General features: G+C 35.1%; 12 protein-coding genes and 2 pseudogenes across 15 annotated transcripts; 7 read left to right on the top strand and 7 right to left on the bottom strand.

Moving 5' to 3' along the window:
- Window positions 1–1,052: 1,052 nt before the first annotated feature.
- On the top strand, window positions 1,053–1,385 carry LOC145625551 (PHD finger-like domain-containing protein 5A). Its single transcript, XM_081678559.1, has one exon. The coding sequence runs from the start codon at window positions 1,053–1,055 to the stop codon at window positions 1,383–1,385; it is 333 nt and encodes a 110-aa protein (XP_081534685.1).
- An 8,848-nt stretch (window positions 1,386–10,233) lies between these two features.
- LOC145624661 (internal alternative NAD(P)H-ubiquinone oxidoreductase A1, mitochondrial-like) lies at window positions 10,234–24,848 on the top strand. Its single transcript, XM_081677748.1, has 9 exons — window positions 10,234–10,908; window positions 11,817–12,030; window positions 12,136–12,296; window positions 12,514–12,579; window positions 13,154–13,317; window positions 14,473–14,587; window positions 22,573–22,752; window positions 22,838–23,016; window positions 24,597–24,848. Exons 1-8 carry the CDS (start codon window positions 10,468–10,470, stop codon window positions 22,988–22,990), a joined length of 1,494 nt encoding a protein of 497 aa, XP_081533874.1. The 5' UTR covers window positions 10,234–10,467; the 3' UTR covers window positions 22,991–23,016; window positions 24,597–24,848.
- Window positions 24,849–27,016: 2,168 nt separating this feature from the next.
- Window positions 27,017–32,971, top strand: LOC145624659 (U-box domain-containing protein 44-like). Its single transcript, XM_081677745.1, has 5 exons — window positions 27,017–27,725; window positions 28,604–29,392; window positions 29,832–30,144; window positions 30,339–30,803; window positions 31,706–32,971. The coding sequence occupies exons 1-5, from the start codon at window positions 27,297–27,299 to the stop codon at window positions 32,818–32,820; spliced, it is 3,111 nt and encodes a 1,036-aa protein (XP_081533871.1). The 5' UTR covers window positions 27,017–27,296; the 3' UTR covers window positions 32,821–32,971.
- A 157-nt stretch (window positions 32,972–33,128) lies between these two features.
- Window positions 33,129–43,337, bottom strand: LOC145624660 (nucleolar complex-associated protein 2-like). The gene is made up of 13 exons (XM_081677747.1): window positions 43,202–43,337; window positions 43,026–43,062; window positions 42,818–42,909; window positions 42,664–42,729; window positions 41,997–42,581; window positions 41,249–41,551; window positions 40,741–41,070; window positions 40,450–40,656; window positions 34,926–35,012; window positions 34,601–34,695; window positions 34,401–34,523; window positions 33,967–34,278; window positions 33,129–33,540 (listed from the first exon to the last, which is right to left on the bottom strand). The coding sequence occupies exons 2-12, from the start codon at window positions 43,042–43,044 to the stop codon at window positions 34,002–34,004; spliced, it is 2,184 nt and encodes a 727-aa protein (XP_081533873.1). The 5' UTR covers window positions 43,045–43,062; window positions 43,202–43,337; the 3' UTR covers window positions 33,129–33,540; window positions 33,967–34,001.
- Window positions 43,338–44,972: 1,635 nt separating this feature from the next.
- Window positions 44,973–46,630, top strand: LOC145620904 (uncharacterized). Of its 2 annotated transcripts, none has more exons than XM_081675645.1 (2): window positions 44,973–46,023; window positions 46,111–46,630. In XM_081675645.1, the coding sequence occupies exons 1-2, from the start codon at window positions 45,123–45,125 to the stop codon at window positions 46,404–46,406; spliced, it is 1,197 nt and encodes a 398-aa protein (XP_081531771.1). In that variant the 5' UTR covers window positions 44,973–45,122; the 3' UTR covers window positions 46,407–46,630. The 2 variants fall into 2 exon arrangements, with proteins under 2 accessions (XP_081531771.1, XP_081531763.1); XM_081675637.1 differs by having other exon boundaries at window positions 44,976–46,023; window positions 46,108–46,630.
- A 1,819-nt stretch (window positions 46,631–48,449) lies between these two features.
- On the bottom strand, window positions 48,450–51,746 carry LOC145624658 (zinc finger CCCH domain-containing protein 66 pseudogene; annotated as a pseudogene). The gene is made up of 2 exons (XR_014110469.1): window positions 51,513–51,746; window positions 48,450–50,925 (listed from the first exon to the last, which is right to left on the bottom strand). The product of XR_014110469.1 is annotated as a zinc finger CCCH domain-containing protein 66 pseudogene (transcript).
- A 10,834-nt stretch (window positions 51,747–62,580) lies between these two features.
- LOC145620896 (uncharacterized) lies at window positions 62,581–66,028 on the bottom strand. Its single transcript, XM_081675626.1, has 4 exons — window positions 65,919–66,028; window positions 64,300–65,652; window positions 64,145–64,185; window positions 62,581–63,632 (listed from the first exon to the last, which is right to left on the bottom strand). Exons 2-4 carry the CDS (start codon window positions 65,641–65,643, stop codon window positions 62,795–62,797), a joined length of 2,223 nt encoding a protein of 740 aa, XP_081531752.1. The 5' UTR covers window positions 65,644–65,652; window positions 65,919–66,028; the 3' UTR covers window positions 62,581–62,794.
- A 2,436-nt stretch (window positions 66,029–68,464) lies between these two features.
- On the bottom strand, window positions 68,465–73,468 carry LOC145624657 (protein SMAX1-LIKE 6-like). The gene is made up of 3 exons (XM_081677744.1): window positions 71,970–73,468; window positions 70,754–70,982; window positions 68,465–70,523 (listed from the first exon to the last, which is right to left on the bottom strand). The coding sequence occupies exons 1-3, from the start codon at window positions 73,226–73,228 to the stop codon at window positions 68,688–68,690; spliced, it is 3,324 nt and encodes a 1,107-aa protein (XP_081533870.1). The 5' UTR covers window positions 73,229–73,468; the 3' UTR covers window positions 68,465–68,687.
- Window positions 73,469–83,397: 9,929 nt separating this feature from the next.
- On the top strand, window positions 83,398–86,108 carry LOC145620888 (uncharacterized). Its single transcript, XM_081675614.1, has 6 exons — window positions 83,398–83,553; window positions 83,760–83,874; window positions 84,400–84,740; window positions 85,217–85,312; window positions 85,463–85,522; window positions 85,603–86,108. The coding sequence occupies exons 2-6, from the start codon at window positions 83,769–83,771 to the stop codon at window positions 85,798–85,800; spliced, it is 801 nt and encodes a 266-aa protein (XP_081531740.1). The 5' UTR covers window positions 83,398–83,553; window positions 83,760–83,768; the 3' UTR covers window positions 85,801–86,108.
- A 976-nt stretch (window positions 86,109–87,084) lies between these two features.
- LOC145620878 (putative serine/threonine-protein kinase-like protein CCR3 pseudogene) lies at window positions 87,085–89,739 on the top strand (annotated as a pseudogene).
- A 522-nt stretch (window positions 89,740–90,261) lies between these two features.
- Window positions 90,262–97,733, bottom strand: LOC145624655 (uncharacterized). 2 transcript variants are annotated; one of them, XM_081677742.1, is made up of 18 exons: window positions 97,262–97,733; window positions 96,812–97,008; window positions 96,384–96,515; window positions 96,044–96,290; window positions 95,758–95,960; window positions 95,228–95,345; window positions 94,942–95,094; window positions 94,732–94,818; window positions 94,349–94,605; window positions 92,945–93,227; window positions 92,513–92,850; window positions 92,227–92,386; window positions 91,955–92,095; window positions 91,744–91,853; window positions 91,373–91,520; window positions 91,086–91,244; window positions 90,880–90,975; window positions 90,262–90,760 (listed from the first exon to the last, which is right to left on the bottom strand). In XM_081677742.1, the coding sequence occupies exons 1-18, from the start codon at window positions 97,565–97,567 to the stop codon at window positions 90,467–90,469; spliced, it is 3,429 nt and encodes a 1,142-aa protein (XP_081533868.1). In that variant the 5' UTR covers window positions 97,568–97,733; the 3' UTR covers window positions 90,262–90,466. The 2 variants fall into 2 exon arrangements, with proteins under 2 accessions (XP_081533868.1, XP_081533869.1); XM_081677743.1 differs by lacking the exon at window positions 97,262–97,733 and having other exon boundaries at window positions 96,808–96,982.
- A 258-nt stretch (window positions 97,734–97,991) lies between these two features.
- On the bottom strand, window positions 97,992–101,019 carry LOC145620868 (phosphoinositide phospholipase C 1-like). The gene is made up of 9 exons (XM_081675593.1): window positions 100,659–101,019; window positions 100,296–100,498; window positions 100,069–100,202; window positions 99,804–99,979; window positions 99,504–99,706; window positions 99,081–99,198; window positions 98,850–98,993; window positions 98,644–98,730; window positions 97,992–98,437 (listed from the first exon to the last, which is right to left on the bottom strand). The coding sequence occupies exons 1-9, from the start codon at window positions 101,007–101,009 to the stop codon at window positions 98,138–98,140; spliced, it is 1,716 nt and encodes a 571-aa protein (XP_081531719.1). The 5' UTR covers window positions 101,010–101,019; the 3' UTR covers window positions 97,992–98,137.
- Window positions 101,020–101,640: 621 nt separating this feature from the next.
- On the bottom strand, window positions 101,641–104,880 carry LOC145620858 (phosphoinositide phospholipase C 6-like). Its single transcript, XM_081675582.1, has 9 exons — window positions 104,324–104,880; window positions 104,016–104,212; window positions 103,787–103,922; window positions 103,495–103,698; window positions 103,165–103,400; window positions 102,642–102,759; window positions 102,346–102,498; window positions 102,166–102,252; window positions 101,641–102,055 (listed from the first exon to the last, which is right to left on the bottom strand). Exons 1-9 carry the CDS (start codon window positions 104,654–104,656, stop codon window positions 101,762–101,764), a joined length of 1,758 nt encoding a protein of 585 aa, XP_081531708.1. The 5' UTR covers window positions 104,657–104,880; the 3' UTR covers window positions 101,641–101,761.
- A 16,948-nt stretch (window positions 104,881–121,828) lies between these two features.
- Window positions 121,829–123,667, top strand: LOC145625549 (uncharacterized). The gene has a single exon (XM_081678558.1). It carries the CDS (start codon window positions 121,829–121,831, stop codon window positions 123,665–123,667), a length of 1,839 nt encoding a protein of 612 aa, XP_081534684.1.
- The last annotated feature ends 3,142 nt before the right edge of the window (window positions 123,668–126,809 follow it).

Raw genomic sequence — 126,809 nt, 5'->3', positions numbered from 1 at the left:
AGCCGTTCAACACGTATGTGCACCCGGTGTAAGATGGATATGTTCTCAGACTTTATACTATGGAAGTATGGAGTGCTATGATGAAGAAGGTTGCTTTCCTTGAACTGGCGAGGACATCTTGATGGGTTTGTAATGAGAGTAATTTAGTTCCCCGTCAGACTGAATTTGCTTTTTGTTTTTGGTCAAGTGATCATTTCTTGTGGAAAAAAATTGCAAGTCTTTCGCAGTTGTGCTGGATGTCTAATGTGTTTTGGTTGTTCAACTTGTAAATCATGAACTTGCAATATTGAAATGTTGTTGATTTTGAAGGCTTGAGGCTTATGTTAGTGGTCTGGAACTAAGGTGAAAGGATCTATTTTGTTCATTTGGGGTGATATTATGATTAGAATATGTTGTATTGTATCATATTGTCTTCTATAAGTACATATAGTGTATCTGATGTTTGTCTGAGATACTCGTGGTCTCGAAAACTTGGGTTCTTGTGATTTTATTCTTGTCTTTCAGAGTGGTGTTTTAAGTTTTGAAGCTGCTACCCTGCAGGCCTGCATTTATATTTTTTGCTTCATATATTTACTCAGCATTCATATATCACTCTGTAATTCACATCTACTCCGCATTCTATTAGAATTGATGCTAGAATAATGTTTTCTAAAAGAGTACTTAACTCTTAAAAGTGGAGACCTATACCTTTGGTGTTGAGAGGCCCTGAACACATTATGTTTTAGCTTCCATCATATCAGTATTCTAAACCAATAGTTAAATGTTTGGTTTTGCTCTTCTTGTTAGTATGCACTTTATAAATAAGGGGCAATTAATATTTGGCCTGAGGCCCAATGGTTGATCTGCTTCATATAATATGCCATATTGGAGTTTATAACAAGTGCTTGGAGTACCATTAAGATTATTACATCTGACTGTTTCCTGAAAGGTTTTTTTTAACAGCATCCCCACTCTATCTTCCTATGATTATTAGCTTCAGTTTTCAATTCTAGTTTTGACTGTGGGTCTGGTTTGGCAGAGCTTTTTGAGTTACTAAGGTCTTTGCAGAAGCCATGGCAAAGCATCATCCCGATCTTATCATGTGCCGGAAGCAACCAGGCATTGCTATTGGACGGCTTTGTGAGAAGTGTGATGGAAAATGTGTGATTTGTGATTCATATGTTCGTCCATGCACTCTTGTGCGAGTCTGCGATGAGTGCAATTACGGATCGTTTCAGGGTAGATGTGTGATCTGTGGAGGTGTCGGCATTTCAGATGCCTACTACTGCAAGGAATGTACTCAGCAGGAGAAGGATAGAGATGGGTGTCCGAAAATTGTCAATCTAGGAAGTGCCAAAACAGATCTGTTCTATGAACGGAAGAAATATGGTTTCAAGAAAAGATGATAAGAGGATGAATCACTTTGCTTCTATCAGACTGTCATTTAAGATTGGACTTGCAAGTTTGTATAATCAGTTTACTTCTGATACTTCTGGTATAAGTTGTAGTCACTATGTTACTATGCCTTACCCATCAAATTAGCTGACAAAACTTACGAATTTGTATGAGTGCTAGATATAATGCTGTTTTATATGTTGCTAGGAAACCTTGGTTTGATTAAGCCGCAAATTTTGCTCAGTTATGGAGTTTGATTTTGTCTACTTAGCCAATTTGGTTATGGACATACATTATATATTTGTGTTGATAAGTGATCATTGATCCCGTTCCATCGCCAACCTTTTCACCTCATCGGGAGTTGGTAGTGTTAATTACTATGTATTAGATTAGGTACACGGATTAATCGATAAAAATTGACATGATTGAATAGCCAAATCCTAGGTTGTTTTTATTCTAAATCTACTTTCAAAATAAAGTGTGCCAAATCCTAGGTTGTTTTTATTCTAAATCTACTTTCAAAATAAAGTGTGAACTTTTTATAAACTATGGAGTGGATATAGCCAAAAATAATTGTATTTTATTGTATATCTGATGTTTGTATTATCTGGTTACTTAAGTGAGCTTAGAATTGATTAAAAATTTAGTAAAAAAACTTACTTACCCATAAAATTAGCTGACTAAACTTTGCAAATAAACTTGTTTTAATTATGTTTCAAAATCTGTATGTATGTATGTATGAAAGGCGCAAAAGCTGCATGCACTTCCAATTTAATTGGTTTTGTACGTCTTCAACTTAACGAAGATTCTGATTATTTATATAATTATACGTTTTGACTATATTTGCTCAACCTTTTTACTTTTTAAAGGAAAGATAATTTGTTCCACTTAAACTTTTCTTTAACTTTTATTATAAAACGATCACGTAATTAACACAAATACATTAGTACGTAGTATGAACTATGAACGAAGTATACTGTAACTCATATATAACGGCCTACTAATCAAAAGTTCAGAAGAGGTCGGTGGTAGACGACTATATACTATATACTATTTGTCTATATTACTATATAGCATCAATTTTATACAATTATACATTAATTAATTTCATTCCAAGGGTGGCTTAACGTGGAATTATGACTAAAACTTAATTGCAACAGAATGTTACATGTACGTAAAAATAATGACAAATTGATAATACTCTCTTGTACTTGCCATCCATTGAAGTAAATGTATGATGTACTCTTGTACAAGGTGTACTTGCATGTTGTCGAAATATTTTTATCAATTAGAGGAATCGAATGAATCTATGAGTGAAATTGAACGTAAGTAGGCTTTATTGTTCTACAAAATTGATTTAACAAACATGTTGTGAATCTGGTTAAACAATCAATGATGAAACTTTAATAAAGGGTGTTATTGTTACATATATACAACCAATATTCTAATTTTGTTTTTCGTTCTGTTTAGTATAAAATATTTATCTTTTAAATGTACGAAGTATTGTCAGTAATATAACAAAATATAAGTAATTACTAAAGAAGATGAAAAATAAAATAAAATTCAAACCTTAACCAATTTGAACACAAACAAAGAGTGGAGTATCAATAATAATCCTTACTTTTGGACTAATTAACATGTAATGTCAACATATAAGTGAGAATAATGTGAAATCAGCGATATAGCATGCATTAATCTATTATCTTTTGAACTAAAACATGCATGTTAACAAAGTCATAATCAAATTTAATTAAAAAGTATGATGACTTTGTTGTACCCCCATTTGAAACCTTTGTACAAGTGGGATTTTAAAACTGAAAAAAACATTGCAAGCAAAAACCAAAGAACTCAAAAATGAATGCTAAATAGTTCACATTGTTACGACCTACGTACTTAACATACGCATACTACTCTTCATTGATTACAATTTCATCACGTATAGAATAAAGTCAACTTTTGATTTTGTTAGAATATTATTTCATGTGCTAACGCTTTAATCACAATTGTTCTATCTATATTAAGCTTCTCACTAGTATTCTTTAGCGATAATTAATTAATATTCACTAAACTGAAATGATTTATACTTATTTACTGAGTATCATTTGTTCATTTGTTTATACTACTCTTGTATTATGTAATTATTCAAAATGATTTATATTTATTTACGGAGTATTTTCTTGAGTAAACTCCCTAGAATATTCACTAAATTGAAATAATTAAGGATTGACGCCTAAAGAATAAGGTTGTATAATGTGTTTAGAAGAAGCATCTCCTTGGAAAGGAGACAAAAAGATTGTGACAACTATAGCAAAAGATATGTTCAGAGTAAGATCCTCAACTTATAACTCAAATTCAATAATATTTAGACCGACTTTAATTTGATTAAATTTATATTAATAGTCAACTAGTTAATGATCTTAATAATGGTCATAAATCATGAGGAGAACTCCATCTGTCCTCATGGTTTAATTAAGATCGGAAATTTATTTGTGGCTAACTGTAAATTAGCAATTAAACCTAGTGGTCTATTATTTGCCTTAATACTCTCTTTAATTTGACGTCAAACATAACATAATTAATAATACATGTAAACGATGGAACATTATAGTGATTAATTAATTATATGGTATTATGGTGTTGTATATATAGAGAGCATATATTAGCTAGCTAAACAGGTTTAATTTGTGCTAAGTAGATAAGAAGCACTAATAATATCATAATTAAGCTTAGGTAAACAATACTAGGTAGACTAAAATGCATGCCTTTCGTCTATTTTGTCGTATATAAATGGAAAAATGATAAATATAGCTCTTAATTTCCCTAAGATTGCATATAATGAGTTGAAAGCGAATATATTCAGCATAAAACAAATATGATTTAACTCAATGTGTAATTTTGTCATACATTTTTATATTACTATAAAGTATCTTATATACATACATAGTAGTATATGAAATATTTTCTATGCATAAATGCAATCATAAGGTTGCATATATCATGATCATATAAAATTACAAAAATAATAAGCGGAGAGGATAAGGATAAAATTGAAATAAGTTTAAGTAGTTTTTTTAAGAAAAATTAAGAATATTTTATGAAAGCGGTCAACTTCAAAATTTATAATAAAAATCTAATTTAATAATTATTCCAAAGTGGACCTAAAGCAATGCCTTCAACTTTTTCTAATAAAAATAAAGGTAATACTTTCAACATATTTCTGATAAATACTTCATCTCATAAAATAATAAATGTGTAATTCATTGATAATTATTAGCTAAAATAATCTTCATATTAACATTGCTTTTTCTTGATCTTTTGTTGGACTTAAGGTCCTAAAGTGCATTATATGACTTTAAAATGTTGAATCAAGAGAAGATTATGTCTATGTTCATGGAACTAATGTAATCATATTTGAGATATGAGTTTATTTTTTTAATTCTCTTTTGTCAGGTCCTAAGGGTGTAGAAAAAATGTGGACAGATATATGTAATATGTTGGGCATGTTATAATTAACATTTGAAATTGGAAATTATCAAACCAATTATTATTGAAGATCATTTATATTCCACTCCGAGTCTTTATTAGGTTATTTACTTCAAAATAAAAACAAACACATGTTTGTTGCTCACGGAGTCTAGACAAATAAACATTCATCATATCTAAGATCATCAAACCAATTTGAAAAATTACATCACTTACATTTCGCTATTTTTATTCTAGTTAATTGGCATTAATAAGCTAAGAAAAGTGTATCATCGAAACCAAGTTTATAGATCAAACTTATGCACTTAACGGGATTGATCCCTCAAATTTTCAATTTCGAATCATGAATTACACATTTTACTTTGTTAGACCAAAAATATACGAGTACATATTATTAATAGTTAATACATGGATATTTTCGACTAAAATGACCATAATTTTAAGATAATATTATGTATATATATTCAATCTGATTTCTCTTTGTGTTTCACGTACCATTTTTTATTAGTGTAGGAGTATTGTTTATGATAACATAAAGAAAAATATCCTCTTGAAGGAAAAGGAAATGGGAGCAACCTATTGAGGCGTTGACTTTGAAGCTTCAACAGAGTACCAACTACTAAAAGCTAAAAATCTAAAAAAGGAAAAAAGAGAGTAAAAACAAAATAAGAAGAAAAAAGGGCAAAAAAAGCGTTGACTAATGTGAAAGAAAAGAGATCCAACGGCTGAGATTGATCACCGTAAGCTCGGATCCCAAACGTGTCATCCACTTAAAATATTAACAACTTGAGCTAAACGTCAACGTAAACCTCTACTACTTATACCTCTACTGCTGTTGTCTGATTTATTCACTTAATTATTTTCAACAAATAATTATAAGTTTATAACTAATAACACAAAAAAAAATGAAGGTTGGATTTGCAACAAAGTTGTTGTTTCTATTGTTCTTGGTTTCTACCATTCTTTGTGCTTCTGCTCGTCCCTCCTCCTTCCTCTCAGGTAATGTATTTCATATTCTTACTAGTTTTTCCTTTTTCGGGTTGTAAAACTAATCTATCGAATATATAGATGGGATCGGGATTCTCTTTAGTACCTAGATGGTTCATATACATATATAGGATCGATGGATGGAGTAAAATTGAAAGATATTCAAAATCATTGTTGCAAACAAAATTTTATAGTAAGCCCTATTTTCTTAATGGTTTCTTTGTTAGCCTCTCTCATTGGCTACTTTGCAATTTTGCATGCATGCCATACATCCATCTTTTAATTATTTGATAATTTCATATAATGTACGTAATATTTGTTAATATAAATATATGTAATATCCCAATATATATATAATTTATTCATTATAAGTAATTACTTGGAATTCATTTACAGAAAATATAATTTAGATTAATGGTTGGCTAAAATATATGTAAAAATTAAAAAGATTAAATGTTAAAGGATGTTATGTACAGTAAAAGTTGTAGTTGATTATGCATTTAATAATTGATGAAATTAGTTATTGAAGTAAAATAGCTGAAAACTCTGATTGTTTATAGAGTAGGTGCCTTTAAATGCAATTATATGTCAAATTATTACTAGTAATTAATTTGTCAGATAAATTACTAGTAATATCTTTACTAATAAGCTAAAAGGGTATGATACATTTATACACAAAGTATGTGAAATTCTTATTAGTGTATGTGTTGATTGGTATTAGTAGAATTTGTTTTTACCTCTATTTTTGTATCTTTACTCCTTATATATAACCCCAAGCAAAGGGCTATACATATCATTTTTCGTAAAATAAAATGATAAAAATTGCTGATTTTAGGTGTGAGCAAAGTTAGATACTTGTATAATAAATTAACAACAATTTTAGCAAGCTGAATTTCTTTTACAAGAGGAAGCAGTTTATCATTTCATCTCAATTTTATCTTTTGGCAAATTTATAGCAAGAGAAGCCATTGTAGCTTAGTTGACATATCATAGTCGTATAAGCTAATTACCGTAGTTGCTTTAATTTTCAAATTCTAACTCTTCATTTTTCTTATTAAATAATCTTTATAAATAGTACGAATAGCAAATTTTTGAAGGACGAAATATCTAATAATGTAATGGTCTACTCTCATTGACTGAAGTCAGCTGAACTGAACTGAAATTAATATTTTATAAGAGAAGTAAATTAGGAGCTGAACTGCACTGAATTGAACTGAGCTGAGCTGAACTGAACTGAAAATAAACGTATGAGAACATGCCCTAAATTTAGGTCTCTTCTTAATTTATAAATAATTAATATATATGCATGAGCTTAAACATTAGCTTAAAGAGAGATGAAATTAATTAGGGCTTATTAATTTAATTCCAAGATGTTGATCTATAATCTACATTATGATCACGAGAGTATTATTGAAGGTGCATTAAATGTATAGAAAAATTCAACATCCTAGTATATTCATCGCCAATTATACAATAATACCTTAATCATAGGCTATATTAGTAATATTACCCTATAAAAAAATCTCTATAGTGAGTATTTTTAAATATAAAAGTGAGATTAATATGATAATATTTGATGTATAAAAACAAACACCGCCACTTTGATTAAGCGGCCAGCTGAATTTAAGGGTGTGCTAAAAGACAAGTTTGGTTCATATGCAAATGCAATATAATGCATCGTAACAAATTCACAGTTCCAATGTAGCATGTAGGAATTTTGTTCTAGACGTTCTCGTGTCTCAATTTGTTAGAGATATATGATATTGAAAAATATACATGTGATATATTTTTCATAGATATTATTAAAATAATACTCTTTCCGTCCTTAAATTACATTTCAGTTTTCCTCTATTATGTGTGGAATAAATGCTAGAAACAAAAATGTTAGCATATTATATACTCTATTTTCTAATATTTCATATCTCTAACACAATTTTACATTACATTAGATTAGATATGTCAAATTGTTTGGTTATGTCTACTTCGAGTTTTCGGGGACCTCTTAACTATTTAAGATTTTATACAAGGTTTTTAGGTTATGTGAAGTATTTGTCAACACTGACTTATGTGAAGTTGAAACTAACAAGTTAAATAATTTGTAGTATGTTAGTAAGCCTTATTTTTTTCTAAACATATGTTAGTTGAACTCGATAAGAAGATAAGGTTTCAATTAGTTGTTTGGTATAATTAATTGTTTGAGGAGTTGAGAATTTTCAAATAATTTTTATGACTATTTCATTTTTTTTTTTTTTAAAAAAAAGAAGGCAGAGATAGATTAAAATCATTAAGTAAGTGTTCTAAAGTCCTTAAATTGAAAAACTTAAACTGATATATTCAAGGTAATATTTCAATTTAATTCCATTTTATTTAGGGTGACAATTTGGGTTAACAGGTTAGGTTCGGGTCAGATTTTAGGTTGATTTCGAGCTGTGCTTAGAAATTATAAAAAAACAATCACTTTTGTATACACCCGGTTTTCAGTAATTTACTGTACATCGAGTTCACTTTTGTCAAATTTAGTGTCACTTTTGTCAAATTTAGTATCACTTTTGTGAAATTTATCAATGAAGCATAAATAACTTTTATATATGTCAGAGTAACTTTTGTGCGTTTTAGTGTAACTTTTGCACCTTTTATTGTCACTTTATAACGGATGTTCAGTAATTTACTGAACATCCGTTTTATTTAAAAGTTTGTGATAAAAAAATAGTGTAAACCTTAATATTATTACAAAATATGAAATTTGGGTCAAATCGGGTCAAATTGTTTTTTTTTTTTTTGAAACAAGATATAATAGGATAATTTAAGATTTCAAATGTTGTATATGAATTACTTCGTAATAATATAAGCAACCCGTACATAACATCTTTATAAAATGTTCTGTTTAAGAATAAACATTTAAATTAACTCTATGTTAATGTTGAATGGACAGATGAAGAAGGGATAGAAGCAAAGCCAAGAATGTTGAGGACATTTTTCCTAAATGATTATGATAAGCCATCGGCCAACCGTATGCATGATCCGGGCAACCGTATGGGCGGTCACGGGGGTGGCCGACGACACTAATTAAACTTTTGATTCATTAATTTGATTCCTTTTCATCTTAATTATAATTAATTAATTAAGCCTGTTAATTTTGTTTTGTTTAATGTTTGCTTAATTAAGTATATGTACGTACGTATCTCGTGGACTAAATAATTGTAATCTCATAATTGTACATGCATGACGTGATGTACTAGTGAGCAGTACGTGACAGTGATGTTGCAGAGAATTTAACAAATTTTATTTACAAAATTACAAATAAAATATACACTGATCAAACTTAGCTTGCACTTGCAGCATGCATGGATTTTGGATTTGATCATGTATTACTACTATGTTACTCGTATAGTCTAATGTAATAAACAAGATGAAATGGATCCTTTGTTGTGTTATATATACAAGGAAATCAGTCCCTTCTATTTTCTACGTCGAGACCTTTCTGATCTCCATGATTTCGTTCCCTCTAGTTTTTCTTTGTTGTACTATATATTATATGTACAATGTAATAGAAAATTCGATGATTGTAATAAGAAATTCGATCCTAAATATATTACTTACATCTATAACTAATTATCAATCATAAAAGTTCTGGATAGTATGTGAATGAACCAAAATAATCCATGATCTTGGTGCTTTACCTAGATTCTTTAGACAATCTAAAAAAACCAAAATATCAAAATCACAATGCAAAATATAATCAAAACCACAAAAAAAAAAAAAAAAAAAAAAATGAAAAAAAAAAAAATAATGATTAAAAAAAATCAACCCAATGAATGGCTAAGGCCAGCTGCTGGTACATCTAGATAGCCGCCACCACCTATTTCATCACCCGCTAAGTCATTCCATAATGTGGGGAAAATTTAGAAAATTCAATCTAAAATTCCATTTTTCTTAAATGTATTAATTTATATGATATGGGGAAGTATTCTATAATTATTAAGCCCTAGCTTTCTTAAGCTGTTACTTCTCTATTAGGGTGTGGGTTAGAGATGATATAAATGTACAAACTTATATAATTGCGACGGATTATTGTCTTGTGATCGTAATTAGTGAAGAATAAAGTGATAATTTGCCATCCTTATGCACTTATAGGTTATGGCTCATTTAACCAGATAGACTTTATAAGTTTTTTTATTAGAGGATAATTTGGAGATAAGCTATATTACAAATTGATGTAATTACAATAAATATTGATGTTTGAGGCTAATAGTTAAACCGTGCATTGTCTAATTTGTTAGCATACACCGATACACGAGCTTATACAACATTGTTATTTTCTTGTCCTCTATCAATTGATCGAATAACCCCTTATAACACCAATCCATATTTATTACATGGGGACATGGGGTGAGTGGGTGACCAACCATAAAAAATTCATTTATAAATTTCATTTTTTGACTGAATTTTATTAAACAATTTCAACCTGCTCTAAGAATATTCAAGGTTTACCAGGCATCTTCCTACTTTCATGGAAAATCACCATTCTTCCATTCCTTTCGCTCCAAGTTCTCAACAACTACATTAAAACCTGCATTTCATCTCTTAACAACAACATAATTTCTAAAAATAGAAACCAAAATCATGTCATCAATCTTAAGAAACATTCTAAAACCCTCAATTCTAAAATCAACAAAACCCCACTTCCCAATTTCATCATCTTCAACACTCTACACTTCCCTCTTCTCTTCTTCTTACTACTCAACCTCCACTACAAACGGGAAAATGTATGGTGGGCTTGAGCCCACTAAGCCCAATGAAAAGCCCAGATTGGTTGTATTGGGCTCTGGTTGGGCCGGGTGTAGGCTCATCAAGGAGATTGATACCAAGATATACGACATCGTTTGTGTGTCACCTAGGAATCATATGGTGTTTACTCCATTGTTAGCTTCAACTTGTGTTGGAACTCTTGAGTTTAGGTCGGTTGCTGAACCAATTGGGAGGATTCAACCTGCTATTTCTAGTGAACCGGGTTCTTATTACTTTCTTGCTAATTGTTCTTCTGTTGATACCAAAGATCATGTGGTATGAATTCTATTTTTGTTCTTGTTTAATCTTAAGCATATGAAATTTTGGATTTTTTTTTTTGGTTTTGGATCATGGGTATTTATGTTAATTGTTAAGTGAAGTGAATGATTAATGATGTATATGTTGGCATGAGAAAAGTAGTCATAATATAGACGGGATTTGATCCGAGGTCTTGGTTAATGGGATAGTACCACCCTCCATGAGTGTAGCTAGTGTCCTATATGTTGTGAAAGTGTTAAATTGGAACGTTCATAGATTAGGAAATGTGAATACTTTTAGTTCTTAATTTTCTTATTTAGGGTTATGAGCATGTAGTTTCTTGATTTTTTTAGTAGTATGAAGTATCAATTGATGTAGGAGTATGAGATTGAGCTTTAATTGATAGAAATTGTTAAACCTTTTAGCTCTTGATTTCCCATTTACTATGCTAGTTTGGAATTTTGGATCATTTTATATTTCAATTTTCAAAAGTATGGACCATGGACTCTGTAATTATATGGAGTACAGTTTTTTTTTTGAAAAATTGGGAACATTCTATTGGGTTGTTACCATTTTGTTAAACAAAATTTGAGATTGAAACAAGGAATCGAGGAGAGAATTTCTTCATTTGTGAGTATTTTTTTAGTGCTGTGGCTAAGTGTGTGAAAGTTGGAAATTTTATGATCATTGTTGAAACTGTAGTTAATTTAAATGATTTGGACGGTGAAATTTTAGTCGAATAGTAAGAGAATGAGATAGCTTGTCAATTACACGCATTTGTAGCTATGAACTTGTACATGCTTTGAATTGATTGCATATTGGCTTAGGTGCCTAATCAAGGTATTCTTGTTTATTCTATGCTGATATGATATTCTCATCGGTCAGAAGAGCTTATTGTTGGTTAATTCGGGGTTGGTGTATGTTAGGTACATTGTGAGACTGTCACTGACGGGGCACAGGCATTGGAACCAAGGAAATTCAAAATTGCATATGACAAATTGGTTGTTGCATCTGGGGCTGAAGCATCAACATTTGGAATCCAAGGGGTGCATGAGCATGCAATTTTTCTTCGTGAAGTTCATCATGCTCAGGAGATCCGTAGAAAATTACTCTTAAATCTGATGTTGTCTGATATACCTGGTATAGAATACAAGATTGTTAAATTTCTTTTCAGACTTGTGTAAGCTGTTTTAAGCTCTTCATGGGATTTCTGACCTATTTGGCTGGTTATTCTTGTGCTTCTAGGTGTTCCCGAGGAGGAAAAAAAACGGCTCTTGCACTGCGTTGTTGTGGGTGGTGGTCCTACTGGTGTTGAGTTTAGTGGTGAGCTTAGTGATTTCATAATGAAGGATGTCCGTCAAAGATATGCTCATGTCAAAGATTACATCCACGTCACCTTGATTGAGGTTTGTATTTTACATTTCTATTGAGTATTAATTTTAAAAATTTCTTGATTGTCATGGAGTGGCTTTTTATGTGTTTGGTTGAAGCTATAGTTTAAGCTAGATCTGTTCAAATTGCTGGTGGAAGGGTCTACTTATATCCTTTTAACAATCTTGCAATAACTTGATGTCATTCCATACATGATGATTACTGAGTAGCAGAATTGCCCTTTCTTTGCAGGCAAACGAAATTCTATCTTCTTTTGATGACCGCCTCAGACACTATGCTGCAAAACAGCTGACTAAGGTGAGAAATTATCTGATGAAATAATATTCAGGTCCTGCTCCAAGCCCAAGTGCTTGCTTCCTTTTGTACATATGTGTATGAAAGATGTTAATCATGTGTTCATGCTCAGAAATCAGAATACCAGTGGTTATATCAGCACATGCTTAGTTAAACCTAATTAACCCACCATCTGTTAGGTATTTTCATTAATTAATACTCTTGTACGCTCCGACAGAATTCCTGACCAAGCTCTTGTAAAATGGAGATAGCAATTGTGGAGGCACTAGTTAATGCTTAAACTGTTCACTTTGAATAAATTTGTTTCTATAATGCACCAAGACTATTTTCTGAACTTGGAGCAACAGTCTGTATAACTTTTGCATCTTGTTTTCTCTTGGTTGTCCCAAAAATACGATTATCAATGTTTACTTGTTAGGGCATATATTCCTGAATTTTACTGTCTCAACTTTATAGTTAGTAAATTAAGGGTTGAAAACAGAGTAATTCAGTATTTTATGCATAAGTGCTAGAGCATAGATGTTACTGAAGCAATTTTACTTTATCACTGTCTGGTTTTAATTGAATAATTTCTCAGTCAGGAGTTCGACTAGTCCGTGGAATCGTCAAAGATGTACAATCTGATAAGATAATTCTTAGTGATGACACAGAGGTTCCATATGGTCTTTTAGTATGGTCTACAGGTGTTGGCCCTTCACCATTTGTCAAAAAACTTGAAGTAGAAAAATCGCCTGGTGGAAGGTCAGTCATATTCCTCTTGATTTTCGTTTGATGTACCTCAATTATTTATTACAAGGTCTTTTGTATATTTTAGTGTTGCAGTTGAATGTATAAGGACCTAAGAAATTACTCTTTGATTGTCAAAGATGCCCAGGGCACAAGGGATGCCAAAAGCCATGAGCCAAGGATAAGGCATAAATTACCTCATACTTTCAGAACACTTGCATATGGTAATAGAAGGTAGCGTCCTCGTCTCAGGGGCATTTTTAGGAGAGGCAAGGCTTGACATGGCCAAAGTAGGGGACCAAACATGATCTTGAAGGGGGATAAACTGATAAAGTCATGAGCTAACACATACATGATTAAGATGGCTTGGGGCACCAAATAGGCCTCCCACGGTCCCTTAAGAAGCATCTCGATGCTAACCTTGTCTGGTCCAAAAATGTTGTGCAAAGACTACATTAAGGCTATAATACACGAAATCAAACCATTTCCGGAGAATTTTGGGACCCAGTGTCATGTACTAAGTAATTGTAGGCCTTTAAGGGTGCAAACCAGAACCATAAAAGCTGTTTGGATCCATATTCGTCTGCTAGTCGGTCACATAAAAGCCTTTGGTGGCCTTGAGTCATTAATGGGAGGCGTATCCATACCAGCTATATTGATAGTTAAGAGGATAGTTCAGAACACTCAATTGGTCTCTCATGGTATCACGGGGTCCATAGGAAACACTTTTTCTTGTATCCTTTTTAGGTCCAAAATGTCTATAATTCTGTATGATTGAAGGTTAATCCATGCTTTTTAGATCAAATTTGGGATTTTTTATCCAAAATTGAAGTGGACGTGGAGTGTGTCTTACTGTCTTGACTGTCTTCCGGGGTCATAAAAGTTGGTTTAGAACATTAACATACCTAAGACTAGATATATAAAGTTCTCAGAATAATTTGATTCAATAATATGGATGTTTTGGAAATTTGTTGTAATAGTAATCAAATGCTTTAAGAGATGGTTTCAATCCCCTAATAAACATCTCGGAATTCATGTAAGGTGTTGGGAATTCATTAAGCTTTTGGTTGAGTTGGTCTTTTAAATGGTTTGAAATTTCATGTTGTTTAGTGTTGGATTTCATATTTTACTAATGCTTTAACTCAGTATTATATTTGTTTATTTTTACAGGATTGGTATCGATGAATGGCTACGTGTTCCCTCTGTTCAAGATACGTATGCAATTGGAGATTGTGCAGGCTTTCTTGAAAGCACAGGAAAACCAGTTCTTCCTGCTTTGGCGCAGGTAATGTACACAAGTTAAATTTATGTGCGAAAAAGAAAACTTTTGTTTATCCTTTTTTTTTTTTTTTACTATCTGGGTATCAAGAACTTTGAGAAGAGCAATTATGCAATAGATAAGTCAAAGGATGATGATGGCTTATGCTGTATCTTAATTGCATATTGGTTTAGAAATTCCATAGACTTAGCTTTATGTATAGTCAACAAATGATCAACATGGTTAATACTATGAGTATGATTAAATCGGCTACCTTTTTTTGTCTAGAGCTGTTAATTCGGGTAAACGGGTCGGCTTTGGGTCGGGTAAGAGTGGGTCGGGTCAACTCGGGTCGGGTCAATTCGGATTAATTCCATAACCTATGCGGGTTGAGTTTGGGTTGGGTCATGCTTAAGTCGGGTCACGTAGGGTCATACTTATTATCAGGTTTGGGTCGGGTTAATAGCAGGTCGGGTTACATTCGGGTCGGGTGAACGGTAGGTCGAGTTTAATTCGAGTTTTCACGGGTTAAAATGGGTTAGGGTAATTCTCGGGTTCGAGTCGGGTTCGGTTCAAGTCCATAATTTGCGGGTTAGAATTAGGTCAGGTCATTCTCAGGTTTGAGTCGGGTTCGGTTCAAGTCAATAATTTGTGGATTATATTCAGGTTAGGTCATTCTCGTGTTTAAGTCAGGTTCTGTTCAATCCATAATTTGCGAGTTATAATAAGGTTGGGTCATTTCCAAGTCGAGTCATTCTTGGATTCAAGTCGGGTTATGTTCAAGTCAATAATTCGCAGGTTACAATCAGGTCGGGTCATTTCCAAGTCAGGTCATATTCGGGTTCAACTAACTACAAATAGGTAATTATCATTTTTATCAAGCTAATTATTTCCTTTGACTATAATATATATGACAATATACTAGGGAACTATAGTCTATATAGGAAGATAATTATCTCCTTTGACCATACAACAAATATATACTATATTTAACTCTTAAATTTGAGGATGATGTTCCTTTCTTTTGTTACATGGACCGACTTGGTCTTCCTAGACAAAATGCTTTGATCAACAATAATAAGGATGTCTAAATTGCATTTAAGGTGATTTAAAATCGGGTCAGAAATAATTGGATTGAAGTTAGGTCGGGTCAATAACAAGTCGTGTTAATTTCGAGTCGGGTTAGTAACAGATCGGGTTGAATTTTTGGGTTGGGTAAGTAATAAGTCTAGGAAAATTCGGTCGGGTAATTAACAAGTCGGGTTGAATTTGTGTCAGGTCAATAACAGGTTGATTTCGGGTCGGGTTTGTAACAAATTGGGTTAAATTCGGGTCGGGTTAGGAACAGGTCGGGTTGAATTCAATTTAGGTTGATAACAATTCAGGTTAAATTCGGATTTGACGGGTTAAAACGGGTTAGGGTCAATTTCGTTTCAAGTCGGGTTCAGTGCAAGTTAATAAGTTAATTAAATTGACCGTTGTAAACCAGTAAATCGGTGCAAGTTGTAAACCGGTAAATTGGCCGTTTAATAGCAAATTAGATGGTTCCACACACCTAATAGGACTCTCGTAGGATAATAAGGACCATGGTAAACGTTTCGCCAATATATTTCCGGGCAAAAAAAAGTCAAAAAAATTCCAAAATTAAAGGCTAATATCCACGCTTTTTGAGAAATTTTGGAAGTTTCGGGGTCCGGTGTCGAAAAGTTTTGAAATTCTATGGGATATATCTCGGGGTCATAAAATGTCGTTTGGAACTATATATGATCATTATTTGTTGTCACAAATGTTCGTGGTAGACTTGAATTAATGAAATCGGTGCAAGTTGTAAACCAGTAAATTGGTCGTTTAAAGGCAAATTGAATTGTTCCACCCACCCAATTGGACTACCGGAGGGTATTAGGGACCATGGTAAACATTTCGACAATTTTTATTTCCGGGCGAAAAAAAGTCAAAAAATTCTAAAATTGAAGGCTAATATTCACGTTTTTTGAAAAATTTTGGAGGTTTTGAGGACCAATGTAGAAAAATCTTGATACTTTAGAGGATACATCTCGGGGTCATATAATGCTATTTGGAACCATATATAATCATTATATGTTGTTAAAATGTTCGTAGTAAGCTTAAGTTAATGAAATCCGTGCAAGTTGTAAACTGGTAAATTGGCCGTTTAAAGGCATATTGGATGGTTCCACTAACCCAATTGACCCCCGAAAGGTATTAGGGACCATGGTAAACATTTCGGCAATTTTTTATTTTCATGCGAAAAAGGTCACAAAAATTCCAAAATTGAAGAGTAATATCCACGCTTTTTGAGAAATTTTTGATGTTTCGGGGCCCGGTGTCAAAAAGTCCTGAAATTCTAGGGGATACATCTTGGGGTCATATAATGCTGTTTGGAACCATATATGATCATTATTTGTTGGCATAAATGTTCGTGGTAGGTTTGAGTTCATGAAATCGATACAAGTCGTAAACCGGTAAATTGGTCGTTTAAAGGCAAATTGGATAGTTCCACCCACGCAACGGGACTCCTGGACGGTATTAGGGATTATGGGAAACATTTTGGCAATTTTTATTTCCGGGCGAAAAGAAGTAAAAAATTTCAAAATTGAAGGCTAATATCCACGTTTTTTAAAATTTTTTGGAGAATTCAAGGCCCGGTGTCGCAAAGTCTTGATATTTTAGGGAATACATCTCGGGGTCATATAATGACATTTGAAACCATAAATGACTATTATATGTTGTCATAAATGTTTGTGGTAGACTTGAGTTAATAAAATTAATGCAATTTGTAGACCGGTAAATTGGTCGTTTAAAGGCAAATTGGATGGTTCCCCTAACCCAATTGGACACCTGAAGGGTATTAGGGACCATGGTAAACATTTCAGAAAATTTTATTTCCGGGCAAAAAAAAGTCAAAAAATTTCAAAATTAAAGGCTAATATTCACGCTTTTTGAGAATTTTTGGAGGTTTCGAGTTCCGGTGTCGAAAAGTCTTGAAATTCTATGGGATACATCTCGGGGTCATAAAATGTCGTTTGGAACCATATATGATCATTATTTGTTGTCATAAATTTTCGTGGTAGGTTTGAATTAATGAAATCAGTGCAAGTTGTAAACTAGTAAATTGGTCGTTTAAAGGCAAATTGAATGGTTCCACCCACCTAATTGGACTTCCGGAGGGTATTAGGGACCATGGTAAACATTTCGGCAATTTTTATTTCCGGGCGAAAAAAAGTCAAAAAATTCTAAAATTGAAGGCTAATATTCACGTTTTTTGAAAATTTTTGGAGGTTTCGAGGACCAATCTAGAAAAATCTTGATATTTTAGGGGATACATCTCGGGGTCATATAATGCTGTTTGGAACCATATTTGATCATTATATGTTGTTAAAAATGTTCGTAGTAAGTTTGAGTTAATGAAATCCGTGCAAGTTGTAAACCGGTAAATTGGTCGTTTAAAGGCAATTTGGATGGTTCCACCAACCCAATTGACTCCCGGAGGGTATTAGGGACCATGGTAAATATTTTGACAATTTTTTATTTTCAGGCGAAAAAGGTCACAAAAATTCCAAAATTGAATAAAATATCCACGCTTTTTGAGAAATTTTGGAGGTTTCGGGGCCCGGTGTCAAAAAGTCCTGAAATTCTAGGGGATGCATCTCGGGGTCATATAATGTTGTTTGGAACCATATATGATCATTATTTGTTGGCATAAATGTTCGTGGTAGGTTTGAGTTAATGAAATCGGTACAAGTTGTAAACCGGTCAATTGGTCGTTTAAAGGCAAATTGGATAGTTCCACCCACGCAACGGGACTCCTGGACGGTATTAGGGATTATGGGAAACATTTTGGCAATTTTTATTTCCGGGTGAAAAGAAGTAAAAAATTTCAAAATTGAAGGTTAATATCCATGATTTTTGAAAAATTTTGGAGGATTCGAGCCCGGTGTCGCTAAGTCTTGATATTTTAGGGAATACATCTCGGGGTCATATAATGCCATTTGAAATCATAAATGACTATTATATGTTGTCATAAATGTTTGTAGTAGACTTGAGTTAATGAAATTAGTGCAATTTGTAGACCGGTAAATTGGCCGTTTAAAGGCAAATTGGATGGTTCCCCTAACACAATTGGACACCTGGAGGGTATTAGGGACCATGGTAAACATTTAAGCAAATTTTATTTCCGGGCAAAAAAATGTCAAAAAAATTCCAAAATTAAAGGCTAATATCCACGCTTTTTGAGATATTTTGGAGGTTTCGGGGTCCGGTGTCGAAAAGTCTTGAACTTATATGGGATACATCTCGGGGTCATAAAATGTCGTTTTGAACCATGTATGATCATTATTTGTTGTCATAAATGTTCGTGGTAGACTTGAATTAATGAAATCGGTGCAAGTTGTAAACCAGTAAATTGGTCGTTTAAAGGCAAATTGAATGGTTCCACCCACCAAATTGGACTCCCGGAGGATATTAGGGACCATGATGATTATTTCGGCAATTTTTATTTCCAGACGAAAAAAAGTCAAAAATTCTAAAATTGAAGGCTAATATCTACGATTTTTGAGAGATTTAGAGGATTCGGGCCCGGTGTCGAAAAGTCTTTAAATTCTAGGGAATACATCTCGGGGTCATATAATGCTGTTTGGAACCATTTATGATCATTATTTGTTGTCATAAATATTCGTGGTAGGCTTAAGTTAATGAAATTGGTGCAAGTTGTAAACCGGTAAATTGGTCGTTTAAAGGCAAATTGGATGGTTCCACCCACCCAATGAGACTCCCGGACGGTATTAGGGATCATGGGAAACTTTTTTGCAATTTTTATTTTCGGGCGAAAAAAAGTCAAAAATTTAAAAATTGAAGGCTAATATTCACGCTTTTTGAGAAATATTGGAGGTTTCATGGCACAGTGTCGAAAAGCCTTGAGATTTTATGAAATACATCTCGGGGTCATATAATGACGTTTGGAACCATATATGATCATTATATGTTGTCATAAATGTTCGTGGTAGGCTTGATTTAATGAAATCGGTGCAAGTTATGAACCAGTAAATAGGCCGTTTAAAGGCAAATTGGATGGTTCCACCCATCTAATTGGACTCCCGGAGGGTATTAGGTACCATGGTAAAAATTTCGTCAATTATTATTTATGGGTGAAAAAAGTCTAAAAATTCCAATAATAAGGCTAGTATCGACGCTTTTTGAGAAATTTTGGAGGTTTGTATCGAAAAGCCTTGAGATTCTAGGGAATACATATCGGGGTCATATAATGCCGTTTGGAACCATATATGATCATTATTTGTTGTCATAAATGTTCGTGGTAGGCTTGAGTTAATGAAATCGGTGCAAGTTGTAAACCGGTAAATGCGCCATTTAAAGGCAAATTGGATGGTTCCACCCACCTAATTGGACTCCTGGAGGGTATTAGGGACCATGGTAAACATTTCGGAATTAAAAAATTCCAAAATTGAAGGCTAATATCCACGCTTTTTGAGAAATTTCAATGGTTTTGGGGCCCGATGTCGAAAAGAAATGAGATTTTAGGGGATACATCTTGGGGTCATAAAATGCTGTTTGAAACCACAAATGACTATTATATGTTGTCATAAATGTTCGTGGTAGCCTTGAGTTAATGAAATCGGTGCAAGTTGTTAACCTGTAAATTGGTCGTTTAAAGGCAAATTGGATGGTTCCGCCCAACCAATTGGAATCTAGGAGGGTATTAGAGACCATGGTAAACATTTCGGCAATTTTTATTTTCAGGCGAAAAAAGTCAAAAAATTCCAAAATTGAAGACTAATATCCACGCTTTTTGAGAAATTTTGAAGGTGTCGGGGCCGGTGTCAAAAAGTCTTGAAATTCTAGGGGATACATCTCGGGGCCTTACAATGCCGTTTGGAACCATATATGATTATTATTTGTTGTCATAAATGTTCGTGGTAGGCTTGAGTTAATGAAATCGTTGCAAGTTATAAACCGGTAAATTGGTCGTTTAAAGGCAAATTGGATGGTTCCACCTTTGTAATGGGAGTATGGCACTCCTGCACGATATTAGGGATCATGGGAAACATTACGACAATTTTTATTTCCAGGCGAAAAAAGTAAAATATTTAAAAATTGAAGGCTAATATCCACGTTTTTTGAGAAATTTTGAAGGTTTCGAGTAAAGCTGTCAATTCGGGTAAACGGGTCGGGTTTGGGTCGGGTCAACTCGGGTTGGGTCAATTCAGATTAATTCCATAACCTATGTGGGTCGGGTTTGGGTTGGGTCATGCTTGAGTCGGTTCATACTTCTTATCGGGTTTGGATCGGGTTAATAACAGGTGGAGTTACATTCGTGTTGGGTGAACAATAGGTCGGATTTATTTTAGGTTTTCATGGGTTAAAACGGATTAGGGTAATTCTCGGGTTCGAGTAAGGTTCGGTTCAAGTAAAAAATTGTTGGTTATAATCAGGTCGGGTCATTCTCGAGGTTGAGTTTGGTTCGGTTTCAAGTCAATAATTTGCGGGTTATAATCAGGTTGGGTCATTTTCAAGTCGGGTCATTCTCGGGTTTAAGTCTGGTTCGGTTCTAGTCAATAATTTGCGGGTTATAATCAGGTTGGGTCATTTCCAAGTCGTGTCATTCTCGGATTCAAGCCGGGTTATGTTCAAGTCAATAATTTGCAGGTTACAATTAGGTCGGGTCATTTCCAAGTCAGGTCATATTCGGGTTTAACTAACTATAAATAAATAATTATCATTTTTATCAAGCTAATTATTTCCTTTGACTATAATATATATGGCAATATACTAGGGTACTATAATCTATAATTTTGGTAGATAATTATCTCCTTTGACCATACAACAAATATATATACTATATTTAACTCTTAAATTTGAGGATGATGCTCCTTTTTTTTGTTGGCCTGGACCGACTTGGTCTCCCTAAACAAAATGCTTTGATTAACTATAATAAGGTGGTTTAAATTGCATTTAAGGTGATTTAAAATCGCGTCAGGAACAATTTGGGTTGAATTTAGGTCGGCTCAATAACAAGTCGTGTTAATTTCGAGTCGGGTTAGTAACAGATCGAGTTGAATTTATGAGTCGGGTTAGTAATAGGTCTGGTAAAATTCGAGTCGGGTCAATAACAAGTCAGGTGTTGACGGATTAAAACGGGTTTGGTTCAATTTCGGTTCAAGTCAGGTTCGGTTCAGGTCAATAATTTACGGTTTACATTCGGATCGGGTCATCTCGATGTCAGTTTATATTCAGGTTCGGGTCTCACATACTCGGGCCAACTCGAATCTAGGGTTGGTTTGAGGTCGGGTTTGGGTCACCATTTTTTCGGGTTCAGATGGGTCGGTTAATAATCGGTTTTGAGTCGGTATTTCGAGTCGGGTGACAGCTCTATTTTTGCCTGCTTAGTCCAGATTAAAATGCCGAGTGTCCATGCCTTCTCAATATTATGAGCATCTTATGCAGGTAGATAATGTATTAATGTGAATCGAGAGTCTACGCCATGCTGCTCTACAAGTCACTAGACCATATTCGTAGGCAACCTAAGAAACAGTGAGGCTTCACATTTCAAACTGTAGCTTGTGTCATCTCATGAATCTTTATGTTTGAACTTGTGAATCAGAACCAAATTTATCACAAGTCATCTATAATGATGATTAAATTTCATATCTAATATAAGAAATGGTTTCTTTGTTCCAAATAATTAATCGATTCCATGTGTAATGCTCCTCCACTCTTCAAGTAGTAGATTTTTATAATTTATTACTTCGTATGTTTTTAAAAATCCATTACCAAGTAGTAGATTTTTATATTTATCATCAAGTAGTAGATTTTTTTTTTTAGCAAGTAGAAGTATTGCATCTTGAAGTCAAACTGTTTTTTTGCTTTGTTTCTGTAGCTTGACTTGATCTTAAGAAGGATTGTTTTTCCAGCTTTCTCCTTCAGCTTCTGGTCATGATGTTTTGCCTTATAAAGTATGTGATGATAACTTGTTGCAACAGGTAGCCGAGCGACAAGGGAAATATTTAGCTAAGTTTTTGAACAGGATTGGAAAAGCTGGTGGAGGTCATGCAAATAATGCTGAAAATGTTGATATGGGGGATCCTTTTGTATACAGACATCTAGGGTCAATGGCAACTATCGGTAGATACAAGGCACTTGTGGACCTTAGGCAGAGCAAGGTGATACTATTGATGTATATAAAAAAAAAGGTTTTTTTTTATGAGCTACAAACACGTTATTCACATATTAGCTCATTTTCTACAGGAGGCAAAGGGCTTGTCATTGAAAGGTTTCCCTAGTTGGTTTATCTGGCGATCTGCTTATCTTACTCGTGTTATTAGTTGGAGGAATCGGCTCTATGTTGCCATTAACTGGTTGACTACTATTCTTTTTGGCCGTGATATAAGCCGAATATAGACACTGCCATAGCAAAGCCTACCACTGTAAGAGCCTCTCTTTTTATTTTATTTTATTTTCTTATATTTTTGCTAACTGTTAGCAGCTGATAAATGCTAGGAGTCTAGGACTAACCTCGTCGATTACAGCGAGCATAACCTAGATCTTATGTTTTAATTCAGGAAAGCATCTGGCATTCAGGCTCATACATAAATCTAATAGCTAATCTGCTCCTGAACATAACTCTATATAGAACGTCACCTTAGGTGATTAACCTGATGTGCTTTTGATATTTTAAAAGATTTATATATGTTTGCAAGTGTTTCATAAAGCTCTAAGCATGCCTGATTGCCTCTAGGGCATCTTGAGCATCTTTTAAATTGAAGGTGCTCCTCTATAAACGTTATATTAATTTCATATTAAGTTTAATTTTTCTTTTTATATGCTTTTAATTATATAAGGAAGCTCAGAAATATTGTCACCTTTCTTAAGATAATCATGTTTCATTACTGCCTATAAAGTGAGTGACGGATGAGTTGGATGAGTAATGAGAATTAATATAAGAGGTGCCTGTTATGAAAAATTCAGAGGGTTTATAGTTTAATTTTGTAATTTGTTATTCGTAATAACGCTACCTTTAATTATAAACAATATCATGTGTCTTGTGTTTGTCAAAGCACTAGAAAAAGTATTTCAATGAATCACTTGATTTTGTTTTCAATGTATCATTATTTCTTTCAAACAAGCTGCCACTTACAATTTCACCATATTTTGGGGACTTGAAGGCCCTACTGGCCCATAATAACTAAAACGATTCCTCATTTTTGAAGGTGATTGATCATAATATCGTAATAATAATACATCTTGTGTCTGGACTTAGCGGGTAATTAAGCGGTCCCATTTCTTTGGAAAACAACTGATACACGTTTGGCATTTGTCTTTTGCCCAAGTGCTGAGATTCTATTGCCTCAACCCTTTGACCTATCAAACTATGTCTTAATCCCACAAGTGAGTCTTTTTGACTTGAGCTTAGCCACCATATGTACGATAACACCCGTCACCCAGCTAGTATGGGCTAGTGTACAACTGTACATGGATAAATTTTCGTTGTGGGTAATGAACACCAACAGCTTTCTTCTTGTGGGGGCTTTTTTCTTTTAGTTTGAGGTGTGGAGGTGAAGAAGGGGGAGGTAGAAAGAGAGGGGGGGGGGGGGGGGGCGGATGCTCTGAATTGCTGGCCTTTGTGACCGAATATGCCTTGATGCCTTTCTTTGCCATATATTTCATAAAGCTTATTCTGCGTACATTTCACATAATGCAACTTCATCACATACATATTTACATGTCTGGATTATCAGGTTTGTTTGATATGCTCTTAGTCTGAGTTATTGGAGATTATAAATGCAAAATTCATTAAAAATGATAAAAAGTTGTGAACATTCCTTAATCATGAGAGGTTGAGACAGCATGACTAGTAGTCTAGTACTAGTTTCGGACATTGGAAGTCATATTGAACAACTCTTGGATATTATATTATTACAGCTCTTAAATTGCAATGCATTTGTCTCTTGATGTTGTTAGCTGCATTATTTGTCTAATTTCTATTACCAATGTGTATTGATCTCAGGACCATCCTCCTGCTCGCGGGTTTCAGGAGTCTGCAGGAAATACAGCATCGCAAGACCAAAGATATACTTACTGAAAATTACTACCACTCTCTTCTTTTGTAGTATCTGTTATTTTTCAGCAGTCCATTTATAGACTGACAAATGACAGTAATGAAAATGAAACTGAGGAAGGATAGAGATGCTATTATATGTATCAATGTATGCAAATGATTCTTAGTATAATTGTAAATTTCTTATCATTTTTTCTGTTCTTTGGAAACTGCTGCCTGATTTCATAGAATGTTATTATTTTTTTCCAATCAAACTGGAAAGCTGAACTTTGTCCCGCTGAAAGTTTCAAGCATAAATTAGCAGCCTTTGTTTGTTTTTCAAAGTTTTACTTTTGTGTTCAGTGCAGCAAGAATTTTTTAACTTAAATGTTGCAAAATTTAATGATTGAATGTATCTGCTTCACCTTTGTTTTAAGCAAAAAAACAAAGTACCAAGCCTTAAAGAGTATAGTTAATGGTTAACCATAATCATTTTTTTTTTTTGTGTGTTTAGAGAGCCACAATGACGGGTGATGAGAATTGATTCCAAAATCACTTAGAATCGGGAGGAAAGTTCTAACCACTTGAGCTATCCTTCACTTTTTTGGTTTAACCATAATTATTATGGTTATTATTTCTCTCTTTTCCACCTCATTTGTAACCATTGTTATAACTATTTTACAACCCATGTATCTCAATGGTTGTTCAATGGCTATATATTATAAATGTATCTTGACCATTAATGCGTATGAACTCCTTACATTGGCACGTGACTCACGTCACTAGCTATTAAATGGGTAGAGAATCTTGCAAAAGTGGAAAATATATTGGAAATTTTGTCAAAACCTCCTTTTAAAAGCATTTTTTTGTGAAAAACCTCCTTATAATTTTTTTTTGTCAAATCATACCTTAATCAACTTTTTTTTTTACAAAATCATACCTTATGACGGAAAACGGGGTTTGACCCCGTTTTCAAGCGTTGACCACCAACATGTTTAACGGAAAACCACCACCAAAATTAACCCACCACCAAAGACCAGCCACCACCACCACCAAAGACCAACCACCACCAAAATTTTCCCCAAATTAACCCACCACCAAAGACCAGCCACCACGCCCACCCCCACAACACCCACGCAAACACCAACCCCACCAATCGACACCAACAACACTCGCAGAACCGACTACCGCACGCACCACCTCTAATCACCACCAATTCGAGCCAACTAGACCTCACAACTCGCCTACCCCCACCTGCCCAACCACTCCCTTCACAGCGACAATACCCTAGGCGGTGGAGATGAAGGCTGCTAGGGATTTTGGGGCTTAATTGGTGCGAATTGGGGTTGCAGTTGGTGCGGTGTTGCAGCGGTGGAGATGGAGGCTTCTGGGGATTGATGTTGTTGTGCTTGCGCGGAGATAGGTGGTGCGGTGGAGCAGGTGGCGGTGATGTGGTTGCGCGGAGATAGCCACCGTGTTAGGAGGGTTATGGTTGCGGTGGGAAGAGGAAGGAGAGTGAGGGTCGTTGACGGGGTTCTGGGGCTGGGATAGCGTCGCCGGCGGGGGGACAAGGAACCCTAGACGCTGGCAGTAGGTGGTGGTGGATTGTGGTGGTGGTGGACTGGTGGGTTTGGGTGGTTTCCGTTGAACACGTGGGTGGTCAACGCCTGAAAACTGTCTAAAGGTATGATTTTGTAAAAAAAAATTTGATTAAGGTATGATTTCACAAAAAAAAAATTATAAGGAGGTTTTTGACAAAAACATGCTTTTAAAAGGAGGTTTTTGACAAAATTTCCAAATAATATACATGTTACAATAACCGGCGATAATTTTTAACACTCCTTTTTCTCTCTTTATAATTGTTTATAATATTTTTACACTCTCTCCTAATAACCATCCGAAATGGTTAATGGCCGAGTATACTAAAGGTTACATATAATAAGGAGATAATAAAAGATAAATGAAATAAAACACTAATTACATCAATTTATGTGTCATTTTTATCATGTATTCTCTTAAATTAATACAATCAATAAGTAGGCTATTAAATTTTTAGTTGTTTTCATTTTTATTTTGAGATGAAAATATTACTCTTTCTCTTCTTTGCAATTGTAACATTTTAACTTTTAATGATCAATTTTTACCAACTTTTAAAGTATAAATTACAAATATACACTTTTAAACCATATCCTATAAAAGATGATTCTACAAATAGAAATTGACCACCAAAATTTGTGACTTCGATGAGGTGGCACTCTCATGACCACAGTATGAAGTACCGTAATATTTATTTCGAAATAAATTTTCAAACATTCTTCTTGTAAAAAAAAAAAATAAAAAAATAAAAACGAAAGAAGTATCAAGGTTGACTTATAATATTTCGTTATTCCGTTATTAAAAAAAAAAAAAAAAAAGACACGTAATTTCAGCGAAAATGCAACTAAAAAGACTTACTAAGTCAACATTTGACTCACTCTCCTCTTCTTCTTCCTCCTCCTTCCTCCACTTTCTCTCTCCTCCCATTTTCTCAGACTCAAACTCATAAACACGCCATTTTCACATTCACACTTACATTCACATCAATACTCCACTATTTCCACACTAAACTTTCTCAACACGTCAACCACGGCCTAAACCCTAGGAGAGAGAAAATCTCCCTCAAATGTAAAAATGGCGGCCAAACCACCATCCTCACCGGCGGAATCAATCCACCGGCAACTCGAATCTCTCTGTAACTCCTACGACTCCATTCCATGGGAAACTCCTCGTCGTTTCACCTCCTACGCCGCTCGCCTTCACCGCATTACCGGAAACCTCCTTCGTCTTTCGCCGGAGACTCTCTCTTCTCCGACTGTTCATACTGCTCTTAAAGGAATCTCCGGTGACCTTGTTAAAGCTGTTGAAACGGTGTCGGTTTATAGAGAGAGAAGCAAGATATTTGTCCTCATCAATTGCCGTTCGTTGTGTTCTTCTCTTCAGGATCGAACGGCTGCGATTGGTGGATGGCTTGCGCTGCTTGAGACTGGCCTCAAAGATGTTACCGATGTTCGGAAGAAGGTTTCGGATCTTTCTAGAGATATGAAGCAAGCTCAATTCTCTGTAATTTCTCTCCCTTTCTACAATTTATTTATTTATTTATTTATTTGGTTTTTTCTTGGATTTTATTTGTGATTTAATCAATTATACTAGAAATTGTTAATTATTTGAATTTAATGAGCTTGTTTTTATTAAACTTTCTATATACAGGTTACGTATATTACTGAAATTAGAAAATGTTATGTTCAAAACTGTCAATTTTCTTTGATTTGATTTATAAGTACATGTTTACTCCTTTTGACTGTATATTTTGTACTTTGTATATAATATACGGAGTATTTTTTATTGTTAATATAGATATTTGTGGAAATATGTCAGAATTTAATACTGAGTTTCTATATTTAGTCATTCCAAAATTGTTGCAAAATGTTTGTTCGGAACTTCACGATTGTGTATAATAAATTAATAATTGTCAAACAGTTTGCCATTTTACTTGACAGTTGGTTCCAATTGAGTAGATGGGAAATTTATGAACTGAAAGATTTTTTTTTCCCCCCTACCACCTGATAAATATTAAACAAGCTTCAGCCTCTAGTGTCGTCGTCTAGAGTATCTTCAAGCACCTTATTAATATTAGCTCATGGTCGTTTTATTGTATAAAACAGAAGGGGGGGGGGGGGGGGGGAGGGGTCGAGGGAATATGGTTGACCATAAGTTAGTAAAGCTTAGTTGTAGTTTTGTGGAATTGTGGGTGTTGAAGAAGTTGTCAAGGGTGTGACTTCAGCTTTTAACATTGATTTTTTTTTTTTTTTTTTTTTTTTTTTTTTTTTTTTTTTTAATGAAGCTTGTTCATGTCTTTCCCATGCAGTAGAATATATAAGTACATAATTTTTGTTTGATTGGTTTCAAACTTATCTTGGAGATATGAATTTTTGTATTAGGTGACAGAGAATGAAATGAGAGTGTACAGCACACTACAAAATGAAGGGCAAGGGAGGCCAATAGCCAAACCAGTTCAAAGTGCTATAATTATGGATTTGGCTCGAGCTCTTGGGATTGACCCCACTAATCATGCTGAGTTATTGGAACATGTTAAGCTCTTGAAGAATGATCTTGCTCGCTCTAATTCAGTGTCTGAGAGGCGAATTCTTATGTCTTTGCAGCGAATTATTGACAGCTGTTCTGCTGAGCCAAATATATCAGCTCTAAGCTTAGATTTTGATATAGAAGATGAATCTCAGATTTTGCCTTTCAAGAATTTCATATGTCCATTAACCAAGGAAGTTATGAAGGATCCTGTGGTGTTGGAGTCAGCACAGACTTATGAGAGGACTGCAATTGAATACTGGTTTCAGCGTTGCTTGGAGGATGGCCGAGATCCCACTTGCCCTGTAACGGGTCAGGTGCTTAGGTCGTTAGAGCAGAAACCAAATATTGGCTTAGCTGGGGCGATTGAAGAATGGGTGAACAGAAATGTTGACATTCATATTAAGTCAGCTGTGAAACATCTTAGTAAGGATCCACCGTCTATGGATTTTGTTGAACGGGTTTTGGATAGTATTTATAAGATATCAGAAGAGCATCCATCAAGCCGATATAAAATTAGAAACGCTGGCGTCGTCCTTCTAATCATGAATCTTCTCAAAAATTGCTCCAAGAGCATCAGTTCTCCTTTGAAATCCAAAGCTCTTATGGCTTTACTTAGTATGACAAAGGATGAAGACAGTAAGGTGAGTCCTACATATTCTATTTTAAAAATCTCCTTTGCATCATGTCTTCCGTAAATCTTTTCATACTGCAATAATGGATGTCACAATATTTTCATGAAGAGGGAAATATGTTTGGCTGATTTGGATTGGCTGGGAACTCTTGGCAACTGTGAATTTGAAAGAAATTTTATAAATCCATCTATGATTTTGTAGCAACTTTTGTTATTATTTTAATGAATGGGAACTTCATGCTCGAGGCTATATTCACATGTGTGATGTGCTTGCACTTTTTCTAGTGTAGATGCTTCTTGTGTGTGTATTCGTGTAAGTTTGAACTCAGATTCTGGCATAATATTCAATGTTACTCTAGATTTCTCACTATCTGCTTTCACTTCCTTACATTTGAAAAGCCTCTGTGACATGTCTCTCTGATATTTAACTAATTTTTGTATAATTCTAGACAATTATGATAGGGGAAGGCATAACTAAATTGGCAATAAAAAGCCTTGCTGGGAGCACAGAGAAAGAGAAAGAAAAAGAAAATGCCCTGAGGTTGCTGATTGAATTTACAGACAATGAGGCTTATTGTGCTAAAATTGCATCTGAGAAAGGTGCATTTCTGCTTCTTTCAAGCATGGCAGAGAACTTGGAGTGTCCCACTTTGTCCAACATAGCTGAGGACGTGCTAAAACGTCTAGAAGTAATTGATGAGAATGTTGAAAATTCAGCTGCAGCAGGAAGATTTGAGCCGCTTCTGAGTCGACTATGTGAAGGTGGGTATGATTATTGTAATCAATTCACCCCTTGCATTTCCTGTGTTCTTTAAAATTTGCTTAAATCACTTCATTGTAGTATTAGATAAAGTATATCTTTTTTCAACATGTTAATTTCCAGTATTGCCTATTCTTTATCAGATCTATTATGCTCTCCTGTTCTTGATATCAAATCTTGTTCCCGTGATAAGCAGGTTCTCGTGACATTCAAATAGAGATGGCATCATTGTTGGGAAAAATGACTTTGACAAATTGCAGTAAAGAACAAATTGCAAATCGAAGTGCAAAAGTTCTTGTTGAAATGCTGCATAAACCAGAAACTCGAACAGCAAGTCTTCATGCACTGTGTAACCTTTCATCTTCGGATGACAATGCCACTATTCTTGTTGAAGCTTCTGTACTTCCAGCTGTTACAGACATTATCCTTGAATCCCATAATATCCTTTCAGAGCAGAAGGAGCTGGCTGCAGCAATAATTGCCAATATTGTGACTAATCCGGGGCACTGGGAATTGGCAGAGGTAAACAAGGACGGACATTTAATGCTTTCGTCCTTCGTTGTTTCTCACCTGATGCTACTTTTACCTCAAGTAACCCCTCAGTGCCAAGTGTCTATTCTTCGTATCCTCTGTGGAATTGCTTCTTCCCCCAAGGCATGTGGTATGTTCTTTCTGACTTGCTTTGTTTAATATTTCCCTCAAAATTGAGAATTGCTACTCTGGTTGGCGTGGTTGCTAAATGCTATGGTGTTTTATTATCATGCCTTCTGTTAGTAAAATTAATTGTGTTCACGTACTGCTCATAATGTGATCCCATACTTGGCATTATTGCTACTCCTAGAACTTTTCAAGAATTCTCAAGTCTTGTGCACTTTGTTCTGCCATGTTGTGCTCCAAAAATACATTTGTGATGTCCTTTAAGGTGGTTACTGGTTATGGATTTATAATACTCTCTCTGCCCCATATTAGTTATCTAGGGAATGAAAAAAAAAAAAAAATCAGGGAACATCGTTATTGTAATGTTTCCCCTGTTTATATTGGTTATGACCTTATAGCCATTTAGTTTTGTGGCTTTTAATTGATTTACATTACTATTGGAAACTTGACAACTGATTTGGGATATAATTAGGGAAATCTTGACAACTAACATGAGACGGAGGGAGTTATTCAATTAGAAGAGCTTCATACCAATGCTCATGATAATCCTTGTCCACTCAATTACCTCTATTTCTTCCTAAATTTCCATTACCACTTCAGAGGTGGTATTGAGTAGCAATGAAAAATTATGAATATAACTGCATGCTTGGGATGTAGCTCCCTTACCATGGGTAAGGCATGGGGCTGTTCTTGCATTATATTACCGCCTACCTAAGAAGCACTAAAGGTCTTAAAGTTCAGGTCATGGTTGGCTATGTATTTGCCTGATTGTTGGCTCATTGCTTTGATTGTTGATTATAGATAGTCATTCCATGGACAGTCATTTCCTGGACATAGTTTTGAATGTTATTGTGCCTGTACTTTGATAGAGGCAAACACACTTACATTTTTGTATTCATGTATCAGACCAGGTTGCAACTGAGATAAAATCTGGGGATGGAATCAAAAGCATTATGGAATATCTTGAACACCCTGAAACGCAACACAGAATCTATGCTCTCAAACTTATGAGGATTCTATCTGGAACTTCTGGTGGGGACTTCTTTGATCAGCTCAGACTTCTGAACAAAGTCGTCCTTTTAAAAGAAAAAGTGCTAGACAATCAGTCAACAAATAGTGAGCGATCTGATGCTGCTTGTATACTTGCAAATTTTACCCTGTCAGGTGATGAAGTGAGGACAGTTTTAGGAGCTGCTTTCCTGAAATGGACAGTTACAACCCTTAAGGAAATTCAGCACACTCCCAATGGAGGAACTTCACGGTCATCATCAAGTATGCTAGAAGGGCTTCTTGGTCTTTTACTCCACTTTGCCAGGAATACCAACGCACAGACATTGGCTTGGGTTAAGGAGCATCACCTCATTGCGATCTTTCGTGAGCAATTGAGTTACCTTTCACACCCAAGATGCAAACATCTGGCAGTTCTTGGATTAAAACACTTGTCAGAATCTGGTAAAGTTCTTGTTTCTGATGGAGAATCAGACCCACTACCTCCACAAGGATTCTGCTCTTCCATGGTATTCATGTGCGGGAGATTATCACCCGAACTCTCCTCATGTCCAATACACAATGCACCTTGTGAAGAAGACAGTGAGCTGTGCTTGCTCAAGAGCAACTGCATCAAGCCCTTGGTTGATCTCCTCGTCGATGAGCACACAGATGTCCAGATTGCGTCTGTAGAGGCCCTTTCCTCTCTCATCCCGGATACATTTTATAGTTTTAGGCGTGCTGCTGATGAGCTTGATCGCCTGGGTGTTGCAGATGCTGTAGTTGCTCTTTTCATTGACGTTCGGCCTGGAGAACTTCAAGAAAAGGCAATATGGATGGTGGAGAGGCTCTTAAGAGGGGAAAGCACAAGCCAGAGATTTGCTCTTGACCAGAGACTAGTCAGGGCATTAGGGGAAGCCTTAAAGCATGGAAATGCTAACACACGAAAAATTGCTCAAGACGCTCTTACTAACTTAAAACAATTATCTGGTGCTAGTGGCAAGATTTCTGGACCCTTGCGTCCATGGAGGTAGTCTATTTTGTTCATTGTACCCTGTTGTATTTTTACATTAGTTAGTGGGTGTATTTTTAGTGAAGCCCACAGCTTTGTATAATTAATTGTTGTCTATACACAATGTAAATTTATTACTAGAAATCAGTTAATTTGTTGTAGTTTCCTTCTTACATCAATGTGGCTTTCGTTCTCTTATACGGCCCCTGTTTTTGAGCCAAATCTAATTGCCTACAAACGTCCCTCAGAAAAAAAAAAAATACAGATTGAAACATTGATGCAATGAAACCATAACCAGATAGTTTTCCAGCAGAAAACAGAAGTCAGAACTCAGAAGTATATTCAACAATCAATTGATCATTTTACTCATCCAAAAAAATTACACTTCATTAGAAAATATCATATCTTTTCAAGTTTCACTCTTTACTAGTTCAAAATTCATGTACACAGGTAAAAGATGAAGGCAAAACTCATGCCAGTATTTGGCTAAAGGTGTAGAAATTCAGAGTACTGCAGGCAATTGTTACGCCCAGTGTAGTTTTCCGGTTAAAAGTGGTAGCACTTGTTCTTGTTTTTCCATCCCCAAGACCAAACTTGGACTGCAGCATCCTCGATCAGTTGTCCAGAATTTCTAAATTAGGCTTATGACTTCACACAAATTCGGAACAGGTCCTCAACAATGTCTTTCTCAGTAATCCACACTGTCAGCTTTCCACTCCTCTCTTGACCAAAATGCCAACTTCTGCAAATAAAGAAAAAAAAAATCATCTTAGTCTTGTCGAAGAATAAAAAAATTGGCTTGCTTTCCCAAAGGAAATGATCCTCTCAGCACAAAAGCACCAAAAACATGTCAAATTGTCAACCATCTACCATAATAACGGTGCATGCCGTAGCCTTCACCTAGGAAAATACTCAAATAAATGTTGCTGACTAAAACTGCAAGAACCAACACCACAACAGCCTAGTATGAATTTTAGCTCCATCGATAGAATCTAAGAAAGTAAGCCCAAATATACAGTCTTACTCCTGACCAGTCGAAATTAAAAAGATATTTTTTTTACACAAATAAATCAAGCTAGGTAGATGATAGGTGACAGAAGAACAACCAGCTAAACATCCAGGGGGAAAAAAAAAAAAAAAAAAAAAAGAGAGAGCCAGTAACAAAAACCTGAGTGATGTTATATGCTCTGCCTCAGTATATGACTAATGACCTCGCTTTCTCTTCTTTCCCCCCTTCTTGCTTACTCGTACTTTCTTCACTGAACCATCAGCGGCAGTTTTTTGCTTCTTTTTCTTTTTCGGGGTCTCCATTTCTATTTCATCAGTTTCTTCAGGAAGAGGAGAGCCATCCATGGGTTCATCTTCTTCATCTGAACTTAGCACCAAATCCTCCACAATGTCCTCATCAATTGCTTCTTGTTGCAAGCTCTTCGGTTTCTTCTTGTTTTTCTGCTTTTTCTCTACCTCAGGAGGCTTCTCCCTGTTAATGCAAACAAACCATGAATGGTGAAAAAAAAAAAAACCTACAGTCCCGGAGAATGTGTCACGTAATAATAAGCTCATACAAGGTCATACTCATACTAAGAAAAAAATAGGTCATACCTTGTTTCTTTCTGTTGTAAATAGAAGGAATTAAAGATTGCTCCACCTTCATCTCCTCCATCTTCTTCATCACTTTCTGCTAGCATTTTATCAGATAAGGATGGCTCGGCACCATATAGGACACTGGATGATACGATAAAATCAGTGTTGTTATCGTGGAAGAAATATACGAAGCATATTTAACAAGCAGAGTGGTGAACCTGGATTCTGTTAGAGAGATGTTCCTCTGTTGAGCTTTTTGGCGTAATGTAGCAACATATTTCGACAAGGGGCTAGCACCAGACTGCTTCTCCTCCTAAAAGAACCAAGCACGCCACATATATATCATGGGAAGCTCATGGTAGAAAATGAAGGGACACAATGGACAAATAAATAACCCAGTGCCCTATTCATAATCTTTGAGCCAACCCAAGGGTGAAATATATTAACATATAGGAATGTCTACCCTTTGGCCTTTGATATATGTTACATTTGATGTATTCATGAATTCGGCTGCAGGCAAATAAAGAATACACAATAGCTTACCTCGAGGAAAGATGATGTAGCTAGATCACTTGGCAAGAAAGTGATTGTTGCTCGTTTTTTGTTTGTAAATTCTGAGTTTGCCTCAATCTGCAGCATATAGTGAAACCATATACAGTTAGCACATCATCAGTGTAAGCATGAGAAAGTAAGAAGGAAAATGAAAGAAACAGAAATTAATAAGAAACTAATACATGCTACTCCATATATCACTAGAGCTGTCAATTCGGGTAAACGGGTCGGCTTTGGGACGGGTAAGAGTGGGTCAAGTCAACTCGGGTAGGGTCAATTCGGATTAATTCCATAACCTATGCAGGTCGGGTTTGGGTTGGGTCATGCTTGAGTCGGATCATACTTCTTATCGGGTTTAGGTCGGGTTACATTCAAGTCGGGTGAACAATAGGTCGGGTTTAATTCGGGTTAAAACGGGTTAGGGTAATTCTCGGGTTTGAGTCGGGTTCAGTTCAAGTCAATAATTTGAAGGTTAGAATTAGGTCGAGTCATTTTTGGGTTTGAGTCGGGTTCGGTTCAAGTCAATAATTTGCGGATTATAATCAGGTCGGGTCATTCTCGGGTTTAAGTCAGGTTCGGTTCAAGTCAATAATTTGCGGGCTATAATCGATTCAGTCATTTCCAAGTCGGGTCATTCTCGGATTCAAGTCGAGTTATATTCAAGTCGATAATTTGCAGGTTACAACCAGGTCGGGTCATTTCCAAGTCAGGTCAAATTCGAGTTCAACAAATTATAAATAGATAATTATCATTTTTATCAAGCTAATTATTTCCTTTGACTATAATATATATGACAAATATACTAGGGAATTATAGTCTATAATTTAGGAAGATAATTATCTCCTTTGACCATACAACAAATATATGCTTTAACTCTTAAATTTGAGGATGATGCTCCTTTCTTTTGCTGCGTGAACCGACTTGGTCACCCTAGACAAAATGCTTTGATCAACAATAATAAGGTGGTTTAAATTGCATTTAAGGTGATTTGAAATCGGGTCAGGAACAATTTGGGTTGAATTTAGGTCAGGTCAATAACAAGTCGTGTTAATTTCGAGTCGGATTAGTAACAAATCGGGTTGAATTTTTGGGTCCTGTAAGTAATAGGTCCGGTAAAATTCAGGTCGGGTCTATATCGGGTTGAATTTTGGTCAAGTCAATAACAAGTCGGATTGATTTTGGGTCGGGTTTGTAATCAGGTCGGATTGAATTCAGGTCATGTTAGTAATAAGTCGGGTTAAATTCAGGTATTGACGAGTTAAAACGGGCTAGGGTCAATTTTGTTTCAAGTCGGGTTCGGTGTAAGGGTTAATTAAATTGGCCGTTGTAAACCGGTGAATCGGTGCAACTTGAAAACCGGTAAATTGGCCGTTTAACAGCAAATTGGATGGTTCCACACACCCAATTGGACTCCCGTCGGGTATTAAGAACCATGGTTAACATTTCACCAATTTTTATTTCCGGACAATAAAAAGTCAAAAAATTCCAAAATTGAAGGCTAATTTGAGAAATGTTAGAGGTTTCAGAGCCCGGTGTCAAAAAGTCCTGAAATTCTAGGGGACACTTCTCGGGGTCATATAATGCCGTTTGGAACCATATATGATCAATATTTGTTGTCATAAATGTTCGTGGTAAACTTGAATTTATGAAATCGGAGCAAGTTGTAAACCGGTAAATTGATCGTTTAAAGGCAAATTGGATGGTTCCACCCACCCAATTGGACTACCGGAGGGTATTAGGACAAAGGTAAACATTTCGGCAGTTTTTATTTCCGAGCGAAAAAAAGTCAAAAAATTCCAAAATTTAAGGGTAATATCCACGTTTTTTGAAAAATTTTGGAGGTTTCGGGTCCCAGTGTAGAAAAGTCTTAATATTTTAGGGGATACATCTCGGTGTCATATAATGCTATTTGAAACCTTATGTTCATTATTTGTTGACATAGATGTTCATGGTAGGCTTGAGTTAATGAAATCGGTGCAAGTTGTAAACTGGTAAATTGGTCGTTTAAAGACAAATTGGATAGTTTCACCCACCCAATTGGACTCCTGGATGGTATTAGGGATCATATTAAACATTTCGACAATTTTTATTTTCGGGAGAAAAAAAAAAAGTCAAAATTTTCAAAATTGAAGGCTAATATCCACTCTTTTTGAGAAATTTTGGAGGATTCGGGTCCGGTGTTGTAAAGTCTTGATATATCTGGGTCATATAATGCCGTTTGGAGCCATTTATTATCATTATTTTTTATCATAAATGTTCGTAGTATGCTTGAGTTAATGAAATCCGTGCAAGTTGTAAACCGGTAAATTGCTAGTTTAAATGCAAATTGGATGATTCTACCGACCCAATTGGACTCCCGGAGGATATTAGTGACCATGGTAAACATTTCAGCAAATTATATTTCCGGGCGAAAAAAGTCAAAAAAAACTCCAAAATTGAAGACTAATATCCACGCTTTTTGAGGAATTTTTGAGGTTTTGGGGCTAGTGTCGAAAACTCTAGAAATTTTAGGGAATACATCTCGGGGTCATACAATGTCGTTTGGAACCATAAATGATCATTATTTTTTGCCATAAATGTTCGTGGTAGGCTTGATTTAATAAAATCGGTGCATGTTGTAAACCGGTAAATTGGTCGTTTAAATGAAAATTTAATGGGACTCTTGGATGGTATTAGGGATCATGGTAAACATTTCGGCAATTTTTATTTCCGGGCGAAAAAAAGTCAAAAATTTCAAAATTGAAGGTTAATATCCACGATTTTTGAGAAATTTTAAAGGATTTAGGGCCCGGTGTCGAAAAGTCTTGAAATTCTAGGGGATAATCCCGGGGACATATAATGTCGTTTGGAATTATTTATGATCATTATAGGTTTTAATAAATGTTCGTGGTAGGCTTGATTTAATGAAATCAGTGTAAGTTGTAAACCGGTAAATTAGCCGTTTAAAGGCAAATTGAATAGTTCAACCCACCCAATTGGAATCTCGGAGGGTATTAGGGACCATAGTAAAATTTCAGCAATTTTTATTTCCAAGCGAAAAAAATTCTAAAATTGAAATCCACGCTTTTTGAGAAATTTGGGATATTTCGAGGTACAGTGTCGAAAAGTCTTGAAATTCTAGGCAATACACCTCGGGGTTATATAATGTCGTTTGGAACCATATATGATCATTATTTGTTGTCATAAATATCCGTGGTAGACTTGAATTAATAAAATCAGTGCAAGTTGTAAACCGGTAAATTGGTCGTTTAAAGGCAAATTGGATGGTTCCAACCACGCAATTGGACTCTCGGAGGGTATTAGGGACCATGGTAAACATTTTGGCAATTTTTATATTCGAGCGAAAAAAAAGTAAAAAAATTCTAAAATTAAAGGCTAATATCCACGCTTTTTGAGAAATTTCGAATGTTTCGAGGCTCCGTGTCGAAAAGCATTGAGATTTTAGGGGATACATTTCGGGGTCATAAAATACCGTTTGGAACCATATATGATCACTATATGTTGTCATAAATTTTCATGGTAGGCGTGAGTTGATGAAATTGGTGCAAGTTGTAAACCAGTAAATTGGTCGTTTAAAAGCAAATTGGATGGTTCCACCTATCTAATTGGACTCCCGGAGGGTATAAGGGATCATGGTAAACATTTCGGCAATTTTTATTTCTGGGTGAAAAAAGTCAAAAAATTCCAAAATTGAAGACTAATATCCACGCTTTTTGAGAAATTTTGGAGGTTTTGGGCAGAGCTGTCAATTCAGGTAAACGGGTCGGGTTTGGGTCGGTAAGAGTAATTTTGGAGGTTTCGGGTACAACTGTCAATTCGGGTAAACGGGTCGGGTTTGGGTCGGTAAGAGTGGGTCGGGTCATTCGGATTAATTCCATAACCAATGCGGGTCGAGTTTGGGTTGGGCCATGCTTGGGTTGGGTCATGCTTGAGTTGGGTCACGTCAGGTCATACTTCTTATCGGGTTTGTGTCGGGTTAATAATAGGTGGGGTTTCATTCGGGTTGGGTGAAAAATAGGTCGGGTTTAATTCGGGTTAAAACAGGTTATGGTAATTCTCGGGTTCGGCTCAAGTCAATAATTTGCGGGTTATAATAAGGTCGGGTCATTCTCGGGTTTGAGTCGAGTTCAGTTCAAGTCAATAATTTGCAGGTTATAATGAGGTTGGGTCATTTCCAAGTCAGGTCATTCTCGGATTCAAGTAGAGTTATGTTCAAGTTAATAATTTGCAGGTTACAATCAGGTCGGGTTATTTCCAAGTCAGGTCATATTTGGGTTAATCTAACTATAAATAGATAACTATCATTTTTATGAAGCTAATTATTTCCTTTGACTATAATATATATGGCAATATACTAGGGAATCATAGTGTCTATAATTTGGGAAGATAATTATCTCCTTTGACCATACAACAAATACTACCTCCGTTATAGGTTATGTGCAACGATTTGACATAAAGCAAAGAGGAAAAATGTCTAATCGTTGCATATAACCTGTAACGGAGGTAGTATATACTATATTTAACTCTTAAATTTGAAGATGATGCTCCTTTCTTTTGCTAGCCTCGACCGACTTGGTCTCCCAAGACAAAATGCTTTGATCAACAATAATAAGGTGCTCTAAATTGCATTTAAGGTGATTTAAAATCGGGTTGGGAATAATTTGGGTTGAATTTAGGTTGGGTCAATAACAAGTCGTGTTGATTTCGAGTCGAGTTAGTAACAAATCGAGTTAAATTTGGGTCGGGTTAGTAATAGGTGTGGTTGAATTTGGGTCAGGTCAATAACAAGTCGGGTTGATTTCGGGTGGGATTTGTAACAGGTTGGGTTAACTTCGGGTCGGGTTAGGAACGGGTCGGGTTGAATTCAGGTCAGGTTAGTAACAAGTCGGGTAAAATTCAGGTTTTGACGAGTTAAAACGGGTTTGGGTTAATTTCAGTTCAAGTTGGGTTCGGTACAGGTCAATAATTTACAGGTTACATTCGGGTCGGGTCATCTCAAGGTGAGTTCATGTTCGGGTTCGGGTCTCACATACTCGGGTGAACTCGGGTCTAGGGTTGGTTTCAAGTCGAGTTTGGTCACCATTTTTTTGGGTTCAGATGAGTCGGTTAATAATCGGATTTGAGTCGGTATTTTGGGTCGGGTCAACTTTTGACCGCTCTATATATCACTGTTTTATGAGTCACATGCAGTGTTCCAACTCTTCCAAACTACTACTTCCTCCGTTTTTCTTTTATTGCACTATAAGAACTTTTACCGTCTAACTACTACTTTTACGCTATTCACTTTATCTTCTTTGACCATCTTTTGTGATTTATCCATTAGGAAAAACATAGTCATGTGGGATCTAGTTACATTCGTCTTGAAATCTACTTTTCAAATATCAATTTTTTAAAATTTTTGCAAAAGTATAATTAAAGATATTAATAGCCAAAGTAATGCATTGGCAAGCGTAAAACCCCTTATGGTGCAATAAAAAAAGAACGAAAGAAGTATTATTTTTCATAGACTACATACCTGTCGAATAAGCTCTTTCATGTCTTTGCGGAATCTCTCAACTTTGGTCCCTTTGCAAAAATTACGCAATCTAACCGCTGGTATAAAAGATAATTCAAAGAAAGCTACAGAATAGCTCCATTGAGCCAAATGTTCACCCAATTCGTCAATCACAGAAGACACACATGCCTCCTGAAATGACCGAGTCTTTAGCGCTTGTTTGCTGACCTATGAAAACGGAATCCACAATTTAAAACAGACCCAAAAAATTGCATGACACTGTGTGGAGCACCCAAGAAAAGAATACTGTACCTTAAGTACTGTCCGCAAGTCAGCAGGTTTGCCAACACCTCCAGTAGGTGGACAGTTCAATTCTTTCATCTCTAACATATCCAAGAGTAGCATGGAAACTGGTATGAAAGCGTCAGTTGCAGCAGCAATACAGTTGAGCATTCTAACACAACGCATGCGAAGAGGGAAGTACCGGGCAGTTGGAACTAAACGGGCCACTCCAGAAATTATCTGAGTCAATGGATAAGCAAGGGGTTTGAAGTCAGGTTCCAGGCCATATTTGCGGATTGCTACAGTCCAAAGCTCAAGACAATTGATATACTTCCACTCATAAACCTTCCTGAAAGATTCCTACAAAAAAAAATACAGCAGAAGTGACACATATATAGGCATACATCTCAAGAATAAATATTTCAAATTAGTTCAAGAATGATGAGCGGTTTTAAATTCACAAACAATGAGGCATGTAGCATCCAAGAAAAATAAAAAATACTTTTGAATCAAGAGTAATTTGGGCAAAAAGACTAACCTTTGTCTTCATGTTCAATGCCTCTCGTAAAATCATTGCTAATTGTCGAATGAAAATAAAAGCATGCTGGTATGCTGTAGGAAGGTCCACCAACATAAATTCAACAAACAATTGCCTCAGAAATTGGATATGCTGCAACTTTGTTGCATTTACAAACTGGCAGTTCATGACATAAGCTTTGTATAACCCTTTAAAGCACTCATCCAAACAATCAGACCCAAGCTGGACACATAGAGTTCTAAGGAACCAAAAGGATGCAAAAGAAAGCTCTCGGCTTCCTGTGCCCCAAAAATGCAGAGCAACCTGTCAAAAATTGCAAAGATAAAATTCACAAATACAAAGTCAATGAACAATTAATAGAAGAATATGAAATTTCCCATATTAAAATACAGAAAAGGTTCAATCAGATGGCCCAAGTGTAAAGGGAAATGATCACATCATCTAATGGAGTTCTCTATACAAAGAGATCACATATAGCAATTTGCATTTGCATTCTAAATATCTAAGCCAAAAGGAGGGAAGCTAAAGAACAATAAACTCCTTGTAACGTAATAAACATTCAGGTGTGGAACATATTCGATATCTAGATTGAATTCATGCCAAATTTGTCAAATGATACCTTCAAGATAAGCACCCTTCTTCATGAATATGATAAGCAGCATAATTGTTATTAGCACCACAGATTCATAATTGTCCAGCAAAAGCATAATCAAATATAAAAGCAACAAGGAAAATGAGGAAGGTATACCTTAACATACTTCCTCAGAAAGGCTGGGAAAGCAGCAAAGAACAATGATGATCTAGTTAAATGCTTCAAAGTAAATGAGATATCCTTTGCATCCGTCATTTGGTTCAAAGCATGCAGTGTATTTCCAAGATATGACTTCACCAAATGTTGGTACTTCTTCCAATTTTTTGTGCTCTTTACCTCAATCAACTTCTCTTTCTTTCCTCCATAAGCAGGAAGATTCATCAAGTTACGAAGAATGCCATCCATATTAGTCAAAGTTTCTACCATAACTTTGTTCATAACAGCCTTAGACATTGTGGTTAATCTTTCTGAAGATTTTTCATCACTTTCTTCTGCAAGATGACAAGCTACCCTAAAGGCTTTAAGCAAAGACCGAACAGGAGCAATTTTCTCATTTTCTTGAATACCCTTACACCAGGATTCAACCATTTCCATTGTGATAATAGCTCGAACCGATTGTTCTCCCTTTTTGGACCCAACAACCGCCTTCTCAACATCACTATCATCCAAATCCCCCTCATCATCAACCCCGGTATCATCAAGATCAGTTTCAGCATCATCATCGCCTATTTTAACATCATCCTACCCAAATAACAATACTTTAAAAACCATAACCAATTATTATATTTACACGGTAATGTATTCAGCATATAGTAAAACTCACATCATCAGCATCAAACTCTAGGAGCTCTTTGTCCACCTCTTTAAGATACTCATAAAATTCAGGTTGCTGCAGCAAAACTAATGATCAATTAGTTCCTAATTATTCAATTAACCTAATTTCATGAACAAAAACAAAGATCAGGAACAGTTCTAACCGTTTCCTTAAGCTTTTCCAACTGTTTCTTATGTTCTTTAGCTTCCTTTATAGCCTCCACTTCATCTGATACATCATTTTGTGATTTTTTCGCTGCAATTTACATTCAAACAATAACAAATTTTAGCTTTAGAATCATCATATTTAGCTGAATTAACACATGGGGAAGATAAAAATTTGCATTAAACAAAACAAATTGATAAACTTACCCTTTTTCTTTGAACCCATGATATTCGAATCAATAAGCTGCAAGAGAAAAAAATAATTTCAAGCACAAATTAGAAACTTATTGATTTCTGGGTAAAATCCAAATTCATATATTTTTTTTTGGTATGAATTAAATTCGGAAAAATTGACATTCAAAGAGGTGAATTGAGTAATATACCTTAAAGATTAAATGGAAGAAAGTATGAAAGATTTGAACTTTGAAGCTGTTGAAAGGAAAAAGGGGGGAAATAGGTTTAAACCCTCAAATTTAGGGTTTAACAGAGTGAAACAGAAGCAGAATGATAGGACCACGAAGAGGAGGAAAACACAGAGTAATGGAGTGCCATTATTGGGCTTTTTTAATTGAGGTTAATTTTAAGACTGGACCGGCCCATAAACTATATGTTGCAAAGCCCACGGTGTTTTTTTTTTTCCTTTTTTTGGGTGTTTAGAGAGCCACAACTCCACAAGGGTGGGGACTGGGGTGTGAATCGATCTCATTATCTCGTGTAACCGAGAGAGAAGCTCTAACCACTTGAGCTATCTCTCACTCTCATAGCCCATGGTGATTTTAATAGGCCCTATTATAGAATGGTTGAATGAAAGACAATAGTAAAAAATTGACTTGACTTGGGCACGATTTGATCAAATTCAAAAGTGACTTAATAGACTCACATTAAAACTTAGAATTATTGTGATTTAGCATGATTCAAATCTAATATGGTTTGGCTCAATTTGAAATTTGCTCCCATACCTAACTTTTTTTTTGTTGACAGTTTACAAATGAAAGAAATGAGGATTTGTTTCATTTTATGTTTTAAAAAAAATATTTATCAATTTTGTAAATATAAAGTACTCGTACTAATTTAAGTATGTCTATTGTAATCATAATAAAAATGCAACTTACATTCATCCTCCTTCAAACCGACCTACAAAAATCATTTGTAAAGTTAATCAACACTTCAATATTTAGGTCAATTTAAACTCAACATTTCATTAATTAGACCAAAATCTAAAAACAAAAATAAATACTAGTCCGTACATAATTAAGTTTGAATATGATATAAACTTGGGCAAATCATTATGATTATGAGTAAATAAGCATGCCAGATTGCCATTGGACAAACTTACCCTCATCTAATCTCACCATACATTAGACAAAAACCATTTAAAGGCTTGTTGGAAATTCCAAGAATATAATTGGTCGAGGTCCCTACCAATAAAGCCAAAGGAGACAACTTCCTGTTGCAAAATACTTCCTAATTGGTAGTACAAACTGTACAATTCAACTTTAAATTACTAAATTATCCCTATTTTTCCACCATTAAAGTCAAACTCTCCACAAAGTAAATGACACTTCAAAGGGCATTTTTAGAATCTTAATATTTTATACACATCACTTTTTTCAAATCATCAACCCGCCATCTTTGTTTTTTTATACTGTATCAAACATGTAAAAGTAGCATTACAACATTCAAATTTTCTTCCTAACTCTTTCCCATTTTAATCATACTTTAATTAATTTATTTACTAGCCCTCAAAAAATTTAATTTATTTACTAATCCCTCTACTAGTCTACAACTGATAATTAATTTATGCATCAATAAAATTTATTAAAAAAAATTAAAAATTATGAGTGATATAAATTAAATAGTAAGACAAATTTACCAATATTTATTGAAATTTTTTTATATAATTTAAAGTCTAATCATAAAAATGAAAACTTCTCATTAGATAGAGAAACTAAAAAATTAATATTTACTTACTAATCCTAGAATTACATCAATAAGAATAGTAGCCTAGTCACACTATTCTTTTGCCAACCCTAGTAAAAAACTTTACAAAAAATAAAAAATAATCCCCAATTCACTTTGACCATTCTTTTACTGATCCAACATAATCTTTTTGCTTTTTTTCACCCTTTGCCTCCTTTTTTTTATGATGACAATTTCATTCAAATTTCTCCTTTTCTTCCCTCACTAATCTTTCTTTTTTCTGCATGTTCTCATTCCTTTTACTTGAATTTCAACACCAAAAGCATTAATTAAGCAAAAACTTCTTCTTCCCCTCTCTCTCTAATCATTTTCTCTCTCTAAAAAATGAAGTTCACTCCTTCAACCTCTGTTTCTTGTTCCTCTGTTTCTTCTTCTTCTTTCAATGAAAACCTCTGCAAAAGTAAAAGCAATGTCTTTGGATGTTTTTCAGGTGTTTTGAGCAGAATTCTATGTTCCAAGAGTCTCCCAACTCATCCTTCTGACCCAATTGAGATAAACAAGAAACAACATTACTCGACGATTGAGACGATCGTTGTAGATGGTGCAGTCACTCCTAATGTAGTAGCAAGGTTAATGGGTTTGGATTCGATGCCGGAATTAGAATTTAGTTCAAAATTTCATCAGAAGTTTACGGACTCGATTCCGAGAAGTAAATCAATGGACTCAGAGGATTTCAGAGGAGAAACAGAGGAGATGCAGGGGCAGCATAGGAGAGTTAAGACTTCTGTTTCATTTAGGGAAACACCCGATTTCTTCGAGCTCGAAGACGATGATTTCTTCATCTTGAATTTTGATAAAAGGGGCAGATTTAAAAAGAAAGATCCCAATGTTGAAGAGTCGGAAGAGGGTGTTAAAAGGCACAAGCGTAGAAGGAGAAGAGATAAATGTGGGAAAAAACAGAGAAGAAACAGAGATGAACAGAGTAAAAACAGAGTATTTTCAAATGAAGAGAGGCTTACTTTGAAATTGTCACCTCAAAATTCTCCCAAAATTGATGCCATTTTAGACAATCACAAGCAAAGTTATCATCTTTCTCCTATTAGAGATACGAATAGTAGCAAAAAAGAGGAATTGGATGGAAATAAATCAAGAAAAAAGATAAAGAATGAAACTTTTTTGGGACAAAGTAAAGATGAAGTAGAGTGTGATTCAGATAATTCTAGCCCAGTTTCTGTTCTTGATCACATTACTGATTTCATCAGTGATCCTGAATTTACAACATCAGGTATTTACTTTTGTATTTTTCATAATTAAAAAGTTCATATTTTGTGCAATATTTTTTTTAATTTCTTCCTTTTTTTTCTGATAGAAGAAGATGCAAAATTGGGAGAGCCCGAATCTTTTAGCAGAAATAATTCATCTCAATGTAATGAGAGAAATGTTGGGTTAAAAAGAAGAGATTACAAGAAACATGAAAATATAGAAATGTTGAAGAAAATATGCAGATTAGCTGAAGCTGAGGTAAATAATTCAAATTGGAAGTACAGGATATTACTGAAGGCTGATGAGTTGGAAGATACTGAATTAGATTTTAGTCAAAGAATTTTTGACCAGTTGGTTAGTGAATTAATAGATCAACTTGTAGAAATTGAATGCCAAGCCATTTGATTTTCTTTTTCTTTAACTATCTTGACTCTTGTATACGTTTTTAAATTTTTTGTTAGGTGAACGGGTTTGAATGGGAAAATCGTTGTACTAGTGATCTCTAACTCGAGGGTTCAAGATGGGGAGCATCCCGTTACTCTCCCCACCCTAATGCTCCTTCACTATTGTGTATATAAATATAATAATATATTATAGAAGTAATTATAGTAAATTAAAGAAGGAAAATGTTGAATTTATTGTTGTTTGATTAACTTCAAAGTATTTGATTTGTTAATATTGTACTTGGTAGATACCAATTTTGAATTATAAGTTAGTCAAATGTGTTCTTTTCATTTTTCATGAACTAAACCAATCAAAATACAGGTTTTTAAGAACTCGTATTAATTATCATATGAAGGTTCTCCACATATGATAATTAAACGTTGAATATATATATTAAAGTATTTCATTCAAATAATATCCCGTCAAAATAACCAAGAATATCATAATTAATTAGATTATTGAAAATGATATGAGAAATGAAATCAACCTCTTCTCATAAATCTAAGTCACCAATCACAAAAAAAATTAGTTACAGGTTAGTTATCAACATTATTATCCTATGTTGTTATCCAATATGAATAAATCATTGTTCAAAATTAGGTATAAAATGTATTTTTCAAAAAAGAATTTGAACAAACTAACATTGAGACAACATCATGGTAGAAAATCTAGGTTATGACTAACACAATTTGTAACAAGTATTTGTTGTGATGGTGATGCATCAAATTACAAGCACTAAAAGTTGTCTGTGCTATTCATTCAATATCTAATTCCTAATTTCTTGTACGTCATTTCTATCAAACTTATAGCTACTCAGTGATGATGGTTCATTAAGGTTTGCATGCGTGATTATGTTCAATAGTAAATACTCCATTTTTTATATTTTGTTTCGAGTAATTATTTACGACTTCTAACAAGATTGTTAAAACTTATGAGTAAGAACATAAATCATGGTTAATCTCACAATTCTCCCAATGTTTAAGTCTGCACACTTTGTTAAAAACATTTATAGCATAATATGTGAATACACACACTTCGTTAAAACCAAGCATGGTTAGAGTATTACCTAATTGAGATTCGGAGTAATAAATCAAGTATGAAATACACATCAAAGTACCATTGAACTCATTTTTGAGTTGTTATAACTTGTAAGATCTAAAGGAGGGGTAGAATTGTTAATCCAATTATCAAAGGAAAAAGGTATGAAATACCAAGAATTGCTTTATGCTTTATAAGTCACAAATCACAACTTTGAATATATCCACATAAAACCATGACCATTAGCCAAGGAATTTTGTCTAACTTGTCTACACTAAAATCTTTTTTATTTTTTTATGTGATAACTACTGGTCCACATAACTACATCATCACCCAAAAAAAAAAAAAAAAAAAAATCTCAACCAAACATTTGTGCAATTAGTGATCATCCCACTATAAGGAAAAATTGGGCATGTAAAGTTAAAGTCTATAAGTTTTCCTTAGGTGCTAAATGATCTAATGTTTTACCTTTAACAACAAAGTTACACATCAAAGTTATAACTTTTTTGGGTGTCATAAGGAATGTTTAATGACACTTGCATAAATAAAGTGATCAAACAAGAACAACTACTACTCAACAAAGACAAATGGAACAAGTAACATATATTGGCATACTTATAAGATATGAAACAGGCATATCCTGGCTGAAACAACATTTTTTTTTGAGCAACAGACTGTATAGATTAAAGAGTGTTACTTTTCCAGCTCGAAAATTCGATTCTGGTTCATGATGAACGCTTCCGACTTGACATGCTTTTAATGAACGGGAAGTGGTGTTTCCTGTGGACAACGGATGAGTAACGCGCAAGAATCTGCCTTGTGATCAACACTGTTTGCATAATACTGCTGATAATTACTGACTGATAATTGTAATGATGAATAATACAGCATGAGCATATAAAGCATCAAATAAAACATAAGCAATGGAAAAAATTAGCAGTAATACTAAGTGAAGAAACTTCAAAGTAGACAAGAATTAACTTAATTAATTTATTTATTTATTAGAATTTAGCTTGAAAGGATACATATATTGTGTATAATACAAATAAGAAATAATAATACAATTATAAGAATCAATTGATTTATCAGTACATCTCTGTTTTTGTTTTCTTAGCAACCATCTTCATAGGGAGATAGGGATGCAGATACTGATCACTACCTTCAGCACAAAACCTTTTCTGATAATAATCCATCTCCAAGACTCCCAATATATCAAAAGAAGAAAATAATAATAAATAACTTCAATAAAATTAATGTAGGAAAAAGAATACTTTTACTTGTAATTATCCTGGAATTCCTATTGAATGTATCAGCAGAATTCTTTTTATTCTCTGCTTGAGCTTCAGCTTATACTTCCCCTTCGGGTACGTTCTTCGATTTCTTGAACCTACTAATTGGTGAGATAAGCACTAAAATTTTTGGTAATTTTAATACTAAAATTGAATGTTAAGATCAGGTATTTAAGCAGCCATTGGTTCCTGCTCCATGTACAATTGCTCCACCCAAGGCGGGAACCTCTCCGACATACCACTGTTAAGATGATACTGATCTCTCAGCTGCTCTTCAAATCCAAGCTGATTTGAGCTCCCAGGAGGAGCATCCTTTACAAGAGAGTGAACCCAAGAAACATCAGGCTCATCGCCAGCAGCTCGCATTGGATTGGGATTACCAGCTGTATTACTGCCGTTGCTTCTGTAAGCAAAAGAAGCAGATTTTCTCAGCTTATTGAGCTCGTCCCCTTGAACACCCCAGTCCACTTTACCATCAGGGGAACCCCAATCTGAGAGATGAGAAGGCATCACACTAGCATTAGAAGCAGGAGATGACAGCCGATTGACAGCATTCCTTTCGACAAAGCTCTGACTCCTCTTAGCAAAAGCGGCCAATCTTGGGTTTGAAACAGGTGAGCCACTGGGTTCGATCCCAAAAGATGAACCCCTCACAGGAGAGGAAGGCATGCCAGAAGAATAGCTTGAAAGGAGCTGCTGGTTCATATTCTGGCGCATCTGCACCCCAGTTGGTGAGGAGAGGGAGAAACCACCAAGCCTTCCCATCTCCCCATTCCAGCTGGTCGGAGAGGATAGAGAAAGGCCAGAAAGCTCATCCAGCAACTGCTGCCGGCGCAAACCAGACTCCATGTCCATATCCCTCGCACTCAGGGCAGCCTTTAACCTGCTACCAGGAAGCTGCAAGGCAGGAGGAGGTGTGATATTAAGGTGATTCTGCCAAGCAGCAGCCCCTCCAATGGGAGAAGAAGCGCTGGTTGGAGTCATTGGTGGAGTGGAAGTAGATGGCATCATCACAGGAGGGGAACCAAGGGCAAGGGGGCTCAGTGAGCCCATATCAAACGAAGGGCCACTCGATGAATATGACCTCGGAGAAGGAACAGCTGAGCCAGTAGAAGCATACAGGGGGCGGAGCTCCTCTGGTTTGTGTGCAAAGAAGCACACACGCCGTGCACAATTAGTCTCATCTTTGCAAAGACGGGTTCGATATTGGGCTGGATGTAACCAACACTCAAAGATGCCATGTGCATACTCACAAGCATCCCCCTTAGGACATGAGCCTTTACGGAATTCAGGGCATGGGACACAGCTGTAATGGTATTTCCGAGGATCCCTCCTCCTTGCGTTCTCCCCGGGATGTACAAAAGGGCACTCGGTCCAATCATGAGAGTAAGCCCTTGAGCAAGGCTTCACCTTGAAGGTGTACATCCTGAACTCATCAGTTCCATAAATTCCATTCTTTATGTCAGGGAGAGAAGGATCAATAGGATATTCTTTCCTCTCTGATCCACTCCCATCACTCGAGGATTTGGGTGACAAACCCTCTAGCTGTTGTTGTTGTTGCCCCTCTTCTATTTGATCACCACAAGCATCTTCACCCTGATCACCTTTATTCAACAAAATATCAAGGGTTCTCCTCTTCAGTTTCGAGGAGAAACTGAAGCAAGGAGCAATCACATCACATGGCCGATTTCCATTAATATCAGCTCGGTCAACATCAGCACAAGATTCAACCAAGAGCTTGATCACCTCATGTGAATATAGGGACCCACCAGCCGCTGCACAGTGAAGGGCGGTGGCACCATCAGACCCACTAGCTCGATTGACATCGACACCACCAGTCTGAAGGATATAGTTTAAGATATCCTTGCTCCCAAACATGGCAGCAACCATCAACGGTGTCCTCTCCTCGAAACCCATCTTCTTAGACCCAACTCTCCTCCCATACCAAAGACCAGCTTCATCCACATCATAACCCTCTTTCTCCACAGCATCCTTAAAACTAGTTAGATCATTTGTTGCTGATAATTCAAGCAACAGTACAGATTTCTGTTCATCCTCAATTGAATCTTTCTTATAATCCTCACTTTCCATCACCTCCTTAGCAGTTAAAACTTTACTCTTTGAGCCACTGCACATGGAAAGTTCTCTTTATCCTAAAACAAAAAAACATTGACAAAAACCCTTTTCAGATTCTCTTCCAAATATCATAAACATGTAATCATATACAGCATTTCTGACAACACCATCTTGTCAGCAAGAAAATTAACATTCATTGTACTGAAAATCCAGCAAAAAAGTAACTAAATTATTGCTCATATCATTCATTCTCAACAACCAAATTGCAATATAAACAACAGCAACAACAACAACAATAACTAACCAAAGTTAGCAATTATGCAATTACTTCAAAAACTTAAAAATTCATTACTTAGTAATCAACATCAACTCTAAAATCATGTTCAGATTCTTGACAACTTTTGAAAACAAACAACGCCCATAAAAAATCACAACCTAATATTCCGTACCATATAGTAACAGCTAGTTTTGTTGGCAAGTCTCGGGTAATACCCAAGACCCGCCAACCCGGATTAAATCTCGTCTACATCACTACCGCCTTTAGGATTTTATGAACAAACAAGCATAAAGATTAAAACTTTAATGAAATTCACAACAACCCAACAGAGAATTAAACACTAAAAAGGCAATAGGAAACCAAATTACAGAAAGATGAGAAACATACCTCAAGAAATTGTTAAATGGGAAGGAATTAAAGTTGGTTAACTTAGTTAGGAGAGTTTGAGCAAATGAAATAAATGGGCAAAAAGAAAAAGCTTTATAACAAATTCACCAACTCAAAGCTTAGTACCCCTCTCTCCCTTTTATGTCCGCCCAACGACGAAGACCAAACCCACATTTGAAAGCGACGGTAAGATGAAAAGATAAACGCCAATTATATTTTTTTAATTTTATAATTCCATTTTATTTTATTTTATTTTTGTAAGAAAAAAAAAAGAGAGAGAAAAAGGAAGACTTTTCTTTGTTTAATTTGTTTTTCTTTGATAAATTTCTTCCCTCCTTTTGCTATGGTCAAAAAGATTAGTTTTTTTATATTTTTTATTTTTAAAATTTTTAATTTTATTCCCATTTTTAGTACGTTGTGGAAATGCAAATGAAATTGTAATTGAAATTGAAATGCTAATGAAATGTAAATGGAAATTGGAATTGGAATTTAATTTTGAGAGGAAAAAAGGGAAATTCGAGATGGGACCCATAAGGTGAATGAATATCTAAGTGTGTACAAGTGTAAAACAGACACGTGTCAGTTAATTTTTAAATAAAGTCACCGGCTTTTGGATTCTCTCACTATCATGCTTTTTCTCATTTTGGCATTTCCGGTGAATTTGAGTGATGACGTGGATAAATATTAACCGTCTAGCTTTATTTGGGTTAATTTTCCAATCAAATGGTAATTGATGGATGTACGGTTGATTTTGTCCTCGGTTTTTAAATTTTAATCCTGCCAATTTGGAATTTCTTAGCTAAGGTTGTGCAAAGCCCCCAATTAAGTTCAATAAGACAATAAGGTATATACTAGACTGAGTTAACCAGCAAAACTCCTTCAAAATTGGAGGGAGGGAAAGGTTAAAAAATTTCGAGCGTCTTATAAGTCACTTGAGGTATATCCTACAAGTACGAGTAAGGGCCTTTTCTGATTGACCGAAGGAAGGGATAGGTTAAACAATTCCGAGTCTCTCATAAGTCACTTGAGGTATATCCCACAAACACGAGTAAGGGTCTATTTAATTGACTAAACTGAACTTATTAAGCTGAGCTGAAATGAAATGAAAATAATCTGAATATACCCTAAATGATAAAATTCAAACTCAATCATCAATCTCACCATATACATATTATTTGCGTTCATGAGATATACAAAATAAAATAAAAAACATTCCAATTGCACCAAACATAGCTATAATGACATGTATTGAGTTCATGGATTAGTTAGCTTATGAAAGTTCTACATACGAGTTTACATTAATGGGTTTATTTTAACACTTGTTTTTTGGAACTTGGGGTGGCTCACTGGCTTGGTCTGATCGCTTATTATATTTGAGCTTTAGTGGTTTTTTTTTTTCGAGGAAAGCTAAATCTTAGATAGAATAGAAAATTCAGTCTATCTCATCTCTAGTCTAATCTAATTGAAGTTAAAAATTCTAATATAAAAATCTACGTATTCTAAATGTGGGTTATTATGTACATTTTGGGCTATGTATGAGCTTAACCAAGTTACATCTAACTCACTCAATTTGCATTTTGATCGAATTAAACTCAAGTAAATTGCTAGTAGATCCCCTGACTTTTATTTGAGACACACTAACACACCCTTAGAACTTAGCTTCATATTATCATTGATTAATTTGTACATGGCCTATATTGCAATAATTTTATGGTAGAATAATGATTAAATTTGACCTTTTCAATAAAAGAAATTGGTGTTGGGATTGCAATGATAAAACCCTTCACCCATCTTTTTCCTAAAAAAAAAATAGTGCCATATAGTGGAAGACGTATCAAAAAATTTGTTTCCTTGTAACATTTATCTTTGATTTATCTTAGAGTTTTTTTTTTTTATTATTATTATTTTTTATGTATACAAGATTACAAGAATTACAAAATTTTAAATATGTGCCATTAGTTGGAGACATCATATCAATAATTAGCTAGTGATATTATGAGAAATTATTATATGAAGTAATGTTACAAAATATCTATATCTTGTTTTTATTTTCTAAAATTAGTCAATTACATTTGTGTCATTGCATGGTAGCTTTCATGCTTCATATATCTTGTTTTTATGTTCTGAGATTGGAGGATTAAGGACTTAAGGTCTATAAACATATTCAAGTATTTTCTGACCTTATATTTATAGCTTAGTACTACTCATTGAAAGCTTGATAATGTCAAATAATAATTGATTTTCAAGAAGAAAAAAATAACACATAATACAAACCAAAAAATTTATTTTTTATAAATTAAATAGACAATAAGCACATTAAACACTTTTATACTCAAAGCTCATTACATTACCTAATTTCTAAGTTCAAAATTAGTTGACACATATTCACGTTGTTGTTGTCCTTGTCCTTTGATAATTAAATACTACAGTATTATTTATCAAGTTTTCAAAACAATACCCTTCAATTCATAAAAGTTGTTTCATTATCATCCTCTTATTCTTTTTACGTACAATATCCCATCTAATAGAAAGATAAGAATGGAAATCTAATCATGATATATATTTATATTTTAGAAAATTTCGATAATAATATATATATATATATATATATATATATATATATATATATATATATATATGTGATTATTATTTTCGAAAGGAGAAAATAATTTGGTTAATAAAAAGTGGAGGTGGGGGAACCACTTGTAAAGCTCTTGTAGATATTGATAGGGAACGATGGACATGCGCCACGGAAAAAACATTAACATCAATGCAAAGAGGGGTGGGTCATGTACTCATGTTGTCCAAAAATTCTCTAAAAAACTCACAAACCCTTCTATATATGAATTGAATAAATTCTCCTCTAAAATCCTCCTCGTGTGAGAATGAAAGATTAATTAATTAATAAAATAAATTTAGATGAATTGACAGCAAATTAAATGAATAATGAATAAACTAATTAGTCAAAATTAACAACCACAAACAAGCCATTCAATCTTATCATTTTCTGTAATGGATTATATAGAACTTATGTTAGGATTTGTTTGCCATTAATTAAATACGAATCTACTTATATGTTTTGGTATGTTTGAATATTAATTATCATCATACGAGTATATTAATAAAGAAATTTTTCATAGTTTTAGATTTAATTTCAATCGAATAATTTCTTAATACATTTGGATTTAGTCCGTGTTTTATTCACGTAAACACAGTAGCTTAATCATAATGTATTAAAGACCCGTGCATTGTACATGCTTTTATCTAGTTTTTTCTAATTTAAATTTATCTGAAATTACATAAATATATCCAAACTAATAATTAATAAAAACAATATATATAGAAAGAATTAAAAATTGGATGGTGAATTGGTGATTAATTCCAAAATATGAATGAAAAGATAACAACCCCATTTGTAAATGTCTAGTTTGTGTTTGATTAGTTTAATAGCACTATTATCCCAAGTCCAAATCAAGTTGAAGCATGCACACCGCCTTTTACTTAGAATAATGCTTACAAACAAGAGTTGATTATTATTGCTTTTAACTAATCATTCATCTGTTTCACTTCTACGTAGATACTTCCTCTTTCATTTTGTTGATTGGGTTGTTTACCTAAGCTAGTCAAACCTTCCTCACTCAATTAAATAGTACATAGTACATTGTATGTAGTTAATCTGTACCGTATGCTACTATACCCCGCCATATGTTTTCGCCTCTTGTCCAAACTATTTTATTATCCCGGACTAAATTTTTTTTTAAAAAAAGCTTAATTTTATATTACATGCAATGACTCGAGTCATCGTCTATGAAACTTAATATGAATGTATGAAACATCCATTCTTTGTCTTGCTTTAAGATCACGAAATGTATTGCATAAAATTATTATAGTGACTACTGAGTATTGACTAGTATTTGAGCAAAATGTAATAAATTGACTTGTTCATATAATATTATTATATTATATATTTATACCCTAATTGCTTTATGTTTCCTTGTCGAATCATATATTATGTCACCATCAGTATGATATACTTCGTATACTTTATAATAAACATTTTCTTGAGAAAAATACTCAAATATGCATCAAACAAGTTTAGGAAACAAAAGAGAAAATTTCATCAAACACAATAATACATTTTGCTTTGGTTGACCGACCTGTTCAAATTAGTCATATTAGGATTTGTTTAACTAGCATAAATAAGTTATAGACTTATTATTTTCTGGAATACTGATTAAACTGCAATTTAAATACCAGATTCTTATTAATCATAACCTTAAGTAGTGGGGATTAGTTGAACCTAAAATTTACATTATTAGCTTCAATTCAAAACTTCATTATTATTATTAGGAATTTAGGATTTTAATTAATAATTTAATTATTGTAAATTTTATTAATTTTTAATGATATTAAACCAGAATGATATGATTAAGCATATACATACTGATATACTTTGTAGTTTTTTTGTTTTTAAAATAAAAAACATACTTTGTAGTTTTAAAAGGAATTGTGTAACACAAATACTTCGCAACTTTAGGGGTAACTTTTGCTCATTTTAGGGGTAACTTTGTAACGGATAGAGCTGTCGATTCGGGTAAACGGGTTGGCTTTGGGTCGGGTAAGATTGGGTCGAGTCAACTCAGGTTGGGTCAATTTGGATTAATTCCATAACCTATGCGAGTCGGGATTGGGTTGGGTCATGCTTGAGTTAGGTCACGTCCGGTCATACTTCTTATCGGGTTTGGATCGGGTTAATAACAATCGGGTTATATTCGGGTCGAGTGAACAATAGGTCGGGTTTAATTCGGGTTTTCATGGGTTAAAACAGGTTAGGGTAATTCTCGGGTTCGAGTCCGCTTCGATTCAAGTCAATAATTTACGGGTTAGAATCAGGTCATATCATTCTCGGGTGTGAGTCGGGTTCAGTTCAAGTCAATAATTTGCGTATTATAATCAGGTCGGGTCATTCTCAGGTTTAAGTCGGGTTCGGTTCAAATGATCACTAATTTGCGGATTGCGGGTCATTTCAAAGTCGGGTCATTCTCGGATTCAAGACGAGTTATGTTCAAGTCAATAATTTGCTGGTTACAATCAGGTCAGTTCATTTTCAAGTCAGGTCATATTCGGGTTCAACTAACTATAAATAGATAACTATCATTTTATCAAGCTAATTATTTCCTTTGACTATAATATATATGACAATATACTAGGGAACTATAGTCTATAATTTATCAAGATAATTATCTCCTTTGATCATACAACAAATATTACTATATTTAACTCTTAAATTTGAGGGTGATGCTCCGGGCCTAGACCGACTTCGTCTCCCTAGACAAAATACTTTGATCAACAATAATAAGGTGGTCTAAATTGCATTTAAGGTGATTTGAAATCGGGTCAGAAGCAATTTGGGTTGAATTTAAGTCGGGTCAATAACAAGTCGTGTTAATTTCGAGTCGGGTTAGTAACTGATCAAGTTGAATTTTTTGGTCGGGTAAGTAATAGGTCTGATAAAATTCGGGTCGGGTCAATAACAAGTCGGATTGAATTTGGGTCAGGTTAATAACAAGTCGGGTTGATATCGGGTCGGGTTTGTAACAAGTTATTTTAAATTCGGGTCGGTTTGAATTCAGGTCAGGTTTGTAACAAGTCAGGTTAAATTCGGGTTTTGACAGGTTAGGGTCAATTTCGTTTCAAGACGGGTTCGGTGCAAGTTAACTAAATTGGCCGTTGAAAACCGGTATATCAGTGCAAGTTGTAAACCGATAAATTATCCGTTTAACGGCAAATAAGATGGTTCCACATACCCAATTGGACTCCCGTAGAGTATTATAAGGACCATGGTAAACATTTTGCCAAATTTTATTTCCGGGCAAAAAAAGTCAAAAGAACCCCAAATTGAAGGCTAATATCCACACTTTTTGAGAAATTTTGGAGGTTTCGGGGCCCAGTGTAGAAAAGTCTTGATATTTTAGGGGATACATCTCGGGGTCATATAATGCCGTTTGGAACCATACATGATCATTATATGTTGTCATAATTGTTCGTAGTATGCTTGAGTAAATGAAATTCAGGCAAGTGATAAAGCGGTAAATTGGCCGTTTAAAGGAAAATTGAATGGTTCCACCAACCCAATTGGACTCCCGGAGGGTATTAGGGACCATAGTAAACATTTTGGCAATTTTTATTTACGGGCAAAAAAAGTTAAAAAATTCAAAAATTGAAGACTAATATCCACGCTTTTTGAGAAATTTTGGAGGTTTCGGGGCCCGGTGTCGAAAAGTATTGAAATTCTAGGGGATACATCTTGGGGTCATATAATGTCGTTTGGAAACATATATGATCATTATTTGTTGTCATAAATGTTCGTGGTAGGCTTGAGATAATGAAATCGGTGCAAGTTATAAACCGGTAAATTGGCCGTGTAAAGATAAATTGGATACTACCACCAATCCAATAGGACTCTCAGAAGGTATTAGGAACCATGGTAAATATTACGGCAATTTTTATATCTGGGCGAAAAAAGGTCAAAAAATTCAAAAATTGAAGACTAATATCCACGCTTTTTGAGAAATTTTGGAGGTTTCGGGGCCCGGTGTCGAAAAGTATTGAGATTTTAGGGGATACATCTCGAGGTCATATAAAGACGTTTGGAACCATATATGATCATTATATATTGTCATAAATATTCGTGGTAAGGTTGAGTTAATGAAATCGATGCAAGTTGTAAACCGGTAAATTGGTCGTTTAAAAGCAAATTGGATAGTTCCACCCACCCAATTGGAATCCCGAAGGATATTAGGGACCTTGGTAAACATTTCGGCAATTTTTATTTCCGTGCGAAAAAAAGTAAAAAAAAAAAAAATCCAAAATTGAAGTCTAATATCCAAGTTTTTTTAGAAATTTTGGAGGTTTCGGGACCCATTGACGAAAAGCCTTGATATTTTAGGGGATACATCTCGGGGTCATATAATGCCGTTTGGAAGCATATATAATCATTATATGTTGTCATAAATGTTCGTAGGCTTGAATTAATGAAATCGGTGCAAGTTGTGAATTGGTAAATTAGCCGTTTAAAAGCAAATTATTAGTTGAATCCACCTACTCAATTGGACTGTTGGAGGGTATTAGGAACCATGGTAAACATTTCAGCAATTTTTACTTCCGACGGAAAAAAGTCAAAAAATTCAAAATTTGAAGGCTAATATCTACGCTTTTTAAGAAATTTTGGAGTCTTCGGGGCCCGGTGTCTAAAAGTCTTAAAATTCTAAGGAATACATCTCGTGGTCATATAATGTCGTTTGGACCCATATATGATCAGTATTTGTTGTCATAAATATTTGTAGTAGGCTTGAGTTAATAAAATCGGTGCAAGTTGTAAACCAGTAATTTGGTCGTTTAAAGGCAAATTAGATGGTTCCACCCACCCAGTTGGACTCCTTGGGGGTAATAGGGAACATGGTATACCTTTTTTTTTTTTGGCTGTGCGAAAAGAAGGCAAAAAATTCCAAAATTGATGGCTAAATATTCATGCTTTTTGAGAAATTTTGAAGGTTTTGGGGCCCGGTGTCGAAAAAAAATAAGAGTTTAGGGGATACATCCGGGGGTCATATAATGCCGTTTGGAACCATAAATGATCATTATATGTTGTCATAAATGTTCGTGGTAGGCTTTATTTAATGAAATCGGTGGTAGTTGTAAACTTGTTAATTGGTCGTTTAAAGGCAAATTGGATGATTCCACCCACCCAATTGGACTCTCGGAGGGTATTAAGGAACATGGTAAACATTTCGGCAATTTTTATTTCCGGGTGAAAAAAAGTCAAAAAATTCCAGAATTGAAGGCTAATTAATATCCACGCTTTTTGAGAAATTTTGGAGGTTTCGAGGCTCGGTTCGAAAAGCCTTTAGATTATAAGGGATACATCTCGGGGTCATATAATCCTATTTGTAACATATATGATCATTATATGTTGTCATAAATTGTTTGTGGTAGACTCGGGTTAATGAAATCGGCGCAAGTTGTAAACCGGTAAATTGGTCGTTTAAAGGCAAATTGGATGGTTACACCCACCCAATTGGACTCCCGGAGGGTATTAGAGACCATGGTAAACATTTCGGCAATTATTTTTTTTGGGCGAAAAAAAGTCAAAAAGTTCATAAATTGAAGGTTATATCCACGTTTTTTGAGAATTTTTGGAATCTTCGAAGCCCGGTGTCGAAAAGTCTTGAAATTCTAGGTAATACATCTCGGGGTCATATAATGTCGTTTGCAACCATATATGATCATTATTTGTTGTCATAAATGTTCTGTGGTAGGCTTGAATTCATGAAATCGGTGCAAGTTGTAAACCGGCAAATTGGTCGTTTAGAGGCAAATTGGATGGTTTCACCCACCCAATTGGATTCTCGGAGGGTATTAGGGATCTTGGTAAACATTTCGGCAATTTTTATATCCGGGTGAAAAAAAGTCAAAAAATTATAAAATTGAAAGCTAATATCCACACTTTTTGAGAAATTTCAAATGTTTCGGAGCGCGGTGTCGAAAAGCATTAAGATTTTAGGGGATACATCTCGGGGTCATATAATGCCGTTTGAAACCATATATGATCACTATATGTTGTCATACATGTTCGTGGTAGGCGTGAGTTAATGAAATCATTTTGATCAAGCTAATTATTTCCTTTAATTTAACTATAATATATATGGCAATATACTAGGGAGCTATAATCTATAATTTAGGAAGATAATTATCTCCTTTGACCATACAACAAATATATACTATATTTAACTCTTACATTTGAGGATGATGCTCCTTTCTTTTGCTGGCCTGGACCTACTTGGTCTTCCTAGACAAAATGTTTTGATCAACAATAATAAGGTGGTCTAAATTGCATTTAAGGTGATTTGAAATCATGTCGGGAACAATTGGGTTGAGTCAATAATAATTCGTGTTGATTTCGAGTCGGGTTAGTAACAAATCGGGTTGAATTTTTGGGTTGGGTTAGTAATAGGTCTGGTAAAATTCGGGCCGGGTCAATAACTAGTCGGGTTGAATTTGGGTCAGGTCAATAACAAGTCGGCCGGGTTGATTTCGGGTCGGGTTTGTAACAGGTTGGGTTAAATTCGGGTCGGGTTAGGAACGAGTAGGGTTGAATTCAGTTCAGGTTAGTAACAAGTCAGGTTAAATTCAGGTTTTGACGGGTTTGGGTCAATTTCGGTTCAAGTCAATAATTTACGGGTTAGATTCTGTTCGGGTCATCTCCTGGTCAGTTCATGTTCAGGTTCGGGCTCACATACTCGGGTCAACTCGGGTCTAGGGTTGGTTTCAGGTCGGTCAGGTCGGGTTTGGGTCACCATTTTTTCGGGTTCAGATGGATCGGTTAATAATTGGGTTTGAGTCGGTATTTCGGATCGGGTCAACTTTTGACAACTTTAGTAACGAATGTACAATATTTATTATACATTCGATTTATTTGAAAGTTATTCATTATATACAGAAGATATCAATAATGTGATATTTTCATAAGTTTTACTCTAATAAATAATTTCGCGCTTTAAGTAACACCGCGGGTGTAAAACACGAGTTAAGTACTACGAAGTATGACTAAGGACTAACTGACTAAGGTGGTTTTTTGTGAGTGAACTGTATGAAAAAAGGATGGTTTCTAGAAATTCATGGGACACTAAGTGAGAATTATTGAAGCATAGTGATTTATGCATGATCACCCTTTTTTATTTATTCTTTGGTTGTTTAGAGAACAACAATAAACGGGGTAAGAATCGGTCGCAAAATTTCTTAAAAGCGGGAGGTAGGCTTGAGCTATCCCTCACTATCACCTTTATTAATATACAACACGTACTGACTTCCGTTTATTCTATACATCCAAATGATCCAATATACTTTGCATAGAAATGCGCTAATGCTAAGTACTAAATAAAAGCTAACTAAAACCAAAAAAATAAATTCAAGAAAGACTACTTTTATTTGAACATATGTTCAACCACTATGATTTTCTAGCTAAATTGTTCGTACACTTCCCATAAATTATTATTTTTTAATTCAAGCTAGTAAGTCAAGATCGAGATAATTAAGTTAACACAATTACGTAGTCGAATACATAATCGTTCTTTTATGATTCATTTAGTACTTGTTGAAAGATAATCTAATATACATCATTAAACTAGACGCTACAAATCTACAACTAACTATATAATGGTATATATATGCATATGCGTAATATAACTCACAAGTCTTAACAAGGATTTATTTCAAGTGTCATGTAACTTTGAACCCCTCAGTCAAATATGAGTGGCTATTATTATACCTACTATATTTAATAATGAATAAAATTGACCACTCATATATATGAATTCGGAGTAAATTAGTCAAAACTCAATAATAATAATAATAAAAATAATACCGAGTACTAATAATAATAATATTTAGACATCCTATACTCTTATTGTAAAGGTTTGAGACCAAGGAATAAGTCTATGGTTGATTAAATTGCCATTTGCCAACATATTGCTAATAATCAATAAAATAAAATACTACGTATTAAATATTAAATGGAGAGGAAAATTAAGAAAAAGAATAAAATACTACGTATTAAATATTAAATGGAGAGGAAAATTAAGAAAAAGACTTGATAATCCCCACAATATTGAATGTTGATCTTATAACTTGTTATTAATAGTACCAAGATGTTAAGAGAAATTGCCAAAATATTGAAATCCACTAGTGGATAGTGACATTAAAGGAGATAAAACTAATTGGTCATTGAACGATGAATTCAATGTATATTAATGTTAGCACTTTTTTTTTTTAGTTACCTCGTTTTCAAATTGTGGGACTTTTTTTTTTGGGGTAAAATCCATAATTTTGACCCAAAATTTTGAGGTTTTTAATTGAGACTGAAGCCCAATACAAATCAGGCCGTGGATCGTGATCTTACCTCACGTATCATATTGGGTCTGTGTTTTAGCTAGCCGTATTTGGAATGATCTAATTCACTTTTTTAGTCAAATTCATTAATTGTTCTACATTGAACGAGTGGTAAGTTAAATAATTTTTTTAAAGGAAAATTTGTCAAGAACTACACACTTAACAGGGGTATTTGGAAACAACTATCCTCTAAAAAAATTTATCAAAAAAACTACCTCCTAAATTTAAAAAGTTAGAGTAGCACTACCCATTTGCATTTTTCGGCGAGAATGTCCGGCATGGGCACTTGATATCATATCCATAAAAATAACTAACATTGTCAAATCCACATATTGTCAATGCCAACCCACACACACTAATAAGCTATAGTTCCAGCCTTCAATTTTAACCACCTCAGAACGTATTTTATTACGTTTAGGCTTTACATAGTTAAAAGTTGCTATACCTCTTAGTGCCTCGCCATACTCACCTTCAACATTTAAGTTAACTTCAACAATGAAGGAAGCATCCACTGGCACAGCAACTTTACGTTTCGACAACGGTACTCCTCCACCACCATCTGCCTCCACAAACTGTTCTTTCATAGGCTCTACCTCCACATACTCAGCCCTGCCCTTTTCAAAAATCATGCTTCGATAGTATTCCTTTTCGTAGGCTTTCTCGTATTCGTAGGTGCTATAGCTACCCCATATCTTCCCATGAACTCGACAAACATCACTACTTTTCTCAGACAGCAAAGTAACCTTCAGATTAGCTGATACACCATGCTCAAAGATTGTATAATGAACAGCTGCAAACCCATGTCTGCCTCGTACAATCGAACAGATCCGCCGGTCTTTCATTCCATAAATCGAATGATAATTCCATTCCAAATAACCTCTGCTAATTTCATGCCCTTCAACATCCTTGAGGTCAAAAAACATTCCAAAATGTACACGGAGGGCTTCATAACAATGAGGCTGCTCTACTGGGACTACATTTGTATGGGGATGCAACTTGACAGGATTCATCTTGTCTCTATTAAAGATATCATATACGTTAAAATAATCATAACTTGAGATTTTCCCATAGAGTTGCAAAGCATCACCAGAACGACCAAAAGAGCCAATATAAATCGAGAAAACCTCCACAAGCGTTCGATTATATTTCAACAGCTTAAATAAGGGCCGAATACTGAAAATTTAAGGAACAGCAAACAATTAGTCACACTTTACTCCTCATCAAACAATCTAATCAAACAATCAAATATTATTACGAAGCATCCTAATACGATCTTTTCAGAGTTATGATGTCAAATTTTAAGTTAACAATGGGTTTGAGATCACATTATGACGATCCCAAAAGATATTTACATATACTCCTTACCTCCTTGGCCCTCGTTCCTTGTATGTTTAACTCCTAACATTATTTCTTCCATCTTTTCAAGTATTAAATCTTTAAATCCAAAGAATAAGGAAGACTAACACTTTTAGCACATAACTACCAGTAAATGCATGAGCCACTTCCAATTTCTACTAGAACTAGAAAACTACTATAGTTGTCACACCACTAGTTTAAATTACACTACCAGTGTGAGCATTGTTTTCAAACAGTATAATTATAGTGCTTACTTGATGAATAGAGACTAATTGAAGAGATACAAAATTTTTTGGAGAAAATTGGAATGGGATCCAAGAGCCACTTACCTCTGATTGCTCACATCTGACAATAGATCATCATGAAGTAGCTGAAACCAAAAATAAAAGAATAAAAAGCTATAGTTAGGTGACTTGCATACACTGAAAGGTTACATAAAAACAGGAATTGCGGTGAAGCAGCAATAAGAAACAAATGCACCAACCTTGGACCTCTTTCGCTGAGGCTCCTCAATGGTACTTTTGCCTGTATGGTCTGAGTTTGTTTCAAGTAGATAATAAACTGTCATTTGACGTTTAGTACTTGAGGTTGATCCTTCAGAACTATCCTTTTTAGTGGCCAACTCGAGAAAACATCCTTCCATAGAGTGATCAGTAGTATTATTTCCACAGCCAGAGTGTTGTTCACTTTGTTCGGGAGGGTAATCAGTACTACACTTATTAGGGTCAAAAAATACGTCCTTTTGGAAAAGACCTGGTGGAACTGGATCAAAGTCAACTAAACTTCTTGGTATCATCTGAAAATTTCTAAAGCATCGTTCCATATCATTAGATATATTTGGATTTTTCCAATCCACCACCACTAGAATACGCCAATTCTGCCCTGCAATTTCTTTCCTTCCAAGCATGCTGGTGGGTATGAATTCCAAAACAAAGTCACTAACAAATGGCTGACCGTCAACCACTAAATCTGCTTTAAGTCGAAGGAAGGAATATGCGGGTACTGCCAAAGGAAGCAGCAATGTATGCGGAGTAAGGAACATGCCAGTGTCCTTCTCTGGATAAAATATGACGCGTGATATTTCTTCACCACTCTCCATGACAGTGGTAGCAGAGATGGTACCCCCAACATTTAAACCACTAACAATGTCATTCATAACACTTTTACCACGTATGCTCCTTCCATGGTTTTTTAGAACAGTTAATGCCACACGAGCTAAGATTCCATACTTAAGCATAGTATAATTCAGAGTGACCATCCCACTCCCATTCCCAGAAAACGTTAATTGATGTTCTTTTTCGTAAACAATGCCACCTAAATCAAACACGTTAACAGCATCAATGATTACAACATCTCGAATCTTGTCTACAAGTGTCAACTTCAACTTAAAACGGTCTGGTAGCAGAAAAGGGCCTTGGAGTACGGCTCTATGAAGGGTAGCAGGTTGCTTATCCTTCCTACTAACATTGAGCGAATCACTGAAATCACGGTGAAAGAAAAGGTGTTCCTTATGATGATCATCATCAACAAGGCAGATAAAACCATAAACATCAAAAGACGGATTGCCGTCATCAAGATGTATGCAAAGAGAGGACAATTCAATCAAAGGAGTTCCTAGAATATGATAGTCATCTCTAGTATAAGGTTTCCTGATAATTCCAACCTTCCTGCCCTTTTCGGCGCATATTTTACGCAATTCGACCTCCTCGGGGTCTTCATACACCACTCTGGGAGCGAGAGCAGGAGTGGGACGCTTTTCTGGTTCAAGGTCGATAATAACTTCATCAGAAAACATTTCACAGATGATATCCTCTATAGTGGGAGGCATTGGATCAGTCTGCAATTATTGGTATAATTAAGCATGGAAATTCTACACATATTACACAATAACAATAATTGGAATTCGGAAGCAGTATCATGCTAACAGCAATCATAAATCCCCTAAATTACTCAATTCAAATTTCATGGGCATATGTACAATTATGTCGATTATTAATCTAACATATAATTTTATGCTAAAATTTTTAAGCGAAAAAAAAAAAATCACAACAATTTACAGAAATTGGAGACAATATTATAAGAGAAATTTGCAGAAAAACTTACAGAATAATGGTGTTGCGATGAGAACAGCTTCTGCTTCCTCTTCGTCTGTGATTTTGGGAGTTTAGGTATGCAGCTATATTTGCGTTTTTTTTGGAGCAATAAAAAAAAAAAAAAAAAGGAGTTATGCGTGTTATATCAGAGGGAGGACATATATATTGCGTGGGATTGTGGGAAGTTGTTCAACCTAATTTCCTTGTTCAAACCGGATTTGACCGGACTCCATAGACCTAGCACAATTACCTGATCCTAATTCCTAAATACCCAACTTGAGACCCATTTGAAAGCCATTATTACTCACAGTAATATAAACATTAGGAAAACTTGTCACAAACCACCTTATATAATAGTACAAATTTTGTAAAAAATCACCTTATAATTTAGGTCGGAGAAGGGTGGTTTCGAGTTGGGTGGGTAACTTCTGTTGGTTACGGTAGGGTTTTAGACTGTTTTGGGTTGGGAGTGGGACTAGGGAGGGTGGTTTCGCATCACTCCATCAATCTTAAAAGAAAACTTGCCCTCAAGTTTAATCCGAAAAACAAGGCTCCAAATCATTGGCCATTATAGTAACACAATTCTTGCTCCAAGAAGTACATGAAAGCTATCATAATTTCTCCCTATGTTGTACAATCTTGAAAGTTCCGTCCTCAATCGGTTCATTCTTACCTCTAGAATTATTAATATTAGTTTGAACATTTAAATATAAGCAACCAGTGGCAAATCCAAAAAAGCAAATATTTATCGGACGTAAAATACATTTCATAAATATTAATGGGTCAAGTGAATAATTTTATTGGGAATAACTCCTTTTTTCTTTTTTTTTTTTTCTTTTTTTTTTGAAATAAGGAAAAACTCAATTTTATGACAAACAACTTTATTTAAAGGAATTTTTTTTTTATTTTTTTTATTCAAGTGGGTCACTTGACCAGTTGACCTCACTTCCTTGTACATGCATCTGCCACTTCATACTAACCCTTATTTCCTTTTTGTCAAGCTTAGGCATAATAAACAACAAACTCTAGCTCTAGCCTCTATTGTGAGCTTGAATAGGTGGGGTCTTAGGGGGGGTAAAGGATGTAGTTGGACTATCTTGTCCCAACCTTCATTGATTAAACACACACACACAAAAAAAAAAAAAAAAAACAACTTCATTGCATAAACATTCATAACACCATTAAATAGCACCACTCGATCATATTACCAAGAACAACCCAGTAGTATATAGCAAGCAATCATAGGTAAAATGTCACACACACAATATTAGAATATGAATTGAACCTATAGAAAAGTTTGCTAAACCTTGTCCTTTAACTTGTAACCCTTCTCCAAGGTGTAACCAATTAAGCTTGTAAAATTTCCCTCAAAAAAAAAAAAAAATAAGCTTGTAAAAAGGAGTAGGATGGTCCCTAGCTAGTAGGAAGCTTCATAACGCCAACCAACTTAGTAACTGCTACATTGGTGCTCAATCTTGTATCATGATCAACGAGCAACTACTATCACCCACCTTGCATATAATATTGAACAAAATTTCCCTTTGCTTACATGCAGTAGGAGGAACAAAATCAAAATGCAAAACTCTCCTTAAGCAATATGGTAATATTTAGGAGTAATCTTCTCTTGAACTTCAGACTCTTCAATATCAAACTCATCCTCTATATCCAACAAACATGTACTCTCTCATTCTTCTTGGTCAAGATAAGTCAATAACATTCTAAGTTCCTTAGCTTATTGGATATGATACAGTCACTTTGTTGTCATAATCTCTAGCAATGTATCATTTGTCCCATGCCTTGACAAAGATTGTTGGGCTATGGATCCCTTCCTATGTGGAGAAAGCCCATTTTAATGTTGTGTTAATGTTGGGGCAAGTAGTGTAACTAAGGTCCAATTGTGAAGTCTTCTCAAGGAAGCTTCCTTTACTTGACTTTGTGTGTGTCTTCCCGTGGAAGCTTTTGGGGCAACAAAGTCTTTGAGATATTTACACTTGCTGCCAGAATTTTTGAGTAAATGAGGGAAGCAAATTAGTTGGGAAGAAGTGAGAAAGATACAGAGAGTTTCAAAGTTAAGCCATTTCACGTTCTTCATTGCGCAGCTCCAGAAATCAGCCCCGATCGAAGCTCATCCGTGGTCCGATTGAGCTCAAATTTTGACAGCTTGTCCGGGACATCTAGGGCAAATTAATGGTGTTGTGAAATTGTGATGTGTAGTTGTGTACAATTCTTGCTTTTTCGGAGCAAAAAAAAAAAGACGTAGAAGTGTGTGTTTGTTTAGGGTGAGGACAGGTCTATTGCGCGGGAACTGGAAAGTAACATAATCCGGTCCGATCCAAATATCCAAATACGAGTAATAATTAATTGAAAGTGGAATGTTAATATTTTGGATCGGATATTAGATTTTCTTCGGATATTTAAAAATGTATCTTAATAAAAAATTTGTGTAATAAATTAGATATTTCATATATTTAAAAATTTATAATGCGTATAGAATCAATGGCCTTATAAGTTGTGCTCATAAAAAAACTAAGGGCATTAGGGCAAGGAGACGACGACTTAAAGTAAACATATACATATATCTAATGACTAGGATAGCTTTATACATCTTTTTTTTCTAACTGTGGTCAAAAGTGCAGCACATAAAATACATACATGCAAAAAGGACCCAAGAAAAAAAATATAAATATCAGATCACTTAGCCTAAACAAGGCTGTAATCTGGGGCTCAAGGCTATAATATAGATTACACTAAACCAAAAAGCTAGGAGAGCACAAGAAAATCAGATACCAATATTAATTCTCTTGGGAAGACAGATACTAGAAACCAATTCTTTGACAGGAACACCTTCACAAGAGCTTAGTCTGACAACAGATTCAGCAGGTAAACTGTACTTTTCCCGGGTTTCAGCGAAGCTTGTATACAGAACCTGTTCAATCCAATGATCAACAGCCTCCTTGTTTGAGCACCAGGCTGCTGCAAGAATTTGTACCATCACTTCATGCTCAATCTCTAGTGATATTTTCTCCCCTCTATATGTGTCCTCAAACTTTGAGCGGACCTTCCTCAACAGTTTATCAGCAAGAGCATCAAAATCAAAGGGCTTAAATATTACATTTCCATCCACTTGGCCAAAGAAACCTTCGAGCCATGCTCTTCCACAGATGTCCATCTCAGCAGCCTGTTCTTCATCTTCCAATGGCAAATTCAAATCAAGGGAACTTTTTGGGGTTTTATGGACACGTTTTGATACCTCAAAGTTCTCTGAGGTATCATTGATAATGTGGGAAAGCTTCCTCTTGGCTGAGGATTCGTGGTTTGAGGAACATTTTGAGGGCAAAAGTGAGACAGTTGTCTCATTACTTCTGCTAGCATCAGCTAAAACACTTCTGGTCGCTAGCTGCATTTGCCAGTTTTTAGCTTCCAAGATCTCTTCCTCCTGAAATTTGATAAACTCCTTCCTTGGAGAGAAACTTCTCTCATCCTTGGTCACAGTAGAAGTTGTAATGAAAACCACATTATTTATACCGATTTCTCTGCCACGTGAGTCCTGAAATTTACCTGTCTGAATGGCACGGGACAAGCTATTTTGTACCACTAAATCTGCCTCATCTACATTTTCAAGGAAGACAACAGAGTGTGGCCTTTTACACAATTCCTGGGCTATATGATCCACAACTGTAATTCTGCTCTTATTTATGTCAAAGACCTGTGAGCCTTGACAAAGAAAAAGGGAATTAACCTTGTTAATCTTATCTTGCGAACTCAAATCCACGGAAATTAGGCGGTCTCTGCTTCCAAACATTGCATCAGCTAATGTTTCAGCAATCCTCTTTTTTCCGATTTTATCAGGTCCAAGAAAACTGAGCCATATATTCCCTCTGATGCTTGCAGACCGTTGACGTCCATTTCCACTCCTACAACATGAAACTATTTCAGAAATTTTGCTGATGACTTCACCTTGCCATGCAACCGCCTCACTCAATTTAATCAGAAGTTGCTTGTAGTCATTAGGGTCCAGTCCATGGAAGGAAGATTGAGCAGTTTGTGCAGAATCTCTCTTGTTAATCATCCCCTGATTAGTTGAGACGGGGCCTGGAAAGTGCTGTAAGTGAGTTTGACGATCTTGCAAGAAAGGCTTCTTTAAGTCGCATTTAGATGCATAGATTGTCCCTAAACCTAAATCAGTAGTGACAGAAACAGTCGTGGTTTGATTTGGAGGGAGGTTTAATTTATCAATAGGATACACCAGGGGAGCTATGCGCTCTCTCTCAGTTGATTGGCAATGTGGTATTTCTACTATGGCTGGTTTTGGGAAGTCAGGTTTTGTGGTGGCTTGCTCTTTAGGAGATACATTTTGTACCACAATCTGCATGCCGGAGCTAGAACCTGAGCATGCTCTCTCATTCAAAGAAGAATCTCCGCTATTGCAGCTGCCACCCTGCATATTTTCTGTCATGAATGGGAAGCCCAATGGCGGCTGGGGAACTTGCAACCTGGCTAAAGAGACTCCTTGAGTAGGAAACATGGAACTTTGATGAACAAGCCGACAATGATCATCCCATTTTTTCTGCAGGAGCTTGATATTATCATTTGATGCTGTTTTCACATCCTTGACCTGCGCTGAATGGATGAGTAGTTCATATAAAACTTCTACCAACATTTTTATAACCAATACTGAATATATTACTCTCATAAGGAATCACATGTTATAATAATCTTAAATGCCTAAAATCCCTACGCGGCTACGCCAAGATATAGATTTGGTGCATGCTTACGTTATTACGTTCAAGTAAGCAGATATTGTATGAAAAAATGGGGAAAAAATCTCGAAAAGGAGGTACACACCTTGCTCAAGTCTGAATCTGATTTCTGCAACCAGGAAGGCAAAGCTGCAGAGTGCTGATCAGCAAATGAAACAGATGACCCTTCTCTCGAGATAGCACCAAGCTCATGTTCATACTTTTCATTGCAAGCACTACAACGAGTAAATGAGTGCTGAGCAGTAGTTAACGGAGGTCTGTAGTCAGAAGGTGTTGGAAAGAAACCACCAAAGGGAACAAAGGACCCCATCAAGCTGTAAGTATATCATGTACACGCGACTGTCAGATTCAGTAGCAAAGGAGTCAGAAGCTCAAATCTGCATACATTTATTAAAGGTTTCGGCACACATAAATGCACTTATGAATCATAAATTTGTGGTTCCACTCCTCAAACATTTCAAGTAAACCAATAATCTACGCACTCATTACTCACAAGTCACAATAAGGTGATCATAGTGATTTCACGTCCCAAAGCATGAATTAAAAAGGCAAGAAACTTAGTCACAGATTCACAGTATCACTGTCCAACAGTTTGTTAGGTAGATGTTAACACATAACTAATGATTTGGCAAGAAAATTTCCCAACAATGGATAAAATTAGCCTCTTTCAAAAGGTTAAATCGCCGTTTCAAATTGTTATTCAATCTGATCTTTAACCAATAAAATTACCACACTTCAAAACTGGATCATTTCATCCAATCCCAGGAATTAACTTATTTATCTTTCCTCGAATGAAAGTCCAGCAAAATTTCCATGAACTCAAATAAGTAACACAACCAAATACAGCACTTTCCCATTCTTCTCTTCATTTATAAAATCTTCCTCATGTCACACTGATATTATATTCAACAAGTGTATAGCCAGAAAATGCAAATTGTTTATTCTTCTACTACCACCCCAAGATCGTAAATAAATAAATAAGGGATTTATTTGTACCACAGGAGTTCATATATTCAATTCATTTCCCACCAACATGTGACAGCATAAAGCCCCTAAAAATTACTAAATAAGTAACTATATACAATAATACAAGTATAATAAAACATTAAAGATGTCACATATAGTTAACAACATTAAAAGAACACAACACATGTTGATTAAGACTCGGGGCTAGTACTCAAGACTTGAGATCAACCCGACTACGTCTACACACCAAACAAACTAAAAACTAGCACATGTAGTCTGTCATATACTGAATTAAAAAATAATAGAAATAATAATTTAATAATAACAAATCTCACCTGGATTTGTTAGAATTAAACCCATCAAATGAAGATCTAGAAGAAGTAATAGGCAGAGGATGAAGATCCCAATCTTTCTCAACTGTTGGAAACTTAGCCACAAAATTAGAGTAAGTTTCATAATTAGCAGCAAAACCAATCAACCAAATCTTTTTCCCATAAATTTCCACCAAATTACTCAATTTCTTAACCACTACTTGTTTCAATTTATCATCATCATTTTCATCATCATCATTCTCATCAACTAAAACCTTCAACTCTCCCAAATTAACCACAACTCCAGGCCTAGTTAACCCACAATTCTCCACCATTGATCCAACTTCCTTCATCTTCAAATCCAACTCTTCAATCTTAGCCTCGAAACACGAAACACAAGCAACAAACTCCTTAATCTCTTTCTCCAAACAAACCAACTTCAACCCATGAATTCCAACAGGAAACCCATCAAATTTCTGCTTCCAAACACAATCTTTAAACCTTGAAAGTGCATCCTTACCACATACACCCACAAGCAGAGGATTCCTCTCCTTCTTCTTCACCATCACCTCCCCTATCCTCTTACAATTCTCATCACTCTCCCCAAAATACCCCGGAAAATCAACCAAATTACACAAGAACAATGGAGGACACCTCGAACTCGGGCCTAAACCCGAACCCGGACCCGGACCCCACCTTGGCGGGTGTAAAATCGATATCTTTATCTCGGAGCTCCGAAAACCCGCTTCCCCAAATACCCGACTCACAATCGGATCATCCAGAATCGATAACACGAAATGCTTCAACTCAACTTTTATAGACGAAATTGTAATGTTCCCATTATTATTATTATTATTATTATTATTATTGCTATTTGTACTGTTATTCGAGTTGCAATTGACCTGATTGAAATGATACATCTCCGGCTGACGGCGTTGATTAGCTTGAGACCGTTTAATGGCGGCCATTAGAGAGTTGGAGATAGGAGGGGCAAAATCGTCATTACAGTCAGGGGTATTCTTGGAAGAAGGGAGACGATCCAGTGAGACACCAACACAAAGCTCGAGAGCTCGGAATTGAAGACGGGGAGAATACGCGGAGCTCCGACAACGTGTGAGAGATTCTCGGAGAATAGAGAATGATGGAGAGAGTAGAGCTGATACTGCATGAAGCGACGTCGTTTGTGCGTGGTTTCTTCGTTTTGCTACTGATACGGCGTCGTCTAATGCCTTTGCTGCTTCCTCTGTTAAACATTGTCTCGCCGTTGTTACCGCCGTCGGCATCACCTTTTACGGCGACTCTCCGGCGAGATCACCGGGAAATTTGACTGTATTTTTAAGTTGGGAGTTTAAAATTTACAAGATTATAATTATATAATTATAATAATTGTTGGGGGTAAAGATAGAAATATTTTTGGAGTGGCAGAAAATAAATGAATAAATAAAAATAAAAAAGGAAGGAAAAGAGAGAAATATGAAGAAATGGAATTGTCCAGTGAGCAAAAAACGCTTGGTGAGTATTAGATCCTTCCTTACTGTGTAAAAGATCTTTCTTTTTATTATTTTTATTTTTATCTTTTATAAATTAAATTAATTTAATTTGGGTTTTTGCTTTTGGTTTGTTCCCCACCATACTTTTTGGTTGATGGAACATTTTATTGGGTTTGATTGAAATTGAAAAAATTCTGTTTCTCAATTCGTGAGTTGGGTTGTACAAGTTTTTTATTTTTATTTTTATTTTTATTTTTATTTATTTATTTATTTATTAGAGACAAGAGGAAAAAGGGTTCCACAAGTTGACTTTGCTTACTATTGTTTCTTCCTTTTAAAAAATTAAAAAAATAAAAAAAAACACCTATTTTTGGGTTGAAAACTTGAAATTATAATATTATATACGATTATATACTAAATGATTTTTTTTTTTAATTTAAATATACTTAATGTAAATATAATTATTGATTATATTAAATCAACATACCAAGTATTTTTAGCATAAATTAAATCAACATACCAAGTATTTTTAGCATAAATTAAATCAACATACCAAGTATTTTTAAGTAATTTTACCATTATGGTTTGGAAATTCCTACAAAATGATTAAAAGCAAAGGGTGTACAAAGTACTTTATTACATACCCTTTTGGTTGAGATTTTAATAAAGGTTCTTTATTATAATTAAGACTCTCCTGTCCCACTATAATGTTTTACAATTTGCTTAAAAGTCATCCTTGTAGGAGAAATTGCTCAACTTATTGTAATTACAAATAAATGTTTTTAATGTGTATGTATCAAATCATATTTAAAGTAAGGCTAATTTGGAAGAAACATTCATTGTTTAATTTAACTTAATTTGTACCGTATTAGATATGAAAAGTGTTATTAATTCGGGATGCTCAATATAGAAATCTACTATTTGAAAGTAGGATGGATTGATAGAGTAGATATTTTCAATTATATTGTATAAATTCAATGCAAAGCAAATTGTAAAACATTTTTCTATTTAGATCACCTAGATACTTTAAGTTGTTTCCTTTTACAAAAATAAATTGTATAAAGAATTCGAAAACGACCCTAGTTTGTAACATAATTAAAGGGGAGATATTTGCAAGTCTCGATTCTACCATACAAATGATACAATAGACAATAAGCACTATCTCATAAGTGATAAAATTGTCTTTCACTGTGATTTTGATGGGCTTATAAATGGGTTAATTTTCTAATTGATCGATGGTACTCATAATAAATGATAAAATTAGAAATATTTAAATAAAGAACATTAAAGTAGGATTCATTTGAAATTTTAATGCAACTTGTATTATATGTGTGTGAATAAAAGAAAATTGTTAAGATTAGTGTTTATATCCCTACAAGAGCTTTTGTTTATCATTTTTTCTTATTGATAAAATATACTCGTAGGTAGTTTGAGTAGTTAATACAACATGTAGTTCCAAATACACAAAGTGCTATGTTTGAACTTTGAATATATACAAATCAAAATTTTAAAGTCAATATTCTTCTTATAATTTATTCCATGCTTTTCTCCCATGAAATTCTTTATGCTATCTATAATTTGGAACCAAACCTTTTAAAAGTTAAAATCTTTTTTGTACTAATAACATATTGTTAATAAAAATAATGAGGCTTGAAATGATAGAAGTACTTGTATTTTTAAAAACTCACTATTCATGCTCTTTTTATTAAAATTTATAAGACAGGCAATACAATATATTGAAAATTGGTACATAATTAGTTGTCTTTTACTAATTTTGTGTGCCCGCATGGTATTGTGTTCAAGTGTAAAAAAATTGATAAAAAAATTTAGATTTTATTTAATTAACATTATAATATATTAAAATTCTAAATAGGATAAAGATGAAATGATAAAAATCAAAATATTGAGTGTGTACTTAATTAATTAAGGATCTGTTCTCTTACGTTGAAATTCAGTTCAGTTCAGTTTAGCTCAATTCAGTTCAGTTCAGCTCCTAGTTTCTTTCTCTTATAAAATACTCAGTTCAGTTCAGTTCAGCTCAGTTCAGTTCAGTTCAGCTCATAGTTTCCTTCTCTTATAAAATATTCATTTCAGTTCAGTTCAGTTCAGCTCAGTTTAGTTCAGTTCAGTTCAGTTCAGTCAATGAGAACAGACCCTAAGTCACCTACATATTAATAAAATGCTCTACGCTTCCTTCAAAAAAAAAAAAAGGTCACCTACATACTTCGTGTTATAAAAATGTGACATATTTTAAAAATAGTAATAATCCATTGAAGATTAAACTATAGCATGACATACAATATACGGCATATAATAGGAGTAGAAATAATCCACAATAATTTTTTTTTTTTAAAAAAAAATTGTGAAGAAAAAAGGGAAAAAAAAAAAAAGAAAAAAAAAAAAAGATGTAGTAGTAGTAGATGCAAGATGTCGTGTCCACTAAAATATATAGTCGGGTGGGGCAAAGAAGGCACTTGAGTCGTTGTCTACCTTTTGGGCGTGAAAATGAAACACAAACACAAACACCTCCTTTCAAAGAAAAAAGCCATCAAATCAAATCATGAATTTGTAAAGACTAAAAGTTTCATTGCATGCTGATAAGGGTGGCAACCCTTGGGTCCGCTTTCCACCACCCATCTTTCCCACTCAATGTTTTTCGGGTAATTTTCATCTTTCGCTTTCCCCCGTTTTCGTAAGCTACCGTTTCGTATACTTCCTCCGTTTTTATTTACTTGCGATACAATACACGTTTTGAGGTTGAGATTATTTAATGCAAACTGTCAAAAACTCATACATGATACCTAACCCTACTCTGATCTAATCCTCATGTTAAAATTGTTCTGATATTATTAATCGCTCGTTTACCTTCACTAGTTAACCATCTCCTACAACTATGTGCCTAAAAAGTGTGTTATAAGTAAGAAGAAACAATGGAAGTATTATACATTCGGGTGCTCTATACATATAATTATATAAATTATAGTTTATCGTTGAGTCAGATATGTATATATATCATGCGCTCATGTGTATGATATATACTACATACTTGTTCCAATTTACTGAAAACAACTGAAATGAAATGAATTGTTTATGAGAGAAGCTGAATTGATTGTAAGATGAACCTAACAAATCCTACATATACTCTAACAGTTGAATGAATGTTTATTTAAATATAGAGATATTTGATAAAGTCAATTATTTTATCAATTGTTTGACCAAAAAGTTGTTTGATTTCTCTTTATATTTTTTGGATGAAAATTCAGCTTTCCAACTAAATCTAGAAGCTAACCAAAAAGTTTTTTTTTTTTTTTTTTTTTTTTTTTTTTTTGTGTGTGTGTGTGACGGGGAAGCTAAACAAATAGTTAGAATAAAAGACATTGTCCAAAAAACATTATTTTGTAAAACCTTCAAAGATTGTGTTAGACTTACCAACTTATATTATTAAGGGAATAAGGGGTGTTACTTATGGGGAAAAAAAATAATTAAAGGGTGTACGGAGTATATAAATTATATGTATTGTTACGTAGACGTAATATATAAGTATATTCCTATGAATAAATTTGTAATTTCAACTATACAGTGGAGTACACAAATTACACAAGCTCACACACGTAGTATTTAGTACGTATGAATTCTGTATGAATAAATAATACTCGGAATTAATTGCCCTTGTTAAAGTACGTACACAACTAGCAATGGAGGTATGAAAAAGCTTTAAAAAGATAAGTAATCGTCACTTCATCAGGTTTCCGGTGTACAAATGCTTAGCTAAGCCATAAAAATGGAGTTGGTTATTAAAATAAATATATTATATTATAAGAAAACCTAGTTTTAACAAAAGTTTGTGAAAATGAACTGTTAGAAGACTTAGAATTTGGTATACATATTGTCTAACCAAAATAATTCTTACGTTTGATTTGATAACAAAATGTGGTTTCGATTTTCTACTATTTATCCTTAGTTATGGGCCCAGTTAGATGATCTTTCGGTCTTTCATTATTGCTAAATATTGAGTTGGTCTTTGGATTATTTTTTCTAATAATCATGGTTTCGTAGGGATTAAAAGACTGACAATGACAAATTAACGTATTACGTATGTATTTGATTGCTTTCCAATGTCCAAAGTTGATTAATTAGCACACCTATTGTACAAGTTGGTGTGTTCTTATCTACTCTTTATCTTGGGTCTAAAATAAATCACAAATCATTTGAAAAAACTTTCTTGAAATTATTAATTTTGAATAACTTGCGGTAAACATTCTCTCACTTTGGACTATTATTAACTAATTTAAAAAGCATATGACGTTAAATAACATTCTCATATTTTGGACTAGTAATTAAAAGGGGCTTGATTTGACATGATTTTTATCATTTAATTTAAGTATACCCTTGGAGATAGGGAACCAGGCTTAGGAAATATTTTATCTGGTTCATGTTGATCTACAATGAGTCAATATAATGACTTTATACGTATAGTTTGATCTACAAGTTTAATGCAAAGGGTCTACATAGAAAAGTTTTAGATTTTTTGTTTTATTTATATTAAGTGGACTGATCCGTTGTGGGCTCGTATTCACATTAAAAGTCAAAATAATTTCTATACATAGCATACACTCATACAATTTACCAACTTGAATCTCTTATCGTGCTAGATTCAATAGTACGTACTTCATAAGTATATACCAAGTTACGTTAGGCTAAGTTGGAATCAAATTGTTCCGATTAGCCGTGTACTAGAATCATCTTTACTCTTTTCATACCCTCTTTGTTATTAGTACTATGTTAGTACAAATTGAGCATTTAGTTTGGGTGGCAATTAGGAAAACAATAGGGCAAGAACCTTAAAAGAGATTTTTAAAAATTTGTACGGTTGGATGATGTATAAAGTACGATCTTCTAAATGTAAATTCTCTAGGGCCCTTGTGAGCAAGGAATCTTATCTCTAAGGGGACCCGTGTGAAAAAATAGTACTTGTAATTGTGAGGGAAAATATTGGCTGACCCCGTATATTCTTGTCTTACACTGTAATCCCGTTGGATTTTTTTATCTTTTTTTTTTGGGGGGGTGTGTAAATTTTTGGTTCTTCTAATCCCAAAGATGATACGTTCGTTCTATTTTAAAAAGATTGTTCCATTATTCTTGCTTTATTTTACTGGTAACATGGTATGCAAATTTGTTGAGTTTTATTCAATTGATATGTAATTATGTGACTTTGTGAGTACCAAAAAAAAAAAAAAAAAAATGAATGATAGATTGATATTTAAGTAATCGACTAACATATCTATAATTCACTCACTTTGACAATAATTACTATGAAACATAATAAAATTTAATACTATATAATAATTCGAGCTTTTTTTATATGTGATATATCTCGTGTATTAATGGGATGACTAACTAGAATATAAATCTTGATCTCCCTATGTTGGTGCCTTAAAGTAAGTTTGTGCATATTAATAATTAATAATAAATGTAATTTTCCTTACCCTGGAGATGTGAGAATAGATGATAGGGGTTAGGGGATCAGATATGATTAAACGATTATGTGATTCAAATTTTTTTTCTTTTTGATTCAAATAATAAGTGTTGTAATCCTAGTAATCCAAAAGAAGCACTCTGGGTACGTATAATATACTACGAGCAATTAATAATGCATCAATACATTTTTGATACGAGACAGAGAAAGTGAGCGCGTGGGGCACACAATCACATCAAGGGGTAGTGTCTAAAATCATAATCAAGCATAAAGCCGTAAGCAGTAGTATAGAAAGATTACAAGATCTTTAGAACAGTAACAAAGGTCCACTCCAATCTCTACAATAATAGTCCAAGAGGAAGACAAATTTCACGCGCCATCAATCTGCGTCATCAACAGTTAAAAGGGATTGAGATTGAGATTGTTTTTGTCGAACCCACTATCTAAGGCTTTAAGTGGTGAAGGGTGTACCTGTCTTTTGATAGTGCCTTTTGAGTGAACCTTACTTTCTATAAAAAGTAGCCCCTTTTTATATTTATAATAAAAATTCTCGCGTTTATGAGTGCTTAGGCCCTTTTCTTTTGAGTTTCTGAACAAAGTAAGTCAGAGCTAAACAAATTTTAGTAGAGCAGAATAGAGCATGATTTTCATACACTACAGAGCAGATTTCAGTAGGATAGAGCAAAACAAGGCCTTAGTTTGTTTGCTCCATTTGACTTTTTAAGGATTTCAAAATAAGTTTTAAAAGTTTGAATATATCATCATATGTTTTTCTTTTGTTATACTTTGACTGTTATGGTCTTCAATACACATCTTTGAATGCAAATATGTTCAATCAATTAATTATGTAAAAAAAAGGGTATGAAAAATTAATCTTACAATATATTATTTTAATCTTGAAATTTTGTATTTTAATAGTCAAAGCTTATAAAATTTGACCATAAAAGTCAAAACGTAACAAATAAAACAAGTAAACAAAGAGAGTGTATATTTTCAATTTAGTTCATAGAAATATTATAAAAATACGACATTTGGAAATTGTACAATAAACAATCTAATAACAAGATCTTACATGCATGTCTATCTATTACTCCGATTTTTTTATTTTATAGATTAGTGATAGTTTTTAGTCAAAGTTATTAATATTTGGTTCATAATTGTGCAATTGCAAACCAAATAGAAACAGAGGAAGTATAGGTATTTTCTATTTTATTTTATTTTATTATTTTATATGCTTTTAGTCCCCTTTTTCTTGGGTCATCAAAAGAAAAAAACAGTTTCCCCCCTCATATAATTTGCTCTTTTGTTGGCAGACCAAGGGAAGAATAGACCAATCTTTGCCTTTGCTTTTTTGGGGTTACTATAAGAGGGTACTACACTATTATTTACTTGTCTTTTAGCCTTTCTATTTTGAGGATTTCAGAATGAACTATAGACTCTAATTATAGCTAGCTCCTGATTTTTTTAGTGGGATTTAATTGGAACACTAGTAGCTGTACTTTAGGGTTTATGCCTTTCTTTAAGTCCGTCCTTGAGCTATATTTAATAAGTATTTATATAGAAAAAAACATGTGCGTTTATTGCTAAAAGGCATGAAAGTTAAGTGATATGCCACAATTTAATTGAATTAGCTAGTGCATATTTTATGCCACAAATTTTGTTTATATAAGGAGTTGCATCAATTTAATTCAAAATTTTGGCTTTAAAAAAAAAAATAGAAGATCAAGTAGGCTGTAAGTTGTTGAGTAGTTTTTATTTAACGCATGTTAGCATTGATTAATTGTAATGAAAATTTTTAATGCAATTTGGTGAATATATATCAAAATCTTAATACTTAACGTGACATCTATCTATGTGTGGACGTATGAGAATAATAATTATTTGTCGAGATTATGTTGATGAAACAAAGTTGATCTGCAAATAGATATACATTTTTTAGCTCAATTATGCCTTCACAAAAACATAAGACCATATTGATCTCGATCTAACCTGACTTAGGTTGGATGCATTATATCTATGTACCCATAACATAATCTGACTCAACACATGAGGCCAAATCGCAGCTAATGTTTTGTTTATATGTGACCGTCCAACTTCACTTTCAACCATCTATATATATATCTTTCTTTTGATGATATTATTCCACTTTTGAATATGTTCAATTATTGCGACATACATTTTTTTTCCTTCAAGGTGAAATCAATAGGGATTAACCACATAATTTAAATGGATGACTACTTTGAATGTGAGAAGATAAGATGTCGATGGAAAATAATGGGGTATCAAATTAAATGTGACCTTTGAGGAGGTCCAAACACCTTTAGAATGATAGCGTGACATCTTGCCATTTGCCAATCTTTGATTCATATATCTTGTGCAAGCATATATTCAACCTTCCACTAACTTCGTGAAAATAGTATCGTATTGTTACCCTATTTATTTACTCCATATTTTATTTTTTTAATTTTTTTATTTTTTGATATATTAAATGCCAAGTCCCATCCTTTTCAAAACAAAACACTAACTAATTATCCTACTGTGCAAAAAGATTAATAAAAGAAAAGTTTACAGTCTAATCGAGGTCATAATTTTATGCCCGGGTTTATGGTAAATTGACTTATACTAATTTGTACTCGTATTGACTATTGAGTGTAATAAAAAAACTTGTCTAAAAAATAAAAATCACCTTTTTTTAAAAAATAATCTTTAATGTTGCTCTAATTATAATAAATTTACGTCGTTGCTAGAAAAATAGGAATATGGCTTAAAATCATCTCTTAATATCCATAAAAGATTACTCATAAACACATTAAAAGATTATCCCGAAATTGAATATAGGTTAATCTAAAGCTAGGTGCCCAATAAAACTACTATACAATATCCAAAAGATTTTATTCTTGTCTGTTTGTTGTTTTCGTAGTTAGTATTTTTTTTCGTGTATTCGTTAGCTATCTAGGTATCTAGAAACCTCTTGAATTCCTTGATGTAAGGTTTGTTAGATGCTTATACATCCTTATCACATCTTGGTTTACTTTTAACGCTCTACAATCACACATGACACATGAAGCAAAAACAAATCTTAAGGTGGATTTTCTTAAGCATATCTCTAAGATAAGGTAACAGGACAAAAAAAATATTCTCATTTTCAACTTGAAAGCTATAGTTCACACAACTTACAATAAGCTTAGAGATTTAATTAAGCACTATAATTTCAATTTGAATGAACAACTATATATGAATTCCTCTCATTATATACTTATTTATGGTTCTTTTTCCACTCCACTAAGTCAGCAAAGTTATCCTTAGTATCTCCACTTATACACACATCTTTGTACCAAAAATGGTTGCTTTTCTTGCAATGGCATTGACATATCATAGGCATTAGCATATTGCATATATGGTTTCTTTTTTAGGAGTACTTTAACAAATTGCCTTATTATTTTTTAATCAATAGTTGTTATCAAAGACGCAATCGGTACGGCACTACGGCCCAATCATGGATTCCTTTCTAGCTGTCAAGGAAAGTATGAAATTGAGTTTAAGATATGCTAGCCTCTTATTATTTTCACTTATTTTTCTAATTTTAAAATAACTATGATAAATTAAATTCATGAAAAATAGAAGGTTAAATTAAGAAAAGTAAGTCTATATTTACGAGTAGCACAAAGTGGTTACTACAATTGGGATTAGGGATCAAATATAGATTATGTAATCCAATGTAAGAAAACATTTTTATTGTTGCACATCTTTCATACCTATACAACATTTTTTTTTTTTTTTTTTGTATGGAGTATTTTTGTTTTCTTTTCTTTAGAGGAAAAAGATAAACGGGATTCAATATTTTGTCCTTCATATATATCACCTCAAGTCCAATCAACTAAACTAAGGGCCTGTTCTGATTGACTGAAATGAGCTGAACTAAAGGTGATCAATATTGGCCTAATTCGCTAGCCCGGCCCGATCCGACCCAAAAATAGGGCGGGTTTGGACAAGAATAAAAACGCATTTTTAGTTAAAAAGCCAGATCCCGGCCCGAAAAAACTCGAAAAGCCTGTTTTGGCCCAACAAGCCCGTTACTTTTTGCGGCTTTGGACACGAGAAGTTGTGCTAAGGCCCGGCCCGATTTTTTTATCACCTGTAAGCTGAACTGAAGTGAATATTTTAAAAGAGAAGGAAATTAGGAGCTGAACTGAATTGAATTGAGTATTTTATAAGAGAAGGAAATTAGGAGCTGAACTGAAAATAATCGTAATAGAACATGCCTAATTAACATCCATAATAGTACAATCTTAATAAGAGTGAGAGACCGCTCAAGTGGTTAAAGTTCCCCTCTCGATTTTAGCGAGATATACAAGTAATTTGTACTTTTGTAGATAGAAAAAACAAAAGTTTTGGGCTGAACTAATCTCTTCAAGAAACACTATTGGGCCAGCCTACAGAAAACCCAAAATACGAGTAAACCATTTTGCAAAATTGCACTCTTAAACCCTACACAAAAAACCTTTGTTACATTATCCGCCATTTTTATCAGCTCAATACTTCGTTCAAAACGTCGACGTTTTTACTTACTTCTTTCACATGGTGTTCTTCAGTTACACATAGATCAAAGAGAAAAAAAGAGGAGAGAGAATTCAATTACTGGGTAAATTACTTCTAAATCTCCATTTCTTTGCATTTCTAACATTTGATTTTTTTTCAAATTGGTTTTTTTGGGGTTTCTTGAGGAAATGTGGGAAATATGTTATTTTGATTGATTAAACCCTAAAAAGCAAAGATTATAGCTTTACAATTTATGGGTTTTGCTCATTTATCATTTTAATTTAATATTTATTTGAATAATATTTTCAGGAGCCAGAAATGAGGCTTTTTCGGGTAGCAATGCGATCTGTAAGTGATGGATTCTATCATCATCAGTTTAATCGGTCTATGACTGTCAGGACCCTTTCCACCGATTTTGATTCTGGTAATTTTTATTTATTAGATTACATTTTCTTGTTTAATTTTTTGGGTATTTCATTTATACTTTAATTCCCAATTTTTTTTGCTATAACTTGTAAGCCTATAAATTGTTGTTGGAAAGTTGGAATTTAGGTGGTATTGTGGAAAATTGATATGAAATCATAGTTTTTTCATTAGTTTAAATCATATTAGTTTGGCATGGATTGAAGTACCAGCTAGTTAGTGAGATAGGATCTGTTAATGTTGGAATTCATGTCGTTGAGGACATGGCATTGGATTTATGCTGGATAATTAGTATAGTAGATAGTAAATTTTAGTTATAAGGTCATTCTGGTCTGTTTTGTAGAATGTGGAAGTTGCAACATGAGATCACGCGAATTATAATTACCCTTGGTTGTTTGTAGAATTGTAGTAGCATATTAATATTGGGTGTGTTTGTTTTCTTATGAAATTGTGAGTTGCAAATTAATGTTTGAGAGGCCTTGTATCCCATGGTGTAATGTGTTTGGATTATCCTGATTTCCGATAGGCCAAGGCAATGGTGAGAACAAGGATGCCAATACATTCGAGTCCACTGATGACTTTGAGAGCCGCATATTTGGTGGGCTCTCTGAGGGTACTTCCAATGCTTTCTTCCGGAAGCTTGACAGAGTTGAGAAGGCTCGGTTTGGACTAGGGACGAATTCTGGTTTTGGTGGACAAGACCAGTTTGGAGCCGATGATAGTTTCACATCATTGATGGATGGGATGGAAGGGAGACTGAAGGAGGCTGCTAAATATTTTGAATTCAATCCGGATGAGATTAGCCAAGAAGATTATACATTTAGAACAGACATGAATTTCAAGTCTGGTATGACATATAACCCTGAGGTATGTAGCTGAAAACATGAGACATTTGACATGCATATATTGCAATTATTGGTGCTTCCTTCGCAGTTAGAGTTTCATGCAACTTAGCTCATATCTTTCCTAGATTTGTTCTTGCATCAGTGTTGTAACATTTGTTAATTAGCTGTGAAATCTTTACTTTCATGGAGCTTAAATTGGTTTTGGTCCTATTGTACTTGTACTTAACCATTTATTACACTGCTAGAAACTTTGAACCTATTTTGGATAAATCGCATAAAACTTTGCTGAAATGAACGATTTGACACTTGACTGATACCCAAATTTCTTCCTATTTCGAGTTTGACTGCCTAATTGATGTATTTTTGGTTTTGTGCTATTTGATTTGCACATGCTGAATTCAAATTCTCAGATCGATTTAGTGTTGGTTTTGTGCTATTTGATTTGCATACGCTGAATTCAAATCCTCGAATATTTATCTGTTATATTCTTCAATGTAGGATCTCGATCTTAGGAAACCAGGAGTTTGGAAGCCTAGTAAACGAGCTGAGTTCCAAGTAACTACAGAGGAGGTTCTCAAGAAAGCAGATTTTCGGGTAAGCATGTGATGGCCTTCAGTATACTTAAGTTTGTTTCATTTAAAGGAATCTGTATTTTTTTTGCTGGTTGAACTATTCTCTTCAAACCTTGAATTGAACTGGTGGTAGATGTCATGTCTCAGCAACATATGTGATTAAATTGTGCAGAATGTAAGATTCCTTGCCAACTTTTTGACTGAAGCTGGAATACTTAACAAGAGGAGCAAGGTAATTTTTCATCTCAATTTTGACAAGTTTTTTCCCCTGGAATGTGAATTTTGAACTCTAGTACTTTATCTATCATGAAGACTGGAATTAGTGCTAAAGCCCAAAGGAAAGTTGCAAGGGAGATCAAGACAGCCCGAGCATTTGGATTGTTGCCTTTCACAACGATGGGGACAAAACAATATGTATTTGGGAGAACAATGGAGGATCTCGATGCAGATTTTCAGCTGGACGAGTATAGTATTCCACCTGAAGATATCGTTCAGGATACTGCTGCATGATTCGCCAGTGATAACAGTTAAATTTCAGCGTATCCCGGGTATAAGTCAGCACATGATCCCAGTTCAGCAGTGGCGTGTAATTTTGTGCATTCAGGCAAGCTAGTGAAATTATATGACCGTAATGATGCATCATTACTTATTTTCACTTAAATTTCTCCATTATGAATTCCATGGATGGTTACTTGTTCTTCTAGCTCTTTTTGTAGAATATTATTCTCCCTGTTTGATAATGAAGATGAATGCAAACTGTCATTACATTCCCTTGTTATACAAATTCAATGAGCAATATACAATTATTATCTTCTTCCTCCTTTGCCCCCATTTGCCACAATCTTTATTTTGCTTTTCTTGGTGTTATTCTTTATATCTATAGAACACTGCTTTTATGTTTCAGTCATCTATTGTACTTCGGCTTGAGCTATTGCTGTTAGTTTCCTAGATTCATAAGAAGTTATGTGTTTATTTCTTTTTTGTAAGAGCAAAGATATCGAAGAGGACAGTTTCTTAGTGTTAAGCAAATCGATTTCTGCCATGTGGTGGTTATTAATATTTAGTGACTACATGCTCTCCCTCACAATTGTCCCCTGTATTGCAGGGGACCAGGCGTGGGTGGAATCGATTAAGCATTCAAAAAGCATTTCGTTGCAATTAATTTGTGACGGAGGGAGTATTTAGATGAGGTTTGGCAAATGTGTCTGGGGGTGGGTTGTTGCTTCCGAATATCGGAGTTTACTAGTCAGGTTCTATTGCCTTGACCTGGTTAGAGGGAAAATCAATAGCTGCCTGTGAGTATGTGATGTTTCCAAATTAGCTTGTTTCTTCTTTACATAAGATAACTATTAAATTAAGCCCTGATCTGCGCACGACATGGTATTCTAACAATGGCAGTTATAATAAGATACTATTTCAGTATAAAAAATTCAAGATGATAATAATTTTAAAAGAATTCGTGCAGGCCACTTAAGACTCTCCTCCCTCAAACATCCAGTTAATTATCATATTATGTCCAGCTACCTGTTAATTTTTGGTCAATTCTATTGTTAAATTGAAATTTATATCTTAAATCTTTAGTCCAACTTGATTCTGCAAACTCCCATCAATGTTAGGATACAAGAAAAAAATTAAATAAAATGAAATGAAATTTAACCTTTAGCTGTCTTGTATTCTTCTGTCAGATTTGAGATTTTATTCTTCACCTCTGTTGTTAATTTTTGAAATGGGTCTGCATTCATCCCTTTCGTTTTCTGTATTACTTGTCCGATCATTCTTCTTCTACTTGCTTCCATGCCTACAATCTATTTTTCCTTGAAACTCTTTCCATGAAGAAGAAAGCCATCTATTTTTCTCTTGTCAGAAGATGTCAATTGCTTCCTGTTCTCTTAACTCTCTTTTTCCTTCTCAATTGCACCATAGTCAGGGGCCTTGGCTCCTCCTCCACCATTGCTGCCATACATGGTTTTAACACCGTTTGTGGCATACTTGTGGGGAAATCGCAGGGGATCCAATGTTTTCAGCAGGGTAGAGTGTTTTCTGCCCTGCCAAACATCTCCTACGAAGCCATATCTGGTGGGCGTGATTTCTTCTGTGCCCTCAGTTCTGGTGGTTCCGATCTCTTTTGCTGGGACACAGGGTTTTCCAATTCCAGTATCATTGGCAAGATAGTTTACCATAATACCCTTTCCCCGCTCACTGATCTAGCAGTTGGGGATGATCAAGTTTGTGCAGTGCAGGCAAGAACAGGCATCATCCAATGTTGGGAAAGAGAAGGAAGACTCCGTCTCCTCTCCCCAGCTTTGCCTCCCGTGGGAGAAACTGATTTCCTTTCCATAACGTCAGGTGATGGGTTTTCCTGTGGAATAGTGAGAGATGAGAGGAATGTCTTGTGTTGGGGTGAAAATGGGATAGGGGACTTTATTGAGAGAGAGTTTGGTAGTCTATCAATGTTGAGTGTAGTTGCTGGGAAATCTCATGTTTGTGGGGTTGCTTATTCTGGTTTATTAATTTGTAAAGGACTTAATGATTCAGGCCAACTTGATGTCCCTTCAGAAAAACCTTTCCACTTTTCGGAGCTTGCTCTTAGTGGGACTTACTCATGTGCCTTGCAAAGGAACAATGGCTCGGTCATCTGCTGGGGCAATGGAGGAAATACATCTGCTATCACCGACCAGAAGATTCAGAAGCTCTCGTTTGAGTCAATCATTTCTGGTTTAGATTACACCTGTGGTCTGAGATCTGACAATTTTACTGTAAACTGCTGGGGTCCTGGCTGGTCTGGTAAGCTTGATACTTCGCTTTCCCTGCCAAGTATGATTCCTGGTAAATGTGTCAGAGAATCTTGTCAACTTTGTGGTGTTTATCCGGGTTCAGAGGCACTCTGTAGTGGTGATACAATTATTTGCAGATCATGCGTGATTGAGCTTCCATTTCCATTAAATTCCAGAATAAATGTAGAGGTAGGAAATGTTTCTCAGCCTGTATCATCACCAGTTGCAATTTCACCATCATATTCAGTTTTATCGTCACCATCAAATAAGGAAAAACACCGGCCTCTCTGGGCATACGAGATATTTGGGTTTGTTGGTATCATTTCTGGAATATTTGCCTTTGCTTACTTCATATACCTTAAAAGATTAGGTTGCTCAAAAGATAGGAAGGATCGAGATGTTGTGAAGGATAAAGAGCTTAATTCTATTGGGAGTAGCAATGCTGCTGATTCAGCTTTTGTAGCAAGTAATGCTTCTAGTGCACCTCAGTCAAGATCATCATCAATCACACAGCTCAGTTCTATGGCCTTGGGGCGTACTAGGAGCTGGGATAATTCGTCAAAGCACGTGGAGAAGGCAGAGGTGTTCACCCTAAGTGAGCTTGCTGCTGCTACAAAAAATTTCTCCTTGGAGAATAAGATTGGAAGAGGGAGTTTTGGGACTGTCTATAAAGGAAAACTCTCTAGTGCTGGCTGTGAAGTGGCCATTAAGAGGGAAGAAATCTGCGCAAGAAGCAAGAGAGGATATGCTTTTGAGTCAGAACTGATGCTCTTAACTCGGGTTCACCACAAGCATTTGGTGGGTCTAGTCGGGTTTTGTGAAGAGCAAAACGAGAGGTTACTAGTTTACAAATATATGAGTAATGGAGCGCTGCATGATCATTTGCATAGCTACAGCGCTCAGAAAAGTAGCAGCCCCTTGAATTCCTGGAGGATGAGAATCAAGATTGCTTTAGATGCTGCAAGAGGGATTGAGTACCTTCATAACTATGCAGTCCCACCCATAATTCATCGGGATATAAAGAGTTCAAACATTCTTCTTGATGCAAACTGGGTTGGCAGAGTATCCGACTTTGGCTTGTCATTGAAGGGTCCTGAGAATGAGGAAGGGAGTATGTCGATTAAACCAGTCGGGACTGTTGGGTATATCGATCCTGAGTACTATGTTTTAAAGGTTTTGACAACTAAGAGTGATGTTTATGGATTTGGGGTGGTTTTGTTGGAACTGTTGACGGGAAAGAAGGCCGTATTCAAGGAAGGTGAAAAAAGTGGACCCACTGGTGTGGTGGAGTATGCAGGCCCCTTCATTGTGGCTGGGGAAGTCTGGAAGGTGTTGGATAAACGGGTGGAAATGCCAGTAATGAACGAGTCTGAGGCCGTTGAGCTTCTGGCATACACTGCGATGATGTGCGTAAATCTAGAGGGGAAAGAGAGGCCAACAATGTCTGATGTAGTTTCCAACTTGGAGAGGGCCTTAACACTTTGTAAAGGCAGCTCTGGTACCTTCTCTCCCAACTTTTATTCTTTCAGTGAAATAATAGGCTAAGCAGCTAATATTGCCTGCATTTTTTTTTCTTTCCTGTCAAATTTCTAGTACTTTTTGCTATTTGATTTAGTGCTGTCCCTTCTTAGCTACTGAATTAGTGTAAATGAAGAATTTTAGTGGAGTTTAATTATTGAAGGGAACCTTGCTTGAGTGGAGTGTGATTGTATATCTAAGCTTGATGCATATTTAAGACTGGATTCCAGTATTTTTGAACTTTATAAATCAAAACTTCATTATTTTCCAAAATGTATTCCGTTTAAAACTAGTTGTCCTATTGTCCTAACCTATCTCTTATAATTTAGGATATGACATGAATTTATGAAATACAAGCTATTGGCTTTGTTACTTTCTAAGGGCATGCTAGCAAAGCCTGTTGTAAATCCTTTCTATAGCTCTATTGAGACATCTTAAAAATAGCATACGAATAATGTGATTATTAGTTCCGGACTGAGTGGGTATATTGTTTATGGATGGATATTCCGCCATTCATGGCAATGATCGCGTTCTTACCCTTCCGCATAGTCAATCTTACAGGGAAGCATGTCTACACTGCTTCTTTATAGGGAAGTCAATCATAGAGCTTAGGAACAAAGTGACAAGCTGCTCATAGACTCATAATCTATACACTGGAAAACATCTTTGTTGAGGCAAAGTTGTCAACTTCTGTTTTTTTATTATTTTTATTTATACAACATAATTTAGATGATACTGAGTCTGAGGGTTAAACTTTCAAGGGCGGACTAACTGGATTTGAGAGGAGTTAAATTGTAGATAATCTGAACAAACTATGCTTATTTTCTGCTGAAAACTCATTGAAGATGCTTCTGTTAGATCGGATCATCAGTAATGATACGCTGTTAGTTAAACTCAAAGCGCATAAGAAGTCTTGCATTTTTGTGAAGTTTCCCCTTCTTGTCATACAATGGAACAGACCTGATTCCACTTCTGAGTAGCCGTACTGGCAAACAAGTTTGCCCTCCAAAGTCATGAGTCCTGTCGGTGTCGAATTCTTTGACCTCTATCAGCAGCATTGCTAATTCAGGTACAGTTAAGGGGAACTTGAACTCTTGATTCCATACCGGAACCCACTGATCCATGATTGGTACTGTTTTTTCTCTTGCCTCGTCTACTGGGACTCCCACAATTTCAACCTGGGAAAGAAAGAGTGATTAAAGAAGTACAAAATTCAGTCATGTCATTATTCTAAGCATGTTAACTGTAATGGGATGCAAAAATGCAAATACTCAGTAGAACATTTGGTTAGACTAACTGTTGTGAAGAAATCTGGTGGGGAATTATCACTTTCAAAGTCTTTCTCTTCACTGTCGAAGTTCAAATGCCAGCCAGTACCCAAATATACCTTTACCTGTACATTAACAAAACGAGGAAAGCAAATAAACATCAAAATCTACATAGTTAGAAATCTTGTTTGGATGCAAATTTTTATCTGTGGTTATATAATGAATATGAACTCACCTTTAAAATCGTTTTAACAGGACGCCATTCTGTAGGATCGAAAATCTTATTATTCAGCAAGATCTCTGGCTTTTTAACATAGCCAGTAGGCTTTTTACTGTCTTGGCCGAGTTGTGCCCTAAACAACCCTTGCATTACCCATAGATGCTTGTCAAAATCCTGTTTCAAAATATTGTCAAAAAAGAATCAGATTGACAAGTACGCAAAGATAAAGTTCTGGTTGGGGATAGTTGAATATTTCACGCAAAGGGTCTTCCATGAATGTAAGTGTTTATACAGAAATTTACCTGTGGATTGATTGCGACCATCTGAGCCCCGCGTGTCCAGCCAATAAGAGGGTCAAAATTTTTAGTGAAAACTGCTGGATCATCGGAGTTGGGATAAACTGCTAGTAGTTCCTTCTGGGTTAAACTAGTTTTTATTTGATCTGAAAGACTGAACACCAACTTATGATTTGAATCGAATGAACATAAACAGATTCCCATGTAAATACCCTGTTTCCACCTCTACTCAAAATTCAGAAATTATATAACATAAATTCTGTTGATTAAAAAAAAAAAAAAACCCCTCTGTTACATTACTGATGTCAAGTCATTTAGATAAAAATGCAGCAGCAGCAGAATAAATCCTACAGTCAACAGTTGTGTATTTTGCTAACCTGGTATACTCAGTACTAATAGCAGATTCTATCTCGTTTTCTGTCAATCTCAAAATCCCTTTATTGTTTTCTGGCTTCTTATTGTAATTATAAATATAGTCTTTTTTGTCCTGCAAAATCAACTGTATTAGGCTTTAGGCTTATTAAGAGCTTGAGGAAAGTTTTCAAATTTATGCTGTTATAACTTGAACAACTTTAAGTTCAGGCTTACCTTCGTGTTTGTTGGTGACGGTTCATGTTTCACCTGCTTTCTAGTTAAAATTATAAACTTTTGTTTCAGAGAATCTAGAGTCGCATTCAAAGCTTCATCTAGATCACACAAGCTATGTTTTTTGCCAAAATTGTCGATCCGCTGCAAGAATAAGGTGGCTTTGTAATTATTTCGTTTAGAAAAGAAGAGGATGGAAAGTTGTAATTTAATGGAAAAAAAGGATTCAACGTTTTAAAATATACGAGCAAATTCTATCTGACATGATAACTAACCTCTTTTATCGCTTTCTGGAGATCATCTGATGGATCTGATTCAAATTGCTGCACTAGAATTATTATGAGGGGGAATTCAGAAGTAACAAATGCATTTTCACTGATAGTCTCCAAACAATTTTCAAGTGTGATTGAAGAAGAATGTGGTTGGCGCTGTATCCTGTCATATGTTGTTTGAGCTTAATATTCCAGTTGAATACAAGAGAACAGTAAACTAAATTATAGCCAAAATAAAGAAGTAAAATGATGCAGAAACAAAACAACAGCTGCAGAACAACAAGTATACCTCGGATGAGAAACATTAATGCCTTTCTTATCCGAGTTGAGCCACACATCCAATTCAATAACTCTGATATCCATCAACAAAGCCTTTTTGATTGCTGTGATACTGTTACGGAATTTCTCCTGCTCTTTTTTATCTTTATTGTTACTAGGCTCACCATCACCAGCCGAATTGGACTTTGATCCTCCCCTGTGGTATTTCCGGGGAAAAGAAAGCATAGTGATCGTCTTTAAATCTTCTGCTGCAGATTTGATAGGATTCTTGCTCTTGTTCCGTTTCAAGTAGGAACCATGGCTTGTGTATACAAAATAATGCACAAACTTAGCTTTCTCATCAAACTCCTGCGTTTTCAGTCTCAGAAATTAGCAGGCTTTCTAAGTACACAGATGAACTAATTTAACTTGCTAACTAGATACATACAGTAAGTAATCATACCTTTTTAACTAAGGGATGATTTTTGCTGCTGAGAAGATATGCAAAGAAGCCCTTCCTACTGAGACTGGTTCTACGACAGTTGGCAAATCCCTTGAATTTTCTTGAGGCTACGATTTTTTGTGCACGCTTTACAGCATCCTTCTTTGCCACATCTTGATGTTTCTCGAGATATTCAGCCAGCTTAGGTATTCGTATTTTATCACTATCATGTTCTTTGTATTCGTTGAACAAATTTGTCACATCATCTGGAGGTGATGAGGGCCAATGACTCTTAAACCAACGTCTGTAGCAATAATTTAATTTTCCATAAATTTCCGACATGATGTCTTATTTTCAAGAAGACAGTGGAGAACGAATTGGAAGAGAATTGATTATATTACGGTTTAAGAAACTTTAATGTTTGCAGAATAGGATAACTGAAGGACATTTTTTTTTATAAGGTTGAAGTTAAAGTATGGTTGAAGAGAGGGTGTATGTAAATGTGTTTCATGCATGCTGTGTAGAATTTCACCTTAGTAAGTTAAAGTAAGAATATATACCCGCTCTTTACTTTGTCTTAAAACTATTGTCAAAGTGATCAATAAGCTTTGGTTACTTCTCTCAAACTTGTCATGTATTTGTTAGATTTGAGAAACGGAGTATCTGGAAATAAAAGAACATTTAGCCAGAATTTATTAGACGTGAGTAGAGGGTGAACGAAAGTGAAAAAAAGTTGACAGTTTTGAGAGGGTATAAGTGTTTTCTTCTAATTTAGTTATCCCACAGAAGAAGTAGGTATGAATTAAAGAATTAGCATATTTTTCATGGTGATTTTCAACTTTATGCAAAAAAAAATTGCATTTCTTTATGTTGTTTCCTGTAGAGTAAAAACTATGCAGCCCAAATTTTTTTGCCAAAACTGGAGAATTTGAGCCGAGTTGGTCTAAGATCAACATGATAAGAAGATGCTAATCGTGCCTGAACACACTCCGAAAATATGGCCTGAATAGCAGCCCAAAATCTGCTTGACTCAGGAGTCAGGCCAGTCCATGCTTGATTAGCTTGCCTTTCTGAGTAAAATCACTCTAAAATCCAGCTCAATTTTTGGTAACTAACTTCTGTGTTTTTCTTCCTAATTTCAGAGCCTGTTTTACCTTCAAACTGGTTTGAGAGGTCTATTTCTGCTTGCAACTGACACTTTTAGCCGTTTTCTTGTGAGATGAGAGGAAGTTCTCACTTCTCAGCAATGGAATTATTGTTGCTGAATAAGATTGCAGCAGTCATACATATTTCTAAATGCATGTAAGAGATCTCAGGTAAAATATCTAATACATAAACTTTGATTACTATCTTAACTACAGAGAAGGTACAAGTTATAGTAAGTTAGCTTCCTAGAACTGAAAACTCATAAGAAGTTTGACATACTTGTATTTCTCCCCCTTCTTGTTATACAATGGAATTGCTCGGATGCCAGTCTGAAGCTCTGAGACAGGCAGACAAGTTTGCCCGCCAAAGTCATGCCTTCGACTCATGTTATAGTCGCGAACTTCAATTCTCAAGAGGGCTAGTTCAGGAACTGTTAATGGAAACTCGAACTCCTCATTCCATAGAGGGACCCACTGATCTACTATAGGCACTGTCTTCACCTTCTTCTTATCACCCGGGACTCCTAACACGTGAAGCTGTAACCACAAATAAAACACAAATATTCTCATAACAGTTCATTTTTGGCAAATAAATATTAGGCAGTGCATTGCTTCTTGCCTTGACTGCTAATGATTCTGAATGAAGATTTTGTATTAGCTGACCTTAGCAAAGAAATCTGGCGGCGAATACTGGTTAAAATGTTTATGATGGAAATCCAAATGCCATCCATCCCCCATGTATAACTTTACCTGTTCATTAGAGTCTATATAGATTAAGATACTAGATCATATATACTTCAGAAAAACAGAGAAAACGCGGTGTTTCTGTTGATCCTATTAATATTTAAATGACTGCTAGATGAAGCCACAAACCTTTAAAGTTTTCTTGGCTTTTCTTCTTATGCTGGGTTCGAAAACCTCGTTATTAGGACCACAATTCAAAAGGAAGTCAGGTTTTTTCACATAGCCACAACCACCATTTGCTCTAAACATTCCTTGCATCATCCATAGATACTTTCCATATCCCTTTCAAGTACACAAGTAGAAATGAATGTAAGGCAGTATTAATCGGTCCTTTTATACTTCTTTCGTACTGAATGCAACTGTTTGAATTGGCAGAAACTAGAAAGTGAAGGTGATAAAATTTAGAGATGTAAACCTGCATATTGAATGCAACCATTTGAGCTCCATGTGCCCAGCCAATGAAAGGATCGTAATTTGAAGATAGAATTCGAGTACCCTTTGGGTATACTCTTAACAAGTTCTTCTGAGTAAATCTGAGGAAAGGATAGAAATAGTTACATACTCATTTTGCTGACAGGAGCTATGTATAGAATTCTGAAGAATTAGCGTAAACTGTTTAGGATCATTCTGTTTAGTACATAACTGACATTTCAGAAAATAGAGCAAAGACCAAGTATATTCAGAATTGATGTAACTTGTTTAGGATCATTCTGTTAAGTACATAACAGATATTTCAGAAAATAGATCAATCAAGTATATTCAAAATGCTTCAATTTGGTCTGTGATCATTATTGCAGCCACAGTTTCTATGTTTAGAGACTAAAAATTTCTTCATAAGAGAAAAGACCTCTCCTAAAGCATCTTTATGTCTTTTTTGCCTTCTATAGTTATAACACAAAAGGCGAGTACAGGAAAAGTAAATGTATCAAGTCTATTATAACTAACCGGATGATATCAGTTGCACGAGTCCTTACAGCATATTCCAGCTTCTGCTCTTTCAGACTCAAACGGGCAACTCTCTTAGAATCACCTTTAAGTAAGTTTTCCAGGCCACCTTTCCGCTTTACAGCATGAATGGAAATCAACCTCTTATATTCCGGAATGACTGCTTCCTCCTCCTCGTCCTCCTCTTCTTCCATCTTATATTGCTGCCATAGAGGATACTTAAAACATTAAGATAAAAATGTTTTTAAATTATAAACAACCTCTGAATTCTAGTTAAAATACTAACCTGAATCTGTGCATCATCTTTGATACTATGTCTGGATTCACCTGTATCTCCTAATGTAAGTACTGAAATATCATTAAAATCTTTAATCTTATGCTCATTAGGTTCTTCTTCCTTGAGATTGTCACCGGACTCTTTTGGTGGTTTGGTTGATATCAGAATCTTTCTCTTCAAATATTCTGGTGACGGGAATTCTGAAAAATCCATGCCAGGGAAGAGTATGTTTCCAAATGTTTTATTGACCATCTGAATTAAGAAAAAAGGTCCTATTTATAATCAATACAACTGATATTATGCTACAATATAAAAAAAACATTTAGCCTATGTGAATGAACTTTCCTGAGCAACTTTGGCCTGAAGAAAAGAGTCTAAGTGGTCTTCAAATGTAATAATGACAGGATAATCTGAAGCATAGAAGGCATTTTCCTTGATTGCCTCCAAACACTTGATAAGTTCTACAGGAGAAGTCATTGTCCTGTTGATTTCAACAAAGTTTAAGTTCACCAGGAAGTAGCAGAAGCTTATATATACACGAATTCAAGTTTTTTTTGACCCTCAGATATAGTCCTTTTAATCATAGAATGTGACAACGGGTGCATGGTAATACAAGGGTGCCTAATATTCATAATATGGTGTTTGTGGAGGACTTGTGTATTTGAGTATTGAGATAGCATTTTCTGTATTATACTAAGAATTGCGAAAATCTGAACTACTAAGTCTCAAGTATATAAACCAAGTTGGATAGATTTTATGTTAAGTGTACATACATACCCTCCATGGTAAACTTCCACATCGTTCCTTTTCGAGTTGGGCCACAAATCCAGCTCAATGACCCTGACACCGCTTCTTAAGGCTTTAATGATCGGCTCAATGCTGCTTGCGCTGCTGAGCTGATTTCCTGTCAAGTAAGAATTGTGGCCTGTGTAGAGGAAATAGTGAGCCAAAGGAGCATTCATGTCATGGTGCACCTGAGAGGAGCAAAAATTTTACAGGATGTTCAGAAATTCAGAACAAGCCACAGTATTATGTCAGAGAATTTTTTAACAGAAGATGAAAAGTATTTTGACAAAAAACTTTTGGTAACAAAATTATTACAGACAGAATTTGTTAACAGCAACTTTTTCACAAAGTAAAATTCATTAATTCCATCAATTAAAGGGTAGTAAATCTTGTAATTTCCTGTATTTGCAAAAAACTGGTTGAGCTAAAGGTGTTACTTACCCCAAGAGGTGCAAGAGGAGGATTAAGATCCCCAAAAAGATATCGAAAGAAGGCATCAAGGTTAAGGCCTCGCCTGTGGAAGACATGGTGATGTTTCAGACTGTTGAAAATAGCTTGAGCATGTTCAAGAGTTGCCTTCTCTTCCCCTTGAAAATCTACCAAAAATTTATGCAGGCTTTCGACAGTCATCACTCCATTGTCAGAGTACTCGTTGAACAAGTTCACAACATCCTCTGGAGGCTCTGCCATCCTTAGCTTGAACATACGCCGGTAACAGAAACAGAACTCATATGCCTGTTTAGACATTTTTGTCTGATAGATTTTGTTTCGCAATTGATCCTTTGATCTAAGAAGTTGCCTTACATGAATTAAAGGAGCGATAGAGATTAGCTGCTTTCCATTAAAAAGATGAAGATAGAGATTTGTTCCTGATATTCTGCAAGAATCTCAAAACTCTTTAGCTAATAGTACTTCTGCATTAATTTTTTCTTATGGAATTTCCTTTTGCCAAAGTGGGAATAAATTCTCTTATTGTTTACACTTCTTTTGGTATTGTATATTATTGTCAGTCTTCACGTTTTCCTTTTAAATAAAATACAATAAAAACACAAAGGAAAGTCTCAATTATCAGTAACAAAAATGTTAATTTATGCCTTTTTCTCACTCTATCAGTATTTTTTATCAATCCCTCCTCAATTTAGCCAAAACAATCAAGCCAAGTATATTCGATTTTATATTAAATTTGTATATTTTCATCTATATATACAGAATTATTGGCATTTTATAAATAAAAATAAAGTGAATGTGGTTCAAAGAACATACATAGCAGGAAGCTGTAGTAATTATGAAAAGATTATATAAATTACAGTCAGTTAACTATATTGGTAACAATTGAAATCGCATGAGAAGCTTAATGTGATCATATTTCTGTCCTTTTTTTCCAAACAACGGAACAGCTCGGATGCCACTCTGTAACTCCAAGACTGGCAAGCAAGTCTGGCCTCCAAAGGCATGCCTTCCATCTAAGTCGTGTTCACGAACTTCAATTCTTAGGAGTGCAAGTTCAGGTGCTGTCAAGGGGAATTCAAATTCCTTGTTCCACATTGGCACCCATTGATCCTCGATAGGCCTTGTTTTATCCTTCTTTATGTCTGCTGGGACTCCACAAATTGCAACCTACACAGAAAACAGCACAAAACTGTCAGTGCAAATGACAAGGTATGTATGTACTACCTCCGTTTTCATATTATTTGCAATGATTAGACGTTTTTCCTCTCTACTTTATATCAAGTAGTTGCAAATAATATGAAAGAGAGGTAGTATGTATGTTGGTATGTATGTATGATCAGTGACCAGGATAAAACAATTGGTTATTTTCTGACCTTAGTAAAGAAATCAGGTGGAGAAAATGGATCAAAGTGTGTTCGGCGAAATTCCAAATGCCATCCATACCCCATATATAGTTTTATCTGTACATTGAAGATTATTAGGCTTCATGAACTAATTTTGGTAAGGTGAAGTAAACAAAATCAAAGTTTTGTATGTAATCCTAGTTCTGCTAGACAATGCTAACTGATGAAAGCTAGACCTTTAAAATCATCTTGAGTGGTCTTTCAATAATGTTGGGATTAAAGGGCTCATCACTTAACAAGAAATCTGGCTTCCTCACGTAACCACAGTTGCCATTAGCTCTAAACATCCCTTGCATAATCCAAAGGTATTTTCCATAACCCTGTCGAGATCAGAGGAAAGTAATTAATCAGCATCAGGCTGAATCATTGATTCTTCTACTGGCAAAAACAACTGATTTCCAAGTTACCTGCATGTTGAATGCTACCATTTGAGCTCCGTGTGTCCATCCAATAAAAGGGTCATAATTTGAAGAAAAAAAGCGCGTTCCTTTTGGATATATCCTGAGTAGGTTCCTCTGAGTAAACCTGAGGTGGGTTGCCTTTGGTGAGGAAACACCGAAACATGTATCTATTATCTAACAATTAGTCTTCAACATCTCATAGACTCGTACCAAGTGGCTGTGCATAAGTCATTGAGCTAACTAGTATAGTCTTACAGGACTTTCTGCTTTATATCATACCCATACTTATACCAATCATGATAATTTTGAAAACTAACAACGAAAAAACAGGAAACTGTCTTTTCTGGTTTCTAAAAACAATTTAAGTTTTCTAAGAACCTCAAATTTAGCAACTATGACAAATAAATTAAACCTGTTTGAATTACTTACTTGACAATGTCACTTGCATAAGTTTTCACAGCATTTATCAACTTCTCCTCGCTCATACTCAACCGAGCAACTCTCTGAGTATGGTCATTCAAAAGCTTTTTCAGTCCATCATCATCTCCATGTTTCAGTTTGACAGCATGAATAGCAATCAAATGCATATACTCAGGAACAGCGGTATCCTCTTCACATTCTTCTTCATTGTCCTGTTAGTATTTATTACAGATGTCAAGATTGTCTAGGGAAACAAAAAGTAAAGCTGAATATGAGGAAATTCATAGTTTTAATGCTATCAAGATAAACCTTGATTGTTATATCTTCAAGTTCATCATTATGTTCTTGTTGGATGATGCTATCAAGTGAGTTTTTCGGCGGCTTGGTTGATATCAGTATCTTTTCCTTCAACTGTTCAGGTGAAGGGAATGCAACAAATTCCAATCCAGGATACAACATTGCTCCAAAAATATCACTGACCATCTGAATTCAATAAAATATATAGAAGAGTTAATATCAGGCATAAATCCAATAGATTATATAGGAAAATGTATTATGTTTTAGGAACTCTCCTTGGCCACTTTAGCTTGAAGAAAAGAATTCAAGTGATCTTCAAAAGTAATGATGACAGGGTATTTCGAGGCAACGAAAGCATTTTCCTTGATTGCTTGCAGACATTTGTGGAGTTTGACAGGAGAAGTCATTGTCCTGCAAGTATGAAAATTTCAAATTAAGCAAACTATGTAACACTTTGTTCCTTTTACAAATGTTAAGGTGTGAATCTTAGAAGCATAATACTACCCTCCATGAAAAACTTCGATATCATTTTTGTTATTCTTGCTAGGCCATAAATCTAGCTCGATGACCCTGACACCACTTAATAAGGCCTTGATGATCGGCTTAATGCTGCTCTTGCTGCTGAGTTGATTTCCTGTCAAATAGGAATTATGGCCTGTGTATAAGAAGTAATGAGCCAGAGGTTCATTCATGTTCTGGTGCACAACCTGTAGTACCCAATTTTAAGTAAGCGCGATTATGCTTTGTCCAAAAAATGTAAGACAGAAATATACTGCATCACTGATAATATTACAGTTTATGTACGATTATATCATGTAGCTAGGTAGATCATAAAAAAGAGTGTAAGAACTTTGAAAAGATTATTACCCTAGGGTGTGCAAGAGGAGGATTTAGGTCCCCGGAAAGATATTGGAAGAAGGCGTCAAGGTTAAGACTTCTCCTCAGGAAAACATGATGATGCTTGATACTATTGAATATGTCTTGAGCACTTTCAATAGTGTGATGTTCTCCTTGATAATCATTCAAAAACTGGTGCAGTTTTTCAACTGTCATCACCCCTTTGTCAGAGTACTCGTCGAACAAGTTCTTGATATCTGTTGGAGGTTCTGCCATTCTTAGCTTAAACATACGCCGGAAGCAGAAACAGAACTTGTATGACTGCTTAGGTTTATTTAACTGATCAGCTGTTGGTGTGAACAACTTTTTCATGGTATTCATTTTTGTAACAGTCTATTCATCTGGTTTATCTTTCTGACATATTGTACTTAGGTAAAATATATAGGAAGTGAAAAGAATACTTGTTGGTTAATTAAAATATTGTGCTTTGGAGTTGCCTCTTGCCAAAGTTAGAATATATACTCAAGACATCCTCTAATATAATTTATCCTTTTATTCAGCTAACATAGTGCTAACAACATAGTTATACATGTACTGTATCAATACATGAAGCTTGTATCTTAGAATTTGTAGGCTGAAAGAGATGAATTGTTGGAAAAGTACAGTACACTTTGGCATTGTTTGGCGATTCATTTGATTCATTTTATTATATAGATTTTTAGCTTTGGCTTTTCAAGGCGGTCAAATAGACAAAGAAAGTAATACAACATATTATATATTAATAGAACGGAGGAAGTAGTATTGTTCTAGCTTTTGATTTGCTTGCTCAAAGAGTTGGAGATTCTGCTCACAAAACAGCTTATCGACAATATTGGTCCAGACAACTAACTATATTGGTCGATCAAACAAGTCAAGTGAACCAGCCTAACAACTGAATCTTGATTGACAAAACAAAACCTTTATTTATTGCTCATTTTTCAGTATTTACTATTTAGTTTAATAAACCCCAGAATAAAGCCAAAATTTTTGCACATACAACAAAACTCCAAGGAGATCAAAAAGGTACATGTTCACAGATGATACATTCATAAGGACACCATCTCATGAACAAAGTACTAACAGTATAAGTATATTTACGCGAATATAAACTGCATCAAAAGCTTAACCGAAGCATATTTCTCTCCTTTGTAATCATAAAGGGGGACTGCATGAATTCCTGGTTTCAGTTCTCTGACAGGCAAGCAAGTTTGCCCACCAAAATCATCCTTATCAGTTGTATCATATTCATGAACTTCAATTCTCAGCAAAGCCAGTTCAGGGATTTTTAAAGGGAAACTGAATTCTTCGTTCCAAGCCGGTCTCCAATGATCCTCTTTCACCTTTGTTTTCTTCATCAGTTTATCTGCTGGCGACCCTGCTATTCCCACCTGTAAATTACTCCTAGAATTTTACTCAAAGTTTCATAGCAAGCTAAAGTTATACAATACAATATATAACATAAAGTGGTTAATATTCTTAATAATAAGGTTTGGTTTACCTTAACATAGAAATCTGGTGGTGAAAATGTGTCAAAATGAGTTTGTCTGAAATCTTCACGCCACCCATCTCCAATGTATACTTTCACCTAAACAATCCACATATTTCTTTCTTTCAGTTGAAGTGCATTTTAGATACTTATTAATGATAGTAAATCGAGTTTATTTAGTGATTAAGTCACCTTTAATGTTGTCTTGATTGATAAATCTGCTTTTGGATCAAAAACTTGGTCATCAGGACCAAAATTCAACAGAAAATCAGGCTTTTTTACATAACCACAGCTTCCATTGGCTCTAAACATCCCATGCATCAACCAAAGTTGTTTCCCATGACCCTGTCAACATACGCGATTGATTAACTAGTTAAGTACATTATTAACTAGTCAACAAACCAACAAAGATGCTAATTAGCTAAATAATTGATTTGCTGTTTATATACCAAAACATTACTAATAAGTTGTATGTTAGGACAGTTAACCTGCATGTTAAACGCAACCATTTGAGCTCCATACATCCAACCAAGAATAGGCTCGTAATTGGAAGAGTTGAACCGCGTAACCTTAGGAAAAATCCTCAGAATATTTTTCTGGGTGTACCTGCAGATTAATGAACACCATACACATTCATATACAAGATTTACAGGACAAACACTAGTACAGTTCTAAGACAAACCAGTGAACCATGATCATTAGGCCACATATCACATGGCTCAGTTAATCAGTTTGACCTTAGCCCAACCCTTTTAATTTCTATCATAACACATGTGACTTGCTTGAGGCATTTGCAAAGTCTATACATTTTGGGCCAGACATGAACTGGCCCACTTAAGGCCAATCAAATAAATTTTCCTTTTACAGAAAAATTGGATAAACACAAGTAGTTTTTTTTTCTAATACTGGCTTCGTTACACATTAGTTGCAACTTTGGAATATTTTATGTAACGGAGGTAGTAAAATTACTTTACAATAAAAAGTGATGCGACATCTGAAATAATGAGGTACCTTATGATATGAGTTCCATGAGAAGTGGTTGCCTTGGCTAGAAGTTGCTCACTCCAACTCAAACGGCTCACCTTAATAGGATCCACCTTAAGAGACTCCTTCAATTCACCCCTCTTTATACCCGGAATCGTTATCATTCTCTTATACTCGGCCGGTCTTTCTTGCAACGAAGGGTCGTCATATTCACACACTTCTTGTTCAACATTTCCATTTGCACTTTTCTCATCATTATTGGCCTGTTAGAAACAAAAAATCATCAGCAACTACTAAATAAAATTATCATTAAAACATACAAACATCAAAATTAGAATTATTTACTTAAAATAAAACCTTATACTCTTGTTCTTCAATAGAAGGCTGCTTCTTTTGAGATCCGCTACCATTACTATTTTTGGCATTTTCGGCCGTAAGATACTCCTTGGGTGGTTTAGTTGATACAAGAACCTTATACTTCAATTCTTCAGGGGAAGGGAAATCCTTCAAAATCTCAGTTTCGGGGTAGAACAACATATCCTCGAAAACTTCAATAATCATCTTCAAATTCAAACCATAAATAATCAATACTTAAATAATAAACTCATTTAAATCCATAAAAATTACACATATACTTAAATGTACATACTTGTGCTACTTTAGCTTGTAAAGTTGGATTAAGATGATCTTCGAGAGTCAAAATCACAGGATAAGGAGATGCACAAAATGCATATTCTTTTATGGATTTCAGACATTTGAGCAGATCCACTGGAGTTGTAAGAGTCCTTTAACAAAAAAAAAAAAAAAAAAAAGTTAAATCAAACCAAAAAAAGAAATGAACAAAAAAAAAAAGGAAGGTTATTAATATGATTGCATACTTTCCATGCAAAACATGAACATCTTGTTTGTTAGGAGTAGGCCAAAGATCAAGCTCTATAACCCTTACACCTCTCTGTAATGCTTGAATGATCGGAACATCGCTACAATCGCTACTGATTTGATTGCCTGTCAAATATGAATTATGACCTGTGTATATGAAATAATGGGATATTGGAGCGTTCATATCTTGATGAACCTTCAACATTTCCAAAAAAAAAAAAAAAAAAGTCAAAATCACTTTCACAATGGTAAAATTATAGATAGCAACTTGTTATATTAATAACATGAATGATTAGTAAGAACTAACCTGGGGATTAATAGGCGGATTAAGATCAGTCGAGAAAAGATAAGAGAAAAACTCATCAAGACTAAGAGTTTTTCTAGCAGTGTTACTAAAAATAGGCATGTGAGGGTGTTTTCTTCTTGACTTGATCTCTTCAATGATCTTCTCTGCATCGGTTAATGTCGTCGCCTTGGATTCACCTTGCACCTCGATCATGAACTTCTGGAGGTGTTCCGCCGTCATGTGGGGCCCACATTCGGCGTATTTGTCAAAGAGATGTTTGATATCAGTAGGCGGCTGTAACTCCGCCTTCACAAACTTTCTGGTAAAACACCCAAATATCTTGAAACTCTCCATTTCTTTCTTTAGCAACAACAAAAACAAAGAAGGTGAGATCCTCTGTTTTAATAACAGGGGAAACAGACCATATATGGTGCCTTTCACAACACAAGTAATTTCTTTATATTTGCTAGCTGTTGACTAGACATACAAAAGCATACTTTCACAAAAGTTACTCTCTTCTCTAGTCTTTATATTTATGTTCAATCTTTGAAAAATATGTACTTGTACCTATTGAGTACCTGCACGTTACTTATTGCATTGGTATTTACTCCGTAACTAGATACAATGTAATCGGAAAAACAGTGAGTAAATATGACAAAAAAAAATTAAAAATAATACACGTATTACAAAAAGGACTTGTGAGTTCTAAAAATATATTGTAAGATAATATAGAATATTGGTTGACTAGAGAATAGTTTAAAATTAAGGGTAGCTCGTAGCTGTTGAATGTTGCTAAATTATTGCATAGTTATAATTTCTTTTTTAACTTGTAGTTGATTGGTTAGTTGTAAATATAATCCACTTAATTTTATAAAAATTGTTTAATTAACTTTCACATGACATTGGCTGATTGGCAATTAAGCCTTAAAGCCAGAAATGTCACCCTCTTGTGATCAAAGCTGAGACATGATGGATTGAGGGGTCATCTTCTTTTTATTTCTTCTTTTTCTATTGTTTCTACCATGTGCAGGAGGTCATTTGGATTAGGTTTGTGCTAAATAAGATTTATTATTGTTAATTAACTTTTTGTAATGAATTTATATACTATGTAGTATGTAAGAAACAATAAGTATCTAAGTAAACTTCGGAGTTTAGATTAGATAATCAAATACAACAAGTTTTGCTAGAATACATGTAGAACTAATAGAAGCGGCTTATACATCTAACCCAAAAACTTTACAATGATATATTGATATGTATTTTAATTTTACAAAGTACTCCGTATTTTTTATAAAGTGTTGTCCTTTACAAAATTTTGTTATGTGGACACTTCTACGTCTTTACCTTGATTATAACATGTCGTGATATGGTGTCACTTTATTTTAGCTAGTTACTCCGATCCGTATTTAACATGTTAATAACTAGCTTTTGATCAAAAATAAAAATAAAATTATCAACCCTCATACTCAAGGTCAACATCTCTTTAAATACTTGTAAAGTAGACCTATTATAAGATTTATCATTTCCAACTTTTTTTTAATACCTTTTTCTTTTCAATTATCTCCACAGTACAATTAATTTGTAATATTGTAACTGAGCTTGCTTCTTGTTATTTATTTATTTATTTTTAAAAAATTTAATATAGATATAACAAGATTATCCATTTTAACTTTGTAAGAGTATGATTTTGTAATCAACATCCTTTTATCAACAAAAACTCATGCCTTTTCAGGCCCAAATTTACTCTTATTTAAGCTACCAGCTTCTAAAAATGTACATCTAATTTAATAATTTATGCATAGATTACAATGCATCTCTATTTTATTTTATTTATATTACTTTTTTAAAAAAAAACAAAATTATCTTTTTGTAAAGGAACAAAATCAGATAACTATATTTCCTCAAAAAAAAATAATCCATGTTATCTTTAATTGGAAGAAGCTAGAAAATTGAACTATTAATGTGGTTGTTGAGGACTGAGGAGAATGAAATGTTAAGCGTGGAAAATATATATTGTGTATTTGTGTTGTAATAGAGTGTAACTGTGTAAGTGTGTAACACACTATCTACTATTCATCTATTTGGCTCTTGTTACTCTTTAGTTAGTTAGAAGCAAAATTTATTTTTTCCAAAGCGCTTGTGGTCAAGTACGTGACATCGCTTCCCCACTTTATCTAGGGGAGACCATGTATCAAATCATGGGGAAAACATTGTGGTAAGAATCGATAAGGATCCTAACCCTAAGATATATAGGACAACCCGTCCAACTTACATGTATCGGTTGGGAAAAAAAAAAAAAACTAAACTTTGTTATAAATGAAGAATTGACAGCTATAAATCAAAAAAATGTTATGCATGTGCATAACTACTCTTAAAAAATCTTTGTAGTATGTACTTTTACAACGATTTGACATAAAGTAGAGAGGAAAAATGTCTAATCGTTGCAAATAATATGTAACGGAGGTAGTAGTTTAAATTTGTGATTCAGACACTTGAAATAAGAAGGAAAAGAGATAACTCGGGTACATAAAAGGATCCCAATATCAAGTACTTCGGCTTGATAAGATTCAAATCACAAGCTTATACGGCTTAAGCTAAAGGCAAACTTAAACGCCCCATGTATCGGCTACATACATTAGTCTATTAATCGCAAAGAATAAGAGCCATTTCTTCTTATAACATAACCAACCTCTTATGCATTAATTTCTACATTAAGTGCTGGCAAAATGCATTGAGTAATAAATTAATAATACAGAAAACAGTACACCATATATGATAAGCGTTGTGGATTTGTGGTGTTAGCGTGATTCACTGTAAACTCTTTTTTCAACAGATTTAGTGTCCACTTGTCCGAATTAGAGTGGTTAACTATCAGACAAATTTCAACGCTTTGGTTGTCAAGCTAAATTTGCGCAACCTTCGATCTTTAATTTAATCTAATTTCCTCACAAATTCGATCACAACTTCACATTATTAAACAAATATAGTCAAATAGCCAATTATGATAAGACACATTTTGTTAGAATATATATATATATATATATATATATATATATATATATATATATATATATATATATATATATATATATATATATATATATATATATATATATATTTTGTATTTAAAATTAGGGTAATGTTATATGTAGCTCTAAAAGCTATATATAAGCATTAAATATACTCTTGGAAATTGTATAAAATTCAAAAACACGCGCAAATCAGTGTTTATATTTTGATGATTTCTTAACTTCTTACAATTTTTAAGTGTAAATTTAATGCTTATATATAGTTCTAATGACTAGGTATAACATTTTCCTTAAAATTAAAATTATTCGAGGTCTTAAGAAATGTTCTTGGACTTTGTGGCCTTTTATAAACCAATTTATACATATGCCATTTTGCAATAGTTGAATTTTGTGGAAAGTTTTTTGTTAAAAAAAAAAGTGCAAGGTAAAACACACTTATGAAGTCATGATAGGAATATGATCCAGAATTAAAAGCAATTTCCACATTTGGCTAGTTATCAAAATAAGTTTGGAATGAGCATATACAAGTTTATCTAGATAAACGAATTTTTGTTAATCAGGTGGCATTTCTGTAAATATATTGAAACAACGTGGTTATTTATTCAATATTTTTGATAATCTGTCCAATTACTATTTGCAACTTGCTTTTACTATTTGGTAAGAAAATTACACATGTACCTCTCAATTAGTACATAAAAAGACGCATGTAACCCTCCACTGGTACTTGAAAACAGTACACAATATGATAAGCGTTGTGGATTTGTGGTGTTAGCGTGATTCACTATAATAAACTCTTTTTTCTACAGATTCAGTGTCCACTTGTCCGAATAAGAGTGGTTAAAAATCAGACAAATTTCAACGGTTTGGTTGTCAAGCCAAATTTGCGCAAGGTTCGATCTTTAATTTCTCTTTCTTTTTTTTTTTTTTTTTTTTTTTTTTTTTTTTTGAAACAGTCTTTAATTAATCTAATTTCCTCACAAATGCACATTATTAAAGAAATACAGCCAATTATGATAGGACACATATTGTTTTGTACATTTTTTTTTTAAATCAAAATTATACGACGTATTATAAAGTGTTATTTGACAACGAATTTATACATACATGTGCCATTTTGCAATATTGAATTTTATGAAGGTAAAATATAATTTGTTACTTTTACATAGGCCTTGTTTGGCAAATGGCTGTTGACGGTTGACTGTTGGCAGGTTCACTTGACTTGTTTGACCAGCTGGAATGTTTGGCTGTTTATAATGGCTTTTGAAATTTGTTGTTTAAGCTGGCTGTTTATAAAAGTGTTTGGTAAATTAATTGTTGGTTGTTTATTAGATAATTTGTGGGCTAACAAACCAAAAGCCAACAAAAAAGCTACTCAAAGTAGCTTTTTCATTTTGGCTTAAAAGCCAGCTTTTTCGCTGACTAAAAAGTCAATTACCAAACACATTTTTTGGTTGTTTGACCACATAAAATAGCCAAAAGCTAACCAAAAAGCCATTAAAAAGCCAATTACCAAACATGGCCATAATGGATAAAACTTCTAAATTGTAAATAATCTTGTAAAGTTGTAATATAGCCGACATATTTCTAATCTTATCTATGGGCTTATCCAGAATTCATTCTATGGCAGCAGATACGGAGTATTTTGTAGTACTTACTCCGTATTGTATTACTTTACTATTAAATAAAACTAGGTTAGTTCCCGTGCCATGCACGGTAATCTTCAATAATTATTATTAAACTATCATTATGATTAGTTTTTATAAACAAAAAAAATTCTAAAAATATATTTGACAAATTTGAGGAAAGTGAAGGATTACGAAAGATATGTTAGACATTAACTGAGGTAGAAAATGTGCAAAATTATGTTAAGAATGTGTTTTTATAGCTATATAAATATTTGTGTTAAAGATATGTCAAACCGTTTTTATTTTAAGTTATTATATTGTGTAAGGTTAGGGAATTTTGTAAATAAGATTTGTTTCTTTAATTGAAACTTATTTAAAAAAAAAAAAAAAACTAAAGGACACACCAGAAAATGATACGTGGCATTGCTGGTGTGTCTTTTAGTATATAGTTATTGATTGATTGATAGCATTACATATTTTAGAGTACGAGTACTTTATTTGATATTTTGATAAATTAATGGAGTTTTTATTATAAGTCCGAGATCCAATTTATAGCTTTAAGATTAAGTTTAGTATTTTCGAATATTGATAGAGTCAACAATAAGTCGTTTAAGTTTCAAGCATTTAAAATAATGTGTAAAAGTCGGCAAAATTTAGGACGATTTTGTTACAAGTCACAAGATTTCATTCATCTTATAAGTATATGTACTACAGAGTACTTTGTAGCTAGTCCTTTGTCCCATTAAAGATTGCCTCATAAATAATGTGGAGTTCTTGTTTATTTTTTTCCAAAAGTTTTATGTATAGCTCTTTTCTTTAAAAAAATAACGAGACAAAAATTAATGAGATGATTATTATATATTGCGGCAATCTAACTTAGTGGAAGGAGGGTGTAATTTGTTAATTACGAGTATCTTATTTGGTTTCAAAGATTTGTTTTCACTTTTAATTTCAGTGTGATTTTAGTCACAACTAATTTCTTAAAATTGAGTAAAAATTGCAACATAAATGTAGCTATATATATATTACCTTCATACATAAAAGGTCATAAACCAATTGAAACTTATTTACCATCTAAGCCCAATTAATACTACGTACATATTAATTTTTACTCCGTATTATTTAGAACTATTTCATACGTATACATAAGAAATTAAGTCTCATAACTCTCATTAGTCACTATTCTTAATTATAGTTAGTTATGCATCATGTGATTGTTGTAATCTAGTGCTAATAATAATGATGATAATTCATTTAATTGGTTATGAATATATCACAAAAGTAATGACCCAAAGGTGGACTTGTCATTCATCCACTAATTAACAATTATGCCCGACCACCAGCCAATCATTATTTATCTATTGCTGGACATGCTCAAGTAATCTCCTAATTAATTATTAAAATTTAATTAGCATCTTTCATTAGATTTTGACTTTAGATGTAGTAGGTTGTTTCTCATCATTATGCAGTTCAACTAATTAAAATACTCTCTTCGTTTCTTGATGTACTACTAACTTACTGTGAATAACATGGATCCATTGTTAACGTCTCCTACTTGAGGCAAAAACTAAATTGTTTTATAAAACGCAAAAGTTAGCTCCTTATTGAATCTAGTCCATTTTTCTAAATCAACTATTCAACTTTTGTTAAGTTGCGTTTGCTTGGGTTGAATAAGCTTGAGTCCCTCGAGTCTTGTGCGAAATGTAATCAAATCCATAAGTAAGGTTTAATTATGTAGCATTAATCTATCCTAAACCAATCTAAACCCCTAATATGTAAATCCTAATACGAGTAGAATTATATATACTCCAATTAAAGACCCTTTTGTGGTAGTGTTTTTAAAATATTGTAAGGGTCTGTTCACATTTACTGAACTGAGCTGAACTGAACTGAACTGAGCTGAACTGAACTGAACTAAACTGATTGGAGCTGAACTGAACTAAACTCAATATTTTATGAGAGAAGAAAATTAGGAGCTGAATTGATTGGAGCTGAACTGAACTAAAATTAAGTAAATGTGAACAGGCCCTAACTTCAAAATAAACTCTAGATTTTCCATGTTTTAAACAATAACAATCAGAAGAATCAAACATATGTATTAATGGTATCTATTTATTTGAACCATCAAACATCATATCATGCAATTTAGATTATTGAATTGATGCTTGGATTCCAAATTTTGTAAGTAACTAAATTGATCATATATACAATACAGCAATAAGTCAATCAATAAGTAACTAAATTGAGGGGGCACGAATAGATCACAACACCAACACTTCGTCTGAAGGCAATTTGACAAAAGTGAAGGTATACACCAATAAGGCAATAACACCATGACATTTTATACCAAATTAAAGTAATGACGAAGGTGAAGTTCATACTTATTAGTTATTATTGGATACACGGAAGTCATTCAACAATGATGATTCTATTATACTACCTCCGTTACAGGTTATGTGCAACGATTTGACATAAAGCAGAGAGGGAAAATGTCTAATCGTTGCACATAATCTGTAACGGAGGTAGTATTTACTCTGAGTTAGCAAGTGTAGAGTTAGATTAGACAATATATTAAGCAGAAGCAATAGTAACACAAGAATATATATACCATGGTCCATGGTTGACAAAATTGTCAAGTATTTTTAACATTTTTTTTTATTAAGAATTAATAGTTATATGAATGACAGACTATCCTAAAATTCGAAATCTAATAGAGAAAGGTTAGCTTACTGCTCTGATTATACATGAACTAACGTGTTAAACGATTACCACTTTTTTTTTTTTTTTTTTGAAAGTAAAATACAATGGGGAGCTTAGGTACGTCTTCTCACAAGACCGTGACCTAAACTATCTAGGAGCAAAAAATAAGAAAATTTACTATCCAAAAAAGGATCTATATCCTTATGAGTCGGAGTAGAGTAGCCAAGAGAGGCAACATAGTCTGCTGCCCGGTTGCCTTCCCGATAGATATGTCTTGCCTGAAAATTCATAAAAGAATCCAAAATAGCCTTGACATCCGCCATAAGAAGCTGGAGTTTCCAAGGGCAGCTGAAATGACCCTGCAAAATATTAATAACAATAAGATTATCTCCTTCAATAAAAATATTAGAAATATGAAATTCCTTAGCAAGAAGGAGGCCATTTCGAAGTGCAATGGCTTCGGCAAGGAAGGCCGGACAAGAACCTAAATTATAAGTTCGACTAGTAATATGATTTCCTAAGTGATCCCGAATGACCACACCTGCAGTAGCAGAATTCTGGTAGGAAGAACCATCAAAATTAAGTTTACAAAAACCGACAGAAGGTGGAGACCATGAGACAATAGGTGGAGTGGGAGGAGGAGGAGGCGGCGGAGGTGACACATTCGGTAAGTGAATTGTGTCAAGAAGGGAGCGAGATTCCCATTCTTTAAATATTGAATTGTGACTACTTATTACAATCACAGCAAAGTACAAATAATATGAATAGTACTCTAGAATTGTGATGTTGATCTGTTTTTCATTACTTTTTTTTTTTTTTTGACACAGGGAATTTTCATTACCACGAATTGAAAACAATAAAAAGATAAACATATTTATAGATGAGGGAGATATAATATATGAAAACATTATTGTTCCTCAATCATTTTAAATTAGTAAAAATAAATAATAATAATAATAATAATAATCAATTAAACAATCAATTTTAAGTTCTTGAAGACGGTTCGGTATTAAACTATTAATATTAGTAAACTAAAACTAAAACTAATTAAGGACCTGTACCGATTGACTGAACTGAACTGAACTAAACTAAATTGAACACTAAATATTTTATGAGAGAAGGAAATTAAGATAAAAACTGAACTGAACTTATTGGAACTAAATTGAAAATAAGCTAAAGAGAACGGCCCTAAGTAGATAAAGATAAGAAGACCTTGTAACCTACTCTGTAAGTCTTTTTTATTTTGTACAAAATGTTGTTAGTTTGTTACCCTTTGGATCTTGAGTGATGTCATGCAAATAATGCAATGTTGTCTCTATTTTTATAATTTTGTACTGCTAAAGGTTAATTTTTTTTTTTTTTTTAAAAAAAAAAAAAAAAGTCCCATGTGCCATGTCAAGTTTAATCAAATCAACAAGTATAAGGGGTTGTTTGTTTGACATTAAAAAACATGGGAAGTCAGACTTCCTAGGAATTGCAATTTTAGTGTGTTGTTTGGTTGACAATAATTTGGTGAAATGGGGGAAGTGGAACTTGTTAGGAATTTTGGGTTCCCACAAAATGTAGGAACTTACTTACCTAACCCTCCCTAGGTAAGTGGAAATTCCCATGAAAGTTACTTCCCTCATTGTTAACCAAACAATTTTATAAAATTCCCATGAATTTGATGGTAGGAATTTAATTCCCATAAATTTACAATTCATGGGAAGTTCTAATTCCCAAGTGAACCAAACAACACCTAAATCATGAAGTTATCAATGGAGATTAAAAAAAAAAAACAGTAATAATTGTTAGATTCTTACTTTCTTAGGAAGCTAAACTTTTTTTTTTTTTTTTTTTTTGGTTACAACAGCTAAACTCATGAACGAGTGGGGAAAGTAATTTTTTAAATATCCGATACGTGTTTGTAATTTTGTACTTCTCGTGCGTGCATTTTAATATGTTATGACATTTTTAATTTATGAATATGGACGAATGGTATAGATTATGAGTTTTAATTTGACCAACTTTCCTTTTGAACCTTTATTTTTTATTTTTAAAAAAAACTTGAAATTAGTCTTTCTGTGATGGCATAATGCATGCTTAATCGGGTTAAGTTTTAGGTTGGTTCAATTAAGTCGAATTTGATCAATTCTTGAGTTATTTCAAATTTATATCAAGTCTTCTTCAAATTATTTTATGTTTAAATTGAATCATTATCAATTTGTGTCAAGATTGTTGGTTCGACAGTATTCTATTATATACTTGCATGTAATATGTTAAAATGGAATTTGTGTGCTTTGTAGATTTGTAACTTCTTAGTATTTGGAATTTTCCTTTTTACCTAAATTAAGGTGATTTGGTTAATTTATATAAGGTCTGATATGGTCAAATTTGAATCTTCAATTGTGTTATGCTCTAATTTATTTGAAATATACTTCTAGATTATTAACTCAACTTTAACCTTATTATAATATTACACTTTTGTATGTATTATAAAAAAAGTAATCAGTTTATTATACAAGTAACCTACTATTCCATATATTGAGTAATCAACAAAAAATCAAGTTATACCTATTAAGAAGTAAAAGGAATACTACATAATAAAATATGGTACTAAACGTCTTAAAAAAAAAAAAAGTACTACCTCCAGTCCAAATTACTCGCAATTTTGGGGTATTATTTGTGAGATATAAAATATTCCAAAGTTGCGAGTAATTTGAACCGAAGGTAGTAAAACAAATCAATAATAAGACCTCACACAAAAATAATGAGGGATTAGGGATAAAAAATTATACGGAGTAGCCATACAGTATGAAGTATGGAGCAATAAATAAATACGAGTCTCTTAGGCATTTCCCTCATTAGGCGGGGGGTCTATCGCTTTTCCTTTTTTCTTACCTTCAAAAAAAAATACGAGTATTAGATTTACCGTATGAAAAACTCTTTATACCCTTTATCAAAAAAAAAAAAAAAAAAAAAAAAAAAAAAAAACTCTTTATACCCTTTTTTTTTTTTTTTTTTTTTTTTAATTACCACGAGTACTAAAAAAAATACCCCATATGTACTCGGTACTTCGGTAGGATATATTGTGTATTTTTCCCAGAAACCCAATTTTACTGATTCACTCTGATTAACTCCGCGCTAAGGGTTTAAAATTTCAGACTCTTCCGAAAATTAGGATGGAAGAAGAACCTCCTCAGTCCTCATCAATGTCAACTCCACAGGTTTATAATCTTCTCATCTCTCTAATTATATTTTTTATTTTTTTCATTAATTTGCATATTTATTCTGTATTTTGTTTTAAAATTTGATACTTTTACAATTATATTACTCGTACCCTGTAATTCATTATTATACACGAATTATGTTTTTTTTGGGAGGAAATAGGGGTTAATTATTGAATTATTTTCTAGTTTGGGCTTGAAATTTTCCAAAATAGGGGCTTGATTTTTTATTTAATTTTTTTGGTTATTGGGTAATTTTGATATTTGGGTTTATTTTGGTGTAAATTGTAAAGAATTTATGGGTTGATAATGGTTTCAGACATTGCAATTGAAGTATGACTTGATTATTGACAAGTATCTGGACTTAATTGCGGATTTACGTGATGAAGCGAGGGACAAGGATAAATTTTGCCATGGACGTCCTGTGTTGCCTTTGGAAAGTGATGCAAATCCTCCCTATATTAATGTTTACTTGCAAGAAAATGGTACCAACAAGGGTTTCGTCAAGATAAGAAGGTATGATCTCCGTCTTATCAACTACGAAGATCCTTTTGGCAATTTGTTGAATGTTGATGATTTTCAAATATATGATGTTGAGTCAAGACTTGTAAAGTTTGGTATTGAGGGATTAATGCTGGGATTACCCGCGTTTATAAATGCTGTTAATTATCTACCAAATGTTTGTAAAGAACATAATGTTGTTGATGTCAAGTGTGATAGCAAGAACCTCACTGACTCGAAACAGAATTCTGATGTGAGAACTTCATTAGCAGTGTTGTGTCTTGTACTTTGTGAGGCTACAAAACTTGATCTGTTTTCTTGTATGTTAGCTAATGCTTTCAAGTCTGGGTTTCAAGTGCCTTTGTCTTCATGGTTATTGGAACGTATTAATGATTGGAAATTCTTTTCATTCACTTTGACTGATGACAACGAACATGATCCCACTCACTGTAACTTTTACTTACCCTATGAAAATAATGATTGGCATGATGGAAGACGTGTGATTGGAGTTACCTGTCAAGATGTCGCACAATTTCTGGGTATTATATGGGGAGCTCCACCTAGGGATGTCAATGGGGCGGGGCGGGGCGGATGTTGGCCTTCCCATCCCCATCCCCACCTAATATTTTCATCCCCATCCCCATCCCCATCCCCACGGCGGGTCCAATTTTCATCCCCATCCCCGCCCCACCGGGTACAACTCCAAAACCATCCCCGCCCCACCCCCCACTTGGATATCCATCCCCACCTTATCCCCACCAAAGACCCGCCTAATCCCCACCCAAGATCCACCTAATCTCCGTATCTCAAATAAAAAATCTTACATAATTAATACGAATTATAAAATAAAACATTCTACACACATTTTTGTGTTATAATATAAGTGTCATACAAAGTAGATTAATATTGTACTAGTATTTCAAGTAATTATTTATAATAGTATAAAAGTATGTAATTTTGCTTTAAAAGATATATAGTTGTGGGTATGAGGTGGGGATGGGGCGGGTATGAAGTGGGGCGGGTGGGGCGGGGCGGGGATGGGGCGGGTACAACTTAAAATCCACCCCCGCCCCATCACCCATGGCGGGTATGGTTTTTATCCCCATCCCCGCCCCACCACCCGCCAAACCGAGACCCATCCCCGCCCCACTGGGGCGGGGATGGGGCGGGTCTCCTACTTGACCCGCCCCACTGACATCCCTAGCTCCACCCCTTCCTCAACCGATCAAGGAAGAGTATCTCTCTGGCAAAACCCTATTTGAAGTATTCTCTGTAAGTGTGTATATTGATGGTGGGCGATCTGGCAATGTCTTTGGTAGCATTAAAGTTTACAACCACAATGGTGGTTTTTCTATCTATAAGCGAGATTCTAATGATTGTGAGTTTATTGAGTCACATGGTACACTGTCTTTACAAGGCCCAAATGACAGAATTTTCATCCAAAATAAGCTTCATATCGAGGTTGATCTCACAGAAGCGGGCAAAAATGAAGAAATCAGCAAAGGCGAAATTTCGTGGACTGACCATTTACGTGAGGACTATTATAATTCACGTATTACCGGTATGGTTAGAGGTAAAAACGGCTATGCGATAGTATATTTTAGTGTATGTTCTAAAGCAGTACAAGCACTGGTTGAGGTAACCCTTTTGATCAAAGGTGGTCATGGTCATGGTCATGCTAGTGATGATGTATGTGTTTGTGGGAGACTTTATGTCCTATATAGTGATTTTTCATATGCTGCTGATTTTCATGAAAAATACTATCAGATAAGACTCTTTGATAAACCTGTGAACAAAGAGCAATCTGCACTTCCATGTTTATTGGAGACAGGGGGGATGTGCAATCGAGTCAAGCTCCAAGAAGCCATTAATTTGTCCAGATCACGGGTGACTGTTCCCGTAGATTCCTCACTAATAATTAAGGCAGAATTGAAAACGTGTGGGGGTAAGCCCATTGTGACCGGCTCCATGGAGTGGATTCCAAAAGAGTTGGGTGAGTTTGAGGGTATTATGGAAGGACATCCTAATGATTCTCATTTGCTCCGTGTGAAGGTGAAATGGATTGAGCGTTAGCTTTATCCGTGGATTAGCTGTGGAGAACCATTGTTTTGCTTAGAGTGCTAACCTTATGAATTTTATGATAGTTTATGGAATACATAACATACCATTCCTTAGAATGTGTGTGTGTGTGTGTTTGTTTTGTGGTATGAGATATTGTCCCTAGTGCTTATTTTGGCTGAGCATCTGTTTAGAAATTGTAACTAGGGTGATGTTAGTACTCCGTAAGGTTTATGTGATGCAATGTTTTGTAGTAAACTCATCAGCTGAATGTTTATGGTGCCGAATATATTTACATTTTTGTAATTTTATGCACCCAAATATATTTACATTGTCTTTTTTTATTTTATTATTAATATTGGTATATCAGCAGCAGCATAGCTGCATAGTTCTTAAAATTCTCCACCAAACACAGAGAACCCAGCACACCTACCTCTTTAGTCTTTACATTGCTACTGTTTTGTAACCCAAATCCAATCAAAAGAGTATCAAACAATAGAAAACATACAGAGTTAATTTGAAGCCTTTTTTTTTAAAAAAAAAGGAAAATGTTATTCATAGCCCTTAGGGCTACATATAAGCATTAAATTTACACTTGAAAATCGTAAAAAGTTAAGCAATCATCAAAATATAAACACTAATAACACTGATTTACGCGTGTTTTTGTCACGAATTCCTAATTTTATACAATTTCCAAGAGTATAATTAATGCTTATATATAGCCCTTAGGGCTACATATAACATTACCCAAAAAAAAATATTTTTAATAGTGGTACGTACATTTAATGAATAAAAAAAAAAAAAGTGTATCATTATGTTTGTAGTGATACTTTTGCCATCAAATTTTGCACCACCGCTTTTTCTCATGTTTTCATTATTTATAAAAATGTCATCCTATTTTTCAAAAAAAATATCATCCTATTTGTTTCATTGGCACTTAGGCCATATGTGCCAATACCTCCCCCGTTTTCCTCTCAAAAAAAGATGGTTTGACCAAATTTGAATAAATGTTTTATTTTTGTGGCCAATCAAATACAGAGCACTTTGCATTGTATCGTTTTATACGTGGATCCTAACACATTGTTTAGTCAGGCTTTAAGAAATCTCACCATTCAAAAACAAGAGTTCAATTTTGATGATATTTTTGAACAATTAAGCTTTTAAAGAACCAACTATAACGATAAGTTCCAACACATTTTTCTCTCTTTCATCCTTAACGTTGCTTCTCACTTCCAACACATCTCATCTGGCCACTCAACACCACCACCACCACCCACCGCCGCCTGATTAAGGTACATCTTTATTCTTTCCCTTTTATTTATTCAGTAATTCTACAATTTAGTCCTCGTACTTTCTCAACCAATTAATTGCAGCTATGTGATTATAATTTAACGTTTAATTATATTGTAGTTGTCGGAAAACCTAGTATGGCATCGGCAGCAGGAAAATCGAAATTAAAAAAATCTGGGATTAATACAAAAGCGTCTTTTTTTCCGCCATTAAAGAGGCAAAGCCTTCCCATGAATCATATTCTGACACATCCTCTGGTTGAAGTATTTAAAATTCGCATTGATAAGTTTGAAAGACGAGGAGAATTATACGGTAGCGTCGAAGTGGTTGACTTAGAGGAACCCCTTGTCCTATTCCACCGTGATCGGGGTAATGCGGAACCTATTGTTGCTAATTGTTTCTTACCTTTAACCGGACCCCCTCGCTTTCGGCAACCTTTGAAGGTCCTAATGGGTGCTCGATCACCATATACTATGCCATATTTCAACACGCCGTGCAAGCTTTTGTTCACATCGATGTTAATGCCGTGCCTATTGTGGTTGAATACAATCTTCGAGGAACAATATCCGGCTCTTATGCTCATTTTGAGCAGGGCAATGGCAATGATTCCGACATCCGTGATTACTGTAAAACGACGCTGATGAAAACTAAAGATTTTGAATCAGTAAAAGCTCAACGTTGGGCTTTGATTCCACTCTCAAGAAACATAATTGCCGTGCCTGCATACACGTCATTCATAATTGAAGCTCATTTGTGGGATACTTGCTCTAATCTTATCGTTGCTAAAGGGAAACTGGAATTTACGCCCGATCATGGTAGTCATGGAGTTGATTATATTAAGGGAGATGCTGACATTGCTATTCGGGTCATGGTTGATTGGGAATATGGATCAATTATCCCAAAAGAAACCGCTTCCGTAGCATATTACACATAAAATTTAAGTCTTATTTTACTCTCTTTATATGTTTCATACTTGTAGTACTTCCTATTTAATCTGCTGTCAATTTGTTAGTGCTTTCACTTTTGTTTCCTTGTTGCATGTTTACCTAATTTTGCTCCCTGTTAAAACAATATTATGTGCTTAGTTAGCGTGCTTTCAATCGTTTATCATTGATGATGTTTTCTAATTATTGTATACAATGAGTTAATGACAGTTGTGATGTACACCATCGATCCATACTAAGCGACTACCTATCTAATTGTTAATATGTTATTGTACGTGCACTACAATCATGAACAACATCAAATTTTAGAAGAGAAAAAAATCTCCTAATAATCAGTATTGAAGGTAAAGGAGAGAAAATATAAAAATTATTAGCTTATTATAAAATGAAATTAGAAATATTTTAGCCGTGTAATTAACCACATGTGAAAGAGAGTAATAAATTAAATGAAGGGACTAAGTTTTTAACTAAGGGACTATGTTTTTTACTCACCTTTAGTAACTTTTGGTCGGAAATTGGATTATAGGTCCCAAACGGTGAAAAAAATGAGCTGAGGTCCCAAAAGGTGAAAAAATAAAAAACTTAGACCCCAATGTTATACTTAACTGCTATAACTTTAGTTTTGCCATGGATAGGGTTCTAATTTCTAATGGTTATTCAATTTTCCCTAATAAGTTTTCCAATTGTTTAGTTGTTTTGTCATGTACTCGTATATAATTTTATGAATATGATGTTTTTCGTCTTAAGGCAAAAGGGTCTTGGGGCTTTTTAGTTAAGTAAAAAAACCTCAAACACTATTATACACCCGATTTTTGTAAAAGCTTGTATACGATGTGTTCTATCACTTGATTCCATCCAACAAATTCTCATTTTGATTCTCATAAAGGTTTAATAAATATCCGATTGACCTTTTGAAAAAATTGTTATGCTTAGTGTGTGACTCGTTGGTTTTTATTAAAGTTGAAACTGTTTGGGCCTAGTCCATTGTCCTAAGCCCAGTGACCTGGAATTACGAAAACACCCCTCCATGATCCAGCCCATCATTAGTCAGAGCAAAGTACGGATTTACCCCTAATTTGTCCAATTAAGTACAACTTCTGCCACCTGAAAGTACATCTATAAATAGCTCTCCAATCATTGATGATGGTAACTTTTTCCTAATTCTCTAATTCTCTCTCTACTTTCTCTCTCTAAAGTACTCTTTCTCTCTCTACTTTCTCTCTCTAGAAAGTACATTCGTTGACTTAAGCATCGGAGGGGCTTTCCCGGGTCACACCCCCGGGGCAGTTAACCTTCTTTCTCTTTTGCAGACCTAGCTCTCGGACAGCAAGGCATAGCTGAGGGAAATTCGGACATTCATTGGACATAGCTCTAGGACATCTTGATTACCCTTATTACCCTAAGACTCCCAGGAGCATTCTGTTTCCAGAAACAGGTGGCGCCGTCTGTGGGGATAACTAACAAAAAGTCATGGTGAACACTAGGCGTCCCCGCAGCACTCATCAAGATGCTATTAGGCTAGCTCCAATTCTCTCGGTTAGGAACCCTCACGTAGTCGAGGAGATTGTACCTAGGGCTCGTAGTGAACCCGAGAGAGAAGTGAACAGCCCCCAGGTGGTCACTCGCCGAGACTTGGACCAGCTGGCAGCCCAAATCAACAGAAACTTGGAGGAAAGCCTCAGGGCACTTATCAACCAAGGGGTGGGGCAAGGCAGGCAGGGGAGCGCTCCACAACCTAATCCTCCGCCTCACGTGTCCCATCTCCATCAAGCCTTCTCTCGGACTCAGCATCAAACATCTCGCCGTTCTCAGCCCAATCAGTCCCATGACCCCCAACGGGAGACAAGGCAGCCAAGCAGGCCAAGAGATGCTAGAGAGATCATCAATGACCAAAGGCTGAAGGATGACACTCTAGATGCCCGAGAGATAATCAACTCCAAGAGGGAGAACTCCAAGGAAGATAACAACCCCCCAGAGAGGTCGAACTAGAGTTCACTCTCGGCATGGGTCAACAAGGTACCGAGATAGCATAATTCACTCAGCTACCTCCAGACCAAGAAGAGGAACCGATCAGCCCGCTCGTTCAGTAAGCAAAAGCCCCGAGCGTCCTTCCTCCCCCAGGCCACGGAGGCTTGGGATTGTCAAGAACATCACCCCCTTCAGCCAGGAGATAATGAATACCCCTATTCCTCCTAAGGTCAAGATCCCTACATTGGACCCTTATGATGGAAAGACGGACCCAACGGACCATCTGAACGCTTACAAAGCACAGATGGGAGTCCAAACCGGGTGTGAGGCCTCATGGTGTAGGTTCTTCCCTACTACCCTCAAGGGCATAGCTCAGACATGGTTTAACAACCTTACCCCCGGGAGCATAAGAACATTTGACATGTTAGCCACTCAGTTCAAAAAGCACTTCATCGCTAGGAGTAGGCAAACAAAGACTAGCGTTCATTTGATGACGGTGAAGCAAGGGGAGAATGAAAGTCTTAAGGACTACATCAAGAGGTTCAACACCGAGTCTCAGCTCATCCCCGACCTCCAAGATAATGTTGCTTTCACAGCCCTTCTCTTCGGGCTCAAGTCTAACAAGCTGAAGTTTGAACTTGTCCATGACAAGGTGAGCACCTTCTCTGAAGCCATGGAAAGAGCTGAAAGGATCATTGAAGCTAGTGAGGTGTGCAAGGCGCCCGTAGCAAACAACAAGGGGAAGAGGAGGCAAGAAGACAACTACCATGACAACAGGAATAGAAGGCCGAGGAGGGCTGAGAGTGATGACGAAGGACCCAAGTACAATGCTGATAGGCGTGAGATCTATTTGGACATAAAGCACAAGGCTATTCTTCCTAAGCCTAACCCCATGAATACGTCGATAGAGCAGAGGAACAAGAAGCTGTGGTGTGAATACCACAAGGAGTGTGGTCATACCACCCGGAGCTGCAGAGAGCTCAAGAGAGCCCTTGACAAGCTAGCTGAAGAAGTAAAGCTTAATAGATATCTCAAGTACCCCCCGAATGATAAGCAAAGCGGGGCTGCCAAGGAAGTGCAAGAGGCCCACAGCTCAGCTGACACTAATATCAGCATCAATGTCATAGCCGGAGGGTTTGCCTCCGGGGGTTTGTCTAACAGGGCACGCAAAAGTCACTTGCGATCGCTCGAAGAGCCCATCTATGATATCGGCACTCCCTCATCTACCTCGAAGGACCCCCTCATGGTATTCGGGGATGACAAAGGAAAGAAGATTCAAAGGCCTCATGATGACCCCTTAGTGATTCATATGAAGGTGGCCAATGCTAAGGTGAAGAAGATCTTAGTAGATAGTGGAAGTTCAGCAGATATCATCACATGGAAATGCATCGAGCAAATGCATTTTGGAAAAGGTGACCTTACACCCCTGGAAAAACCCTTAGTGGGATTTGGGGGGCATCATGTGTACCCCTTAGGAACAATCAAGCTTCCTGTCCGTTTGGGGGAAAAAGAGAAGGGGAGAAGTTTGATTCACACGTTCTTAGTTGTGGATACCCCTCTGTCATACAACATGATTCTTGGCCGACCCCTTCTCAATAGGGTTAAGGCTGTCATCTCAACCTATCACTTACTCCTCCAATTCGAGACCGATGAAGGATGGGTAGGCAAGATATTTGGAGATCAGTTTGAGGGAAGAAAATGCTATGTAGATAGCTTGAAGTCACCTGAGAGTTCCGTCAATCAGGAAGACAAGGGGGCCAAGAGGAAAGCGATGGATATTGATGAACCTCAGCACCCGATCATGAGCATCTACATGGCCGAGAGCCCAAAGCAGTATGGTAGGCCTAAGCCTATTGAAGAGGATGAGAGCATACCCTTAGGGGATGACCCCGCTCGGACCATGAGGGTGGGAAAGAACCTGGACCCCCAGCTCAAGAAAGAAATCATTCAAGTACTTGGAGAGTACAAAGACATCTTCGCTTTTACAGCAAATGGAATGCCGGGCATAGATCCCGAGGTGATAACTCACGAGCTGAACATCTAGGAGGGCTACAAGCCCGTCAAGCAATGATGCCCTAGGGGCAATAAGAGCCGATGCTAGGATATCAACTTCAATATAGCGCATCATTGCAATGACTTTCATCTTTTTAATGAAAAACCCCCGGTTGGGATGTTTGCCCCATTTATTTTTACACTTGTTATTCATTGTTTACTTAGTTTATTTTTGAAACTTCTATATCGCTCATTAGCACATCCAACGTTCATTTAATAGCACCATATGCCGGGCATAAGGCATTTTTGGTTCGCTAACACTAAAGTTTGTTCCAATGTTTGGGGCAAGATGCTAGCCTATACTCAAACATTTGAGATAGAGTCTTGGCCAAAAGATCACTCATAACTTGGGGCTCGTTTAGCCCCCAGCCTAATTTAAAAGGTTGGAAAGGCCTAACTCTTATAACTTGGGGCTTATGTTAGCCCCAAAATCGTTTCACTTCGTTATAACAAGCAGGGATAGCCCAGCTCTCATATCACTCATAAATTGGGGCTCGTATAACCCCTAGTCCATTTACTTAGTTAAATTATAACTTGGGGCTCGTTTAGCCCCCGGATGTTCACACAAATCACGTACTTGCAAAAATAACATAAGGCTCGTTTAGCCCTCGTTCATACCAAAGTCACTTGGAAAGCCTAGGGGCTTCTTTTTAGCCCCTAGAGGTGGATGAGCAAGCAAAAAACAAGTGATAAACAATAAACAAGCTGGAGTAAGAACCCATGAAATCTACATCAATAAGAAAAGCCATAGTAAAAGTCGAATATGAAAATATACAAGCCGAGCTAGAGATTCAAAGTTCCAACAAAAATATCACAAGTCTCATGAAAAAGAAAAGTCCTAAAGAAATAGGTGAAGACAAAGCCAAGGGCTAGAGAAGCTACTCCTCGGCCATACCCTCCTCAGCGAGCACCTTCCTTTGCTCCTCCTCATCGGCCTCGCGAACAAGGTCCTTAATCTTGCCTCGTACCTTAGGGTACGAATCCTGGAGGCCGAAAGAGGTAAAAGAAACCTGCATATGAGTCAAGGCATCCTCAATCCCCGCCTCAAAGGCCACATATCCAATCTTAGACTGGAAATCAGTACAAGCCGGAGACTTCTTCCATTCAGCAATTACCTCCTCCTGGCTTTGCTCCACTTTCCTCCGAGCCTCAGCAAGATCACTCTTCATCCGGGCCAGCTCGTCTTTCCTCTCCTTCAGCTCTTTGGCGATCAGCTCCTTCCCTTCCTTAGCTTCCTTGAGCTGAGTCTCAAGGGCTTGAATGCGGGATGTCCCGGCCTCCTGGGCATCAGCTCCTTCTTGGCCGTCTTCACCGTCTCTCGAGCCGAGTTAAGCTCCTCCTTGAGGCCATGGATCTCGGTCCTAGCCTTTGAAAGCTCAGCACGGAGACCCTCAACATCCTGCATGGCCCCCCTCCGGTACTCCTCGGCGAGCACACTCAAAGTCATGCCGGCCTACATTTTCAAAAAGACAAGAAGATGATGGTTAGATGCAACCAAACTAAAGATAAAGAAATTCGATGTTATATAGCGAAACATACCTTCAAGACGCCATCAAAGGCTGAGGAGATAGCCTTGTTGGGATCCTTTTTCACCACCTCGATATCCTTCGCCGAAGGGAATCGGACCATGGTTTGCTTTACCGTCTTCTTCCGACCCCTCTTTGTGATGCCGAGGAGAGAGTCAGGAAAGTAAGGAGTCATGTCCTCGTAATATTCCCCCCCTTCCTCCTCGCTCTCCTCTTCCCGAGGCTGCTTTCCTCGATCCCCAAAGCCCTCGGCCTCCAGGAGCTCGATGTGAGTGGAGCCGGTCGGGGAGACAAGCTGAGACCCCAGATCATCTATCTCCATGTTGGAGGTGGCTTGGGAGGATCCTTCTCCCCTCTCAGCCGTTTTCCTCCTCAACTTTGAATTCTTCGGGTTCTGAAAGAACAAATCACAAGTGAAGTTAGTAAAAAAGCGACATTTCATAAAACCAACTTCAAAGAAGTGGGCATACCTAGGGAGGGGGAGGAATGCTCATGTTCCCCTTACTCATGGAGACCTTGACCTTTCCAGCTCGAAAGTTCACCTTCGACATCTTCTTCTGAAATCTCTTTATCAACTGCTTGAAAGAAACACCTGAAATCATCATTTGCACAAGTTTGTTAGTGAACAACAGGGCTCAGGAGAATGCATAGAAATGAAAAACATAAGTAAACAAAAATAAATCCTACCACTATCATAGGTGTGGTTCACACACTCAAAAACCGCTCTTTCTGAAAGTGTCTATCCTTCAAAATCCACATGGTTGGAAGCTTCTCTTTGGATCCTCTTTCCTTATATGATTTCAACCAAACAGCCGTCACGGCCTCATCGACTTCCATGGCAGGAACATTGTAGTTCAAGCCAACCCTAGGCACACCGCTATGGTCTCGGGGAACCCTCCAACCCCCAGCATGGCAAATGAAGAGAAAATTGTGGCGAAAGCCCTTCTGACTCGTGGGTTTAGTGTTTATAGTAAGATAGAACTCCCTATCGTGAATAGCATACCACCCATGGTTATCTACATTTCCTGGGGCTTCCTGGAGCCTATGTGTGTTCCTAAAAGCGGTCATGGTGTAAGGGGCTCCTAGTAGACTACAAGTGGCTATGTACGCATTTATCGTCAACTAGGAGTTAGGAACAAGCTGGGTTACACAGAGGTTATACTCAATCAACAACTCCTCAACAAAAGGGTGTGCGAAAATGTTGAGCATACCCAAGCCGAAAACCAAATTCAAAATTGAAAATTCATATCTAAATTCGAAAATTCACAGAAATTCCAAGTACATAAACACCTAGACAGGCTTTCGGATCTACAAATTCAAATCAAAAGTGAAGAATTTTCACATACCTCTTGAAGATCTTGAAGAACTTGGATGAACACCGATTGATGTGACTTGAACACTCAAACTCTCAAACACTTGGGAGGAAATTGGAGGGGATTTTTGAGAAATTCTCTAAGGCAAATGATGAGTGAGAAACAAATGAATAATGTGGGAGTTCATATGTTCAAGCTAAGGAGATGGCAATTCCTCAAAACCCTAGTTCAAATGGGCCTAAGTGATCCTTGAGCCCAGAAAGTCACCATTGAAGAATTAAGCTTAGTTACCAGC

This window comes from Chenopodium album, chromosome 3 (assembly GCF_948465745.1).
Source record: "Chenopodium album chromosome 3, dcCheAlbu1.1, whole genome shotgun sequence".
Lineage (NCBI taxonomy): Eukaryota > Viridiplantae > Streptophyta > Magnoliopsida > Caryophyllales > Amaranthaceae > Chenopodium > Chenopodium album.
Note: the sequence above shows the minus strand (reverse complement) of the source record. Positions and strands in the feature narration are given on the sequence as shown.

Coding starts and splice junctions, on each gene's coding strand:
- LOC145624661 (XM_081677748.1), top strand. CDS start 10,468: ATGTCATCAATCTTAAGAAACATTCTAAAACCCTCAATTCTAAAATCA. Junction 10,909..11,816: donor TTGATACCAAAGATCATGTG/GTATGAATTCTA, acceptor GGTGTATGTTAG/GTACATTGTGAGACTGTCAC. Junction 12,031..12,135: donor GATGTTGTCTGATATACCTG/GTATAGAATACA, acceptor TTGTGCTTCTAG/GTGTTCCCGAGGAGGAAAAA.
- LOC145624655 (XM_081677742.1), bottom strand. CDS start 97,567: ATGTCTAAACAGGCATATGAGTTCTGTTTCTGTTACCGGCGTATGTTC. Junction 97,009..97,261: donor CTCCTCTTGCACCTCTTGGG/GTAAGTAACACC, acceptor TGCTCCTCTCAG/GTGCACCATGACATGAATGC. Junction 92,851..92,944: donor ATCATCCCTTAGTTAAAAAG/GTATGATTACTT, acceptor CTGAAAACGCAG/GAGTTTGATGAGAAAGCTAA.
- LOC145620858 (XM_081675582.1), bottom strand. CDS start 104,656: ATGGAGAGTTTCAAGATATTTGGGTGTTTTACCAGAAAGTTTGTGAAG. Junction 103,699..103,786: donor TACAAGCTAAAGTAGCACAA/GTATGTACATTT, acceptor TTGAATTTGAAG/ATGATTATTGAAGTTTTCGA. Junction 102,253..102,345: donor CAATCAAGACAACATTAAAG/GTGACTTAATCA, acceptor TGGATTGTTTAG/GTGAAAGTATACATTGGAGA.
- LOC145620896 (XM_081675626.1), bottom strand. CDS start 65,643: ATGCCTCCCACTATAGAGGATATCATCTGTGAAATGTTTTCTGATGAA. Junction 64,186..64,299: donor CTCAGCGAAAGAGGTCCAAG/GTTGGTGCATTT, acceptor TTTTGGTTTCAG/CTACTTCATGATGATCTATT. Junction 63,633..64,144: donor TCAGATGTGAGCAATCAGAG/GTAAGTGGCTCT, acceptor TTAAATTTTCAG/TATTCGGCCCTTATTTAAGC.
- LOC145620868 (XM_081675593.1), bottom strand. CDS start 101,009: ATGAATACCATGAAAAAGTTGTTCACACCAACAGCTGATCAGTTAAAT. Junction 100,203..100,295: donor ATCGAAGTTTTTCATGGAGG/GTAGTATTATGC, acceptor TCATACTTGCAG/GACAATGACTTCTCCTGTCA. Junction 98,438..98,643: donor CACCTGATTTCTTTACTAAG/GTCAGAAAATAA, acceptor TTTTCTGTGTAG/GTTGCAATTTGTGGAGTCCC.
- LOC145625551 (XM_081678559.1), top strand. CDS start 1,053: ATGGCAAAGCATCATCCCGATCTTATCATGTGCCGGAAGCAACCAGGC.
- LOC145624657 (XM_081677744.1), bottom strand. CDS start 73,228: ATGCCGACGGCGGTAACAACGGCGAGACAATGTTTAACAGAGGAAGCA. Junction 70,983..71,969: donor TTTAATTCTAACAAATCCAG/GTGAGATTTGTT, acceptor ATATACTTACAG/CTTGATGGGGTCCTTTGTTC. Junction 70,524..70,753: donor CAGATTCAGACTTGAGCAAG/GTGTGTACCTCC, acceptor CATTCAGCGCAG/GTCAAGGATGTGAAAACAGC.
- LOC145624660 (XM_081677747.1), bottom strand. Junction 40,657..40,740: donor ACTTGCGGACAGTACTTAAG/GTACAGTATTCT, acceptor CCGTTTTCATAG/GTCAGCAAACAAGCGCTAAA. Junction 34,524..34,600: donor ATCTCTCTAACAGAATCCAG/GTTCACCACTCT, acceptor CGTATCATCCAG/TGTCCTATATGGTGCCGAGC.
- LOC145620904 (XM_081675637.1), top strand. CDS start 45,123: ATGAAGTTCACTCCTTCAACCTCTGTTTCTTGTTCCTCTGTTTCTTCT. Junction 46,024..46,107: donor TCCTGAATTTACAACATCAG/GTATTTACTTTT, acceptor TTTTTCTGATAG/AAGAAGATGCAAAATTGGGA.
- LOC145620888 (XM_081675614.1), top strand. CDS start 83,769: ATGAGGCTTTTTCGGGTAGCAATGCGATCTGTAAGTGATGGATTCTAT. Junction 83,875..84,399: donor TTCCACCGATTTTGATTCTG/GTAATTTTTATT, acceptor GATTTCCGATAG/GCCAAGGCAATGGTGAGAAC. Junction 85,313..85,462: donor TCAAGAAAGCAGATTTTCGG/GTAAGCATGTGA, acceptor TAAATTGTGCAG/AATGTAAGATTCCTTGCCAA.
- LOC145624659 (XM_081677745.1), top strand. CDS start 27,297: ATGGCGGCCAAACCACCATCCTCACCGGCGGAATCAATCCACCGGCAA. Junction 29,393..29,831: donor CAAAGGATGAAGACAGTAAG/GTGAGTCCTACA, acceptor GTATAATTCTAG/ACAATTATGATAGGGGAAGG. Junction 30,804..31,705: donor TTCTTCCCCCAAGGCATGTG/GTATGTTCTTTC, acceptor TTCATGTATCAG/ACCAGGTTGCAACTGAGATA.
- LOC145625549 (XM_081678558.1), top strand. CDS start 121,829: ATGAATACCCCTATTCCTCCTAAGGTCAAGATCCCTACATTGGACCCT.